The sequence below is a fragment of the Pleurodeles waltl genome, chromosome 6 (genome assembly GCF_031143425.1).
Source record: "Pleurodeles waltl isolate 20211129_DDA chromosome 6, aPleWal1.hap1.20221129, whole genome shotgun sequence".
NCBI classification, from domain to species: domain Eukaryota; kingdom Metazoa; phylum Chordata; class Amphibia; order Caudata; family Salamandridae; genus Pleurodeles; species Pleurodeles waltl.
The window spans coordinates 160777198-160921376 of record NC_090445.1 but is presented as its reverse complement, the minus strand read 5'-3'; the positions used below and the strand labels follow the sequence as shown (position 1 = coordinate 160921376).

Below are 144179 nucleotides of genomic sequence, written 5' to 3'. Positions count from 1 at the left end.
TCACTTGCATAGGTAGGCCTAATGCTTGCGACAGGAAACGCAACATGGACAAATCACATTTTTACATTGAAATCTGACGTGTTTTTTGCAAAGTACCTAGATGGAGATTTTGGCCTCTAGCTCAGCTGGCACCTAGGAAAACCTACCAACCTGCACATTTTTTAAAACTATATACATAGGGGAATCCAAGATGGGGTGACTTGTGGGGCTCTCACCAGGTCCTGTTACCCAGAATCCTTAGCAAACCTCAAAATTTTGCCAAAATTACACTTTTTCCTCACATTTCGTTGACAGAAAGTTCTGGAATCTGAGAGGAGCCACAAATGTTCTTCCACCCCGTGTTCCCCTAAGTCTCCCGAAAAAAACTGTACCTCCCTTGTGTGGGTAGGCCTAGCGCCCACAACAGGAAATACCCCAAAATACAACGTGAACACATCACATTTTCCCAGAGAAAACAGAGCTGTTTTTAGGAAAGTGCCTAGCTGTGGATTTTGGTCTCTAGCTCAGCCGACACCTAAGGAAACCTACCACACCTGTGCATTTTTGAAAACTAGACACCTAGGGGAATCCAAGATGAGTTGACTTGTGGGGTTCTCATCAGGTTCTGTTACCCAGAATCCTTTGCAAACCTCAAAATGTGGCCAAAAATACACTTTTTCCTCACATTTCGGTGACAGAAAGTTTTGGAATCTGAGAGGAACTTTTCTTCCACCCAGCGTTCCCCCAAGTCTCCAGATAAAAATGGTACCTCACTTGTGTGGGTAGGCCTAGTGCCCGCGACAGGAAATGCCCCAAAACACAACTTGGACACTTCACATTTTCCCAAGGAAAACAGAGCTGTTTTTTGGAAAGTGCCTAGCTGTGGATTTTGGTCTCTAGCTCAGCCCGCACCTAGGGAAACCTACCAAACCTGGACATTTTTGAAAACTAGACACCTAGGGGAATCCTAGATGGGGTAACTTGTGGGGCTCTCACCAGGTTCTGTTACCCAGAATCCTTTGTAAACCACAAATGTTGGCAAACAAAACACTTTTTCCTCACATTTTGGTGACTGGAAGTTCTGGAATCTGAAAGGAGCCACACATTTCCTTCCACCCAGCATTCCCCCAAGTCTCCCGATAAAAATGGTACTCACTTGTGTGGGTAGGCCTAATGCCTATGAAAGGAAATGCCCCAAAACACCATGTGGACACATCAAAATTATCAAATACAAAACGAACTGTTATGTCGAGGGGGGTACCTGCGTTTTGGGTCCTGGGCTCAGCAGCCATATAGGGAAACCTACCAAACCTAAACATTTCTGACAACTAGATACCCGAGGGAATCCAGGGAGGTGTGACTTGCGTTGATCCCCCAGTTTTTTCTTACCCAGAATCCATTGCAAACGTCAAAATTTGGTTTAAAAAAACGTTTTCCTCACATTTCTGTGACAGAAAGTTCTGGCACCTGAGAGGAGCCACACATTTCCATCCACCCAGCGTTCCCCCAAGCCTCCTGATAAAAATTATACCTCACTTGTGTGGGTGGCACACGTGTCTGCAACAGAAAAAGGCCCAAAACCTGTAGAGATTGAGGGGATAGCACAGCGAGTTGATAAGCACATATTTTTCTTTTATACATCTTTAGGCTGACTTTGCTTTGGGGGCCCACACAAGTGAGGTATAATTTTACTTGGGAGACTGAGGGGAATGCTAGGTGGTAGAAAATGTGTGCCAGAGCAGTGATCCTACAAAGAAAAGTGAGGAAAATATGCTTTTTAATCAAATTTTGAAGTTTGCAGAGGATTCTGGGTAAGAAAATGTTGGAGGATTCAAGCAAGCCACACCTCCCTGGACTCCTAGGGGTGTCTAATTTTAAAAAATGTCTGGGTTTGGTAGGTTTCCCTAGATGAAGGCCGCACCCGGGACCAAAAACATAGGTCGCCCCCCCCAACACAGGTAGTTTTGCAATAGATCATTTTGATGTGTCCACGTGCTTCTGTGATGTTCCAAACCCTAAAATTGTGAAAAGAAACACACTTAGGTTATATTAATAAGACCCCTTACCTACCAAACAACTTGGTGGCATGCTTCATCATCAGGGTCCCATCCGAGACACCTAGGGGGTCATTCTGACTCCCGCCGGCCGCAGTAACCGCAGGGCCGGCGGGAGCCGCCAGAATACCGCTGCGCGGTCAGAAGACCGCCGCGGTTATTCTGGGTTTCCCGCTGGGCTGGCGGGCGACCGCCAGAAGGCCGCCCGCCAGCCCAGCGGGAAACACCCTTCCATGAGGATGCCGGCTCCGAATGGAGCCGGCGGAGTGGAAGGGGTGCGACGGGTGCAGTTGCACCCGTCGCGATTGTCAGTGTCTGCATGGCAGACACTGAAAATCTTTGTGGGGCCCTGTTAGGGGGCCCCTGCAGTGCCCATGCCAATGGCATGTGCACTGCAGGGGCCCCCAGGGGCCCCACGACACCCATACCGCCATCCTGTTCCTGGCGGCCGAAACCGCCAGGAACAGGATGGCGGTATGGGGGTCGGAATCCCCATGGCGGCGCAGCAAGCTGCGCCGCCATGGAGGATTCCCCAGGGCAGCGGAAAACCGGCGGTACACTGCCGGTTTTCCGTTTCTGACCGCGGCTGTACCGCCGCGGTCAGAATGCCCATGGGAGCACCGCCAGCCTGTTGGCGGTGCTCCCGCGGTCCCCAACCCTGGCGGTCTCGGACCGCCAGGGTTGGAATGACCGCCCTAGTGTGTCATGGGTGTGCTGCGACACCTGATTACAGCGGAGCAGGTTTTATCATTTTTAGCACACATACTGGTTGGATTTGGCACAAGGGTGAGTGATGGTTCAGTAGATCAAATTTTATTAACAAGAGATTTCACAAAAGTGAAATGCACTGTTAATAACTGAAAGGCCAAAAAACTGAACCAATGACTCACAGCTCGTGAGCTGTAAAGCCGCGTCAAGGCACCAACCGCTTTACAGTCCATTCATACACCTTTCATACATGACATGCACAAGACAATTCACACCACCAGCCACGGGCCCAGCACATTACAATACTCGCATCAAAAGACAGCGCCATTCAAGGGCCCATCACTTTCATATGTCCACATGCCTGATACAGAAATCACACTAGCTGATGGGAGTGTGTGGACTGGTGTTTGGCTGGCACCGCCAGCCAAGCGCCACTCCTCGCACACCGCCAGCCAAGTGCCACTCCACGCACATCACCAGCCAAGCGCCACTCCACGCACACCGCCAGGCAAGCACCACTCCATGCACACCGCCATCACTTTTTTTTGTTTTTTAAACAACAAAGAAACCACTAATTAATTATAAGTACAAATCTACAAACACAAATCTCTAACTGAATACATGACAGTAATGCCAACAGTGAAACTGAATATATGAAAATATAAAACAGGCAGTTTACGCTCACGGTATTTCCCCAAAAACGTTTTGAGTGTGGTAACTCCTGAAACAGCCTGCCACACACAGCCCAGACTTTGGAGGACAGTCCGGGCAGTACATCCGGCTTTCCCTCAGGATACCTCTTCGGGCACAAACTCTACATTTCTTAGCGGGAAAGTCTTTTTTGGGAGTGGGAGGAACCTGATCAGGAAAGTGGTGATCTTTCAATCTAGCCACATCCTCCACCACTGCTACTCCGAGAACTATTGCATTATCTACCATACCAAGGCTCTCTATGCCCTCTTGCTGGGAGTGTACTACCTAAAAACCAAACGACCCTTGAACAGGATCAAAGACTCGTCCACACTTATTTCTTTGCCTGGCACATAGACTTCTGAAAACCGATCTACAAAATGACCAAGGACAGGCCTAATCTTAAAAAGACAGTCACAATCAGCGTGATCTTGTGGCAAGGCTAAAGCATTGTCGACAAAATGCAGCATCCAAAGAAGAAGCAAATACTGATTACGAGTCATTGTTGCAGGAAATATAGCCGTTGCCATCAAGGGACTAGTAGACCAATAAGAAGTCAGTGATGGCTTCCTTATCAACCTCATCAAAAAAGTCAAACCCAATAACTTTTTCATCTCTTCCAAATTTGTGGGAATCCAATGGGTAGCTCTAGACTGAGGCCTAAGTCTGGCAGCGTTGTCCCTCAAATACTGCTCCGCATACAAATTAGTCTGTCAACAATCTCTTCCAAAAATACATCATCCATAAACAACTCAAAGAAACTGACAGGCAAAAAGTTTTCTGTATTTACTCTATACCCTGGGAGACTAGTAAAGGCAGGCAACTGTGGCTACTCCTTGTTTGGGGCAACCCAGGTGTCAGGTCTTCCAATGGGAAGCCTTTCAGCTGCTGGCTGCTGCACCATTAGCACATCAGTGTCCTCCTCGAAAACAAGCCCTTCATCTGCACTGAGAGTGGCTTCCTCATCAGAAGATTCCTCTCGGACAGAAAACTCACTCCCAGATTTTCTCTCTTCCTCCTCTGCCTCAGATGCAGAGTCCGTCTCATAATCATGGTCAGAAGACAACCCAAAAAGCATGCCAACAACCTGCTGAGCAGTCACTCTGCGGCTAGCCATGATCCTTTCTAAGAAGTGTAAAGTGACAAATGCGCCACCAACAACTAGCACTGTCTAAAATAAGTAATAAACAAAGTGTGGCTTTATTACAAAGAGTTATGTACTCAAAAACTATACCACTCACTTGCCTGAAAAAGCTAGACTCACCAGCAACTATTCTGCACAGACCCAGCAATCACCAGTGATATCACACTAAAAAGAAAAAAGAAAACCATATTAGACATAATACAACACAAATATTGTGCACAAATCTAAGGACAATTTCACAAACAATCCTGCATTTAGTACACCACCTACAAACATGTCATTCATGCATGGCAACAATACTCCTTTTGAGAAACTTACTTGCCTAAAACATGCAACTACGCAAACCGCAGGTCAACCACTGCCATAACGAGCCACAACAAAAGAATCAAAAACTTTGAACTAGAACAAAAAAGAGAAATAAACTGTTATAATCACAAATGCAAACACTTCGCCAGTTGAGAAAAACCCCGCCACCAAACAGCAAAAAATTTCCCCAGTGTCTAGTGATCTCCGGGGAAAGTGGGCCTACAAAAATACTAGGCCAAAACGGCGTAAAATATTATGCCCCATTGGGGGATCGGCCCTTGCCCAAGGGCCTGCCCCCCCTGCACAAAAAACACACACACAAAAAGAAAATCCCTGGTGCCATTGTGGATTCTGTCCCCCTTGGGGGCAGATGGGCCAAAAAAACAAGGCCGATCTGGGGGGCAGAACTACCTAAAAGTGTTTCTCCCCTTTGGGGGGCGACCCTTGGCAAAGGGGCTGCCTCCCCACACAAAAAAAAAACCACATCCCTGGTGCTATTGTGGCTTCTACCCTGCTGGGGGCAGATCGGCTGAAAAATAATTCGCCGATCTGCCCCCAGGAGGGGCAGAAACGGCATATAAGATTATGCCCCCTTGGGAGAGAGGCCCTTGCCCAAGGGGCTGCCCCCGCACAAAACACACACACGCACAGACAACAAATTCCCTGGTGCCTAGTGGGCATTCCTGCTGCCCCGATCGCGATCTGGCAGCAGGAATGCTAAAAGAGGCATTGAGGGAAAGGAAAACCCTTTCCTTTCCCCCAATGCCTCTTTTGAAGCAATCCACCCCCGGCCGGAGGAGAAACTTACCTCCTTCTTGGTGGACGCACTGGAAGCAAATGGCTTCCTACACGTCCGGCGGCCTTTAATGATGTTAGTGCGCGATCGCGCGTTGACATCATTAGAAGGGGGTAGGGAGAAAGGAGTGGAAGGGGAAGCGATTCCCCTACCAGCCCTGCCCGCCTCAGGCCAGCCAAACAGACATGCGCACAAGGGCTCATTCCAACTCTGCACTGTGTTGCAGGCCTTGTTCATTATATATCAGAGAAATAGGGAGGGTCACTGGAGTTATGCGGTGTTTACTAAATTATGTGGCAAGAAGAGGCAAATTGTGTGGCGTAATGCTGCACATTTTGCTACAGCATTACTTCCTTATTTCGAAATTTATGCACAGAACAACACTATTTAGGCAAAGGTTTCACACCATTAGTACCAGTTTACCAACTAAATACACAATAACCAACATAAAGAGGACCAGTCAACTATTGCAAAGACCTTTCACTGTGCAGCAACAAGTGCAGCTGCATTTTAGTAACTATTGATCCAGTTGAGCTAGAAACATTTTTTTTTTGTTAAAATCCGAAAATTATGCAGCAGGTGATGGATTATGCGGTGAATTCTGAAAATCTATAACTATGCTAAAAACATAGTAGGCAAAAAATCGCATAATTAAAATGGCCCTATATGTAAGGCATAGATGTTGCACAGAGTCTTATTATGTATTCTGCAGCATTAGGCTTTAAACAAGTACATTCTTTTAGAGTTGTTCTTGATTTATTTGAGGAAAACAATATGCCTGCATCTCAGGCCCATAGCTCAGGCGGAGAGCTTTAAACAACCAGTATAGTCTCAATATCGAGTTATAATGTTGTATTGATTTTTTCTTTTGAATCTGGCCATATAGAGACAGAGTAGAAATGTTAATGACACATTTCCAATATTTGTCTGCTCATAGCTGGAAGCATGTGTATATCAGAGCGCCTTCTTTGTGCCAACAACAGAGGGCCTGATTTAGAACTTGGCGGAGGGGAATACTCAGTGCTTAATTTGTGCTTGTTGTTTCTGGTGCTGAGCACCGGCACTTATTTTTTAGCGCGGGGGCTAATTCTTCTACCTCAAGCATTTGCTGTGAGCAAAAGACACATATGGGAAAGACGGGTGAAGAGGAAAACGAGAAAGCGTCACAAAGGGAGAAACTAGAAAGCTGCAAGAGTGAGCTGAAGGGGCAGGAAGTGGCTTTATATGGATTGAAGAGGCCCGATATGGTTTCAGGATTACCTGTCTCAGTATTCCGTGTTCACACATTTAATTGCAGCAGCCGCATGTTTAAGAGGAGGGCTTTGGGCACCGGCACATTTTTATTTACAAATTAAGCACTGGGAATACTCCGTTCCGTCACAAACATCATGGATATCCCGTCCGCCCCAGAGATTTTGGCAGATGAAACCTTTGCTTTCTCCATTACTAGAAAAAATTTGGTAGACCATGAAGAAAGCCTGAAAGAAACAGAGCTTCTATGTTAGCTCACGAGAGACACACGAAGGGTCCCCTTTCTGTGTAAATATATAGCTTAAAAATATAGTTTCTCTCATAAACTTATAACAACTTTTTGCGAGCTCTGGAGTGGAGCCAGGCCTGCATGCACACCCATGGCGTCCGCAGGAACTATGCTGATGAACAATGGAGTCAGTGTTAACAACCTGAGTCACAAAGTATCTTATTCACTGCATGACAGGTGCTGTGAGTGAGTGAGTTCCAGAGATTTCCCACAGCCACCACATGGCCCGCTGGCAAGAGTGGACAACAGAGATCTGGATGCAGTTACGTAGCCCTTTATGTAGTCAGGGCCCAGACATTTGACGTGTGCAGCCTAGTTTGCCATCACACTGACGAGCCAAGTCTGCTGTTACATAGACATAGAAAAAGTACTAGGACCTTTATGTTACATTAAAAGCGTTGCATCCACAGGACTGCTTGCTTATTTCTAGGTAGCCGCCAAACTCTTAAATTGGTGACAGGACATAATAAATACAAAAAGGTTAGGTTAAATAATGTTTATTAAACCACACTGAGCCATACTGTAACAGTAGTACTTCATCAAATTTGGGATTAATTAATTTCATGGATTATTTGTCATACCCTATTTTGGAAAACTATACTATGCCAGACTTAAGCTAACAGTAACAATAGAAGCTGAGTGAAAAAACACGTCACTGTATTAATAACTATCAAAGGCCACATATCACTGTATCTTGGCAGTGCCCAGCAGAGCAAGTGTTTGAACCATGAGACTAACCTGGCCGAACTGTGATACTTCAACCACACTTTTGCTACCGATAACAATTGCAAAGTACTGTCAGGGAGCAAACTCTGCACCAGTAATTACCAGTGCCATGTGGTAACACCCCACTAACACCATGGGATTATAAATAGAACCACATGGATTGGTAATAATTTTACAGGCAAAGTTTTCCCAGCCAGAAACCCATAGACAACTCACAGTCCAGCTGGGTTTAACGGTCCCATATACAACTTGCTTTACGCATGCAGTAAATAGGAGGCGGGGATGTGTGTTGTAGGCCAATGGGTGCTGAGGCGTCTGTGAGCAGGTCAGGCTTGTGGCTGGAGTGCTTAATTTGTAAATAAAAGTGTGCTGGTGCCCAAAGCCCTCCTCTTAAACATGCGGCTGCTTCAATTAAATGTGCAAACACAGAATACTGAGGCAGCGTAATCCTGAAGCCACCTCGGGCCTCTTCAATCCATTTACAGCCACTCCCTGCCCCTTCAGCTCACTCTTGCAGCTTTCTGCTTTCTTCCGTTAAGACGCTTTTTCGTTTTTCTCTTCCTATGTCTTTCCCATATGTGTCTTTTGCTCGCAAAAAAATACTTGAGACAGAAAAATGAGTGCCCCTTGGCTGACAGTGGGGAGAATACCATGTTTCCTCGAGCCATGCGAGGGGGCTGGCAGTAGGCTAGGCTACACTTGTGCCAGCAGTCCCTGCCCGATACTTAAATGATCTTACAAGCTGGATTTTCTGGCTGGCAAGCTCAAGCCTCATGTTCTCGCACCTGGTGAATCTGGATATGAGAACACGGAGCCAGATGTGATCCGTGGGAGTAGTAGAGTGGTTTATTTGAGCTGGTGGTTTCTGCTGCAGGACACCAGCACTTATTTTCGAGGGCCGGCACTTATGTTTCTGCCTCAAGCAGAGTAAAAGACACATATGGGAAATACGGAGAAAGAGAAAAACGAAAAACCATCACAAAGGGAGAAAGGAGAAAGCTGCAAGAGTGACCTGAAGGGGAAGGGAGTGGGGGTAAATTGATTAAAGAGGCCCGAAATGGCTTTAGGATTACGCTGCCCCAGTCAGTATTCGGTGCTCTCACATTGAATTGCAGCTGCTGCTTGTTTCAAAGGAGAGCGTTTTGGGCACTGGCACATTTTTATTTACAAATTAAGCTGGAGTAGTATCTGGAAAGGCATACTGCTCCGGAAATCTTGTAATCAGGGCTTAAGCTTGAGGGAAATAACTTGTCTGATGAATGACCGCATAAGAAATGTGTGATGTAATACGCAATTCCTCTAAGTGTGCTCTGGACCTCTGCAAATTGGGCATGCCATCTTCGGACTCTTTTGCTGCAGCATCTCTCATGCCCTTAGCCAGCCATACTGGCAACAGTAGTGCCACACACTGTCTAGTAACAAGCATACATACCCCACATATGGACTTCTCAGTTTCACCAGCCCTGTGAACCAGGTGTATCCTTTCATCTCTTTTTATAATCTGACTCAATGCTGAAAATGTAAAAACAAACAATATAAACAAACAAAAAAGTGCAGGGCCCAAAGGTGCCCTTAGGAGCTTACTGCTGGCACTGCTTCATTCCAGTTTGCTTAATACCAAGGCTGCCCTTGCTTGAATCCACCTCCATTTATTTCTTCTACTACCCTCTGGGGCTCCTTTCCTCAGGGTCGATTGTTTTAGGGTAGAGTCTGCGAGTGCATGCGCTTGCGCGTGCGTCTTGTATGCGAGACGCTGTTGTGTTCAGTAAAGTTCGAGTGGCACTCTTCTTTACAGTCTCGTAATTCGTCAAGGCATGCCTGGCATAATTTCCGTTCCTCTGTGTGGAGCAGGGATCAAGCACTAATTGATTTCAACTTAATTAGTGCCAGTCGTAATCCCAACGTAATCGAGGTACTATTTTGTTCTAACTTACAGTGCCCCGCAAACAGAAGGCTTGTGACTGACAAAAAGATGCCCAGCAGGGCAAACAAAGTTACAAAGTTTTATTTTTTAAAGCTAACTTTATTTTATTTTGTTACATCGTCTTTTCTCAGTTTCCACTCATGTTTAGGGTCGAGCCTGCGCTTGCATCCGCTTGCGAGACGCTTTAGTAGTTAGAAAAGGGCTCGGAGCCCCGTCCATGTCATGTCAGTGTCTTTCATTGGTTCGTGGGCTTGCCTTTTAAAATCTGCTTGCTTTCATTAGTGGAAGGCATGAATACGTCATGCCTTTTCCGGTGGTTAGCCCTCCTCCTTGTTTTCTGTCTGGTTTGTGGACTACTTTTTCTCTTTTTTCGCAGAGCGATCTCGCTTGGCAGAAGTCAAGCGCTTTGCATGACATCGACCCTGTTACATAGTTCTTTGCACTTATGCCGGTTACGTAGATAATTGCCCTTTTGCCGATAGATTTCACTACGAGTGAACTGTAGCAGCGCGATCAAGCTCTTTTTTTTCCATTTAATGTAGGAAGAAAAGTCCGGTTGGGAGTTTACAACTGCTAATAGCTCTAACTTGGAGAAATGTGAGACCCGTTGCATTGCAAATGCTTGTTTTGTTTGTGTTTGTTCATGGGGACAGTTGTCAAAAGATTACAATTAACTTGTTTGAAATATGCCAGACCCTTTGAATTGCAAATGCTTGTTCTATCGTGGTTTCCCCCCTTGTCACTATTTGCCTGCCTCTCTCTTCCTTTCTGCCCTTTCTACCTTCCTATTTCTTGCTCTGAGCCATAGTCTGATGATGAAAAATAAGTCATGTTACTAAAAATGAGTGCTGGGGCCCAACACCCTTTACCGCTGGCTCAGTGTTCCCTCCAACAATAATCCAGTACTGGCATCTGGTACCACCCAAAGTGTGCCACAGCTTGGTGCCCAGCCCCAACCACGTGGCAGCCATCAGTAGTCATCTTCATCCAGCCAAGGTGTCGGGGGCCTGGCCACATCCTACTTCTCCACCTAGTGGCGTAACATTAAACCCTGCATTCCCCACTGTGTGGGCGGGTGAGCTCCAGGTTCCCCTCAGCAAAGTACACTGTGCACAGGGTGAGGGGGCCCTCTCCATGAACTTTGCAGGGCCCCCCCTCAAGTTTCGTTATGCCACTATCTCTACTCCAGACTGTCGCACAAGCTTGCCCTCCCGAGCCACCAGCAGCCAGCTACTCACACAACCACTCACCAGTCCTCCACAGCTTCTCTAGCTGCTTCCCACCAAAGAGGGAGAGAGTAAAAAAGAATGGCTTAGCCCTTTCTGACTTTCATTCACCAAATAAAAACAAACATTGGAAAAGCCAATAGGACTAGCCACGTAAGATGTGTTGGCTTTGTCAATGTTCTAAGACAGGTTGCACAACAGCATGAGCTGCTGTGCAACATAGTCTAAAGGCAAGGCAAAAAAACACCTTGACGTGGCCAGCGTTGAGCACATTATAGCGCTTTTTTTAAGCCATGTTGCACAGCAGCCAGCACTGCTGTGCAATATGTTTTTAAAAAGCCGGAGAGTGGAAGCAGAGCAATGGGGAGGGGAAGTGAGCAGCCATTATGGAGAACCGGTAGAGGGGGCTACGGAGAAAACAAAACAGGAGGTGTAAGGAAGGAGGAAAGGAGTACCAGATGGGTAGAAGGGGGTTAGGGGGAGGACCAATAGTACCTCAATCACAGTGCGAGCAGCAAATGGGGACTAATTAAGTTAAATCAATCTGTGATTGGTCTGTGATCCACAGACACTAACAAAAGTGACATTTGGCCTGCGCTGGCCAGTAAGGAGGATGCAAAGAAGAGTGACACTGAAGCCAACAAATGGTAAATCATGGGCAGGCTCCAAGCCCTTTATTGTAAAGTACAGTGTCTTGCAAGCAAGAGCACATGCAGCACATGAGCTGTTGAAGGCTCGACCTAACCATGCACCAACAATACTCGCTTGAACATGTTCAACCATGCAGCCCAATGCTGAGGAGCCCTTTGTGCCACCATCGCGCGGGTTTCCCAAATGTGCACCAAGCATGCACACTACCACAGGGACTCCAGGACTACATCACCTGATCTGTCGCTAGTTTACACTATTATCCATTGGATCTGGGATTAGGATCCCACTGTTATTTAGAAATGCTATGCTGTACATCCATGTAACTAAGCATGCAAATAAAAACTAGATAGCAGCATGGATGCTGTGCAGCATGAATACAAATAATTTTAAAAAAGCATTGTGAGCTTTTTATAATTATTATTATTTTTAGCCGTGTGCCCCAACATTCCCTGGCCTCATGGGTTGGGTGATGAGGCAAAAGGCGGGAAGGACCACAGAAGAGAAGGATGTGGGTAGATGAAGAAGACATTGAGAAGGAATGGGGAGCAAGGGACAGCAGAGGCTGAGGCAAGCACATGGACAATGGAGAAAGGATGGGAGGGGCTGGGGAAAGCACAGGCACAACAGAGGATGGGCCGTAGGGTAGAGAGAGCCATACAGACAATGTAGGATGGGCAGGATGGGCTAGGGCGAGCGCACAGACAATAGAGGGTAGGCGGGAGGACTAGGGAAGCAAAAGGAGAAGTACATGAACAGAGGGTGGTCAGGAGGGGCTGGAGGAAGCACACCCGACAACAGAGCATCAACGTGGGGCTGGGGCAGCACACAGACAACAGAGGGTAGGTGATAGGAGACTGGCTGAGGAATACGGAGGGAGAAGTAATCAAGGGAGACAACTGGAAAACACATGCACACTTCTAGAGTGCTTAAACAAAAATAAATAAGTAGGGCCTGAAAAAGCAAGCAATGGAAGGACACTGAAATGCATCCATGCTCCAGGGGAGGGACAAACACAAGAAGAGGAAGGAAAGCCTACAGAATTTGACGAACTAGAAGCAAACAAATCAGAGCGCAATAAAGCCAAGCAATGGTAAGTAATGGGCAGGTTCTAAGGCCACTGTAAGGTAACAAATTGTGTTGCAACAGACAGCAAATGTGCATTCTGAGACTAGTGCTAAACAGTTGGTCTTTTTTAAATGTACCGAGAACGCTCCACAAGCAAATGTTCTGAAAATCCTTTCTGTCCAGAACCTCACCCCCTTCTTCCTATGCCCTTGCCAGTCTCATGAAGAACATACCTTTTCTGGTGATTTGTTATCTAGGTTTGCGGTAGTTATAAAAGGTCTAAGTACAGGTTTTACATTGCTTGTTTTTGTCAATAACTATCCATTTTGGGTGTTCTTATCTCAAGACGTTAGGATGGTTCAGTGAGTTAACACTTGTAGCTGCCATCTTCAGAGCTCTCTGAAAGTCACTATGTTGTATCACTTTAAGGCAGACTCAGACTCCCATTCTTCCAATGTACCTACAGTGAGTACCAATAAATTGTTTAATAATAGCATCTGTAATTTACAACACGTAGAGACAGCAGCATTGTAGAGTTGAGAAGCTATTAGCATGGATATATGTAGATTCTCCAGCCATTGTCTATTTGTAATAAAAAGCTTAAGTTCATACCACCCTGTGGCTATCTGCTTTCAGTACATACACTTTTACACTGGTCAGATAACCTAGTAGGTTAAGGAATATTCTGCAGAAATCGGTGGGTGATATGCAGATCGCGGTTTTGAATCCTGGCAGGACTAACTCAGCCTTTCATTTGTCAAGGGTAGATAGATAGAACTGCACCGCACAACAATACACGTATTCTGCTGCTCTGAAATTAGGCTACGTTCATGGCAAGTCCTATATAATCAAAGCACGTTTTAATGTTTCTTGTTAGCCCTCCTGTCTCAAAAGCAGGCGTTGCAGTACCTTTTTACAGAGTCTGTTCCTCCCCCTTCTTTCCCAAACTCTACCACACATTTTTTCTTGGAGTTTGTCTGAGCACCAATGTGTAATTGTGCACTCACTCGCAAACGTGTGCACTCCATAATCTTGCCACTTTTAATATTGGGACCTGTGTGATCCCTGTCTTGATTGACATGGTGCCAGAGTTTAAACTTTGACCTTTAGAGTTCACGAGGTCACACCATTATCAGACTGGCTTGCTTTGATTAACAAGCTCTGGGACCCTTGGAGGCCACTTTAAAACTATTAGCTGAGTTAGAATTCCTTTTTTTTTGACGTGAAAGTCAGATAGAAGTAAAAAACACATTAAAAGATTTATTTTGTTTTGCCCATTTTTTAGATGTTTTGCACATTTTCGAAAAAAATGATGCCTTTTGTATCGCTATTTTATTTATTGACCTAAAACATGAATTTTGAGTTCTTTAACTTTCGGTATTTTTCTGCGTTTTGGAAGGGAATTAGGTTGCTCTACTTTAGAGAATTCTAGAAAGGAAAACGGTGTGACCTCTGTTTCTTGGGATCGAACCATTTGGATGTTCGTGGGATTTTCTCGAGCGCCAAGAATGATGCAGAAACCAACACATAAATAGTCCTTTGGATAATTTGCTGAAAATACAAAGTTCTCTGTTCATTGTATTTGAAGGACGTTCTTCTAAATCTGTGTTGATGACCCAAGGCTTGTAATCCCAGTCTGGCTGCCGAAGATGTCACTGACGCACTTTGCACTGTGCTGCTAGACAGTCCTCGTGGGCTTGGAAGGTTTGTGGAGCTTATATGCCGAACAATCATTAAACAAGGGCTTTATTGTACATTCTCAGAATTCACGTCCATCATCATAAGGCGCCTACTTCACTCTAGTGCCTGGCGAATTTAGACGTCCAACTATGCAGTTTATATTCAGATGCAGAATTCTATTCATAACTAAATAATGTTGCTGCTATTAGGCTGACTATGCAAGGATGTTATTGTGAAAATTGTGCATTAGCTACGTTCCTGATTGCTACTGGGATGTCTTGAAATTAGCTAAATTGCGTAATTATGTGAAATTTCGGCAAAATTATGCGAAACTACACACGAAATGCAAATTTCATGCTATATTTTAGCACAACATACGTCTTTGCATCCATTCTTGGCTCAAGGATGCTTTTACGCAAAGCACCGCGAACAATAGCCACTTGTGTTCTGTTGTCGCCAGGCATTCATGGTGAATTTTTACCTTGAATTATGCATAATTTCGTGGAGTGGTGTTATAGGGTAATTTTATGAATTTCACGTAACAAGCGTAACATGAAATTCCCGGAATTACGCTAGCGTTATTTAAAATTCACCTAGTCCTAGTCTTGAATTGTATTTCATCCAGAATTCGAAATCATGAACAAACCAGTAGAATTACATTTTGTAAATTAAAATTGTGTTTGCCAATTTACTGACATTACCATGTGAGCCGACAAATATTTATAAAAGAGTATAGCTCAGTCAGAATTTTGATAAGTATGTTGGTTAATAACTGACATTTTCTAAATGTAAATTGTCGAAAGTAACTTTTAATGACTTGGTGATGGCGTTCCCAGCGATTCTATTTCAGGTACCCTGGAAAGCTAGATGGCTTCTCCTTGGGGTGCCTGGAGTCTGATCTCTTTTTGTAGGATGATTATCCAGATTTCCAATTTCTATTATCCTTCCTCAAATCCTAGCAATCTACCTAACTCTTAGTTTCCCTTGACTTTCCTGTTTCGGTCCACTTAACCTACAAGCCTCCTAGATCTAAGGCCCCGATTTGAGAAAAGTGGCGCTGCACTCTGTATCTAAGATATGGCGCACCATTGCAGTAGTTAAGGAACTAGTGTCATCATTTTTTATGCTAGTTCAGAGCTTTGCAGGATTAGCGTAAAAAATGTTGACGCTAATCCTGCAAAGCCCATCGAGACCCATTGAAAACAATGGCATGCCTCTTTTTAACGCCTGCTCTGAGCTCTGCTTCATCGATTTCCAGGTTACTTGAATTCACCCTGGGCACCAACCTCACTCTTAAGGAACAAATTGCCAAAAACACACAAAAACAATTGCCTAGCACCAGTTCTCTCTACTAAAAAAACTTTCCTCCTGTAAGCAACTACAGAATTGCTGTTCAAGTTCACATACTCTAGCATCTGTATGGTGGTTACACCCTGTTCCATGGCCATCCACACACTATATAGGAGCCACTTAAGGGCATCCTGCATGCTGCAGCACGTCCTTTCCAGGGCCTGAAGAAATGTGTTCACATCATCACCATCCTGATGGAACTCCATTGGCTCCCCTGACCAGCCCGCACCATCTCCAAAACCGGATGCATCATTTACAAAGGCATCATGACCAACAACTCCACTTATCTTGCAGAAAGGCTCACTATCTCTGCTAGTTCTCAGCACATCCACGGCCATGGTACCATTAGACTGCAGACTAGGAAGTTGAAATTAGAAAAACGATTCTGCAGGCCTTTTCTATCTTTGCACTGAGGATCTGGAACAACATTTATGTATTGATCAGGATCACTCCAGCTCTGCTCCAATTTAGGAAAGAGTTGAAGGCTCACCTCTTTAAAGAACACTACCTCATAGTGCATTTATTGGACACAAACCAGCTACCTCTCCTATCACTCATTGACCTTTGCTTGTCTTTGACCCTGTGCAGTGCTCCTCTGCATTTTGGCTACATTGATGCTATAGAAATACCACATACCTACCCACATACATATATAGATATCTGTGTCATTGAATATGGAGGGAGGACAGAACTGTCAAAGAGTTTGTTGGTGACACCTGCTGGCACACAGTAGCTATTGCAGAATGTTTTCCTGATCCAGTCTGATGCCTGAGAGAATTCAAAAGATAAATATTCTAGTGTTAGTTAGAGTATACATCATAATGAGTCTTACTGAAGGTAAGTAGCTTATTTGTTGTTTACAAGATAATTAATTTGTCCATAATCCTATTGAGGTCAGAAAACTAGGTCCCAACTGAAGCCCACAGTAGTAGCCCACAGTACTACTGCTCTTAGTAGGTCTCTGTTGGAGTCGGGAACAACATAGGCTACAGGGACTGACAGCAGGTGCAGGTTGGTCAATAAAAGTTGGGAAGTTTGACTGCCCTCAGGGTACCACGTTAGCTGTCAATTAGTGTTACGGTGACTCACGCTAAAAAAGTGACTGTATCTTTTGAACTGCCATGTATGATTGAAGAATTCCAATAGTTTTAGATTACTTGAAGGCCTGGCTCCCCTTTAGTGATGCATGCAGTGGTCCCTAAAACCTCAGTCCACTTTAGCTTTGAGGCAGAAACAGATGGCTCTTGTAGTCCTGATCCCAGCCAGGAAGGTGGGCAGTTCAAGGGTCCAGGAACAACCACAAAGACCCACGAAAGACAAGATGGTCTAGCACTTCCAGTAGCATAACACAAACGTATGAGGCCCCCACACAGATTGTGATAGTGGCCTATATCTTAGTGCTATTAATTGGGGTTTGGAGGAATAGGAATCCCTCTTGAAGAGTTGGGGGGTCCCCTGCAGCAGAGGGCCCTGCATTACTCCTCTGAGTACTTCTCAGGGTTAGCTCCCGGGGAACAATGTATATTCAGATCTAGAGGGAACTCAGTAGGAATCCGCCTTCAGCCAGCATTGGAACCAATTACTGAGTTTAATAACTAATTTGTGTGCTTCGTCCCACACCGAGTCCCGGGAGCTGGCTTCAACTGAGGCACAATGTTGGTTCGGGCTTCAGGCCAGGCATTAACAAAGGAACTCCTTTTATGGAGTTTCTTCTCTGGGTCAGTTTTGCAACATCCTCGCTTATTCAAGGTGTAGCCGGGCATCAATCAATCATAATACTTGTAAAGCGTGACTAGCCACCCGCTATGGTCTCAAGGCACTGGGGGGGGGGGGGCAGTAAGAGGTGAGGGTAGTAAGTGAGAGGTCGTCCTTGAACCGAGGGGATTAGGCATGAAACTCGGGTAGTACCTGACCCAGGTAGATCAGGGATTCGGGACGGTCATGCCTATAGTGCTGATTTTCAGGCACATATCCAATTTTACATGCACATGGTTCTTTTTAAATGGCACACTCGCGCAATATTTTCACTGCACGCTCACAGTAAGGGAAAAGACAATACACAGCGCCCGTCCTCAATGGATTTTAAATGGTGGTCTGGTTGACCTGGTCGTTCAGGAAAGTCAAAAAGGCCTGCACTCCCAAACAGATGAAAATCACTGCTACCAGTCATGAAGCTCCTCTATAAGTATTCTACGAAAGATATCATATAAAGTTATATATGGGGTCACTTTAAGAGTCCCCCTTTTTTAGCATCAGCTTATGGGAGAACACTGGCGCATGTGTCCAAGTGTTTCTTGAATTGAGAGGCAAAGACATGGGGATTTGGCACAAAGGGAATGAGATGAAAAACAATGCATGGTCTGAGAAATGAGATATACGGCTGCTGGCCTTCATCCGTGCACCACGTCACCCTCGCGGGCGTTCTGAGAAGCAATGGCTTCAGGGAGCTTTTACAACGAAAGAATGTTTAATTTGGAAAAATAATCGAATGAGAATATCTTGGAAAACCGGCTTCAGGGGATTATTTACTGCCTGTGACAAACGAGTGAGTTTTATAATCCCACGAGGAGTCCTTGGAAGGCGTCTCTCCAAGGAGGGGAGGGGGCTGTGTCTCCCTCTTTTTCAGTGAACCTTTGCCCCCTAACTTGCTGAGATGTTTACTTCTTCCTCTGGGACATGTCGACCATTGTTCTCCCTAAACACAGTTAAGTCCCCACATTTCCAGGGAGGCTTCCATCTTCCTTCTGCCACTTTCTGAACCACTAACTATGCCCCATCATCGAGCAAGCAATTAGAGTGTCGGTAAGCACAAATGCCACAAATGCGAGGAACACAAGACACATTGAACAATATCATTGGCATATATGTGTATTCAACTCCCACACAAGCGCCGTTATCATTTGCTCCTGCTGAGAAATTACCATACAAATATTTGAACTAGTAACAGCCGCTAGCTAATAACATTTTTGCTTTATTTGATTATTTTTTGCTTTATTTGAATACATTTTACCAATCTTTTAAATAATTGCTGAAATGGTTTTAGATCAATCATCTCCTTTTACTCCGCTGGCGCTGTGCAGTGCACTACATTTCCAGGGTGGAGCAAAGCCACTTTTTGTGGCTTAACTCCGCCTTGTAAACGTGGGCCCCTCCGATGCAGTTTTCTGTGTCAGAGGGGTGTGGAATGGGTGTTGCTGTGGGAGTTCCATCGCAACACCCATTGCTTTTGACACTGCCACAGATTTAGTAAAGAGTGTACCTGTGTGGCAGCGCCAAAAACTAACACCACCCCAGTGGTGGCGTTAGTATGGCACAACGAGGAGAAATACTGTTATTCCTCCTCGTTGTTTGCTTTTTGCTGCACACGTAGAAAGAGCAAAAGGCGTGCCTTCCTGCACATAAACAATCATTCATAAATGGCAATTTGGTACTTCTATGTGTGCTGCATTCTGCAGCACACATAGAAGTGCCAAATTGCCATTGTAGATTGTTTATGTACAGGCAGGGACACTTTCCTGCACATAAACAATCACTACCCTCAACGCAGACACCCTTGCACTATGGTGCAAGGATACCTGCATTGGCGCAAGCTGCTTAATTTTGTGCCAGCGCAGAAGGAAACGCAGGGGTGTGCCGTATTCTTGTAAATACTGCGCATCCCTGCATTTCAAAACTGGCGCAGTGCTGCAATTTTTTGGAACAGCACCGCGCGGCACCAGTTTTTTGTAGATCTGGCCCCAGAATGTCTGCAATTGGCAAACACAAGCTTACAACACGTACTTGCAACACTGGGCGTGATATGTTAATTAAACCAGTGACGTCATTCGTAAGATTCTATTTTGGGCCTGGCCTTTTCAGGTTTTATGTTGTAGAGGGCCTGGGTGCTGGCATCTGCAGCTAAAAGTTACCTGCTCGTCACCCTATGAAAGAGGCCCTTGTGGTTGCTAAGGACTCTGGGGTTCTCCCTGGGCTATATATTTAGAGTTTGGAAGCAGGGCTTTGGGGCTGCAAGCTGTTGCTCCTCTTGTAAAAGAGGAGATAGCACAACTCTTTCTGTGGGCCTGAGCTGTAAAAGTTTAACTGGAGGAGCCGGTGCCACTCGTACAGGAAGTTCCTCCGGGGCACGGTGGGAAGTTATGGTTGGAATAATGCTGTTTTCTGTTTGCACACCCTGTGTGCATGTCTTCCTTTCAATGGTCCTGGGAATTTAGCACAAACCCACAAAAGAGCCCATGCATTCTGCCCTGCACTATAAATGCACTCTTTCAGAACTGCTCACGTGGTTCACCAAGGAGAGGGCAAATATTCCTAGAGTCCTGCTGCTCAGATGATGCTTCTTTATTTGTTAGTAATCTTTTATTTACAATGCATTTTAACCAATTCTTTGCACAGATTTCATATATATTCACAAAAAAAACAAAGGTTACAGTGATGTTATAGTTAGGGTCAAAGTTTACACACACAAAACCATATATTTTTAGCTGTTTTAGAGTTATTTCAAGTAAGTTTAAATCGTGCCCTTAGGTAACTATAACTCCTGACCTTGCCATGCACAGTTTTCTCATCAAAGATATTATCACTGGGGTAATTAGCAGTGCATGGAGAAGGCGCATATTATAGGTACCTTAGGGCCTCAGTTATACTTACATGAAATAACTCAAACAGCTTTCTATGGTTTTGCGGGTGTAAAATTTGAACCTAACTATAATGTCCCTGTAACCTTTGTTTTTTTAAGTGAACTTCTAAGTTTTTTTATTCTATTTCCTAACTATGATGTCCCTGTAACCTTTGTTTTTTTCAGTGAATTTCTAGGTTTTTTTTTTAACGTTAAGTAAGATGCCCATCTCAATGCACGATGGGGGGCTGAGGGGTTGAAAGCAGGGCCTGGCCTGGCATTGTTCTGCTCCCACCCAAGCTTGCTGCTCCTGCTGATATCCTCCTTGCCATCCATTGTCCAAGTCCAGGCTCCTGCTCTCTCCTTACAGCCCTGTGTGTCCGTTGTTCTGCCACTACCCTTCCTGTCTACCCTGATCAGTTACCTCGCTGCCACATCCATCTCCTCCCTACCCTCTGTTGTCCACCAGCCCCCTCCCTCCTGCCCTACATGGTTTGATGTGCTGCCACTGCCCCCTCCTTCCTGCCCTTTACGGTCCTTTATGCTGCAGCTGTCCCTCCTGCCTGGCTGGTATAGCGAGCTTGCTGCCCTAGCCTCTGTCCCCTCTGCTCTCTGTTGTCCATGTGCATTGCCCTGTCCATTCTGCTGCACTGCTGTCCCGCTTGCCCTATGTGTGTATTGTGCTGCTGCAACCCCTGACGCCTGACCTGTAAGGTCAGTTTGGTGTCCCTTCCTATCTCCTTCCTGTCCGCTGTTATCCAAATCCACAACCCTACCCCATTAGTCCTGCCCTACCTGATCCAATGTACTATACTTGTCAACATTTTGAACTTGATAAGAGGGAGATTTTGAAAAAAACTGGGTAATTGATTTTCCCCATTGACTTACATTAAACAATAGGATAGTTCTCAGTGTATGTCTTTATTCTATTTACGAGGGAAAAGTGTCAGTAGAAACATGAAACAGAATAGTGATTAGTGTCAGAGGTGCAGTGTTTAAACAAAAGCATGTAAAAAATTATAAACCCATTTTTAAAAAACAAAAGACAACATTTTGAGTAAATTAGTATAACTACACTTTCCTAACAATCTGTAACTAAGTCAAAGAGATTGGCGATGGCACAGTAGTCAACCACAGTTCATGGGACGCGCCCCTTGACTGCTCTACACTGCTTGTCTTACTGGACTTTTTCTCCCAGCGTCCTTGTGACCCCTTTATGAGTGAGTTTGTTCATCTAACCCTGACGCTCCAGATGCTGAGTTTTTTTTAATCAGGATACACTGTCTCTTCCTAATGTACATGAGATTGGTGGCTCCAGAGCTTTCATTTAAAGGTGTCCTGAAGAAGGCCCCACGTAGTTCGCAACTGAGGTTGAAGGGTAAAACGTTGGCAAGTTTAGTTACAGATTATTAGGAGAATCAGCCACTCAAGATGTCCATGCTCAGCTCTTCCATTAACACGCAACAAAAACCTTCCCCTACATCCCTCAGTAACATGTCCCATAACATTTTACAGTTGTAAATGGCATGCTCCTCCATTCCACTCTTCCACCATCACAGGCAGCTCAGACTTCGGCCTGCACCTGAAACAATTCATGACTCTTCCGTGTCTATATGTTTGTGTTTTACCTCTCTACCCGCTGCTGTATTGCCTTTTTTTTTCCTCCTCTCCTGCCTCCTCTTCCATTACTACCTTTCGCTCTGCATCTTTCCAGTCCCTCTGTCGCCTCCCCTTTCCAGCTCTTTTTTATCCCTCTGACCCTGCAGACTACCTTTTGTCCAACAGGCATCCTGAAGCATCCATTTGCTCACCTCATGTGTCTCCATCTCTTATCCCCCCACCTCTCCTTTCCTACTCCCATATCTCCCCTTTCTTCTTCCCACTTCTCATGGTACAGCTCTTGCTGCTTCATCTCACTTTGTCCTACTCCTCCGGAGTCTCAACCTTCAAACCTTTCTTTTTCTTTCACATTTCCTCTTCAGCTATTGGTAGGGCCACTGGGATTGTGCGGCAGACGAGGACCAAATTGAGTGGCAGGGTTGCCTAAATGACTCGTCAAGAAAAGGCAAGTTATGTTGCACATTTTGTGTTAGTATTACCTCTGCCTTTTGGCATGTATTTACATTATCACTTTTCAGGCAAGGGTTTTACCTCATTAGTACGACTTTGGCACCCAAATACAGAAATAAACAACAGAAAGATGACCAAGTATCTTTTGTGAACCACCTTCAACTGTGCAACAACATGTGTTGCCATGTTTTTAGTAACTTTTAACCCATTTCGGATACAAACATTTTTTCTTCAGAAATGAGCATAATATGCTGCAGATCATGGATTATGTGGCAAGTGTTGCAATAAGGAAAATGCATCCTTCCAGTGGCTCTGGTTATAAGTTCCTCCTCTGTCCTCTCCTGAATTTCTCATCCACATCCACATCCTTCGCTCTGCCTCTCACCTGTCCAGCAGCAGCTCCTTTTCCTATATTACTGCTACTTTTGCGTCTTCCTCCCCCACCTCTCAATTTTCCCCTGGCATCTTCTCTCCAACCCTTATCCTACCTCTCAGTTTTCCTTCTATATATTCCCTTCTCCCTTTACACTTCCCCTGCAGTTTTTTCTCTCTTAGCCAGCTGCACCTAAATTTCTCCTCTTGTGCAGTTTCCATTAGTCCTTTCACACTTTCTCTGCAGCTGTATCTCCCCTTTAACCCTGCAGTCTCAATTCTCCATATAGGTCTATGACAAACCAGCCACGAACGGTCCTTTCGTCGCCTACTTAAGACCTGGTTATTTTGATCCTCGCCTGTAGCCTGTGTTTTGAAGATTTCCATTTAGCGCTGGGAGGCCTTTGGGTAGCCATGTGCTATAAAAGTCCTCATAACATAACATAACATATTTCAGCTCTAATTCAAAATATTTATATGCTCTTCTCAAGTTTTCACATTTGGTCCCTTTTCCACTGTTCCTAATCCCCTGCAGTTTATATTCCCTCCATTATCTCCTATAGCACTTCAATATTTCCTATGCTACATGTGTCACATCAGACTACATACAGCTGAGTAATAGGGCTCCTGGAGGGGTGTTAGGGGTGTCTCGGACACAATGAAAAAGTCTGCAGCTGCCTCGCTCACCAGTACCCGTATTACAAATAGAGTGCACTGCCCTAGTTTGCATTACTACACACCTCTAACTGGGTGTGCTGGCCATAGAATGGGACAGTGCAGTCTATTACAGTAAATGCACTGCCACCAGCACAGCCACAAACTCGCACCTACTCTGGGCAGCACATTTGTGGAAGGGAGACCAACTGGTTGAAGCTGACAGTCTGCTTTTCACTGTTTATGCAGCAATATGGCCTGCATCTAAAAGGAGACAGAGATCTCTCTCCCTGCAGGATAGTACAGTGAGTGACTGCACCACCAATAGGGTATACTTCGGACCCATTCACCCCTACTGAAGGGTGCCCTCAGGGGTGCACTTACTATGTGCGGTCTCTAGATGGCACACATCCAGTGTGCCTCCTGACAGCTCCTTTGCTCTGTGAGGGAATGTCACTTTGTGATTGTGCCAGTGCAAATTGTGAGCTAGAGCTAGGGGCCGCGGGAATCAGCCACAAATGCCCGTTGCAGCATTGGGGTTCCTACTGTCATAGGGCCAGAGGAGATGGGTCTCTAGGTGTAATTGAGTCTCGTTTGTAGACAGTAAGCAGACTAGAGGCCTGAATTAGAGTTTGGAGGAGGGATTACTCCGGTCATAACGGTGAGGGATATCCCATCTGCCAAAATAAAATTCCCTAGGTTATAATGGGATTTATATTTTGGTGGATGGGCTATCAGTCACCGTTATGACAGAGTAACTACTCCACCTAACAATAAATCAGGCCCAAAGTAATTCTTTGATGAAGCTGCTCTAATAAACAAAAAAATAATAATAAATAAACCCACCTTTTTCATGTGCCACGCCCGTCCATCCGCTCTGCTCTCCTCCCGTCGCTAACGGCAGGCAGAGGCTCCCAGCCTGCCCTGCAGCTAATCCTGATGCTGCTCAGAGCAACGTTAGAATTGACTGAGAGCCTGTGCCAGTTCTCTCCAGCCCGGGCTGGAGAGAGCCTACTGCGCATGTCTGTTTGACCAGCCCGAGACAGCCAGCCAAACATATATGCACACTGAGGGGACTGCTCTGTGCACTCTCCTCAAGTGTTGGTCACCCCAAAGCCTGACCCTTTTCGAGAAAACAATAATAAACACAGTTTATCACTTTTCTTGAAAAGGTTTTGCAGCTGCTGCTGCTGCTGGCGGGGGGGGCAACTCTCCTCCGCCATAGAGGAGGAGCCACCCCTGTCACTTACCCTCTTTGAATGGCAGATCAGCCATCAGTAGTTATGCAGCGTGTTGTTGGGAAGGAGTTGGGGTAAAATACTCCTAGTATCGGGCTCTTTTGTCGCTCCCAAGGGGGCACATAGAACATGGCAAAATTTCATGTGGAAAGGCAGATTCTTGGAGGCAAATGAAGTTGTAATAAAGGGTTGTGAGGCCTGATGTTTACTGTAAAGGTGTGCTGAGCGGCTGCGTGGTAATTACAAGAGGTGGATGTCAAACCAGCAAGGAGGATTGTACTGGGTTCAAGGTGGTATCTTGGTCATGCTGACAACCAGCTGAGGTCTTTGGGTTGAGACTGCTGATATGTTTCTAGGGGCTACTGGGAGTCAGAACAAAGGGGGTGCAGTTAGCTGGTGTGCAGTACCACCCCACTGATAGCACAGTTCAACCGATAGGACCACAGGACCAGCGGCGACTCCTCTAAGGCGTAGGAGTTTCGCCTCACTGCTTTGTGCAGTGAAGAAAAAGAAAAAAGAAAATAATAATAACGCAACACTATTATCATTTTATTTTTCCTCTGGAGTCAGGTTAGGGTGAGGCAGTGCTGGACTGGAGGAGAGCTGGAGGATGAGAGGAATGCATCAAAATTGCACATCACTGTTTGACCGGACATGTTGGGCCGGCCAAACAGTCATGCACACTCAGCAATTTTCCACCCGACTGTATTGCACAGCCAGGTGAGAAAAAGTGACCAGGCTACCACTCCCTGTCTGAGCGCCGAACCAGGCCACTCAGACCAATCATAACGCTGCTGTCATGCTGATGACAGCAGCGTTGTAATTGGCTTAGGGGAGTCTGGAAGCCTGTGTGCTTCCAGGAGTGGGGTAAGAGAAAAAGACGAAGGAGAGATGGAACTGCCTCCCCCGATCGAAAAGGTATGTGTTTTTTTTTTTCATACCCCCCTCCCCGCCACCCCTGTTGAGTAGTAGCCGCCACTGAATAGGACATGTCTAGTGGTTGCGCTCACAGCTTCACTCCAGGTATGTTCCTATAAAAAGAAATCAATCGGATTCCAGTATTGATTAAGTGGGGGTCCACAGAACTCAAAAGGTTAAGAAACACTGGTCTATACCTTTCCCACAGGCAATGTAACAGCATAGCTCCCAGGAATAAACAAGACTACAAGACCCAGAATTCAAAGGAAAAAAACCTGGACCAGAGCAGCTCATAGCACTGGGAAACCCGGTAGGTCTGTAATAGGCGAACTTGTGAAAGTAGGGAATGGTAGAGGCGCTCCAGAAATAAGGGGCAATGATTAACTAACAATTGCGCTAATGCTGATTTCAACCCTCAACTTTAAATAAGCAATTCCAATCCAGATATTCCCTTTTTAAAAACATTGTTTTCGGGTGTTTTAGTCAGATTTTATTCCACTGGAACAAGGACCACCACTCCCAGAAACTACTGGTTTGTGATTCAAAACCCTAGAACCAGAAAAGAGCCCCTGATACATGTGGAACCGATCTTTATTTATTGGCGTAGATGAAAGCAAAAATATTGCAAAGTAAGGAGTGCCTGACTAAATTATGCATATTATGTAATCTGCTCCATGCCGCAGTCTGCGAAAATGTTTCCAATCTGAGCTGTCTGAGGAAGGCTGCGCTTCCCGCGGTGTCCTGGGGAGGCGCTGTGCCCCCAGTCGCCCGGATCCAGAGTCTCCGTCGGCAGCTGATGTCACACGCTCTGCAGGGCAGGCAGACGGCTCAGCCCCCTTATTTGCCAGATCCTGTAGAGAGAGGCACGGAGAGTGTTGGCCAACAAACGAAGAGGCACTTTCTTGGAGCTAGACGAGAGGAAGGACCCTACGTCGTCACCCCAGCAGAGCCCAGTCCTAGCCCTCACTCCCGTCTGGAGCAAACAAAACATTCCGTTTCCGAGCACTTTTTGCGCACCACGAGTGGAGCGAACTCCCCCGGCTGCAGAAGCAAGCCCCGACCTCTGTCGGAGCAGAGTTTTGCAAACTGTGGCCAGTTCACGTTTGCCCTAGAAAGAGCGTGCTCTGTGGTGCTGGCAGTTTTTCCATGAAGTGCCTGGGGGTGTCTTGTTGGGTCTGGCGTAAAGAGACCTGACACGGACCTCGCTTTTTCTCCTTCTGGAAGAGTTTTTGGACTTTTGTATTTTTGCACTTACCGACCGCAGGAGCCACCGCTTCGGTTTTAACCCGCTGTTGCCTGCCATGATGAACAGGAGCACCATGGTGTCCAGTGCTCAGACCAGGATACGGACAGACCCCTTCTCCAACGACTACACCCTAGTGGGCCGGGAGCTGGGCAGGTAAGGAGGGGGTCGAGCTTCACAATGGCATTGATAAAGGTCCTGCGTTTACCTTAAGGGGGACAGAAAAACTACAAGTACCATAATGCAAAGTTCTGTGTGAACTAGACAGACTACCAGATCGCTCCCAGTCCACGTCTGTCGTTAACGAATCATTGTTCTCAGGTGCGATAATGCAATTGATTTAATTGGAGAGACCATAGAATACACTGATTTAAGTGCAAACCTAGGACTGGAACCCGGTACCCTGCGGTGGGGGAGCGGGGTAACTGGCTAGCTTGTGTGCCCTTGAGGCCTGTCGAGGCGCTTGTTGAGAAAGCCATGTTACCAGAAAAAGATAAAGGCGGCAGGCAGGCAGCCCCCCACCCCACAATATCTCTCCATTTATACTCTCTGGCCATGTACTCGCGTGAAGGTGTAATCTTTCTTAATATTCTACAGCTGATAACAGCTCAAAAACCTAATGCATCGCCTGCAGAAAAGTTACTTCAGCTTTACGTCTGGCGTCGATTTGACGCTTCTCCTTGAGTTGTTGGGTAGTAACTGTACTTTGTAGCGCCGTGAAGCTCTGAGGCTGGGGCGCCACGTGCTATGGGCAAAGAGGATTTAAAGGGGCAGTCCGGTGAATAATGTGTCAATACATCTCTGAGCCCCCAAAGATGTATTTAAAACATTCTAGTGATAAAGATGCATGAACGATATCCGATGGCCTCTTTAAACCAGTCTGGGAGTGAAACGGGGGGGGGGGGGTCTTCTGGTGCCGGAGAGATTAGTTAGCTGCAGATCGCTTCTGCATAGTTACAGCAGCCAGAGAAGTGTACACACCTGTCGCTGCAGTACACACGGGCATTATATCGGAGAGTTCTCAAACACCGAGTCTCACTGGGACTGCATCTATGGGACACTGGAGTGGGCGACTGTGTGAAAAGAAAACTGGCGTGCCCCCACTTTGAAGTCGAACTCTACCAAAGTAATGGAGGTGATGGGGCAGCATTCTTTATGGAAAAGAACGAGGCATTGTTCTGCGGTCGGCGACTCACGCTTCTCGAGTGACACTTGAGACTCCTGATATTGGTTTGAGTTCAGTACATCCATAGGGTAAAGTGACATGGCTGCAGAGTGACTGTGGAAGAATGGATAAAGCTGGAGACCGAGCAGTGTGCATTGTGACCACAAGGGTCTGCCTAGTGGGAGGGAGTCTTCCAGATTCCCTGGCAGTCTCCCCGAGCCCGATGCTTGGCTGTAGATGGCACGTACAATTTTAAATCGAAACTAAAGATCGCAACTCCTGTTGGTGCTATTGATTGATGGCACTATTCATGGCACGAGGCCCCTTAGGTACTGGACCTGATGTCGTGACGCGTTCCCCAGAAATAGATCGAAATGATGTAATGGTAAAAATGTTGCTGACTTCCTCCCTGTCCTGTGCCTTTCATCTCCCAGAAAGCGCTTGGAGGAGATTCGCTCTGAAGAGTGCGCTGTAGAAGGGAGTGTGTTATTTTCCTTTTCTCCCCCGTGGAGTTGCCACCTGCTGTGGCACATTCTTGGGCTATCTGCACCGCCCTCCTCGGAATAAATGCCATTAAGGTTGGCGGCTCTTATCTCCTATCCAAAGATGTGTTGTCTGGACAGCCCTGCTTGCCCCCGGCGGTGTTTCCCTGGAAACCACCCAAGTGGAGGGGTGTGGGGATCGGGGGCTGAGGACTGCACGTAACATTTCACCTGAGGCACCACTGTAATATATTGGGTTGAGGACATGTGACCCCACAAGAGACGTTGATCCCCGAACCCTGTGCTACCTTGGCACCCATCAGTTTGTACTAGAATGTACATTTTGTGGTGGTGGGTGAGTTACTGGATGACTCCCAATACACCAGCGGCACCTCTTTACAGTCCTGGACTTCTGTTGCCAACCTGTTGCATTCCGGGAGTTGTAGTCGCTTCATTGTTAGTGAACCAGTTAGACTAAAACAGCTGATGGCGATGACCAGTATAAGGAAAGCCCAAAACTGTTTCCTGACCAGGGACATAGCTTTTCGCAGGGCAAATGCATCTATATTTGGAAGGTTTGCCTCGGGGGACAAGAGAGATGGAATTCGTGTTGCCCCTCCTTTATCCACTCAACCCACTGAGTACCCATCCGTGGCCTCTGCTTCCCTGGTGCTGCACCACTCCCCACTGCCCTCCTCTCTGGAGAAGGGTTTAAACATTGGCTCCTCCGGTATCTGGCGATGAGATGCACAGGTTGGCACTGGCCTGGGAAGCCGCTTCGCGTCATGAAAGCGTCGGTTCTCGCCTTGGGCATTGGAAGCTAAGGTCACTGATGCATGCCATAAGTGCATGAGGTAGGGCTGTCCCTTGGAAGTCGTGGTCAACAGTGCGAGTGCACTCCAAGCCACTAAGGTGCATGGCAGCTATGCTGGACTGGCCTTTGGAAACAATAGTCGTTGAGTTTATGTGTAGGAGGGTAGACTGGATGCCATATTCACCCATTGGATGCAGCCCGAGCCACCACAGTCTGTGTGCGCGAGGTTGGACTGGCCATTGTTAGCCACTGTCACGGGTGCAGTCCGAGCCACCTGAGTCTGTGTGCGCGAGGTTGGACTGGCCATTGTTAGCCACTGTCACGGGTGCAGTCCGAGCCACCTGAGTCTGTGTGCGCGAGGTTGGACTGGCCATTGTTAGCCACTGTCACGGGTGCAGTCCGAGCCACCTGAGTCTGTGTGCGCGAGGTTGGACTGGCCATTGTTAGCCACTGTCACGGGTGCAGTCCGAGCCACCTGAGTCTGTGTGCGCGAGGTTGGACTGGCCATTGTTAGCCACTGTCACGGGTGCAGTCCGAGCCACCTGAGTCTGTGTGCGCGAGGTTGGACTGGCCATTGTTAGACTGTCACGGGTGCAGTCCGAGCCACCTGAGTCTGTGTGCGCGAGGTTGGACTGGCCATTGTTAGCCACTGTCACGGGTGCAGTCCGAGCCACCTGAGTCTGTGTGCGCGAGGTTGGACTGGCCATTGTTAGCCTCTGTCACGGGTGCAGTCCGAGCCACCTGAGTCTGCGTGCGCGAGGTTGGACTGGCCATTGTTAGCCACTGTCACGGGTGCAGTCCGAGCCACCTGAGTCTGCGTGCGCGAGGGTGGACTGGCCACAGCCTGAGCCACCTGAGTCTGTGTGCGCGAGGTTGGACTGGCCATTGTTAGCCACTGTCACGGGTGCAGTCCGAGCCACCTGAGTCTGCGTGCGCGAGGTTGGACTGGCCATTGTTCGCCACTGTCACGGGTGCAGTCCGAGCCACCTGAGTCTGCGTGCGCGAGGGTGGACTGGCCACAGCCTGAGCCACCTGAGTCTGTGTGCGCGAGGTTGGACTGGCCATTGTTAGCCACTGTCACGGGTGCAGTCCGAGCCACCTGAGTCTGTGTGCGCGAGGTTGGACTGGCCATTGTTAGCCACTGTCACGGGTGCAGTCCGAGCCACCTGAGTCTGTGTGCGCGAGGGTGGACTGGCCATTGTTAGCCACTGTCACGGGTGCAAGTCCGAGCCACCTGAGTCTGTGTGCGCGAGGGTGGACTGGCCATTGTTAGCCTCTGTCACGGGTGCAAGTCCGAGCCACCTGAGTCTGTGTGCGCGAGGGTGGACTGGCCAACAGTAGAAGCCCTGTGCAGTTAAACCAATTTTACCCCGTAACATTTAGAAATATTGACTTCAAGCAGACAAAGACGAGCCATGTGGACGCATGTCCAGAACGCATGCGCAGAAGAACAGGCATGGACAAGTGAATGCATGCACATCAAGGTAGATGAATCATACTGAGCTATGTGCATCACAGCTATCTTGCCGTGTCATCCAGGCTGTATGAGGCCACACAGTCGATGTGATTTGGTGTTTTTTTACTATTTTTTTTGTTTGTTTGTTTTTGTACCAAGCGGAAAAAATAAGCAGAACTTTATATATGTGCAATTACTTCCTCGCGCTACCCCAACAACCTTGCACCGGTCACGTGGCTCCGTCACTCACGCCTGACTTTTAGCACAGTCTCCGAGACTCTCGCAGTTTTGCATTTACATGCAAAGTGCTGCGAACTTCAGAACAAGGGGGTCAGAGCTGCAGGAGGTCACACGAGACATTGAGGCCGCGCAGTAGCTGTGCAAAACCCTGCAGATGTTTTACGTTGAACTAATTAGGCCGTCGGCAGGTTACTGGTCTGGCATTGGTTGGGGTACTGGCTTGTTCGAGGGGGTCCGGGTTACTCGCCACTTCTCCCCATTGTCTGGTGATTGACTTGAACTACAGGAGCCGAAAAAGTGTGTTTAGTGGGGAAGGTAATGGTTTAGTCCATCGTTACCTACGCCATCTTCCCCGTTCACACCCTATAAACATATCAGTGGGTGCGTATTTGTAGCCAATTTGAAAACGGACTACCCGCTCAGTTGATATATAGAAATCATGCTTCCTGCTTCCCGTAAAACAACAAACGTTTCTATATATGTATAGCTTAATACAGCATCTAGGCACTAGTGTCTGACTCCTACTATTGCTCTGAACATATTCTTTCAATAATTGTGCCATTTTTGAGGGACATCTGTGCACCTATAATGCCTTGCCTCAAGCAAACTATAAATTGGTGCACATCTATCTATCCAGTTCGGATCGTATATATTTACACTGTTCCTGGGAGTAAATAAAACAGTCGTTCTTGTCATGAACACTCTGAAGTCGGTTCAGCGATACACCTCGAACGGGTGAACAGCTGTTTTCACTCAACTTGTGTACTCACTCATGCGTGATAGGCCGCCCGACTCCTGGGTTGTTCAGGTTAACAAAGGCATTGAATCCAATACAAGGTTTGTTACGGTGCCGTCTATTTTCAAGCGGCTTTCCTAACGATTCCTGTCGGTCATCTTAATGCTTGAGCATTTATACACTTAGTCTCGTTGGAACATGAGAAACTACAAGTCTCAGAATCGAAAGTGTGCCATCTGTTGCTTTAACGAAGTCGTGTAGCTGTTAGCACCCACGCACTGGAATTATTTGAAGGGAATGGCATTGTGTAGGGAACTGCCACTTGTACTCAACCTGGAACCGCCCCACCTGTAGTACTGTGACGGGCTCTGTCACTCGGTGCAGCGTTCAGTGCAGGCACTGAGTATCTCCACTGCTGTAATATGAAAGGGAAGGTACTAGCCCTTTTTAGCAGTTAAATATTCATCTTAATCCTTTAGCAGGAGAGCACTGGCTCGGGTGCTCCGGGATAACGTGCACCTGGACTCGCATGTTTCCATTAAAAGCATCTCAGAAGGGAAGTGATTTCAGCAAGGGCAAGAAAACACAACTTAACAGAAATCAAAAAGTACACACTGATCTGGGGCTAGTGCCTACCAGCTGATACACGAGCGACAGTAACAAAACAAAAACCATGTAAAACAGCTTTACAGGGCTGATGAGTAGCTCTGGGTCCAATGTCCTCTTCAACCATTCCTGGCTTTTTAAGCAACAACCTTTCTTTCGTCTTTGAGATTGTAGTTTTCTGGTGCCCCTATTGTGTATACGTGCCTACCGTCCCCAGCATGCAAAGTGCTGCGCTCTGTAATGACATAACTTGCTGAATGTGTCGCACTTCATGCGAGATAGCTTACCAGTCCTTAGTAACCATGCTTCATGGCATCACTAATGGAAGTCAGTCCTTTAGGGAAACTTGTTTTTAAACAAATATCCATGCAGACTGCAAAAACTCGCTGCCTTTCGGCCTAGCGTTCCACTTGCTAGTGGCGGAGCCTGGAAACGATTTATGAACCGACCCAGAATAGCAGTGTGTGTTATTTTCTCGTTTGGAGCGGCTCACCACACAATGCGGCTGCATTCCTGGAACAATGGGCCAGATTTGACTCACAAGCCGTGGAGAACCTGCCAGCTCCCGTCCAGCGAAGCCTCTACTTGGCAGATCTTTTCCAGAGTCTGGGCCCAGCCTGAGGCTTATAACCCAAATCCCAGGGTCTGCTCAAAGGCCGGATGTGCCTTCTGGGAACTGTGGATGTTTGAAGTTTGGCTGGACTCATTCCTAAGCATTCACGACTGAGAGTTGTCATCATGGGGCATATAAGGGAACATATTATTGATGTTAGTTTAACGTTGAGGGCCTTCCATCTAAGGGGCAGGTGCCCAGCTTTAGTAATCTAATAGCAGAGCTTGCCACATGTACATGACATAATTTTTCATACATCAGTCCAATTGGTACCCCATCACATAGTGGTTAATCTAATAACTTTGCTGGAGAGAGAACCACTGATGTAGCGTGTCTTCTATTATGAGCCCTGCTATTGGCTGGCCTTGGAAGTCTCCTTGTATAAACTCCGCAGTTTACATATCAGCCGATCATTTACCTATGTGGTCCTTCTCCCCCCCCCCCCCCTTTTTTTTCTTTTTTCTTTTTTGCATTCAGGTACTTTGTTTTTCCGCGCCACAATATACCTACACTTACAGGAGCCATCATGCAAATAAAGATGCAAAACTGGATGAGCTCTTCCAACTTAACACAAGAAAGTTTGAGTATTCTGGAAAAGTCGTGTTCTGCTCTTTGCACCAGACCCTTGTTTGCCCTGTTACGCGCCGCCTTAAGTGATCCAGAAATTAAATGCATTTCCCATCTTTCTTTTCTGTTTTCTGCCGAGCTCTTTTGATATTGTCCAGGACCCCTCTTCCATTTGGGAATGAAAGGGGTGTGTGTGTTTTTTCGCTTGCGCCTTGCTTATGGATCCCCCCCCTCGGGCAGTTGAACAGGTGTCCGTGATGGCTTCCTCTTTGATGCCTGGACAGGTTTTCAAGCCCCCGCCAGTACCTAGATACGGTAACCGTGGGAGAAGCTGAGATGAAACAGCTTTCATGGTCATGAAGTGCCTTTTGACCTCCCGAGTGTAAATAGAATTGGAGCTAAACCAGGTGGGCCCGTGCATTCTTCCATCCCGGGGAGGACCTGTGCTTCAGTCAGTTGACTGCCTTAAAGAGAAGGGTTGGGGTTGGAACCAGTTCTGAGAGTTTAGTGCATGGGCCAGCGCTCTCACACAGGAGTGGGCCCGCTTCCACTTATTGTGAGTGGGATTGCTCGTGAGAAACAGACCAGACCCGCTGGAAAATTGGAAAACTCCCTGAAAGGCCTGTGCCCTGAAACATCCTGTCAGGTGTCTGGCCAGTGCTGCTCTGTCTCTGTGTCGTGCGGATTTGTGCCTTTCTCCGTCTGCTCTGAAGTTAGTTGGGCTGGTATGGCCTAGTAGATGGATTCAGGTGAGGTTGTAAGATGTGGAATGAGTGTTGTGTTGCTTGGTTCTGGAGCTTGGCTGATGTCCTCATGGTATTCCATCCATTACCTGATGGAGCTCCAGGCGGCAGGAGCTGGGTACCAGAGCTGAGGACTAAAGATGCTGTGCTATCGATCCTTCATTATTACAATAAATACTTAAGAAGAAGGATGGGGACTGTTTTGAGACATTGGGCATTACTCACAAGACCACTTTGTTATATAATCCCAACAGTGGCAGCTGGAGTTGGGGCGAAGTGGTGGGGCAAGGGGGTACAAAACAAGACACAAAAATACCTTGCCTGCCTCATCGCCTCCAGTTTGCAGCTCTTCTGGGTCCCTCGCTGAAGGCACACACTTACAGCCTGCCCTGTGGCCAATCCTAACGCTGCTCTCATGCTGCTGGCAGCATGAGAGCAGTGTTGTTGATTAACCTGAGCTCTCTTGATTTGCGCTCCCAGGCAGACTGGTAGCCTATGCCTGCTCTCTCCTCGGCAACACAGTGGCGGGTTGGAGACAGCTCAGTGCGCATGTGTGTTTGGCCATCCTGAGATGGCCGGCAAATACACCTGCACTGAGGGGAATGCCCCTACCCACTCCCCTTGGTGCCTGTCATCCCCGTGGCTCACCCCCGAAAAATAGAACGATCATAAACTATGTTTATTATTTTTTTATTTTTCAAGTTTGCTCCTGCTGGTGGTGGGGTGAAGCTCCTCCACCATAACAAAGGAGCTGCAGCTGAATCCCAATTCGAAGTGTATGGTCGAACGCTTTAACGGTGTCATCAACAATACCATCCAATACGCTATGTGTGGCAGTCACAGTTGGGAAGTCCAATTGTAGATGACTCTCTGGGGCTATTGTGCATCTAAGAAAAATAAAAGGAAACCGACTTTCTCCCTTTGTGCTAATGAGAAATCCAAGAATGAGGTGTCATTTTGGTTGGTTATTTGATAGCGACGTGCAGCACTGGTCGGTAGATGAAGTGTATGAGAAGATTGGGCCTACTCAGTTTGAGAAGAAGTTACAGTATGACCAGAAGCATGGTGCTAATTGTATTACTATCACTGTTGGCCAGGTGGTGTGTGTTAAAAGACCAGGCAAAGTCCCTAAGAGGGAGAGGTAATGAGCCCACTGAAGCCACTGAAGTTTTGAAGAATGTTATATGCTTGATGGGAGTGTGTGGAATTTGAGAAGAATTGCTGTGTGTTCGACACCAAGTGCGTCATTCTCTGGAGCACCACCGCCCCCTCGTTGCAGGCATGAGGCTTTTGATCATTTTGATTAGTGCGGCCCTTGTGATATTAAGCGTACTGTGACTTCTAATGATGCCAACTGTGTCAGTAATGCCTTTATCTCCCATGAAGTCTGTGATGAGAATAGAGATACTCTTATATACCAACCTCTGATTCTCACAGGGAAGGGGTGAGTGTACGAGTGGCGCGGGCGATGCAGCTTTGGCCAGTACAGTAACTTAAGGAGCAGATCCCATATCTTTACAACTTACAGTACTTGTGTGAAGTTTGTCATCAGAGGGATCCAAAGTACCAAAGAGTAATAGAAGACCATCTGGATGGTTAAAGGATTACCCTTATGAGGATGAACAGCTATAGCTGTCTGAACAGCGCTCTTCTAACATTTATCTTGATTTTGAATGTTTATATCTTTTAGTGATAACATGTATTTTTAGTTTTACATTTTGGTTGTACTTTTATTGATTTATTTTTCTTGAGTTTAGAGAAGAGGTAAATGTTGCGTTGCTTAGTTCTGGAGCTCGGCTGTTGTCTGCATGGTGTGCAGTTCTTTACGTAGTTGTCAGCGGCAGGATCTGGGTGCCAGGAGGAGGACTAGGTGTGTTGGGGTGCTACTCCTTCATTATTACAATCAATACTTGAAAACTTGCTTGGGACTTGAGCTTTGAGGCCTAGGGGGCTTGGATGATTTATAGGGTGGTCATGCTCAACTCCATTCCCCCAAGTAATAATTGAACAGTAGTTCCGTTGCCTCAAAATCAATTCTTGAAATGTGACAAGGGATTGGGAGAAGAGGAATATCATTAGGTTCAGGGAAGATTGGAAGCGCCGATATCTAGTGAAGCCTTTAGAATAAGAATTTGGAGCTTCTATCCTGTACTTTAAATCTTCAGATCCGCGCTTCTGGAGTGAATTCCCAATTATGATTCCAAATACCTCCTAAGATTTTAGTGCACGCGGGTGAGCATTCCAGCTATAAAACTTGCCCGGTGGCCAGCAGGAAATGTAACTCCAGATGTTGATGAACGTGAAAGTAACCCAATGACCATCGCTCCCCCAAAAAACCCAACTCGACGACTGACTGTCTATGAAGTACCCGGTATCTACAAACTGCTAATCTTCGTATTTGAGTCTGTAACAACATAGGTATCTCCAACATTAACCAGACGCACTCTGCCAGCTTGAGCATCCCCTAAAGATTGCGAGATGCAAACTCTTTCCTGTCATCCAGGACCACCCTGAAAACGCACAGGCTCTCCTCTTAATGTCTAAGCCTGTGAAGACCCCTCTCCTTCCCTCTACTTGCTCTTTAACGCTTCCCCTCCGCACCTGTATAGATGCACCTGATCACGTGCCCGCGAAGGCTTGCCCTCCCAGAATTTGACCATCTTGTCGTGCACATGTTCTTATTGTCCGGAATTCTACCTGTCTTTCAATTCCTCAGGGGATATTGCAATTGGCTTCCTGCTCCCAGGCATGTCTTTCAAGGTCCTATAACCTGCATTTTTATTTTTTGTAATTTACTTGTCCTTGTCAACAGCTTCCTAATCTCTTCTCCAGCCTCACAAATTGACATTGTTGCTTTTTATTTACAGTGTGGCCCTTGTTCGAAAGTGTGGTTCTTGTTAGAAAGACCCCTAAATCAAACAAACGTTGAACTAACTTGTCCTTGCTTTCCCTGTATTAGAACTGATTGAAAACGTTTTCCATGAGTAGTTGTGTTTTACTGCCGACGGGGTGCATTCTGTAGAACTTTGAGAGAGGAAAAAATGTCTGGTAATTACATTACAGACGTTTTTCACCACTCAGCACCACAAACAATTCTGTAAATCCGACAGTAATACATCACCTTTCTTGTTGATTTAAACACTGCCCGGTCCCTCTGATTCCCTTTAGCTGCCTTTTGAGGCAATTGATAATGGTCTGCGAAAGCAATGTTATCTCCTGCTATTCCCCAGAATGTACAGACTTCTTTAGAACAGAAGTGTCTGCTGGTACAATTAATAACGAACCTGATGCATTTGAGTGTGAAATAATCCTGAACCTCTCAGATTAAGGCACCGCTGTGTGCGGGGTGTAAATAGTCACTTTTAAATGTTCACCAATCCCTTTTTCATAACCCTTCTGACCCTCCTATAATGTATCTCAGATTTTCTGGATAGTGACATAATTTGTATTTGGCTACTGTGAATGTAAACGAGGTATTATCAATGATTGCATTGAAAACCGGGCTCCGATCCGACCCTCCTGGACCTTGGCTGGAGACCCCTGCACTATGTGGACGTAAACCGCATATTTTGTTTCTTTTCAATAGTCCGGATTCAACGTGTCCTTGGACGAACCGTGTCCATGTAGACCTACTGTAGACCCCAATCCACACCCAGCCCACATGCAGGCCTGTGTGTTGGACCAGGATGGCGGTGAGGAATAATAAGAGGCCTATTTCAGCTTCTTGTTTGGTTGAAAAGTTACATTTTTGCAGCCAGAAGTCGGGGAAAGTGGCCCAAACAAATGAAGCCTGTTAGCCTCTGTTTGTCGTCTGGTCTTTCTGGGCCTCTTTGTTTTCAAGTTGCCTTGTCCTTGCTCGACCTTTTGGTTTTTGCATTTTCCCTCTAAGGGGTGGACAGATAGGCCACTGTCACATTTCATTTGAAAATGAGTTATCTTCAATGGTTACCTGATTAAATGTTCGATAGAATGATGTTTTATTTTGTCTTTAACTTAAAGCAGTTGTTCATGCCTGCAACGTCGCTTGACCACTCTGCATTGTTGAGGTCACATATTGTATATTTGTGTAGGGGCAAAAGACCTCTAGATGTGCAGTCCCATAACCGCTGCCATAATCACAAAAACCGTGTGATCCTGGGCGAATCACTCAATTCCCTTTGCCCAAAACATTGTGAAAATGTGAATTACATTGTACGGTATAGTATTGTGACGTTGAAATAGCTCTTTTGGGGTCGTTGAAGCGCTACCCGCACGTGGTTGGAAGAGCGTTGTCTGTGGTTTGATCCTGTGTGGGAAGTGTTTCCACGTTGTGCGTGATGACCGTCGAGGCGCGTGTAAAGCCATAAACGATCGTGGATCATCCCCAAATCTCCTATAAAGTGCACCATGTTGTTGCTTAGCTACATTTTAAATTGGAAACGCGTGCATATTGTGACAATGCAACGGGCACCTTGGGAGGGCACTGAGTGCCTCCGCCATACAACAGTACTGAAACAAGGCATTAAAAGGGGAGGTACCAGCCAAGAAAAGAAGTGCCCACGATACAAATCCCCAGAATAACCTATTCATTTATTTTTTACATTATCTCTTCTGCCACTTTTTAAATCTTTAACAGCTGAAAGCTAAATCTTGACAGCCGCCATCTTGCTGCTTGCTGTTCTCTTATATCTGAGGCGAAGAGAGAGGCACGTGCTACTTCACCTGGAGCACAGGTGCTAATTAATCCGCAAAAGGAATCTAATTAGCATAGCCTCCTGTCATGTCTTTCGAGTGTGCAGAGCTCCATCTCTCATCTAGATTGGCAGAATTAGTTCGATAAATTGGCAGTTTTACGCCTTAAAGTTAAGGGCCCAGCTTCCATTTGTGTGCCAGGTGCCGTAGTGCCTGGAAGCAGAAGGGTCCACTGTTTTTTTTATTTTTTTTATTTGCGGTATTTCGTAATTCAAACAGGGGCCAATGGGCCTTTTATTTCCTTGCACTAGGTCCCAAGACACTGGCCACGTTAGTGCATAGTGTGTTGGTCTTTGCACAGTTGCCCCCCGCTCACCTGAGAATTCTGAGATTTGAGGGGTTCTGCGTTTGTGGAGACACTGAAGCTCTTCTCCCTCCCAGCATTCATGGGGACTACGGCCTCCTGTATACTGGGAGTGCAGCCCAACTGGGAAACGAATCACCCCGGGGAACTATGGAATTAACTTGGAAGGCCTTATAGGGCACAGGAAGCGCAGGTCATGCACTAAGGGTTTCGAAGGCTGCGTGGAAGGGTTTGCAATTGTCGGGTGAGTTTGTGATAGGGTTGTTGAAGTCTGTAGCTGTGTTAGATCAGTTTCAAAGTGCAAATGTTCCACACATCAATATTTACTTTTGGGCTGATAAAATGCTGAGGCAGGGAGAGTGCTGTCGGTGCTGAGCCTATCGGGCTCTCCGTTTTTGCCCTCACCCGGGGGTGAAAAAAAAAATTCTTAACTCGGTAGCAGCACCACCCTGCGCGGCCTTTGATGCATCTTCAAAGAAACTCCTTCTTTCACAGTCTTCATTTCAGAACTGAAGCATTTTCAATATTTTATACAAGGAAGCCATTGTCGTTGCTTATTTTATGCAGCTAACAACCATTGAGAAAGCCAATAGCCCTGGCTTGTTTTAGGTGTAATGTCAGTTGCATTATATCTGGATGCAATGACAGAAAGAAGCCGCAAAATACCCGTCGGTGGCACACTATGCTAAGCACAAATTTTTAGTTTGTGTTTTAAGCCACACCCTTAATTACACTGGCCAAGCCTCTTTCAGTGTTATCACCCCACTTAAAGCTCTGCCTGCCAGGTTTCAGGGAATACATATTGTACACACGACGAGTCTTCACTTTCTAGGCCCATTGTTAATATAGGAAAAGCAAAGCTGCAAGTCCCGGAAATCCAGAGGGGTGATGGACTAAAAGTCGGGCCCGGCTGATAGTGATCACCGGAAGTTGTATGTGGAAGGTTGGCCCCGGCTGGCAGATTCTAGCAGGCCTTTAGGGACATGGAGGGGATTCTGGGAAGCCAGGTGCACTCGGAAAGCTAATCACGGGGGGAGCAAATCAGTCGCAGGTCCACACAATTGGCACATTTTATAAACCGGTTGTTCGAATCGCTTTGATTCAGTTGTCGTCTTTTAGGCTGTTGGTTGTGCACAAGAGATATGTTGGTACCGCTTCTTTTTCTTCTTTTTCTCGTCCCCCCACCCCCCGGGAAGGAAGAATCAAGAATTTTCAAATCTATTAAGGACACAGACTTTGCTCTATAAGATCATCAATAAAGAATCAAGAGCTTTTCAACTTTACGGAACAACACAACAGGTGCGGAACGTTCACCTTCAAAACCCAGTCCTTGTAGATTTCTCAGGCAGTCTTATCTGAGAACAGAAATATAGTGCCATAATCTTCTGATTGATGAAACAGTATAATCATACATAAGTCTGGGTGGGATAATCAACAATAATACAGTGTCTTACAATAATTTCTAATAATTGTAAAATACGGGTGGGATAATCCTTGCCTCTGTGTCCTTACAAGTATTGAATATTCTTGTCACATAAGCTAGAAAAATTTGGATTTTTGTCAGGACTGGAGGCTTCTGATTATGCTTGTTTAAAGCTGATCTACGATTACAGAAGCCACATCCACAATAGGTTTATGATTTAAAAAAACAAAAAAAAAGTTTAAATGGGAAGACCAATCTGCGGCTTTCATGATATCCTCCAACCTAGATCCCACATAAAATGATTTGGAAGCCATAGCCCCTCTAACAGAACGGGCTCCAAAGACTGAAGTGTCAATGTCCGCTTGTTGAAGCAACCATCTGATCCACCTGGCCAGTGCTGCAGCGGAAACCGTCCCAAAGGGGGTTTTGAAGAGAAATCAACAATTGTCCATTCAAATCACTTCGAAACTCATGAGTGACATCTTTATATACTTTTAAACATTTAACTACACAGAGCTTAGCATTAGCTCTAAAACTAGGATAAGAAATGCACGTAGAATGAGATTTGGTATGTTTAGAGATTCTAAAAGCGACCCCGAAGGGGTAAATACTCTACTTGCAATGTCCAGGGCTTTAACATCTGACACTCTCCTGCAGGAAATAAGACAGAGCAACATAGCTAGTTTCGCCGAGAATTGTTTTCTGGTTAAACCCTCATTGGCTGGCCAAGCCACTAGAAATCTCAAAACAACATTAACATCCCATAAAACCGAATACTTAGGCTGAGGGAGCCGAACCAATCTGATGCCACGCAAAAGTTTACAAATAAGAGGATGGTCCCCAATTGGTTTACCATCTAAATGGCTGATCCAAAATTGTTAATTGTTGTATAAGCCAGGCCTTGTGAAGCTAGATGAGCGAAAAAATCTGCTATCATATGGACAGTGGCCCCCATGGGATCCACGTTCCCTTGACCGCACCAATCCAACCATCGCTTCCAGGCCAAAGCGTATCATTTGTGTGTGCTAGGTGCCAAGGATTGGGAGAGAAAGAATTTAGTGTTCTCAGATATTTGAGAGACTTGTTCTGATTCTACAAAATCCTCCAAGCCATGAGGGATAATTGTCACTCCAGAATGAGAGGATGTGGAAGGCCCATCGGATCTGACAAAAGATCCTCCAGTTTCTAGATTGGCACAGGAGATGCACAACAAAGATCTAGAACCACTGGGAACCAAAATTGAGCTTTCCAACAAGGTGTCACCAGAACCATCTCCACCTTCTAACGAAGGACCTGGGAAAGGACTTGGTGAATCATCGAGAATGGAAGCGCAAGTCAGCTCCTCCGCCCATATCTGTAGAAAAGCGTGTGAGCTGAGAGCTTGAGGGTCTGGTCTGCAGCTGTAAAAACGTGGAAAATGTGCATTCAGGCATGACGCAAACAGATCTATTGAAAAGGGACCCCACAACTGATTGAGGAAGTGAAATACCGGGAGTTCCAATCTGCCACTACATTCTCCGAGCCCGGAATATATTCCGCTGTGACAGATATCTGATGGGCTAGACAAAAGGGCCAGAAATCCTTCGCAATCTCTAACATTCTGGATCTTGTCGCCGCCCCCCCCCAGTTTGTTTATATACCTGAAAGCAGAGATGTTGTCCATCTTCAGGAGAATACAACATTGATTCTTGACAGGGGACAACGTCTTCACTGCAAAAGAGCCCGCCAGAAGCACTAGACAATTGATGTGCATTTGTAGTTCTTCCGGGTACCAGCGTCCTCCTGTCTCAGTTTGTCCACATCTGGCTCCCTAGCCCCATCTGCTGGCATCTGACTCTGACAATCTCTGGAATCGAAGCAAAGATTGCTCTGCCATTCCAGGCATCCATATGAGTCAACCACCATTGGATTTACATTCGGGCTTCCTGGGACAGCATCACTTGCTCAGAGTAAGAAAGACCCTTTCGAAGATGTAACATCTCCATTCTCTGCAGGGCTCGATAATGTAGAGGACCTGGAAAAATAGCTTGAATAGACAACACTAGGAGGCCCACCAATCTGGCAAGAACCCTCAAGGAAAACAAAGGAGCAGATAATGCTCTCCTCAACTCCTTCTTGATTGCCAGTCTCTTCGTCAAAGGAAGTTTCAATTGGGCTGAAATTGAATCTATCTGTTGGGCTGGAATTAGTTTGGATTTCTCTGTGTTTATAATAAACCCCAGGTCTTGGAGCAACTGAATGGTCCAGGAGAGATGGAGAAGTACCTGGCTTTTTTGGTGAGCCATGATGAGAATATCGTCCAGATAAATGATAAGTCGAACGCCTTTTTCTCAAAGCCATTGAACAACTGGGCGCATTACTTTAGTGAAACACCAGGGAGCTGAAGACAGCCCGAAGGGAAGGGCGGCAAACTCGTAACATTTTGTTTGCCAAAAGAACTGAAGGAAGTGTCGACGAGGGGCAAATATGGGGATGGTTAGATAAGCATTCTTGAGGTCCAGCCAGACCATCCGCTCCCCTTCTAACAAGAGATCTCGAAGGAGATGAATGCCCTCCATCTTGAAATGTCGATAGAGAATCCAAGAATTGAAATGTCGGAGTTTGAGAACTAATCGAGAACCCCCCCGTTTCTTTTGGACCAAAAAGATTGTGCTGATGAAGCCTCTGGGGTGGGGAAGAGAGTGAACAACCGCCCCTTTCTGAAGTAAGGTTTTGACCTCCATATCTGTTAAAGAACTCTCTTGTTGGGAGGAAAAAAGGAGAGGAGAGGGAATGGAAATTTGTTCTGGCTTTGAGTAGAACTCTAGGTGATAACCTTAAATGGTTACCAATACCCAAGCATCTTGAGTGATGCAAGACCAATTGTGTACAAATAGACTCACTCTGCCCTCCAGACCCACTTCCCGTGAAGGAAGAAAAATTACCTGCTTGGGAGGAGGTCTGACCATATTGTCCTCCTCCTATGTGGTCACGTCCTCTGTAACTACAACCTCTTGCTGGGTAGAAGTTGGTGTTGGTCTGATAACTTGAGGAACCTCTGCCCCTGTAGTAGGGTCTGGAAGCCTGCGTATTGAACTGGCCTGACGTTTGGCCCTGCGAAAAAGACCACTATTGAAGACTTTCTTGATGGCGGTCTGAGCTTTATCTAGTGCTGAGAAGGTAGTCAAATTTTTGGCTAAATCTTTGACAAACCTGTCGCCAAATAGGAGTCCATTAGCTGAAGGACCTGCATCAGCCGGAGCCAATTTGGTCAGTTTTGGATCAATGCGCAAAAGGAGGGATTTCCTGCGTTCCATAGAAATGTCGCAGTTGGCATTCCCTAATAGGCACATGGTTCGTTGGGCCCATTCTAGTAGAACTTCAGGATCAATAGTCTCCTGTGACTCTTTGGCGTGGACCGCCAAACCCAAAATTTTAGTAAGAGTGCCAGAGATATCTAACAGTTTGTCTTGGCAACCTCGCCAGGCCCTGTCAATACCCTTCTTGGGGTTTTTCGTGTACTTTTTTAAGAAAGTCACCATGTGTGGATCTAGTTCTGGCGTCTCTGCGACCTTGCCTGATAGTGCTAGACGGGGACATTCAGAGCAGAGGGTATTCCTGACATCCTTCTCAAAACTCTTTCGCAATCTAGATTGCACATACTCGCCACCTCCTGACAATGGAACCCATTCAGTGGAACGAGGATGAATGATGGAATCAGGATCAAATTGTACGTTCTTTCCCATAACTGGTGTCTCTGGATCGTCGGCATGATGTGCTTTGCGCTTGCGTTTACCTTGAATTTTATCCTGAACAGGGGTTCTGTCTGGAGTAGAAGAATCTGAGTCAGAATGTTGGCTAGTTTGGCCAGAGGGTGTTGAGAGAGACTGAAATGCCCCATATTCATGATCATTTAAGACCGAATTAACGGTCTGGTCAAGGAGGTCATCAGATGACCGGCCAGGCTCAGTAATATTGACCTCTACAGGGGGTGGGGTTCCCGAGCCCGCGCCTGAATCCAAAGTTAAAAATAGGTTGCGCAGAAGGATGTAAGGCTTTGACCAACGCCTTGTTAAGAGTCCTGCACATGGAAGTCAAGGGCTTCAACAAGGCGCTCCTCCATGTGCTGAACATATTGACCAGCATCATATTCCCAATATGGCCATCATTAAATTGGGCCATATTTCTGTGCTATATTATATCTGTGAGGTCCCACTGCACAGAAGTAGAGTTGGGGGTGGGGGGGGGCAAGTGCCTTGTAGTGTAGCAGGAGTGTGCTAGTTAATTGAGGAGGAAGGCACTGTGTTTAGGCAAAGTTTTCTCTGAAGCCAGGCTCTATAGTATTATTTCAGGCCCTCCGGGTGTAGCTGAAGCGATGCAGGCAATAAATTCCTATGTAATGACTTAAGTTTATGCTTTAGCAGCAAAGAAAGAGGACGGACTTTGGTGGAATATGTTATACATAGGGAGGGGTAGACCCTGATTGGGGGTGATGTTGAGGCTGTGACCTTATGGGTAATGTAGTTTTAATTTTAATTGGCTGTTATAATTTTTGACAGTAAAGAAAGAGAAGCATAATCCGAAGCCTCAGGTCCTGACATAAAATTCAGAATGTCCGAAATTGTTTTATTGAAAAAAATCCACAACCAGCCCCTCCATTTTCGTTTAAAAAAAAAAAAAAAAAGGTACTCGGTATTTGGGGACCTGCTGCTGCATTTCTCAAAGCTGAAACTGGCTGATGCCATAAGCCGCACTCTAAAAGGTCAGTAGGGCTGGGGGCAGAGTCTTTCATTTTTAAGTTAGCGCTTGGTGTGTAATTCTCGAGTTGTGGGATTCCCAGCCCTTCTTGGCAGCAGACTGCAATTTGTTAAATATATGTGTGTAAATATATAATTTGTCGAAATAAGGTCATGTAAGAAAACTTGTGTTCCTGGAGTCCAGTCAGACATTTGCATTAAATGATCTGTAAGACCTTCATCCTGTAAAGTATATTTGCATGATTTTACCATAACTTCACAAACCAGTGGAGTGAAGGCCCCTTGGGAGCCAGTGGCCTGTCTGTGAAACATGCCATTATAAATCTGCGTTTCAAGGGTTAACGAATGGTATTTGGTTTCCATATTATACTTGTCAATGACTCTCTCTTCCTCGACTATTAGCCGTCCAAATTTTTTTTTTCTTCATGACCTGGGCATGCTTCCAACTTAGCCCTTGCTTCCTGTCTGGGGAATGCATAAAAAGGGGGGGGGGAGGGCTGTAGGGGGTGTTTGAATTGAGTCCATGGCTTCTGAGCATAAATCCCTCCTCCGCCCCAAAAAGGAATCTGGGAGCTGTGAAAGGGCTCATGTGAGAGAATGCACAGATGGGCTCGGGGAAGGGGTTGTGTGCTGTCAGGGTGTTAAGTTAACCCTTCGAGTGGGTGCCAACAGGGCCTCCTTTGTCCCTAGTAGTGGCCTGTGTGATGCTGTCAGCGGCACAAAGGGGGATGTTTTCACACCCTAGGCCTGAACTCCCTTCCCCCTGCAACCTTCTGGCCTGGGGGATTTTCTGTCCGCTTTGGGTGCAAGATTTCTGTGCCCGTGTCCTCAGAAGTAAGGTGGAAGAAAAATTACTACTTATTTGGATAATTAGGATTCCGAGATTAAAATCCGTTTTGTTTACCAGGTCCGAGGCTTCCTTAAGTCAGCAGGGGCATTAATACCTGACAGCAGTGAGACGCCTCTCCACAGTGCGAGACTTAAGGCGCTTTCTTTGCGTTTCCAGAAGCTTCTCAAATAATGTGGTTCTTTTATTTTCACGAACTGACCCTTATTTTGACAGAGCCTCTACAATTGTCTAGAAAATGCACTGACGATTGACTAGCTGGTGTGCAGGCGAGCAGAGAGGAAGTTATTTCTCCTTCCGTTTACACTAACCCGTTTGATTTCAGAGTACTTACAAATAACTTTTCTTATCTATCTGTCAGAATAGGCAACATAGACACTCAATCATTGCCGCACAAAAAATAGAGGTTCGAGAGATTTCCAGATATCTCCTCAAAGTCCCCCAAAATGGTGTAAAGAGGATCTAAATAATCATTTGTATGTGTACATACGGCTGATTTGTACGTCCTTGAAGTAGCATCGCATTAGGAGCTGGTATTCTAGCAGCGACGTAACGCACGTGCCTGGTCCCACTCATTGGGCACCACTCCAGGAGGTGCCCTTACTGCACTTGTTTCATACAGAGCAGCCCCAGCTGCTGTGACGTCACGGTGGGCGCCGCCCTCGCTGTCAGTGTCGGTTTACCTGAATTAGCCCTCGTTAACGTAATCGCACTATGGGAAATGGCCTCAGTGTAATGACATCACAATGGCTGTTCGTCTTACTGTGTCACATCACACTGGGTATTAGTCTTACTGCGGTGACATCCCAATGGGTGTGGTTTTACCACAGTGACATCACACTGACTACTGTCTTGAGTGCAGTGACATCATAAAGGTCACTTACTTTGGTGACGTGTCACCTTGCCTAATTTTGCATACCCTGCAGGTTTCCATATCCCTGGCTTAATTCAGGGTGCCTCGTCTTCTGGCACCCTGGAGGGGGCCTGTGGCTTTGCTCTTGTGTTAAATCAGCTATTGTGATATGGGACGGTTTTTCTGGACCGGGCCTGCTGAGCTGTTTTGTCTGTTTATCTATTCATAGGAAAGACAGCAGTTCCTTTGAACAATACAACAGTCACACACCTGCGTCTGTGTCATCCATCAGTATTGTGCTAAGGGCCACTGCTGATGTTTTATATACTATTTCCGCTGGACAGGTTAAAGCCGATCCCGTAAATAAACCTTCCAGAACGACTTCGCGCCTATTGGGATACATTTGCAAAGGCATTTCAGAGAGGTCGGTTCACAGTTCTGATTGGTTAGTGTGGTGTTTTCGCGGATTTGATTGGCGAGTCTGGGGTCACAATATTTAAATACTCTTCATGGTAACCATATGCTCCACGTCAACAAAACACCAATTTTCCAGTTCTGCATGTTCACAAATCATTCGTCTGGTCTGAGTTATAACACTTACACTTTTCAGTCCAGCTAACCAGATGTTGCAAATCCAGAATGCGCCCTTGCGACTTAACGCTATAAAGCTTGTTCAGACAGCAGCAGAGCCCCCCTGCTGGGTGCAGCAGGCAGGGAAGCGGTGCAAGGGGGCTGTGAGATGGAGCTGTGCGACCCCAGTGGCCTCCGATCTTAGGCCGACTCACAAACGTCTACCAGGCCGATCTCTGAGGGAAACTTTCCTCTTTAGTGAGTATTGAGTCTAGAAGTGGGGTTGCCCTCTCCTTTACCCCACCCCTGTCCCAAATAAAATATAATTACCCCCAGGCCCACTAATTCATACCCCCCCCTAGTTGCAAGATGTGAAATTTCACAGCGTGTCATTTTTAGCAGAAGCAGAGGGAGTTGGCGGCTCCTGTACCCTGCCATTTCCTTATAGAGTCACTGTGTCGTATTTTGCAGGGTGGAATTGTGATTGGCCACAATGCAGGTAGACATTTTGTCATGGTATTGGCAATGTTTGAATATTATATGCCATATTTGTCTTCTATGTCCTATGTTTAACAAGTAAGGCCTAAAAATAGTTTTCTCAAGCCCAGTAAGGTTGACTTTTCTAACTCTTGGGGGAAGGGAGGTTTCCCTGTGTTGAGCCTTGCTCTAGGCCAGTGATACTCAAAGTAGGGCCGGGGGCCGCATGTGCCCCTCCTGACATTTACATGTGCCCCTGTTTATTCGCCTTGGCACCAGCACTAAAAAATTGTTAAACGGGCAATTATTTAATTGGAGGCTAATTGAAAAGGGAGTAACTAGGGTGTCCTGGAACTCAACTTTAGAAACACCTTTATTATTAAAGACATTGTGCAGTAAAAATTATGATCTGTTTGAAATTCAAGAAGTGCATTTCATTGACCTGCAGAACCCTTTCACCTTAGTACACACAATTATATCACTGCATCGAGAAGTAATTTTAGAGTGATGGGTTTCAACATAAATTTAGTAACTTTCATCCTCTTGCCCCCACACCCTGACAACAATGTGAACTGTGATCTAAGAGGCAAGCCAGTTGTTATGTGAACTCTTTGGGAGGGCTGGGTTTCTATTATACATGAACAACATTATATTTGATTAAATCAGACACAGAAGGTATTATGCAGCATCCACCCTGAAGACGCATTTCAAGGTTCTTCTATGTGATGATGAAAAAAAAGGAAAAAAGGAGGTAAAATGAAGTCCAACATTTGCCTAGGATCACACAATTTGGTTAAGTGGAGAAGCCGGGATTTATACCCAGGATTCTGGTTTCACATTGCGCAATTCAGACACTAGATGTATACGCTTCACTTACCCTGCAACCACTTTACCACTATCCCTCCCCACCCCCAGCCCTCCGACCGCTACCCTGCTGGCATCAATGCAGCACTCAGTCACATCACAGACCAAAAAGTGCAGCCCCTGGGAAAATGTTTGTTAGTACCCATACTCTAGGCCCTTCCCCACCCTCCCTGATGGGTTTCTCATCTGTTAGGCTCCATATTTCCCCATACAATCAGGGTCACGCTTTTGATGTCTGGACTGCCCCCCATTTATTATAATGGCCACCAGTTTGCTGCGCTGAGATAGATGTGAATGTACGGTCTAAAGCATCAACATGGTGCCTTCTATCACAAGACTATCCTGATGTCATGCTTACTTGTCCAGACTTTCACACTCCAGGCTCACCATAACTTCATAATAACGGTCCTAGGTAAGTATGTTAATATTTTGAACCTTATTAAACACGCTTGTCACATGCATACTATGCAGCTCATTTATGCCACATAGACAAGGTGACTGAAATTAGATGGCAGTGGAGGGCCAAGCAATGCAACCGGGTTAACTAAATTATGTGGCAAGAAAAGGCAAATTATGCAGCATAACTTGGCACATTTCTTTATAGTATTACTTCACTATTTTGTCATTTGTACACTTCTTAACACTGTCTGAACGTAGCTTTCACCTCATTGGTAACAGCTTTACACCCATCATGGCACTAAGCAACATAAAAGTGACCAATTAGCTTTTGTGAAGGGGCAGTCCACGAAGTCGCAAAGTTTGTTGCTGCATTTTTTTGGTAACTTTTCATCAGTTTGAGCAAGAAGGAAGTTTTTTTTTTTTTTGTTCAAAACCTGCAGCTGAATGATGATGTGGCAAATTTAATTATGCAGCAAACGCAGTGGCCTCAAAACTGCATAATTCCAGTGTCCCCGCTTATAACGGACTGTCACATGTCTCCCAACAGCACTTAACACTAAGAATCAACACATATAAAGTGTGGGTAGTCTATCTGTTCCACAAGACTTGTTGTCTTTTATATTTAGAAATGGGTAGGGCCTAATAGCACACCTGTAGTCCTTGTGTCAGGATGCCCTCAGGAAAACGTCACAAACTTCAAATATTAACCTCGCAATCTTCCAACAGAACCTTTTAGGCAGAACTCTCTTCATACAACCAGTGCTGTCAACGTATGCTGTATAGTGGATATCACACAGCTGAAAGCACGCATGCTTCGAACACATCAGATGTATGCTATGTAGTGGATATCACACAGCTGCAACACACAAGCTTCGAACACATCAGATGTATGCTATGTAGTGGATATCGCACAGCTGAAAACACGCAAACTTATGCTTACTAAGGGTTTTAAGCAACACTCACAAAAATGGGTAAAGGGAGGGAATAAAAAAATACAGGCAGTGGGGGAGTGGATGTTAAAGAAAAAGCAACTCAACCATAAGGAGGAAGGTAAAGAAAAATAGTACCTCAAACACCACACAAGCAGCACAAGAACAATAATACAAATTACCTCCCGTCCCTCCCTCGCCTTCCTTTAAACCAATGAGGCTTCCTGCCTCCCACTAGACCCTCCCCTCCCCTTTTAAACCCCCCCTCCCACCCCTACCCCCTCCTGTTCTTTTTGTCTAGCCCACGCTAGACTTTCCCTTTTCACTTACCTTCACGGCGGGGCCTGGAGGTCATCGTTGGATGCACTCCTTGGGAAGCGGAGCTCCGCGAGGTGTGCTTCGGCCGGGCGCGTCTTTTTTGAGCAGGCGGGGCTGCTCGTAAGACGTGTCCTGGGAGGCGGCTGATGGGGTCAGCCGGCTCTTGGTGGCTGGGGCGTTAAGTTCCGGTTTTTCTTCGCCGCGGAGGGATGCCGAAGAGTGTTTTTTGGTTTCTCTGCGGGTAAGACAGGCGTTCTGCCCGCATTTTGACTGAAATTCTTGTTTTTACCTTTATATGGATTGGTTCTGGGATATTGTTCCTGGGCCCTGTATATTTGAAGGTGTTTTTTAGGTTTGTGGCCTTGTGTTCTGTGGTTAAGGTCGTGCCTACAGATGCAGTTAATGGACGGAATCCAGGAGCTATAGCTCTATGGCGAGGTCAAGTACCTTTGGTGCAGCAGGATACCTGTGTGCAGTGGTTCGAATCCCGCCTACGCCCTTAAAATATCTTATAAGGATTATTTCTTCTTCCTCCTCAAGGGAGGGAGGTGCTGATGGCATTTCCACTCCTGGGAGCCCCCAGATTCAGGGTGGTGGTGCTGCGCCCATCATGTCCAGGGAGGAGGTGCAGGAGATGTTCGAGGGGGCTGTTTCCAGAGCTCTTCATGCGGGGATGGCCTGGCCTAGTGGGGCTAGGGCTACCCATTCTCCTGCAATTGCAGGGAAGTCCTCCTCTGAGAGTGAGGAAGGGGATGCTCCATCTACGTCCTCTGGGGGTGATTATGGCTCCAGGAAGGTGTTGTGATGGCACATGTACGGGACTATTTGGGGTTTCCTGTGTTCAGTCCTGCCAACTCTGGCTCTCACTTATTTCCACAATATCAGACGCTGTCTGAATTTTCCATGCCTTTTCGGGGACCTGTGAAGGATATGGTGTTTTGGGAGTGGAGGTTGTGGATATGGCTCAGGTTCCACGGTTCATTCAGATACGTTCTTTACTTGAGGGTGAGGAGGTATGGCCTCCCTCGGTCCTCCTGGATTCACATTTAGCTACCCTGATTGGCGAAACAGCTGTCAATCCGGAGGATTGTGTGCCTGTTGATGCCACGGCCCGTAGGGTGGACTCAGGGCTTAAGAGGGCTTTTGCGGCTGTGAATCTGGCTCTGAGGGCAGGTATTTCTTCTGCTTATGTGGCCCAGTCGTTGGTGCAGGACTTGGATGAACTGGCTGTGGCTGTTCAGGATGGGGCAGAGTGTTCGGAGCTCCTGGCTGGTATGGAGCAGCAGGCCAGGTTGTTGGCTGATGTCTTCAGATGTGGTCCGTGCTTTGGCTCTGGCGTCTGGTGCTTTGATTGGGGCCCGGAGGTCCCTCTGGTTCCGAGCCTGGAATGCCGTCCCGGGGGGATTGTCTGCCGGGCTGCGTCTACCTTTTGAGGGTCATAGCTGGTTTGGGGTTCATTTACCTTCCATGCTTTACAAAGCTTTTATGGAACGGAAGCTTGCTTTGCCTTATAGGCAAGGAGCAATAGCTCAGCGGCTGTGTCATCTGCCTCTGGTTCCGGATGCTCCCCAGGACAAGGGTTCGTATCCCGCCACGGCTGGTCAAAACACATGTTTGGAAGATGCATTCCCGTTCTTCTCCTAGGATGGAGGCCAAATCTTTTTCTTTTAGGAAACAGCGTTTTCTGCCGTGTTTTTCCCCTGAGCTGTCGGCGCCTTCGAACCGGGGTGGGTTCGAGGTGGGATCCTGACGATCACTGTGGGCCTGGCGTAGGGCTGGTTGGGGGAAGGCTGAGCCCCTTTCTTTCGTCTTGGAAGGAGTGTGTCAGCGAGCATTGGGTGCTGGCCATTGTGACCAATGGTTACGTCTTCGATTTTGTGGTGATACCTCCAGATTCGGGGTACGTCCCACTCCTCTGCCGGCTGGAGGGTAGTGGTGAAAGGCGTGGTTGGACGGTGCCCGGGACTTGATGGTCATGGGGCTGTTGCCCGCGCCCCGCTGGAAGTATGGGGTCTAGGCACTTATTCGGTCTTATCTCTAGTTCAGGAAGTATCTGGGGGGTTTCGACCTGTGCTAGATAGGAGGGTGGTGAATGCTTGGATCAGGATGGTGCATTTCCGCATGCTGTCTAATTTGACTGTTTTTCCCTTGGTCAGTCACGGGGACTTTCTTGTGTCGCTGGTTCTGCAGGATGCCTACCTGCACATGCCTGTGGCAAGGTCTTCGCGGTGGTTCTTGAGATTTGCTGTGGATTGGGTGCACTATCAGTTTTGTGTACTGCCGTTCGGCCTCAAGTCTTCTCCTCAGATTTTTACGACGATACTGGCCCCCCTGATGGCTTTGCTACATTCAGAAGGGGTGTTTACTCATCCGTATCTGGACGACGTTTGATCCATTCTACCTCGCAGGCCCTATTTCAGAGGCAGGTAGCCCAAGTTCTGGTGTCCAGCAGAACCAGGGGTTTTTTAATCTACGGGGGGGGCTATTGGTTCAGTCCCATCCCAGGATCTGGTTTTTCGAGGGTCTCAGTTTCGGACTCTTCTTGGCTTGGTGGCAGTGTCTGTGATGAAGTTTGTGGTGCTCCGGTCCGTGGTGTGGATGGTTGTGGTACAGACTGCCCTCCGTGCTTTTCTATGGTTGCGGCTGCAGGGTCATTTGGTGGTTCTGCTGTGCTTGTTCAGACAACTTAGTGGCCGGGGCTTATGTCATCCTTCAAGGGGGGACCTGGTCAAGGGCTTTGTTCAGTCTGGCCAGGAGGATTTTTGTGTGGGCTCAGGAGTGGGTTTCTGCTCTCAGGGCTGCATACATTCGGGCATTGTGCGGGCGGTTCTGCGGAGCGGGGTGTTACTTCCTCTCAACTTTTCTCCCTCCTGAGTTCACTGTTTCTTCATCTGGTTCGGCTCTGGGGTCTTCCAGTGCTAGATGTGTTCGCGTCCGAGAACAACGCGTAGCTCGGTCACTTCGGCTCCCGGTTTTCGGTGTCCCCGAGCCTGGGAGGTGGACGGGATGTCGTGTCCTTGGCCGCAGGACCTTTTGTATGCGTTCCCGCCGTTTTCAGCTACTCAGGCCTTTGCTGTTGAGGGTGCGGCTTCTGGGGGACAGGGTTATCCTGATTGCTCCCCATTGGCCTAGGGCGTATTGGTTCCCATTGCTGCGGCTGAGGGCGTCCGGTCGGATGTGGCCTCTTCCTCTGTGTCCGTCACCCCTGGAGTTTCCCTGCCTCTCGTTGAGGTCTTGGGGGAGGTTACACTTGACGGCCTGGGAATGGCCCGCCGAGGTTTGACGGGTCTGGGGGTGCCAGTGGCTTTGAGTTCTGCTTTACTGGGTTCCAGGCGGCGTTCCACTTTACTTTCTTTGGGTAGGCTGTGGAAGGTTTTTTTCTTCTTAATGCTTGAGGCATGTATTGGATCCTACCGGCACGTCTCTCTTTGATGTGATGCAGGTCTTGCAGGACGGTGCACAGTTGAGGTTGTCAGGGGCGTCTCTGCTGGTACAGTGGGCGGCTATTCAGGCATTTAGAGGTCCGTGGCGCAGCCTTCCGGATAAGGGTCGTTTGTTGCCGGGATTTTTTCAGGGGCTTCTTCATTTGTTTCCTCGCCCTGTACGTTCTTTTCCTTCAGGGGTTCTTTCTTTGGTATTGGAGGTTTTCACGGTTTAACCTTTTGAACCTCTGGGGGACTGTGTTTATGTCTTCTTTCCTTAGAGACGTTCTTTTTGGTGGCCATTGCTTCGGCTCGCCGTTTGGGAGAATTGGGGGCCTTGACCTGTTCCTTTCCTTTTTGGGAAGTTTTTCCGGATCAGGTGGTTCTGGTTCCGGTACCTTCTTTTATCCCGAAAGTCGATTCTTCTTTTCATGCTCACCAGGAGGTCATCCTTCCTTCCTTCCTTTTGTCCGAATCCCGCTTTGGTGGAGGTGGTTCGTTTGCATTCGTTGGATGTACGCACCGGCCCGTAGCTGCGATGCCTTCCATGACTTCCTTGAGTCGGTGGGTGAGATCATTGATTCTGTTTGTTTTTTTTCCTTGATAGGGGTTGTTCCTCATCAAGGGGTTCAGGATCGTTCTACCAGGGGTATGGCGGCTTGGGTGGCAGGGTCTCAGGGGACTTCAGTGGTGGAAATTTGCAGGGCCGCCACTTGGGCCTCGCCTTTGGCGTTTGTTCGGCATTCTGGCCGGTCGGACTTGGGTAGTTTGGAGTCGGTATTGGTTCACCGGGTCTTATCCTCTATGAAGTCTTAGGGGTGGGGTTTTGGTGGCCTTTGGGCATGATGTTGACCTTCTTGCAACTCAGTGTCCGTCTCCTGTGTGTTTCTTGCTATGTCTCATTGGTTTAAAGGAAGGCGAGGGAGGGACGGGAGGTAATGCGTCCATTTTCTTGCGATAATGGCATTACTCCTAGTCCTACTCCCTCGCCTTCCTTTCCGTTCCCTCCCGGTACGGACTGTCTGAGTTGCTGCTTGGGCTTGGTTTTTGTACAGGAGGGGGTAGGGGTGGGGGGGGGTTTAAAAGGGGAGGGGAGGGTCTAGTGGGAGGCAGGAAGCCTCATTGGTTTAAAGGAATGCGAGGGAGTAGGACTAGGAGTAATGCCATTATCGCAAGAAAATGGACGCATGAAGCACTTGGTCCGTATCCCACACAGGAGAAGAAGAAGTGAAACTGCCACAATCTGCCCAATTAGGAGGCAGCAAATAAGAGTGGCAACTAATCCAACGAATGGTAAATATTGGCCCTTTGTAGTAAGCAATATCTCTTGCAAGCGACATAAAACCACACATAAAATAAAATCAGTTATTGCTAAAACCAACTGGTCTGGCCTTGTCAAGCATGTAATTTTTTTATTTACTCCTAAATGATGTGATAACACGAGAGCACATTCTCTGATGGACATTCGACCAAGCACAACAGGTTTTTTGGGGCGGCATTTTTTTCATCCAATATTATTATTATTTTTTCCTATGTTATAGGGACATTTTAGGTATTTGAAAGGTTTTATCTTCTTTATTAGAGTTTGACAGATATGTTATTTTGCCTTTTGGAAAATGAGTTTATTAAACGTGCTGGTCTGTGCCCCTGCAAGGTTAGTTTTCTACTCAATAGAGTTAACGTGTTTTTTCTTATTTTTGTTCGCCGTATTGCGGTCCCACAGTGGTTTAACGTTTCTGCTCAAAGGCTTTTTGTGACCTCTCAATGACTCCTTAGCCCACCCATCATGCGTATGCACATTATTAAGGAATCTGCACTGCTAATATCAGGTGGCATTGTGCATGGTGCATTGGGTTTTGTCCAGCCAGCTGGGTATAGTATGCAGCCAGGTGGGTATCCCTTGAGGAATCGAAGAACACTGCTCAGGCTGTTCTGCGGTAGGTCAGGGAGTGGACCCATCTACCTGTGCCGGTTGCCAGCCAAGGTTTGACTACTCTCAGTAACAATGGGCCCATTCTGCCATTGTATGTGACCCATGAAGCCTGGCTGGCAGAAAACCATTGCAGAGCTGCCAGCCTGCCCACACCATTACAAGCACCTTTCTTGAGTTCAGGCTTTGTTTTGAATACCGCTTTGCAAGCTAAGACTTGTAGTGTAACTTTTTCTTGTATTTAAAAATGCCTTAACTTTCTTACCTGAAATGTGTTGTTGGCGTAAAAGCCGAGACTGGGTGATGGCAGTCCTGATGGCAACTTTGCAAATGCCTCGCCTTACTAGCAATACCAGTACTTGTAAAGATTTGAAAAACTTAGAAAGATCTGTTGGTTGAGCACCCACTGCAGAGACCGGTATAGTCAGTCTGCAGGTCTGACCTGACTTACTCCACCTTACATCCTCCTCAGGAGGGTACAGAGAGTATACGGAGTATGACACTTGCTGTGTAAACTCCAAGACACTTCAGTTTGTGCTTTTATGTGTTATTAGGAGCCCATAAGTCTAATCTCAAATCCCCTTTTGACGACATTGTGTGTGATTCAGACCAAACCACTTTGAAACCTGCCTGCAAAAATTGTTGGCAAACATAAATTTACTTCAGCCGCGGAATTATTTGCAAGGGCGACATCCCATTTCTGACTGGCAGAATCAGGAATGGTAGGCACAGCTCCTTGAAAATAGGACAAGTCGGAACGGTGGCACCACTTAATGACCAAATCTACCCTCGTAGGCTGTTTTTTAGGCATTGCTGCATTCGCCCAGCAGCAAAAAAAATGGTGAACACCCACACATGTAAAGGCTTGTGGACTTTCAGCAGCAATTTGTGGGTAGTTTTCGTACTGATTATTATTATTTTTTTCTCTCTTATCAAAGGAAGGAGGAAATCGGCAACCATGTGTGCCACCAAGACATAAAACCCACTGACATCCAGTTCAAGGAGACACTTTTGAATAGGCCAGTGAGGGGTGAAGTAAGGTGCTGGCTTACGGGAAGCGGTATTTAAGTTTTGTTTTTCTTCTAAGGACAGTGACCGTATTACACAGGCCAGCTAGTCTTGTTTCACAGTGGATGTGACAGCTGTGGGTCAGAAGTCCAGTGGATCGAACTAGTGTAAAGTGAAGACAGGAGGGAGTACAAGCGCTGGTCCTCGGGTGAGTAGGGATGTGAGCTTCCGGGGACTAGGGGACTTCTTGCCACCAAAGACGCCATGCTCCAGTTCAGGGCTCATATTTTCCAAACCATTTTGATCTGCTAGTTTAGGCAAATTGGTTCAATTGATGTGGATCAAAACTACAGCTACCAGAATGCATTAGACTGTTAACTGAAAGACCAGGACTGGAGCACTGCCGTATTGGTTACATGGAGTCCACTGCTACCCTTACTCAAAGGCTGAATGGAGAGATGGGAAGAAGGGAGGACAAGGTGTGTGGCTTCGAGCCAGCAATGACGGGCGGGGTTAGCCGAACTGATGTTTTAAATATTCATCAGCCTGTGTGGAGACCAACTTGGGATGGTCACATTTTCTGACACATCGAATTAAAGCATCTGTGCTTTGCCCAACCATCTAGGCTAGATAGGACTAACCAGCGACGCACTCAGATGGATGCAGTTCTTCATCACAGGATGCACCCAGAAAGTTTAGCCCTGCCCCCTCACATCGTACATTAAGCATAACATCTACAGCATCCCTCAGGGCTTGTCCCTTAGCCCCACACTCTTCAGCACCTACATGACGCCTCTCGCTGACATTGTCAGATCGCACGACATCAACATCATCTCCTACGCCGACGACACTCGTCTCGTCCTATCGCTCTCCACCGACCCAACTGCAACCAACAGAATTGCCACAGCTTCATGAAAAGCGTTGCAGCATAAACAACTGCCTAAAGTTGAACTCTGACAAGACGGAAGTTCTCATCTTCGTCAAACACACTGCCCTCTGGAAAATCCCGGCCCTACCCCCACGCCAAAAGACCCTACCCACAACCTCTGCATCATCCTAGACAGCGAGCTCTCCATGAGACGTCAGGTGAACTTGGTCACCTCAGTCTGCTTTCACATGCTCCGCATGCACAGAAAGATTTTCAAGTGGGTCCCCATCAACACAAGAAAGACAGTTGCTCATGTTCTCATCCCCAGCTGACTCGACTATGACAATGCACTCACTCTATGCTGGCACCTCCCCCAAAATCATTCAGAGGCTCCAAACAATACAGAATGCTGGTGGCAGACTGATTCTCGGCCTGCCCAAGAGAGCCCACATCTCGCAGCACCTGAAGGACCTCCACTGGCTCGTGGTCCAGAGCAATGTCACCTCAAGATCCTCACCCACGCCTTCGAAGCCCTCCGTGTCCAAGGACCTGCCAACCAGAACCAGCGTCTGCGCTTCTGCCTCCCCAGCAGGAACATCTGATCCGCACACCAGGCCCTCACACAAATCCCTCGCACCCGTCGCTGCCGCGCCGGAGGACCCTCCCTCTCCTTCCTTACCGCCAAGGCCTGGAACACCCTCCACATCGCCCCTTCACTCAGACTTCAAGAAAGGGCTCAAAACTTGGCTTTTCAAATGAGACCGTCCTTAGCGCCTGGATACCCTTGCGGGTGACAAGTCACGCTCTACAAATACTTCATTGATTGATTTTGATTCTGACCCACACCAGTTTCTAACTTTTTCATAATCTGTTAGCTGGGATATGTCGAGAAATGTATTTATTTGGGTGTGTAGGCTTCTGAATTAAACTTGTGCTTCTGGAATACCACAACTAAAGTGACAAGATATTTTTCAAAAAAATATTTGGTTTCACTTTTTTATAATAATTTAAATGGAGGTCTCTGTACCGACGTTATTTAATATATCTGTTTGTTCTTTTGTAGATACAGCTAATTTTGAAATTCTGGACATCCAAAGATATGTACTGATACTGCCTCTGCACTTAAAGACCAAACAGTGGCATACCTCATGATGTCACAGTGTGATGTCCCTCTGTCCTGATTGGCCAGACTGTGGCATACCTCATTGTGTCACTGTGATGTCAGTCTACACAGATTGGCCAGACTGTGGCGTACCTCGTGAGGCCGTTGTGCAATGTCTTTCTGCTATGAGTAGCTACACTATGAAGGTCCGTCGTGGGGTCCTCTACTCTGATTGGCCAGATTGTGAAATACCTCGTGATGTTACAGTGTGAGGTGTCTGCACTCCGTTGACAGAATCTGACACACCTCAGGTACCCTCTTCATTTTACTTTCGGTTAGTCAAACAAAATGCACTATATTCTGCAGAGTTTAACTTTCCCTATATTAATAAAACAATGACAAATGCGTCATTAAAGGAAAATAGAAAAATAGGCAAAGATATAAGGATAAGGAATTTTGTACACGGATCACGTGTGCTACCCACCGAGTGCACGAATACAAGTTCAAGAAATGTGTGTGTTCCTCGCCCAGTGCCTTATCTATGAGAGCAGAACCCGCTCCCTCCCACCCATGGTGCCCTGTCCCCTGACAAGAGGAGTGTTTTTGAAACCATCACCTTTCAGTGAGGGCACAGGGAGGGCATCTGATAATTGTTCCAACAGATGGTTTGTGTCTTGAAATCAAGCCTTTTTTAGCAGCTCATGTCATGCCATCTTCATACCCCCCAAGGGGCACTGACCTGAACCCAGCGCATGACCTGACCACAGGAACGCACCGAAGTATGGATTCTGATTGATAGACCGCCCACTGACTCCGGTGCCTGTTGGAAGACCTATGGCTTGAGACACACAAACTTATAAGGATTTCTCAGTATTTTGTGTTTGTTTCTTTAAGCTGATTCCCAGCTTCGTTTTCTTTATACCCATGGTGAAATGTCTATTATTTTCCCCAAAACATGATCTCTATATTATAATAAATACAGCATATAAGGTACCACAGTCCTAGTAAATCAACACTTTTCCCTGCCTACCGCAACAGTGCAGACTCCAAGTAAGTCTCCAGCTATGTCATTTCTCTTAAAATAGATTCTGTTTGTCTCTCTCTGTTTCTGATTGTTCCTCCACTCATGCTGGAAGGTAGTTTATGCGGCTATCACCTATTATGTTAATAATTTTCTTTTGTTGTGCCAATATGGCTTATCTAGGGCTCCTTGCTCTATATCACAGTATTTGCTGTAAAATATTCAACTCCTCAACTGTATTTAATCATTGTGGTATTTTTGTGCCTCCATAAACAGTGTTTGAAATAGAACAATAAAACTGTAGGTATTCATTATTTCTGTGTATCAGTTTGATACTAATAAGGGACTGATACTTCCCATTAAAAAATCATGCACCCCTGTTGAGAAGTACTGATACTCTCCCTTACAAATTAAAGGTGTGCAGGTACTCAGTCTGTACGAGTTCCTGTCAATTTAAAGCACTGTTCATTCCACTTTATTCTCCTCCTCCAGGTGACTCGGGTGTGCTTTGCAGTCCCTTTCCCATCTTGGTAGCCCCCGCCCACTCCCCCCATCTGCTCCTTAGTGATGAGTGCTGGACTTTTCCAGACATCCAACATAAGGGTTGCCATTTAGGTACATTCTTCCTCTGTGTTGCTACTTAGCAGCTCTGTTGGATTGTTTTGCAACTCTTGTTATTTAATCATTCTGACTGGAAGTTGTGTTTTTGAAGCAAGGCCTCCTTTAGTGTATTCTCTTTGTAGTAGATGGTAGTTTGTGGTAATTACAAATTACTGTTTATTAAGATTCTCCCCCATACACCCTGCACACACCACCGACCAGCTTTATGCAGTATGATGGTGCCCGAGTTCACTTTCCTGTGCAGGACACAGATTCATAAAGACCGCCGCGTTGTTGCTGATGTTATTCAGAATAACTTCTTGCTAGTTAATTCTTGGCGGTAGAGGCAGTGAAAGTTGCCTTTATTTCCGCTAGGGTATAAGTGAGTGCCGGTGGTAAATTCGTCCGGACAACAGGGGGTTATGAGAATAAAATGCGTGCACGCCTGAGCCACGTTCTGCAAAACAAATGCGAAAAACGGGGCACAGGTTTGACAGGGTACGTGACTTTGCGTTGATCACGTTCTCACCTTTAACCTCTCAGTCTACGGATGCTTGTGCTGCTAGGAGTAGAGAAGTATTCGCGTCCAGTCTGGGAGGCCATGGCCTTGCCCCTGCAGCTTTGTTACCACTTCTCTTCACACACCCCTTCTTCCCCCCTTCTCCCCCCCCCTTCTCCCCCCCCCCCCCACCCGCCCCACCGGCTGGTCTTGGTTCATCTCACAGTTGCACTGAAACACAAGCAGAGCGCTATCTGATTGCGGATTATGGCTAAGTATGTTGGGGTGGGGAGGGGAGCCAGGGTCGAGAGGGGGCATTCCATTGAAGCGGGGATTTTGGCATCGGCAAGGGCCTGGAATTTTGCAATTATTTGCGGGTAATTCTGCTGCATAATTCCCGAAGCCACATTTCTGAAACCAAGACAAATCAAGCAGATGCCTAATACAAAAAGAAGCGCCCTCTCCCACTGCTTTGATAATACGTGTAAATGCCCAAGTAGTATTAAGAACGCAGTCCTCACATAGATGTATCCTGCCACAGGAGAGGAAGGGGCACTTGGATGTGGCATCTGCTCCGGGGACCGCCATCTTGTCTCTAGCAGTCCCCGTACGCATAGCTTTGTGCGCTCTGAAATGGCAACCCGTTTATACAAGCTCCTCACCAGTGCGAAATGTATTGAACCGTACCCGTATTCATTGGAAGCGACAGACAGGCCTACTTAGAAATTACTTTTGGGTTGGGGCAGAGTCAGTAGCCTTGCATAGACTGTTATGCTATTTTAGCTTGGGGGTCTTATAAAACACTTGATTTGTGATTGGCTCTGCCATCACATCTCTGTTTTCACATAGGCCTGCCCGCTTCTGTGAGCATGCGCAGCACCAACTTGTGCCTTTTTATGTCGCATCCACTTTCAAAGTGTCTCCCCATCCTGAGCCCCGTGTATGGCATTCTTACGTCTCTGGATGGAGCCGGTCAACTGGACAAGTGGCCACAAAGTGGCAAAATAGCCCACGAATCTCTATATGTCTTCATCTGCCGTGTTTACTTTTTGCATCACAGAACTATACATCGCAGACCTTTTTTGTTTTTTCCACGCTGGATGGCTCGCTCGTGGCTGGATTACGTCATACACTAAAGAGTTCCAGTGAAGTGGAAATGCGTGCCCGTGGTCTTGCGTGTTCCACGTTGGCAGTAAAGTTGCGTTCCATTTACCCAAAGGCTTTATTCCGTAGCTGGCGTAACGGACGCATGCTTTTTTCCTTGGCTTGTGTTAATGAGATTTTATTGATCCGGTGTTTGAAGGGCCTTTCTAGTACAGTCTTCAACCATCCTGCATCCCTAACCATTGCCATTCTAGAATGTTGCAGTGTTTGACGTCAGCTTGAGTTTCGAATTGCATTGTATTGTCACGCATGTGATGGGTCCTTTACATACTTGGCCACGGTGCATGTCTCTGAGCTGCTCAAGTGAGGTATCTGTAGGCATATTATTTCCTTTCACTTGAGATGGGAGCTGCCAGCGCGCCTCTTTCAAGTAACCACGTGTAGGCACGCTGACCAGTCCACACGGCCCATGGGGTTGGGTATTTGCGAATCAGAAATGACTGCGACCTGTGGGGTTGGGTAACTTGAGAGTGGGAAGCGCTGCAACCCAATATCTGTGAAAATCCACACATTTAGGCCATATCTGATTTAGGAGCTGGACCGTGACCCCTCGTGGCTTCCTCATACCACTTCTTCCAAATCCATTGTCCCGGCACCGCTGCTGTTTCCTTCAAAGGTTATTGAGGGTCTGTGGGTACGAAAGGCCGGCCTTGATCCCATCCTGAAGGTAAACAAGCGCAGTTTCAGGAAGAGAGCCGGATCCTGACCTTAGGAACTGCCATAGCAGGCAGGGGGCACTGGCGTGTAGGGGAAATGGGAGATTGATGCTCCCCTGCTACAGACCGGCCCTCCCCTGGCAGCAGCGGTTTGAGGACGTGTCTGGGGGCCAGGCACAGCTGTCACACCGGAGTCCCTTGAGGAAATAACATTGCAGTATGGATGTCCATCATAGGCCCAGGAGGGACAGCTTCATCCAGATTTTTTAGGATAAGCATTGAATATGTAAATGAAGGGTGGTTTCTAGCAGCTATGCCCCTTTTAGTTGCAGAAATGTACCAAGCCCAGATTTTTACTGGTTGGCTGGGGTATGCACCTAAGCCAGGCAGGACCTACCACTCTAGTCAGGGCAAGCAAGATACAAGATAATGTATATAAAGAGAAAACCTTTGTACTTAGAAAAGCTCAACCCATCAACTTCGCAAAATGTAGCAACTGTTGAGGGGAAGAGAACGTACACCACATGCAAATGAAAAAAATACATTTTCAGGTAAAGACCATTATTTTAAGTTAAAAGACCTGGTTTTGGGCCTCCAACTAGTTGTTGTTTCATTGGAATGCACACGATGAAAACCACAGTGATAAAAGGCAGATTAGAGCTGCGGTTACTGGCCTATAGACATCTTTTGCAGTCCACCAGCCCATCTTTAGTTCCTGCCCATCGCAGTGTACGGCATTGAGCAATGAGTCGGATCACTTCAACTCTTTTACACTGTGAGTGATGGCAGCTGGCCTTATTAAAGGTGCACTCAAAAGGAGTGTACTTCAATTCCAGGGCTGGAATGCCTGAGCTGCTGAGCAGTTCCGCTTTATTTTTGACATACTGCATACAATTGCTAAAAAAATAAAATAAAAAAAACACAGAAAGCTTAGTAAGGCCCGACTATTGGCTTTGCTAATAGTTAAGTCTGGGAGCCACTATCTCTCCGTTTGGTGATAGGACCCACCCTGAATGTTTTCAGCTAAGTTACTGGCCATTTACATTTTCAGCTTCTGAAAGATGTGATTGCAATTAATTTTGCAAATCTCTTAAAATGCTGACCTGAAGAAAACGTTTGGCAGTTGAATTAATTCATGTTAAAGTATTCCGTTTACTGACGGCCCCAGCAAGGCCAGGTTCTGAAAACATTGGCACTGCAGATTTTTACTGGCGCAATCAGCAAAAAAAGAAAACGATAATCCAGAGTTTGGCCTAGACATGCATCACAAACTGGCCTGAGGTTCTGCGAGAGAGAGCACGCGCAAGCTGGTTGAACCAGTTCAAAAAACTGTATGACTACACAGGGTCAAGACCCTATTTTATGTCTGGCTTGATAGCGTCAACTATCTGCAATACCTACTGTTGACAATTCTTCAAGTTATATATACAGTGGACCTCTATCCCTGTAATAAACTTTTCTCACCTCATGCTATTGGCTGTTTGGTGAGCCATTCTGCCTCCTCTGAAGTGCTTGACTTGGAAAGCAGTGCAGACTACTTTACACCCCTGAAATACTCTGAATCATCAAATATTGATTTCATTAGCTCAGAGATGTGCTGTATTCAGAAATCAATCGTGTGTTTTTTTTTTTTGTTTTTATATTCCAACAGGCTTTGTATGCTTTACTGTTATCTTAAAGTGTAGCCTCTTGGTTTTTGCAAAATCTTTTTTATTTTAAATAGTCATATTTGAACGAAAAAAGATCTGCTTACTGATCTTTGAACCAGTTAACTGTATATTGAGGCCTGTAATCTCTTTAAACGTATCAAAATAGTACTTTCTAGGCAGCAGAAAAATATCAGTCCATATCCATTTCCTTTCAATGAATTATTTAGTACAAGGGTTGTTGTTTTGTGATTTGTTTTTTGTTTTTCTTTGTGCGCTTAACACAGAAATTTGAACTTTTATTGTATGTTTTTCATCGCCTGTGTATTTCTTTAGAGCAGGTGGTGTTGGCAGGGTATATAGAAGCTGCCAACCTCCGGCGCTACCTGTTCATGTTAAAACACACACAAGCACCTCCAGTTTATGTCAGAAAGGTGGCTGTGCCAAAACATCAACTGCTTCATGTTGCAACTTGCCTGTCGGTTGGCAGTTCTTTTTGCAAAATGCAATACATTTTTTAATTCCGAGTCTTTTTCATTTACAGGGTAACCCATTCAGTGGGATAGCTTAACCAAAAAGTTTTTAACGCAGTCATTTTTTCAGGGCCCAAGGTGACAAGGGTAACTTGGTTCTCTGGAAAGTCTTGGGCCATTGCACTCTGTAACATTCACGAACAGTGCAGCGGTGCGTGTCACCGGTTAAACACAGATCTCAGGAATAGCTGCATTAAACAAAAGCTCACCTCTGTGCAGAAAGTAAGATCGAGTTGGTAAATAACATGGCCCATGTTTTTACAGTCATAGGAAATAACCCTTTTCCAGTAAGCATTATTCAGAGCGCTATCCCGCAACATGAATGATGAACAGGTCCGAAGGGATTTGGTGAAAAAGCAGAGAATTCTCCACCTAGTGGGCTCAGGGCTCTCAACAAAAGGTCGATTGATTTTTGTTTCAAAAAGTCATTCTAGTCAATCTGTTCGTGTTTAGAAGCAGGTTTAGCTGAACACTTGATAATGTTAATTTGTTTACTTTAAAGAGGCAAATGGAAAGACTGGTACACCTTTCCCGTCTCATCAGTCTTACAGTCCAAACATCTCAAGTTATCTCACTTGAGCTTACCATATAATAAAAATACTCTTTCCATCCGCTACCAACAGCCTTTATAGGTAGAAATGAGGAAATGTTTTCACATATCTCAAAATTCACCCCCATGTGTCACCCCCTGTGTCACCCACTGTTTACTTGTCCTCACCTGCCTGACAGAGTGCCTCCATAGACCTTAATGAAGTCTCCCACTTTTCAAAAGTCTATCTCCCTCCCAAAAAATGTTCATCCTCATTGTCGTCAATGGGATCACCCACTTAAACGCCTGACTTAAACCTCGATTTTGAGTCATGACATGAATATTTTCGATGAAAACTGATTATAACAGAATTGGTGTTGGGCTGCTTAGGGACATTCTGGATGGTTGCTATTTAAAAATGATGCCGGTGTGGCCCACCTGCCCCTTCACTTTAAATAAAGTGAAGGGATCTGCAGGCCAGCAATCTCTGTGGTTCATAGTCCATTGTGCTATACCTCTTGTAGACCTTTCCCAGATGGAGACCAATCATATCAGGCATACAACATGGCAGCCACCTTCTGACCTTCCTTTCAGAACCGTCCTGGGTACACTGCAAGAGTAAGAACGTCCTGTATTTGAAACATCCACAGTGGAATGCCTTCCACTTTAATCTTATTGAATTGTGAGCTACTTTCCAAACACATTTATTTGTGGGGTGGCTCCTAACCGCCTCAGTGCCTTTCTTCCATTTCTATGCAAAGGAGGCGGTGCTTCCTGTCTCGGGTATCTAAGGATGCTTGCAACACAGAGCTGATGCTGGAAGGGCTAATTTACTATTCTAACACAGGCCGTAGGATAGTTGAGGAAAGTGCAAGTTGTTTCAAATAGGCTAGGAGGTCATTTTACCATTATTGGCCAATCCTACAGTATTATATTGTAAGGAAAAAGCGAGCAGTCACATTTAAATGAGTGTTCCTGGCAGTGGCTGCTCAGGAGGCTTGTCACAACATGTCAGGGAAGGAACGCCCTTCAAGGCTGCTAATTAGCTTGGCAAGAGGTACTGATTCTGGACCTATTGTGAGGTCCCGATAGTCAATAGCTAGTGCGCTATTTCATATCACTGTGCTGATCTAACCCCTTCTAGTCTTGTTTTTCAGTTTATTCAGCTACACTGTACTTAAGACTAGTAAAATGAGAATTGCACCTTCCGGTGTTTATTGTGTGTAGGTGGTAGTAACCGCACTGCTGTTGGAATAGGATTTACTGTACACCGTCAGACTTTGACCCAGAGCAGTAGAGAGTGGCACAAAAGGGAGAACAAAGGAGTTAGATAAACATATGAAACGGTGGCAGGGACGAAAAAGTGCCTGTAACAGTAAGCAAGCGGAAGTGTATGGTGGTGAAAGAAAGAAGCATGAGGTGGAAGAAAGACTACGTAGCCTTCCTTCACTTTTAAAAATAAAATTAAAAAAAATTAAGCTCTGTAGCCTTTTACACGTCAGATTTACTATCGGAAAGAGGAAAGATGATTAAAGCAAGGAATTACTTTTGGTTCTAATCCCTGTGTGGAGATCTCCTTGAAAACAAAAGTTGATATTTAAGGAGAAACGCGCCCTAAATCTGCGCCTAATCGTGTTGGGCGCATTAAGTGAAACTATGTTGAGCTGCACAAACAACCGTGCAATAGCTCCACATATTTCTCATATTTGTCATTCTTGAAAGTTCTTCTGAAGTATAAAAGTCTCGCTTAAAAGCTGAATGTGTTCTTTTTGTCTGGTGCTTTTGTCAAGGTCGTGTTTACCAGTGAGAGTCACAGCCGCTGTGGGCGCGAGGGTGGCACGCGGCAGTATCGCGCGCAGGAGCAGGGAGTCCGGGCAGAGCACGTCCTTCGGTTTGATACTGAAGGACCACACGTCACTGCGATTCCGTTACCCTGGTAACGAGCGTCAGGTCGTACAATGACACCTCTGGTGATGTCTAATATTGATCATGGTGGTGAGCGGAGAGATCACTTACTTTTCACGTCACGCATGTCCTATAATAAAAGGACAGAACAATTTGTTTTTGATGCTTATTCGCCGTTTTTCTGATCCCCAAAAAATCTTGGGTGGTTGCCACCTGGGGGTCGAGCTGGCCTATAGACAGGGCCACTGTAATAATGCTGCAGGAGAGGGCCAAATTATGCGGCTGCACGTTGAGTAAATTATACGGCAAGAAAAGCCACACTATGCGGCATATTCTGTGATAGTTTTACTTCATTATTTTGTCATTTTCAAACTTGTTATAATTGTCTGTGCATTGTTGGACCTCCTTAGTACAGGTTTAACACCCAAATATAGGAATATAACCACAAAAATGTTACTTTCCAAAAGGGCCTTCCACTGAGAGGTAACACAAGTGCTGCATTTTTAGTAACTTTTGAACCGGTTTAGCTAGAAACATTTTTTTGGGGTAAAATCTGCAGATTATGTGGCAAATGGAGTGAATCTGTACTAACGTGAAAATCGCAGCGGCTGCACAATCACATAATTCCAGTGGCCCTGCTTATAGGGCAATCGGGCAGTGCCCAATGCACTGGTCTGAAAGGTCAGTGGATAGGCCTGTTTTTATGGTCTACTGAGCCGGATTTTTAGGTTGATCATAGCAGCGCACAAGCGCTGCTTTTCCGACGTCTTGGTTTGTATCTGGGCTTTAAACCACACCCATCACAACGCCCATCACTATCACTTGTTCACTGGCTCGTCTTTCAGAAATCCTTTGTTTTTGTTGGTAACTGCTTTACGTTTGTCCCTCCTTAGGGCAGTGTTGTTACTGCCTTGGCCATCGACCCGGTTACAGGGATAATTGCATGTTTGCTTATAACTTTGACTCAGAGCAAACTTCTTTTTCCTTTTCTCTATGCTTCGCACTCACGGCGGCACTTTGAATCAGCTCGCTTATGTCAACTGTTTTACTTTTTATTTTCAGTTTGTGTGGCAAGAAAGTTCCAGTTAGAAATTTACAACACTAATAGCTCTAATCCAAGCAAATGCGACACCTATTGCATTGCAAATGCTTGTTGCTATTGATTTCCCTGATACATTGTCTGCAGCAAGTTCAAATCCATGCAGTCTTCCTTACCTTGCAAAACACACGCACACAGTAAGTGCTTCCAAGTTCAAAACTGCCCCAATTTGTAAACCTGGGCCACTTTTTTCTCTTTCTATATCATTAGTGGGGTTACTTTTATCTTGATGCGTGCAATGCTTATTTTCTGTCCCAGTCTGACCCTGTTTCCTGCTTTGAAAATGTGAATAGGATCACATGGGCTACCGTTTGCTTAGATCTGCTCTCTTTTTTTTTTTTTTTTTTTTTTCCTTCTCACAAATCTGCCTAAAATGTCTCAAGGTTTCATTTTCATATCCGCCTCTCTCCACCTCTAAAATAAAAATGCACAATTGTAACTATAGGACCCAATGGTGGGAAATATTGTGGTCTATTCGGCACAGTGCCTCCCCCCCACCCTGCCTTTACCCTGACCGCGGCATCACTTCTCTTTCCAGCTAGTGATCCCTGGATGGATACACAGACTTGAGAAACTGGCGTGAGCGTGGAGTGTGCATCCCCGTAATGCCTTGCGGGCTCGCGCCGCACACCTAGCATTTGCTCGGTGGTGGGGAAATAATAACCTAAACATAAACAAATGCCTTAATCCCTGCTCTGATATGTGGACTTCATGGCCGAAACGCAGCTTGATATGGGGGTTGTCTGACAGGGCCACACATCTTGATAATAATTTGACAACAGGAGATTACCCCTTTGCTTCCCCAGTCTCTAAAGTCCACAGGGAAAAAAAAAAAAATACAAAATTGCATCTGATGGCCTTAATTAAGAAATTAAAGGGCCATTAGGTAGGATTAGGACTATTAGGGGGGACCTTAAAAATGGACCATAGAAGTGGACAGAAATGTAGATTTAATGTAAGGCAATTTAAAAATGGAAGACTGACGGTGCTTCAAACGAATCCCATGTACCTTCTGGCTCCTATGGCAAGTATAGGATGACAGTCAGTGGTCCCAGCCCTAGCAGCACCTGTGCTGAGTACTACATAGTTCAATAGAATTATACTTTTAGCTCCAGTTATTCAACCTCATGGGATTTCCACAGAACTTGAAACTTTAGCAAAATTTAGCCCAGCCTCAAATGATACAATCAGTAATATGTGACACTTTTCAACAATTTGCAGCTACACTTTTATGGACCGTCAGTCAGTCACAATGTCAGTGCCTGATGGGGAAGGAGGATTGCATGTTTGGTGCTGTCCTAGAGGTAGACCAAAATGGCCCATTTATAGGAGGGGAAGTGGTTAGCCATCCTGTGTCATTTTTGGTTGATGCAGGTGCTACTTGTTCCACACATCCAAGTTATACTCCTTGTGCAAGATGCTTGTTTTTAACTCCCTTGCAACAAAGTGGGGGTTCACTTCACTGTTACAATTTATGTTCCAAAGGTAGGACTAGACAAAGACTGTAAACATGGCTGTCCAAGTAACCGCCTAAGGATGAACGCCAAATGATTCTGCCTGGACTCTTACCACATGGGTTTGCTTGGTTGAACAGCACCAGTTCGCCCAGGTGCATTATGGGTGATGCCATCACCTTCATCTAAACAATGGGTGCATTGAAGCCCAATTGTTATGTTAAAAAGTCCCCTGTGATTCCCTAGTTTTACATATTGCCTATGGTACATACCAATCCATTTCAAGTCAACCAAACTGTGGCGTCATTTTGACGATGTCCTCCTGATCTGGGAAGGGGATATACAATCCGTTGACCAGTTTCTAGGATGGTGAAATAGTAGAAAACCTTGTCTATTCTTTACTTCTGCTATTACAAAGAGTCCCTCCCATTCCTTGTTTTGGAAATTAAATTAAAAGATTGTGGTTTATCACTGAAGTGTACCCCAAGGCCATGGATGGAAATATTCTTCTGTCCTTTGAGACATTTTCATCCAAAGGCCCTGAGGGAAAACTTCCATATGGGCAATTCCTGTGTCTCCGAAAGAATTGCTCAGCTGTAGAGGGTTTTGAGAGAGAAGCAGAGGCACTTGGTGACCAATTGAAAGAACGGCAGTTTCTGAGTAGGGTGATAAGAAGATCATACGTGGGCACGGAACACTCACCAGGCCCTCCTTGAAACAAACATAAGATCAAGCACAGATAGAAGTATTTGTGTGACTACCTTCAGTACAGCCTCTATTTATGTGAAGAGAATCATAAATAGGAATTGCCACATTCTAAATTTCAGCGGTTTGGGTTTGCTAAACCCAATGTTCACCTTCAAAAGGAGTGCACAGTGGACCAAGCCCTAACAGAATGGCAGCAGAATCCATTTGGTAAATGCAAAGCATGTCCCCTCACCCAGGCTGCGAAATCAGTCGATTTAGGAATGAAATACCCTTGGAATTTGACCATCCACACTACATGCAATTCAGAGAACATGATTTACGTGAGAGGTGGCTGTGCAATTTACTTTTTATAGGCATGACTACAAGGAAGGTGAAGACCAGAATATTTTTACATATGAGCAATGTGAAATGTGTAAAAAAAAAAAAAAAGGATGACCAAACTAACAACACATTTTTCAGAGAAGAAACACTCAGCGAGGGACTTGAAGTGGCTTCTGATTGACAAACCACACATACCTATCACCATACAGGATACTAAACAATTCCTGTTTAGACGGGAACAGCGTTGGATATATAGGTTGAGAAGTAATGAGACTGGATTGAATGACGATATCCCCTGGAACCAGATGAATAGAACTTAAACTACTAAGGATCGTACATAAACATAAGAGCATTTCTCTCGAGGTATTTCACATCAGAGTAACTGGAGTGGAAGCGGATCGACAGATGACTGGGGTCTAGCTCTTTTTCTTTGATATATCTCATTTTTAGATTGTGTATAGATCTGAAACACACATGAACCAGAAGAGAGCAGTGGGCTCCTTCTACTTTCGACTCTGAGCTAGCCATGCAGTTCAGAGCACAAATGAAATAATTGGGCCTTTTGGATCCAGTATTATTACCATATGCATCGATACTTGCCCACCCTCATGGGCCCATTAATATACAACTCCTGCAAGACAAGGGCAGTGATAAGGTTGATATTAGGGCCCCCCTAGGAGGCATTAGTAGATAACAGCCAGCGGAAACGTTGGCCTAATAATATAAATATTTATGCATCTCACAATGATATACTTTCAGAGTTCGTTTTTTTTTTTTTTTTTGGACAATATGGACATAAGGGTAGATTTCACAATGTATAACACTTTTTTGAGGATTTGTTGTAGTCCAAAATTGACATAGATCTGACTAGGAGGACAGAGAAGACCTGTTTTGGTAACTACAGCTGCACTCCAAGATTGAGGATAAGCGTCGGCACCAACCGATAACGTTAGAATCGACATTAGGTGATAGGAGTACAAGGTGATGTATGGGACGTAACCTCCTTAAGAATGGAGAAGCCGAAGACCGCCGGCAAACATCAGAGGAAAGCAAGTGACTGAGAAGGGGTGGCGTTGACTCCCTTGATAAAGTAAGTGGGATGCCATGAAGAGGTTGTCTGACAGCGAAAAATGGGCACTCCATACAGGTTATCCCCCCCGAGAGGTGGCCGGCTATAACTTGGGGGTTGCGGCCAACTCAGGAGACGCATCACAGAGATTAAAATTGTCAGCTTGACTCACAGTTGCAAAGGGCCATGCACGATCACAATTCAATGAACCACTGTAGATGATTGTTTGGCCCTGGATGCCTTGGGGGGGGAGGTGTCTGCTAGCTCAAACTGAGCACTGCATAAAGCCTATCCCCATGAGGAGACCAGCTATAACATAGGGGTCGCGGTCATCTCAGGAGACACATCATGGAGACTAAGAATTGTCAGCCTAATAGTTGCAACGGGCTATGCAAGATAACAATGAAATTAAGCACCCTAATTGATTGTGTGGATCTGGAGGGCGTTTTTCCGAGGAGATACATGGCCAATTATAATTAGTGATATTCAGAGGCTGAGAGTGGCAAGTGGACTGTTGATATGGAATGGCAAGTGGACTGTTGATATGGAATGGCAAGTGGACCGTTGATATGGAATGGCAAGTGGACCGTTGATATGGAATGGCAAGTGGACCGTTGATATGGAATGGCAAGTGGACCGTTGATATGGAATGGCAAGTGGACCGTTGATATGGAATGGCAAGTGGACCGTTGATATGGAATCGCAATTGGGTCATTGATATGGAATGGCAATTGGGTCATTGATATGGAATGGACTGGTCTGAGTGGGTGGCTTTGAGGGGGAGTACAGCCCCGAACAATTGAAAGGAGGCATGGCGGAGACCAACATTAATGGTATAAAGATGAGAATGTATGTACAGCCATCAGGTATAGATGAGCTCCGTCACCCTGGCTCCCTGAGATGATGGACACTGTCGAGTAGACGGTCTTTAAGGGCGCTGAGGCGTTAATGCATAAATTAAGGGGAGCCATACATGACCGCTTTACCAGGCTTGTAGGTTAGAATTGGGAAGTATTTACCTGACATGATCATTTATTTACACTTTATACTTCTTGTTGTTTATATGTAAATAGAGTGTGAATATAGGGGATTCTTCCACTTTGTCCCGGTTTTGGAAAAGGAGTGGTGAGACTCAGTAAAAAATTATGGGGGTCGTTACAACCCTGGCGGTCAAAGACCACCAGGGTTGTTTTGGCGATTTCACCGCCAACAGGCTGGCGGTGCAATTCAGGATATTTTGACTGCGGCGGAAGCGCCGCGGTCGCACCGCCGGGGCCGGTGGTTTCCCGACACATTTGCCCCGGCGGTGATAATCCGCCTGGGCAGCGCTGCCCAGGGGATTACGAGTCCCTGACCGCCAGCCTTTTCCTGGCAGTTTGAACCGCCAGGAAAAAGCTGGCGGTAAGGGGAGTCGCGGGGCCACTGGCATGGGCAATGTAGGGGCCCCCTGACAGGGCCCCATGTAGCTTTTCACTGTCTGCATAGCAGACAGTGAAAAGCGCGACGGGTGCAACTGCACCCGTCGCACGGCCGCAACACCGCCGGCTCCATTTGGAGCCGGCTCCTGTGTTGCGGCCCAGCGGGGATCTCATAATGACCGCGGCGGGAGTGCGGCTGCATTGACCGCCGCACGGCGGTCAGATCTTGGCGGGCAGCAGGAGCCGCCCGCCAAGATCATAATGAGGGCCAATATGATGGATTGAGTACTGGCCTGAGGGATGTATCTCACCCATGCCACTGTTTGAGCACTGTGATTGGAATGGAAAATATCACTCACTGTTTCAGAGGGATATGTGGGACTCACAGGACGATAGATTCTAAGATGGAACATGTAATAAATTTAGATGCATGTTTATTTTGTTTCCTCCAGAACTGCCGATGTGTTATGTTTGTATTTTCCAGCATAGCCAGAAGCACCCATACTGATAAATAATACTAGGTTATGGGGGATGCTTATAATTTAGAAGCAGTCTGATACCCTGGAGAAGGAAGCAAGCTGATACCCTGGAGAAGGCCTGCAGACCTGGATGGGCTGAAACATGTTGGTATAAGCAAAGCGGGGCACAGGACATTTAATATCCTAATTACTGCCCCTCGATATATTGAATTTTTAACCCTGCCAGGGGGACCTTAAAATAAAGACTGTAGTGGGAACCCACCAAGGCAGTTTTAATATTCAAACTGTTGTAGCACAATTCTGGGTTAGAGGAGATAGTACCCAAGAACAACAAAAAAAAACTGCTCTGCCCAGGCCTGAATCTGATCATACTAGCGTGCTCCATGATGCATGCCACTAACTAGTGGGTGAGGGAAATAATTTAGAACCCATAGGATCCCACATTATAATTGACAAGGGGATTTGCAGACAACTATATTACCTCTGTACCCTCTTTTTGTGTCTGTGTGTTGTATAGGAAGGGAAGTAGAGGGCAGAGAGATGCCTCTCATGCCCCTGGGTTTATTGTGTGAACACCTTCGTCTTTGGCAGACCTGGACATCAACACCCTAGTTTCAAGGAAGACTCAAAAGCACAATATTTTGGACCTTTCTGTTGCACCGGCTGCTTCACTAGTACTCTATCTACCTTCAAAGCGCTTGAGGAACCTACCAAGCGCGTATAGTTCTATCCAAATAACTATGTAAAAAAAAAGGTGCACATGGCATCAAAATTGTACATATTTGCCTCCTGTAGTGAAATGTAATGTTCTTATCCTGTCTGTCTTTACCTACAACAGTCAACCCTCCCCCAGTGATGTACATCATGCAGCGACTGAGCGCATGCGCTCTCCGCAGTCACTGGCAGCCATATTGGGATGGTATTTTCCTGATCTGGCTGATTAACGTGCCTCATTGCAGCCCAAGGTCAGTCTTGATATCCCAGGGCAATCCTGAAGCGCGTGACTTAGCAGCAGGTAACCCATGTGCCGCGTGGTAAGGCATAATTAGTTCATTATCCCACATAGTCCTTTTGCAAGGAATCTCTACATAGAGTAGCAGTACACACCTTCTGCTCCCAGGTAAGGATTCCCTCCTACTTGGTTCTGATGCCTACTGTTCTGCATACAGCCCAACCGGTCTCTCTGGGTAGTGCCTGTTACTTGTTAGCTGTGTTGCGAATACACTTTTAAACAACCGCAAAGTCCTACCCAGAAATGGAAAAACATGAATTGAAGAAAGTCCAAGGATATAAAAAACATATACAGTGGAAGAATGAGTCTCTCTAGGGGAAGCGTTCATCTATTCCATCTGGGTAGAGTAGTTTTAACAAAAACAATTGGAATGGAACCGAAGTGAGTCTCCCCCATTACGCAATCGAAGATGAGGTTGATGAAATTACTATTTTTGGATTGAGTAATAACTCCAGCTGTTACTGAAGCACTAGTGTGCGCTATAAGAAGGCCTGGCGAAAAATGGAGGTAAAACGGTGTCACAGAGCGGCGAGAAAGCCATTGTACAAATAGTGCTTGAGCGTGCATTTTAAATCTGATATCCTGGTATGTAGCTGGGCGCAGGTTTCTGGCACAGTTCTGAAGAGAAGTTTATGGAAAAACTTAACTTTAAGGGCTCCCATTGTCCTAAAGTGCATTATTCCTCTGCAACAGGACGTACATATGCCGGTCACTCAGAAAATTGTGTATTCATTACAAACGCAGCATGCCCAACAGAAATAGGTTTCTGCCACAAGAGAAACTTGGGCCTGCCAGTTCCTTGGTTATAACTGCAAGCCCATAGAGGCGCCAATAGGCGGTGAAAACTGAGGCAACCTGTGCTGTGTGTGGACAGAGGTAGTAGGGATCCACGAACGTTCACAATGTCGTAGAAAATTCCTCCTACTTTTATCTTTGGTGCTGGACCAAACATGGTCTTAATCCATGTAGAGATGATTTGAGTCACTCTGGAAGGCACCAGATACAATGGTACATCTTAGATATGCCTTTACCACTCCTTCACACAACCACAACAGCGCCAAAGGCCATACAGGTAGCCACAAATCCCTATCCAGCAACACACAAACTGCACGTGGCCCAGAGGAGGGAATTCCTCCATGCAAAAGACTGGAAAATGGCTACTGTGATCTAAATTACAATGGACATATCGTCTAGTTACACGCAACACTCATCAACACACTAGCTTTGCAAAGCATTGCTGCCCTGGCTGCTCATTCTTTACTCTCACTGCTTCCCCCTGCATCCACAACAGAAACACTAGTTATACCACCGCAAACCCTCGAAACACGACACCAAAGCTATTTATTGAGCAAAGCATTGTGACTTCAACTGCACTCCCTCCTCTCACAGCCGCATCCCAACTGGCCCATCAGAAGGGGCTTGGTAAAAATATACCTAAGATGCTCTTTACCAGCAGTACACCTCAGGCCACCAACGAGCAGCTGCTAACCGGTAAAGTACTACTGCACGCATGCCCATGCACGTGGTTTACTATTACTGAAAATGCATTAAACATAATGGTCTTCTCTTCACTGACAAACACAGTGGCTCTAGGCCACCCTAATTCCAGTGTGGAACCCTCATTACATTGTGGAAAGGGGATCAACTGCCTGAGGTAGTGTGTACGCAAAACCCCCGAAATGGCAGTACATACGTACCATATACATACACCATAAGCCGAAAGCACACATGCGTGCCCCGCCACGCTATTGCCTCCATCTATGCACTAGGTGACACATCTAATTTATGCTACACCAAAGGGAGGGGTGGGGGGGTACTGTACAGTTATTCTTATTCAATATGGTAAGCGCTGTTTCTCACCATTGATAGTCTACACCTTGGATAAGAGAAACGGATACTTTGTTGTTCCTAACGCATTGCATAGTCATGGCAACTCGCATATTTTTCTATGTGCTTGCTGAAAAAGAATAAAGTTTGTGTTTAAAAACAACAACAAAAAATAAACTGCCTGAGGGTAGATGGTTCGACTCCCCAAGGCCACCAATGATGGTGTCATTATAGAAAAAGTTTCCAAAAGTGCTACAAAGCCGTATAAATATGAAGTGCGCTATACACCTGTTGCTAGCATAAACTTACATATATGATACATATACTGTAGGAGAAAAGGTTGCAAAATTCCGTAGCACTACAACAGGCAGAGAAACGTTCGACTAGCTTATCCCCGTATCCTACTACTTTTTGATGTATGTGTCTATAGCGAGGTGGCGGAGACGACTGACTCCAGTGTGTGTCGGTTCTCGGGCGGGCCCCTGCCTTTTGACTCGTCATCGACAAATAATCACTTGACTTAAACCTTTTTTTTTTTTTTTTTTTTTTTTTTCAAATCTTCACTAATCTGTAAATCTTTCCTTTAAATCCTTTAAACGGCTTGTGTAAACCGCGCAGGGCTGTTGAGGAGAGCGCGGATTTAAGGTGTAGGGATCTCCGGTCAGGCAGAGGGAACAGAGACCAGCGCCCCCGGCAGGTGTGTGCGGGGCTGGCTGTCCCTGATTGCCTCTGTCAGGGGAAGCTGCTTGCTTAATGGTGATGTAGGGTAACTTGCGAGTTGATAACACTGCGTTGATTGTTCTACTCGCGAGTATGTGGGGGAACAGGGGGCAGTTGGGAGTCGGGAGATAAACCGAATATGTGGCTGGTTTGGCAGATGGTTGACTGGTGAGAAAGAAGGCCTGAAAGCAGGAGGCGGCACCGATTGGATAGCATCAAAGTGTTTTTTTCAAAAAAGGAAGTTTTCTGGTAGAATGGCTGGGTCAGAGACGAAGCTTCTCGAAGGGTACTACAGTACAGCTCGGGGAGAGGTACTCACATTAGGTCTCTAATGGTTCGTTAGTTACAATATGCCAGTCTAGTGTATCCAAAGCCCACCGTGGCCATAGCAGTGTCAGTCTGAAAGGCTGGTAGGGCCTGAACACAGTCAGTCAAGTATGCCTCACTTTTGTATTTTTTGTATAGATCTCTTGAACACTAAGTTATGGGTATCTCGTTATTTAAAGTCTAATTGGGGGCGCTATATTTATGCAAGCATGGGTCTTTTTTTTGTTTGTTTTTTTTTGTTCTCTTTCGGTGTGTCACCTGCAATTCCGACAGCCGCAGACTCTCGAAAATGTAATTTCCCATCAGAGCAGCTGGGCAAGTCATACCGGAAGCGCCGCTTCCGCGCGCTGGCTCGGAGATGCTCTGCGGCGGCGCGTTACGTGCCGGTGTCTGTCACAGGAACAGAGACCGCTCGCGTCAAGAGTGAGACACGCTGCAAAGAGTCCTTCTCACACTCCCCTCACTGGCGTCCGAACCGCACACTTTCTGGACGCTCACGGTGCTTGCACGTGGCTGCATCTTTGCCGGACGCATGCGCATGACATGCAAGAAAGATGCCATCAAAATGTAGAGTGCAGGCGACGAACCGAGTGCATCCTGTTATGGCCCACGAGAAGGACTCGCAGTTGGCTTATGTGATATAACCGAGGCTGTCGTCTGTATATACGCTCATTGTGACCTGTGAAAGACCACACTCTTACTCTATAAAACTGACAACTAAGTACACATTTAATTTATGAAACCACAAGGCATAATAAAATGCTATTTTCAAAATTACTGAAGGTAAATGTGACGTGATGGTAGTTAGGACGAAACAGTTTAATTTTGTTAAGCTTATGCAGGGAGCGAATGAAGGTTTAAAGGTATTAGCAGTTTTTTGTTTTTTTTTTAAGTTGGAGAAAACTCCAGTTTTTTTTTTGTTTTTTTTTGTTATTTTAAAATTAAAACACTTTTTTTACATTCCCCTGTCTGAAAGGATCGTAGCTTTTTTAATTTTGTTGTAAGGAACTGCGAAGGTGGAAGAGGCAGTAAAACTGTCAAAAAAGAAAACTGAAATAAGGAATTGACTTTACAGCTGTTGAAACACAAACCAAAGGATAGGTTTTACCTGTATTCAGCAGCTTCGCTAACGCAAGGAGTTGTGCTAGAGGAAATCACGATGGGAATACTTTTCTGGCACAGTTTCACCGCTTTTTCGTGTTTTGCCTTTTTAATTAGAGGTTCGCAGCAATTAGTCATGGTGTTATATAACCCTATAAGAGTGAATATTCGGTGCAGTTTCTATAATGTGGCATATTGAGCCTGGCCACCTCAAATCCTTCAGGAGAGATTACAGACTTTAGTGAACCAATTTCACTGGCGGAGCTAGATGGTTATATAGGTCAGTCTTCACCGTTTTGATGCATTTGCCACAGGGATACAGATATCAGAATTCAGAACAAGCACTGGCATAGCCAATAGGTCCTGCTTTTGGGACCATGTAAATATTTAGCTATACAGCACCTTTAACCTTTATCAGAAATAAGCTGTGTTTGTGCATTCCTTCATACGCTTGGCATTAGACTGTAATGGTCAGAACATCCCCTAGAGGACCCCACAATAAAAATGGCATTTGGAAGAAACATGGTCATGTATCTATATAGTAGGCCCCTAGCAGGCATAACCACATGAAAAGAGAAGGACATAAAGCATTGCTGTGTAACCATATATTCAGCCCCTAGAGGACATAGTGCATTACACATTTTCTGGTCTAGTGTGCCTGCTAGAAAATTATTACAAACGAGGCCCTTAGAACACACACTACTCCCAGCTGTAAAGCAAAAGCTCCAGCCACGCGAGAGCTTAAAAAGACATTGACTGGTGGGAGAGATTGTGATTTTGCCCCTCCCCCCAACTTAGTGTAGCAACCCAGCTGGGCAGAAAGAGCACTTTGTGCTGAATGTTTTGGTGGTGGTCCCATTGTCTTAGGACCTCCACAGGTTTAGTTATGGGCAAAAATATATTTTAAAAGGAATGCCCCGCAAAGCATTATGGGGAGAGTTTCCTAAGTGCAGTGAATTTTGTAGTATCTGCTCTCCTGCTGTTCTGGGGAGAGCGGCATTAAGGGTTTCCTTTGATTTGTTTTTTTTCTATTTAAAAGGCGCTAGTTAGTATATTTTTCAACTGCTAAACTTGGGAATTATTTAGGAATGGGGCTGCATATTTAACCAGTGCTCATGATAAGCGCTCCAATTTTTAGATCAAGTTCACGCTATATAAATAAAAAAGAATCTCCCTCCAGCTTGCAGCCTTTGTCAGGTGTGCAGACACCGCAAAGAAACAGCATGGTGCCAGAAGAAGAAACAACATACCACCACAAGTTCAAAGTGGAGAGGCAAAAGAAAAATGTAGTGCGCTCGCACTAAGGTATATGGCAGATTGTGCAATGATTCATGTAACAGTGAGTCTCCAAGGCGGTAACAAAACAGCCTCAAAGCAGGACAAACCTAAGACATTTACCTAACAAACCAAAGGAATTCTGAAAGGCAGGCCAAGAAATGAATGAAAGTGATGGGCGTGGTGAAAGCTCACAGAAGTAGATTACAGAATGTCGAGAGACTGGGCATGCGCACTGCCTAGGCTCAACCTAAAAAGAAATAATTCTTTCATGCTTCCTTAGCTTGACAAAGCAGCCGGGGGCACCTTTGGTCACCTGATTATCCATAGTGGGGCAAGAACCTAGGTAAATTTCCCCAACCCCCTTCTAAATTTCGTACATTTGTGGGTTTAGGTACCCCATGTTATCTACACACTTATTATGAAGGGTTCTTACACCTTCATAATAAGGTGCTGGAACTCTTAAAACAGTTTTGTAACATGCACAAATATACAAGTATTTTCACTTTGGGGAACATATCTAGTGTACAAGCTATGCTATGTTTACAGTTGACAGATATTGCGTAGTCCTTCTTATAGTGTACATACAGTGTTCCGTAGCCTTGGTCCAGTGAGATCTTGAAATCTTTTAGGGACACATAATGGCATTTCTGGTTGGAACTTGTGTTTAGTGTTATCATGCTTCATAAAGAGGTTCAAAACCTGTGTTTAGTATTACCATCATGGTTCATAGAGAATCTTCTTCGCAGCTTGCACACATGTAATATTTTCCCGAGACATGTACAAGGTCCTAACTGGCTATTTGACCTAGTGCCGCAACAGTGTAGCCTGTTGGCATCTCTCGTCATATCTTCTGAAGCTGCAACATGAACCCTATCTCAGTTCCCTCCACTGCTGATGTTGCAGAATTCCAGCAACCACTCAACTATCCACTAGCAAGTCCAGCTCTAACATGGAGTCTGCCAGTAGAGTAGAAATAAGACTGCGCCCTCTTGAAGATTAGACATGCTTCTGATGCCCATTTTGTTTTGTTTTTTTCTCAGAGGGAAGTTTGCCGTGGTGAAGAAATGTATAGACAAATCTACTGGCAAAGAGTATGCAGCCAAGTTTCTGCGGAAGCGGCGCAAGGGCGAGGACTGTCGACTCGACATTATCAATGAGATAGCCATCCTGGAGATCGCCAAGTTCAGCCCCCACGTTGTGGACCTACACGAAGTGTACGAGACGGCTAGCGAGATCATCCTGGTGTTGGAATAGTAAGTACTTGGCAATAATATTGTGGCTTTTTCTGCCGCATAAATTGAGCTTTGGACTGTTTGGAACAATATATAGCAGTAATGTAAGGGAGTCCGGTCTCATGTTCTGTAAGCATTGGTTCATCCCATTATGCACTAAGATATAGAGGTGAACCCTTCGTTGTTGGGCATGAGCACTGTGATTCTGAACATTGTACAAGTGAGTGCAAGAAAGATCGAAGATGGTTGCGCTTGAGTACTAGAAGTGGGATGTTGGGTAATTTTGATATTTCTTGAAAAGTCTGAGTTCGCAATGGATGGGGGGCTGAGATAGACACACTGCCGACCAGGATATGCAGCACAAAAGAACTAAGCATAAGGGTTTCTTTCACCTAAGTTCAGTTATTGCACTCCAGGCAATATGTGCAACCTGGGAGAGATTCAAGGTAACATAATGGGCTCGAGCAACGTTGGATAAACTGGGAAGGCTTGCTTGAATTCAGGGAGATTGGCAATGGCTGGGCAAGTATAGTGTGCATGTGCAACTGTCTCTTAGTGCAGTAACTATGAAACTCCAAATCAAGACCAAAAATATATACCACCCATATGTTTACAAGATTCTTGGACAAACTGATATTGGCAAATGCCGTCACTTTGGCATTTTATAGCATTATACATCTTGTGTCTGTATCTCTCTCTGTCTGCCTGTGCTGTAAGAACCACTGACACAGTAAAAGCAGTCACTGTAGGAATACGGAGGGGCAGTTGTAGTCTTGTACATGTGAGGTTATGCTGCAGCAGAGTTTTGCAGTTGTTGGTAGAAAGTTGTAGTTCACTTAAGCAGCAGTGGGGTCCCATTGTTCATCAATTTTTGTTGTAGAAGCCCAGTTGTAGACTTATACAGTTAAAGCTGTGAAGCATTGGGAGCTGTGGGGCACTGGAATGTGGCATTGAATGTGTAGTGTTGTAGAGTGGTGCTGTGGTGCACAGTTGTTATCTTTTGGTGTAATTGGGTAGTTGGATTCTTCTCGTTTTGCTGGAGAATTCCAATGTCGGCACATTAGACCTAGACACAAGTGAAGGAACCATCAGGAGCAGGTGTAGTGTTATAGTTTGAGTAGTTCCTTATGCATTTCAAAGCAAGTACTTGAGTGGAGGTGGAAGGATACACTCAAACAACCAATAGCTCTATGTGAGAGATTAATACACGACTGGCCTGAGTCAAGACATGATTGACAATGTCTCAAGCCTATGGTTAAAAGAGGCTTGTCGAAACAAGCCAGTGGCTGAAAGGGGCAGACTGAAAGGCCACTTTGTTTATGTTGTTAGCATTAGGTCTGTATGACAGCTGTTGTGTCAAAAGGCAGACCTAAAACTGACAAATAGAAATTAAGGGGTACTCGTTGTTGCTTTGTTTCATGGTGTGTGCTCGTATTCCATTGATCTGTAATCTTATTTGAGAAGACAGGGTAAATGGCTGGTCGTTATTCTTCATGCACTAACACTGCTGTAGATAGAACTAAAATGCCCCAATGTAATTGTGAGAAGTTAACAGCACCCCTCCCCCAATAAGGATTAATATCTGGAGAACACTCTTACAGTGCTGGCATAGTTTGAACATGAACAGCGATACTATGTATGTGGAAATTTGGATTATATACAACATGTTTCCTTCCCTTGTTACTTATGGTCACACAACTATAGTTTTTTTCTTTTTTAAATGATTGGTTCATAGCCAGGAAAAGCAAGAAGTGTCCTGCCGTGGACTATGAAAGACACCAGGCCAGAGTAAAATGATGTGCATGGGTTCACTGTGCAACTATTTTACTTTGTTTCAGAGTGGGGTCAGATTGGCCCTCAGCGAGTCCTGGTGCACTTGCATCATTCACCGGCAAAGATGCATTTGTTGGATCGTCAAGTTGTTCTCTATCTAGTACGTAGACTGATATTTTGCATCATTCAGGTTATTCACCCGCACTTTAGAAGTCTATTTTTTTTTAGTTCCTCTCAGATTGTGACCTGCCCAATTACTTTTGCAAACCTTCTTATAATTCAGGCCTCGCTCAGTCGTGCCAGGCTGTCACCTTAGAAACCTGTCTCGTCCTTGTTCACGTCAGTGGATAGTTTCATTTTGATGAAGGTGCACCAAGGGCTCTGCAGCTCTGAGGCTGTGTAGTATTCATTTCTAAAGCTCCAACACTGGCATGAGGGTGGGTCCAATAACTGACTATACTTTTTTTTTTTTTATTGCCGCATGCTCAACCAAAGGAGGCCTCAAAAGGCTATTTGCTGAAAGGATGGTGGTAAAATCCACAAATAAAGGCTAGTAATTTAATTCCTAGCAAAAGAGGGCGGTTTCCAAAGTCCACTTTATGAAATAGAGACCAAAAAGGGTGAAGTTTCATTTGTGGAGACCCACCCCACCTTACCACTTGCACCTTGGAGAGAACAGCGTGAGGGTATTGGGAATCTTAGACATCTGATCGAAGTGCAGTGTCCATAAATAAGACGTACATTTTGGGCCTGTATATTAATGGTCTTGCAGACCAGATCAAGACTTGTAATTGTTACCTTTTGTTTGATTGGTAGCCATCGGTGCATCTTGAACTCTTAGGTAATGAGGATGAGTCTGGAAGCAAAATATAGTATTTATGCAGTGTTTTAGCAGTGAGACAACCTGAACACCTTTAAAATTGCCATTGGAAAAAGGGCCTCTGCAAAGACCAGGGTGGTTGTCAGTCTGCAATAGGCTATGGAGCTGGAAGAAACCGTTATTCGCCACAGAATTTACCTGCGTTTCAAATTAATAATTATGAGTGATCACCCCAAGCTTACTAGAGGATGTGGGGCAAGTACCAGAGAGGAGGCCATAGATCAGAGGTCTCCAAACTTTTTAATGGCGCGCCCCCTAGCTGGAAAAAAAATCATTGGGCCCCCTCCTCAGAATTGTGCACAATTATTGTATTAAGATGACCATGTTTAAATATGTCTAGACCTATTTAAACATTGCAGTTAAGTACTGTTATCTTTTTAAAGATGCAATAACAGGCTTCTGCTTAAAACAAAGGCCTGTTATGTGTGTAATGCTTCTTTTGGCCAGAGTCTGGCGCCCCCCTGCGATCACTTGAGCCCCCCTCCCTATGGGGGCCCGCCCCCCAGTTTGAAGACCTCTGCCATAGATCAAGAAAATTATCCTATTTAAGCTCCTAGTACCTACCAATTTGAGGTGCATATTTTGCTAAAATAGTCCATCATTTGACTAATGTTGGTGTCCGTGCTTTTGCTTAGCTCAGATCTTCAGAATTTAAACCTGTCACATAACTCACCTCCGCGACTGCCTTTGTGCTATGAGCAAACTAGAAATAACTTAAGTTAACAAGACCCCCCCCATCCACCCCCCCCCCGCTGAAAGTTCGAAACATACCTGGTGGTTGTGCAATAAACTGCTCGTGAGAAACCAGGCCAGCTGTCTCATCAGGCACTTCCTGTGTTTCGTGAGCTCGTGACCACATCCTTCCAGGGCCTAGCCGCGTGGCACCCACAATGCACTGCGGGTAAGTCTCCGGTGATCTGAGGTCTGCGCTTGGCTGGCCTCAGCGTGCGACAGTGGCCTTGCATCTGTTGCCATAAATGGAGCTGCGAGAGATGCGGCGGCCAGGCACGCCGCAGGTAAGTCCTGAAAGCCAGAACGTATCTCGTCTTCCGAGAATAACTACTGCAGCATTGTTACACCACTTCCGCTTTTTGATATTTTATCTGGGGCGACAGCAGTAATGAAACTGATAATTATGTGCCTCACGGATAGTGCTTTTATCTAAATGTATTCAAATGAAGAATTTTTAATATTGAGTTTTTGTAACTTTTTGGAAAAGTACTAAAAACAAATATTTTCACCTATTGGGTTACCAGTTCCCCTTTAATTTCAGTGGGAGAGTACCCTTATTGGAATTAGCACAAGCACTGCTCTGTATTATTGCAGCTACCTGCACTTATCTGTCGCTGTGTCATGCGCTAAAAAGCATTTCTCGTTTTATTTACATTCTAAGAACGAACGACTTGGGTATGGACCTGTAATCGGAATATTACATTGTTTAACCCACTAAGGTATTTTACCAGGAATAATGTGGCTAACTCATGTAGTTATTCAAGATTAGTAGCTTGGTATCTGAAATGTTCAAAGGGTCTGGAAACACGTGATTATCCGAGAACGAGCAGCATGCTACGCAACAGAGAAATATTGTGAGGGCCCAAGAAGCCCTTGATGATTACCACAGTGCACCAGAAATGGCTGTCCCCTACTAGCACACACTGCATCTCCAGAGGACGCGAGCTGGTGCAGAAGGTGTGATTTGTGAAGCTGGGAACAGCCAGTCTCCCACCAGTGCATTGCAGGCCATGTTTCATTGCACAAGTATCCCAATTTTAATGAAAAGATTCAACAAGCTTTACAAAGCAAATAGGTCTGGCATTGTATTCTAGCCTTTTGACGTTGTTGATGCTTGTTGTGTTTTTGTCTTGGTTTTGCAAAACTTTGTTAGGTTAGCTGCTGGGCCTTTTCAGAAGTCTTAAACACACATTATTAGAGTAGTCCATGCCACTGAAGGGAACTGCTCTGTATGTGGATGTGTTTCTGGCGCGAGAGTAGAATCCCTGCACTCATATTGAAGTTAGCCAGTGGTTGAAGTGAGCTTTCCCGTTGCCTCATGCGGACTGCTGTAGTAGGCAGAAGAAAAATGTTAACAGCACAGTAACAGATACATGGAAGAAGAGGGCCGACTGGCTGAAAGCCTTTGGCTTTTTGAATGGAATCCTGGTATGGAATGTTTCATACAACACAAGGTTCCATGAGGATTGAGCTGCCCCCCCCCCCGGACAGATACATTTATGAAGATGAATAAATGACCTAAGATTTCCCATTTACTAAGCGTGCGGCAATATTACTCATTGAGGTGCTACAAAACCCCAATAGTGAGTATATTATAGGTAATATTAGTAAACCTGAAAGGTTTTGGCTAACGCCAGACCTATAAACCAGCAAAAACCCATTGAGGGCACACTGGCGCTGCTTTTATCTCTTCCATCCCATAATCCCCTTCATCAGAAAGAGAGATTACCCCTACGAATGTCCAGTACGACGCACATCACGCTGTGCACTGTTGAAGGCTGTTTCAGTTGGGTTCAGCAGTAGGCCTGGTCTTTGACATCAAGAATTCCATTGACATCTTTTTTTTTTTTTTTTTTTTTCTTCTTCTTTCAAGAGACTGTCACAGGTTCACCTGACCAAACCAACACACAGAGAAAGATGAGGAAACAAAACATGAAAACTTGTAACCTACCGGGGTGATTACTGGGCTTCCGCCTTTAGAGTGGTGGTGTTTACCAACAGCAGCCTGAGTGTGCTTTTAAGGCCCTTGAATCTGGAGTGTGCTCCATCTCACAGTTCTCTTTCCATGTGCTTTATTTGTATCAGATGGCTCTCATTTTTGCAACATGTGGAAGGGCATGTTCTAGTGTATGTGTGTGTATCTCTCTCTCTCTCTCTCTATATATATATATATATATATATATATATATATATATATATATATATATATATATAACTGATGTGGGATGGGGAGATATCATTGAGCCACTTGTATGTGGGTAACCCCAATGACACACTTTGTAGTTCCACAAACTATTCAAAGAATCTGATGGGAATATACACTTAGTTTTCCCACATTCATGAGATGTTCACTGGTGAACGAAGAGACTTTGGTGAAACGGAGAACAGAAAGTATGCTGACCGCATCCCACCTGCCTTTGCTTCCTCCATTCCACCCCATTGTAAGCAAACCATTGTCCATGTTCCCCACCTTTCCAGTCAGCACCTTTCACCAATGAGGCATTTGTCGGGAACAGTGCAGTAATGAAACTGAATCGCGCAGAAGTAATGAGGAACCGTGATTGACAGTGAAAGATTATGAAGATGGGTGAAAGATCCAGATCAAATGAAGTAATGTAGGCCTACAGCAGAGTCTGACTTATCAACCTCATTCTGATAAATGACTAACTCTAACGCAGACTCACTTGCCTTTCAGAAGTGCTTTCCTGTGCAACTGGCTAGAACCTGCTGCAAATAAAAACATATCATATATGCAGCCAACAAACCAAGGTCAAATAAGAAGCAATGGAAAATGCATAAAAAGCAAGGTTTTTACTAGAAACTAACCTCTGCCTGGTCTGCCCAGGAAGCAAAAAGGTCGGGTTATGGCAACACTGGTCTAAGCAGTTGAGAACCCATATTTAAAAGCCACATGATGACGCGTGTCCTCTCTAACCTAAAACCGTTGTGGCTTTGCTGATCAGACCTTGGACGTCTTTGTGTGGGAGGAGCCCCGCTGAAACTGGATATTTTTCTGCTGGGTGTGGTGCTTTGTGGGTACTCGAAGGCATCGCGTGGCTGCCAGTTCTGTCCTTTTCCAAGTAGCTATGTCCAGGCAGCCTCACGCCAGATCTGTGGTGGGCAAAATGTGCTCTCTAGCCCTGATCTGAAATACTAAACAGATGCAAAGATGCCACGTTCGCACAAGCATGCTCGTGGTTTTCTCTAGCTTGGCTAGGCATCTGACTTGGCAACGTGGTTAGTTTGTGTATACTTGAGAAAGGTCAGGGTGGCTAAATCCTGATGAAAGAGAAAAAAAAGTGCTGACCACTTCAAACTAAGACTGATGGCCCTGGATCCGCTCTCAGAAAGGATGCTATCCGCATCACCAGTGTCACTAGATGCAAAATGTTCTTCTGATAACAGACCAAGGAGAAGCATCTGGCTCCAGATTTATCCTTTGAATAAGCGTTTTGTACAGGATCCTTTTCAAATGTCCAATTAGGGAATTGAACTGTGGCCATCTTAAGTAGGGTACAGGAAACATAGCAGTCACTTTTGTTACGGATACAAAAAAATAAATTGTCTGTATCTAGAAAGTGTCACCCCATTTTTAGGTCGAGCACGCAAACACTTTGACCCTGTTGTAAGTATTGTGAGTTTTAACCACGCCCACCACACGCCCATCACTTTCACTTGTTCATGGGCTTGCCTTTCAAAATCCTTTATCATTGGTAAACGCTTTGCGTTTGTCCCTCCTTGGGGAGGTTTTGTTACTGCCTTGCAGACTGCCCCCGTTACATGGATAATTGCACGATTGCAGTTATGTTTACTGTGAGCAAACTTATTTTTCTTTTTGTCTCTCCTTCACGCACATGGCGGCCATGGTGCTTTGAATGGGCTCGCTTATATCAACTGTTTTACTTTTCATTTTCAATTTATGTGGCAAGAAAAGTTCAGTTCGGAGTTTACAAGGCTAATAGCTCTAACTCGAAGAAATGTGAGACCCATTGCATTGCAAGTGCTTGTTGTTTGTGTAAAAGTAGGCCCATTTTTGCTAACTGTATGCATTCACGCTGTAATTCATTTGTGAGCCTGTAAGTTGCCTGCTTTAATCAAATGACTACACGACTACTGTTCAAGAAAGCATAGTTCTAACAGCTTTGTCAACTCTTGACTAATTCAGAACAAAGAGCTAGCTGCTAACGGTGTCTGGGGGACAGAAAACTCTCTGAAATATGCAAATTGCACAGATCGCACGTGGGAAGTGTTATGGTTTCTTTAAGAGTCCCGCTCCCTAAAGAAGCCACAGATATTTCTGAAATTTCATAACATAAATTTGAGACATTTGCTTGATGTTCTGGAAGTATGTTTAATGTTTTCACCTTTGGATCAGAAATTTCTATATTGTAGCCAAAACTTTCTTTTTATTTGAAGCGTCTGGATTCTGTTAGCAGTTCTGGGCAATGGCCTTTATTTCACTTCATGTTCAAAGTCCTCGTTTCTTTAGAACTAGGGTAATTGGAAATTTGCAGTGTCCATGCAGCCAGTAAGATTTCCTACTCCTAGACTGTCCCTCACATTAAAGCAGAGGTCTTCAAACTTTTTAATGCTGCGCCCCCCCAGTTGAAAAATAAAAATCATTGGGCCCCCCCTCAGAATTTTTCACAATTATTTTATAAACATGGCAATGTTTAAATATGTCTAAACCTATTTAAACATTGCAGTTAAGTACTGTTACCTTTTTAAAACTGCAAAAACATACTTCTGCTTAAAATAAAGGCCTGTTATCTGTATAATATTTATTTTGGCCAGAGTCTGGGGCCCCCCTGGGATCACTTGAGGGCCCCCCTAGGGGGGCCCGCCCCCCAGTTTGAAGACCTCAGCATTAAAGGATGTCAGACAAACCCTTCTAGAAATTATCAGCTCTTTCCAGCAGTTTTGCTGTGGCTACCAAAAGTGTTGTGGAAAATAACTCCATATCTACACATGTAATATTTATCCCCATAAGGCAACCAGGTGTCAGCTTAATGGCAGCGTGGACTGTATTTCACACCTTAATGATGCAGTCTGTCACACATGGTTGTATTAAAGTCTTAGTATAAATACAGCTGTGAAAGGTAATTATACGCAGCGGTGCACTGCGCTGTGTTATGCCAGGTGTACATGCCCGGACAGAGCTGGTCTGAGGCATACTGTGGAGCGCACGCTACCTGGGCCTTAACAAACTGAGCCTTCATTTGATGATCGACTCATGTGGAAGGCCTGTTCATCTGGTGGTGTTCATGCCAACCTTGCAATCCCTCACCAGTTTCCATCTGTAAAAGCCTAACTCCTTCCACTGAGTCAGTCATGGTCCTCCACCGACACAAAGAAGGCTTGGTAGGTCTGTAATTTCAGCCCTGCCCTTAAGATATAAATTCACAGGTGGGCTCCAGAGCTTCCAGAGAAGCCGAACCGTGGATGATAGACTTTGTGGAGGGAACCTTGGCAGCTGCTAATTCTGAAGCGCTCTTTGCTGTGTGAGCGCATTGGTGGTGGTGGTGGTCAGGCAGCAGTTTTCAGAGTCCAGGCCGGGTCAACACTATACGTTTGTTGTTTGGGGTCAGTGAGGCCGGTTCCAAGATCTCTTCAGAAGTACAACCCAGTACTATACTTTGAGCCCTAGTTTGGTTTGTTCAAGGCCTTGCTTCACTGTCGCACCACATGTCTCCTTCAGTGTTATTTCCCTGCTGACAGACTTGTACCTCCTTGTTCCCGTCTCACGTGGTTCATTCACGTAATAGGCATTCCCTCATCACTAAAGTGTCCTCTGCAATGAAGCCTCACTCCTTCCATCATCACTACTGTCCTCTGCAGCAGTGCCTTGTTCATTCTCTAATCAGCAACGCCATAAAGTGCAGTGTTGCCTCGCTCATTCCCTCGTCACTAATCTCATGGACTGCAGTGGTGCCTCACTCATTTTATTATCGGTAGCCTCAATAACCGCAAAGATACCATACTCATTCCCTCTCATCTGCAATGGAGCCTCAGTCGCCACCGTCTTCATATGATTCCGTGTGGTTGCACTAGTACCCTAGCTTCCCTCTTTCGGTGATGTCTCGCCTGCTCACTATCCTGGTGAACATACATTCCAGCAGGGAGCCTCCCGTGCACTCGGTCCAGTCTGCAGTCAAGTCTGATCCAGGTCTGGTCCATAAACTCTACCCACCCACGTGTGAAAGCTGTGCAAATGATGTCTTTCCTGCGAGCAGATGGGATCGTTTATACAGCGCACACCACATAATAAAGAATGGCACTGATCTCCTTCCTACAAGCATGACCTAAGGTAGCACTGACAAGTTTCCCAGGGAAGGGTGTCTGGTTCCCAAGGGCCAGGATGGACAGACGCTCCTGGCCAAGCAGGTGGGCATGTTCCTCCATGAGCGCGTATGCAAGGGGAAGAAAACCTTAAATGTTACCAAGGAATTGACCAGTGATCTGACCTGGGCAACCAACCCCTCTCCAGCTGTAGCCCTCGTTCTGCTGATGCTAGCCCCTGACCACCTAGAACGATGGATGCAACGAGCGCAGAAACACGTGGCGAGTATTCAATGTGTCCCCGCATCAGGAGGACAGTCGTGTGCATCAGAGGTGCCCTGCACCATGATCCACATGGTAAGGATGGGGCCCGGGTCAGACACCATGGAAGGAATATTGGGGGCGAGTTTGAAGAATTCTTATTTAAATCTTTTCTAGAGTACTGACAAGGTCCTGGATAAGCAGGCCCTTTCCTGTACCCTCAGCGTCGGTTTTGGTAAGGGCAGCAGGAGAGAGTCCAGGGTGAAACCTGAACTAACCCTCTGCAGTCTATTTACGAGGTTGCTGAGAAGTGGGGACGAACCAGGGGTCTTTTAAAATGCCAATATTTAGACAGGGCCGTGTTCGCTCGGCTAATGCTTTGTGTATTTAACTATGTCAGATGGGAAAACAGAGGAGTTATTATTTCACGCCGAAGTCGCTCTCGCACATGCAGAAATGATTGACGAAGCATGGTCTCGGCAAGCGCCCGCAAGGGCGGCCAAAAAGTACAGCCTCTCACCTGAGCTGGGCGGACCGTTCTCGGGTTTTACATTTGACATGCCCAAGTGTGGAGCAGGATGGGTAGAAGCAGGCACAGAAGGAAAGTGTTGGGCCTGCTTTCAGCCTGTCCCGGTTTTCCAGTTAACATCAACATGCATATGTGCCGTCTTAGAACACTTCCAAGAGGGCTCCCAAAAATGGACGTCCATTCGTAAAGCTCGCGTCAAGGGTTCTTCTTAAGGTAGTATGCGAGTAATAAATGCTTGCAATCCATGCATATGCTTGCTTAGGACTTGGACCTGAAGCTGGTCCTTCAAGCACCCACCATGCTTTGTGCTAACTAGATTTTCAGTGCTCTGAACTGTCCTGACATATACTAGCAGCATTCCAGCTCTGATTCAGTTCTTTATCATTTACTTCAAGCACAAACCTGGTCTCAAATAGATCAGAACACTGCAAAGATGAAAAGTTACGTCAAAGAGGACAGGTACGCCAGTAATTATCCAACACTAATACCACACAATAATAAGATGAAACACCTAAAAAGACAACTTGAGTCAGACGTGTTGATTTTCTTCAGTCCTCACCTCCTCCAGGTGACATCCCCAGTGTCTTTTATTTATGTAATATTTACCTTAGAAAAAGCAACAAACCCTCCTCTTTCTGGGGTCATTCCTTTCTTACGAGTGCACCTTTAATCTAGAAGACTTCTCTGTGGTTTCACCTTGCAGATATGTCTTTCATGTCCTGAAGACATCTGCTGCTTTGAAAAAAGCAGAGCCTGCAGAACAAAACTTAAGCTGTGTTTCTTGTCAGTTTACTTTCATCAAGTTGGTGGATTATTACAGGCTTTGCTTCACACATGGCTGCATCAGCTGAGGTATGTCTGCCTTACCCAAAGTCTCCAGGTTGCTTATCGGTAATCTTCATTACTCCGAGCCAAGGTCTCCCTCGTGCACTGTTAATGCGAGTCCTCATCCTGGTGGTGGTCACTGGTTCTTGCCCCAATACATCGAAATATTTCCATTTTACGTTGTGTGAATGTGATGCCTGGAAGGAGGCAGGGCAGATGGAAGTCAAACCTTCACCCAGTGGTGGCAAGCGGTGAGAATGAACCAGGAGCCTGGTCTACTGATTCCGCATTCGAGTAATCATTTAGTCTCCTTTCCCCCCAACCCAAATGTGTTTTTGAGGAAGGAAAGAAAAGTGGTGCGATATCTATGCATCTCCCTCCGTCCAGTCTTTATTCGCTCCTCTGGAAGTGGTTTACACTATGCTATAACAAAGAAAGGGCGTGTAACTCTAGCTACAATGTCTTCTCAAAATGGGTAGCCAAATGAAGAATTTTATGTTACTTGCAAGAAGTACTTGCATCATGGCTTGTAATCCTCCCTCATTTTGCATAGCACTTTACTTACTGGCTGTGTTCTCGCTTTATACATCCCCCTATGTAGATACATGCCTCCATAATGTAACATTTATAAATTGTTTACCGAGGTATAGTTTTGAAGAGCCACTAAAATACTGCCATTTATATATTTTTCAACTTAACAGCACTAGCTGTAGTGATAAAGATGTTGGATGCACCAAGGAAAAAGCTCCGACAATAGGCATTTATTTAACCAATACCATGACGATGAGCTGCACATAAGAGTCTGAGAGGAGGCCTAGAATCGCCAATATCCTGGAATTGACTCCGACTTAATCACGCTCACTGGATTCTGTTGCCTTGATTTAGCAACATAGCAAAGCCATCAGGCATTTTCATTTATGCTTGTCGGCAAGCAAGTACCACTGATGCTTTGGCAACTCCTGTTATGATGTTTGCAATGTGTAACAAGGCCAACGTTTTTCACCCTATGGGCAACAGCATTCCTCCTGGTTTAGAGGAAGTGACCACGTGCGATGCAGCACACTGCAGATAAAATGAGCAACAAGTAAGCAACACATTAGCACTCCTTAATGAGCTGTAGTATTCTTTTAAGAAACTGTATCCTCTTAGGGGATTGTTAAGAGTAGAGAGAGGCAACAGCACATTCAGAGATACTGTATGTAGGAGGAGCCATGGCTGCTATCTACATGAAAATGCTTAGTATTACCTTTGGTGCATTCCTTTGGTGGTACTTGTGCACCCCTTAATATTTGTGGGTCAGTATGGAGTGATTATGGCATGAATGGGCCTAAGACTTTCGCTACTAAACGCTTTAACTCTAAAGATCTATGAAGACCTCAAGGGGACTTACGCTGACTTGCATCATACAGTGGGAATCCCCATTTCTGCATCCCACCAAGGCTGAGGGTGGCACCACGGGATTCTTAAGTGGCCTGATGTTAGCCAGAACCAACAAAATAAGAATGCAGGTTATCCATTCGCTGAAAGCTCACACCGTGTTTCCACCTTCGTTGTGCGTATCTTGGCCAAGGTCCATCTCATGCAGTACGTATTCTTGGAATGGCAGCCAAATCTGAGCTGGGAGTAAATATCCTGGCAGACAAATGGGCTCTGGGTAAATGAGCTCACTGTCGGCAAGCAGTGACCTGGCGCGGCACAGGTGGCAGGATCCCCTTTCGTGAATCGATGAAAGATTCCCCCAACGTACCCGCCATGCACTCACATGGAGCCACCACTTCTCGTTTTCAGTGGCTGGACACCTTCCTAACCGTTACCAGGTGAAAAGGAACTGTTAAACACAGTTGTGCTTCAGCAGGCGCTAGGTCGACCTGCCCTTAGAGTCCAACAAAAAACCCATTCTAAGCTCTGGGTCTGCGTCTTCTGGTCATAGCAGCAGGAGGTGATTCAAGGTAAGTGGTGATAAATCTCAGTGTACCGTAAGAGGCTGCCATTCTATAAATGTAAAGCAGTTTCTGTATTCATGTTTTTCGCCCACAATTCTAGCAAGGCTAGAAGTGGATTTGTGATAAGTAGGAGTAGGCAGTATCTTTTTTTCCTCATGTAGCAGCAGCCTAGTTTATTGAGATTAGGGTCATTGACAACAACAATTAAGTAAGGCGACTTACTGCATATCTTCCATCACAGAATACATTTGTGCAGTGGGCTAAATCAGTCTAGAAGAAATATGCAGATTCTACACTTTTTTCAAAATGTATATTGATTTTAGAAAAAACGTATATTTAATTTACGGAACTTGTCTAGGCGATCAGAGATGGCCACGTGGTCACATTATGAATGTATTTTTAAATGATGTGGAGCCCTTCCTAATGATATGTATTACTGCCTTCTACTAGTTGTTGCCTTTTTCCCGACCCAAGGTGAAGATGGCCCTTAACGGGCCCGGAAGCTGCCACTTTTAGGTTGTGCCTACAGGCCTCTTCAGCTATCTCTTTGGGTCAACCAATCCTCGAACCATTGGCTTTTTGTGTTCTTCCTCTTGTAGCCATTGATGTGAAACATTGTCCATCCCTTCTTAAATCAACCCAGTGTGCATGACATCAGGGCTTAGAAATTATCAATATATCTAAACCCAGTTGTCTCATGAGTTTTGATGAGTTGTGTGTGATCCTCAGTATGCCACTGGACTCACTTGTAAGGTCTCAATTGTCTTGTTTTTGTGCTTTAATTTGGATGGTACTGTTAAGAACTGAATATGTGCAAATATATAATTGCACAGGGAGAATAACAGAGGTGCAATAAATATTGTTAATTGGAGAATGCCAGCACTTCTTAGTAGCAGCAGGCCCTATTGATTAGTGTGTACCCGCGCTTCTATTACTTCCATTTATTGGCCTCGCTTTCTGGATTTGTTTTAAACATTTGCCTTTTCTTGAGGTGGATTTGCCAGAGGTGGTGCTGGGTTGGTTAAAAAACAAGGTTTAAAATTAATCTGATTACGATAATTGAAGCATTTCTCTGCATGTCTTGTGATCTTTCTCAGTGATCCCACCTCAGTGTAGGTCCCAGAGCTCACTAGGCCAAAATGGTTTGAAACTGCACTTCATGGATGAGGCCCGGCAAGTATGCACTTCATGGATGCTGGGACCAAGTTGAAATGGGAAGTGACCTGGCAGTTTGGCCGAGAGTGTTCATTTTTGGGACAGATAGAAGACTGAGTGCATACATGTGAACCCTCCCGATTCAGGCTGGAGACTACCAGTTTCAAGGCTAGTCTCCTGCCTCCTGGATGCTGCATCTAGAAACCTGATTCCCTGGCGGGCTTCTGGTGACAGGAACTGATCTTTTGTGACTGGGGGTGTGCACTGCCAGTAACCTGTTCCTTTGTCACACTCTTTGTTTATCATAGCACTTTACCTATGGTCCTGAGCGGTAAGGGGGGAAAAAAGTGTGTATTTCTATTTCTGATATCTGATCCTGCAGCAGCACACTTGCAAGTCCCATACATGACAACAGATCAGATTCCGGTCTCAATATAAGCCAATGGGAGAAATGCAGTCTCCCGATTACTTAATTTTTTGCATCTTCCACTTTCCTCTTCTAAAATGTATGCGATAGGCACAAGCGAACTCGGTGATTTCACTAGAAGTGATCTTTTTAGAGGTGGTACACAAAGGGCCAGAGAGAAAACTGGTGTGGCCACCTACAATGGGCAGTCAAGAAGATTGTGCTCATGTGTGCACTAAACAAATATATACATACAAGGAATTTACATTGTACGCTGATGGAGGAAGGAATAGTGATTTTCCGAGTGCCTCAGTCACTCCTGTTCTGTCCTTCACACTACTCTCTTCAGCAGTCTGTTGATCACACAACTTTTTTTTCTCCTCATATCTTTCTGAAACACTCAATCTGCACATCTCTCTCCTCTTCAGTGCCCTCTTTTATCGCTCTCTCCCACACGCACGCAGCTGTCTCCAAGCGTGCCTTTCACACTGAAAACCTAGAAGTGTAGCTCAGCATGACATTTACTCAAGATCCACTACTTGGCAGCAAGAATCCTGACTGTTCTCTCGTGCTGTAGTCCTTGGTGTTATTTTTAAATATACCACCTGGGCATTTCCTTTCAGGGGTTAGCTGTCTTGTATACCAAGAATCAGTATCTAACATTAGACCGACTATACCTAAGTTCCATCTTCTTTCAAAGTAATTGTTTGCCTAGGATTCTAAGCTCCCTGCTTCCATATAGGCTGGGCAAACTCTTTTGCTGTAAACTGATTGGTTGTTCATGGTTTTTATGCTGCATGGGAATAAGTAAGGCCTTGCCCCTCTGTTCATCTTCCATTAGCATCAAGCCTTCTGTTTGACATGCTCAGAGCAAACCAGAAACTGCAGGCCCGAGAGTTCTTCACCAGATGAAAGGACTCTGTGTGTAGGTGCACTACCTCCTGCGCGAGATGCCGCACGCACTATCATTTTCTGTCCAGAGCCTGCCTATAGCGTCTTGAGGCCTTCAGCACTGGCCATGGGTGCATTGAGATTCACACCACACTAGCTGAGTCTTTGCAATGTTTATCAAACACTTTTGTTTCTTCATCAAAGAAAGTGTCTTCCATTTAAAGTCATTGGGCCCACCCCCACATTCTGTCCATCGCTGCAAAGGCCGCCCACCTTGAAGACCGGAAAGAAAAAACACAACAAGTTCTTTGCCTTGCATTAAATAAGCCATACAGCAGAAAGATAAAACACCTTTCTTTACTCAGCCATGTATCTCTAGCAGTGACCAACAGTAGGCATTCCAGAAAGTTCCTTGCTTGGGTGATGTCTGCTTGGGTTTTGAGATCTATTTTGGCATGATGACCTGGATAGCCCACTTAAAGAAATGTGATGGATGGGTAAATTCATGTCTGGAGGACAGGTGGGTGAAATCGGACGGTTTGACGGCTGAATGTATGGGTGAATTAGTGATTGGAGGGATGGATGATTGAATGAATGTCTAGCTACATGTGCAGTGCAAAGCCCCATGAGTTTCCTGCATTGGTCCAAGAGCTCTGCCGCCATAACACATTTACATGGAAGTACTCAGAATGGGAATCGGAATTCAGAACCAACTGGCTCGGCCCCAGCATATCTGTGTACCAAAGAGGATAACTGGAAGCAGGACTGATGAGTGTTATTAATGCACATTTGCCCCTTTGCTAAGAACCCCATTTTAACCAGGCCTGTGCGAAATTTTAGTTACGCAATTTTGGCATTACTCTTTTGATGCAGAATTACAGAAAAGGACACGTGCTGGCCGCTGCTGTTCGTGTTCTGTTGCATTTTCCGCTAAGAAAATAGCTCTAAATGGTGAGTTATGCTCCTCGCGTAGTTCTACTAAATCGCCTATAACTTTGCTGCACTTTACTTAATTACAATATAGCAAATTGCGCAAGTTACGCGTACCCCTAATTTCAGCAAAGCCTTAACACTGTGGACCTCCACACTGGCTCTATTGCAGTTTATGCTGGCAAGCCTCTCTGTGGTGTGCAGCCATGCCCCTCTGCCCTTCAGACAAGGCAGCCTCTCAGCAAAGGCCATGTGGCCTCCCGGAGCAGCTGCCACGGCTGCTGCCTGCTACTTCTGTGGAACCAACAGAGCCGCCATTGTCTGGGGGTCTGTCTGTAGGAGCAAACCCTGACCACAAACTCCTGGCCCTGGCCCCGCCCTCTGGCCCCTTGTATTGCTGCTCAGGAGGCCTGGGCGATCCCAGCCTGGGCCAGGGCTAAACCCTAGGTCTGTGAGTTTGTAAACACGCGAGTTTTGCATGTTCCAAAAGCCCATTCTTCGCCTGTGTTTACTTTGTTAAGCAAATCAGACTTTCCTGTTAGGGCGTTGGGTGTGCTTCGGCGATTTACAGAAAAATGCAACTAGTGTTACTTTGTAATGCAAAAGCTGCAACTTGTAACACGGTTCAATTAAAACGTATGTACGGTATTATTCACTAAATGTATGGATCGGTGTAAGTGCAACTAAGTAACAATGGCACCTGGGCTTTTGAGCCAAGTTTGTATTGTTTGTACAATTGATTAGCTTTGAAACCTCAGTGGGTTGTGCTCCAGCTGGAGGCATGTGCACAACCTTCAGGTTACAAGCTTTAAAACCACTTGGGCAAAAATGTGTCTGTGGTTAGTAACAAGCATTGGCAAAGCCAGGAGATCTCGCTTTTGGGACCCATTGACTTTGCTAATACCTTTTTAGTGCTATGTATAGCATTGGCAAGATGCAATGCAGCAGAACCAAAAGTAAAAAAAAAAAAATGTTAGAAAAGGTGAAACAGTGCAAACGTGCACATCTTTGTGAAATTGTGTGTATGAAATGATGCAGACGCCAACCCGGCTTTAAGGCTACACAGGGAATCGAAAACACGTTGATCTTGTTTCTGGTGTGTAACCAATAAATATACATGTATGTGGGTGTAGATATAATATCTCAACAGCAATTTGCTGCCTCAACCTAAAAAAAAATGGAGGAAATAAAACTGGATTGGGTTGGTGCGGTGAAGTGGAGCGGGCAGGAGTGGAAAGCAACGTGCAGTGGGTTGGGGGGAAGGGACAGGTAAACACCACATAATAAGGTTGAAAGAGCGCAAGTGAGTTTGGCGAATGAAAGAAGCACTCAAGACCGAATGAGCAACACATGAGGGGGACCGCAGTGTGTGGGCAGTTGTGGGTATTTGGGTGCCAAAAGCACAAGAGAGAGACAGCTGGAAAAAAGATGCACTCTCATGCAGTGCTAAGCCAAAAAAAAGTAGTACTCTAAAAGTGAAGAGTGGAAGAATAGAAGCCAGGTTTGTGGCAAGTTCAGCATAGGTCTTTTTTGGCAAACCCACCATAAGTCTTGTAGGTTCTGGCTAAAAATAAGTTGTGCTGACTTGGGCAAGAGTACTATTTGTTCATTAAGCAGTAGACATTGTTTGCTTGTGGCTGTGCTTTCTAAGGCGAGTTTAAATTTTTATAGAAAATGATGTGAATCTTTATCGAGCTGAATGGGGCTGCTTGCTTCTCCAGCTTCCATAAGTGAGATAAGACATCGGACTTGGGGCACTAGATGGTGCCTGATAAAAAGGCAATCTCCAGAAACAGTCTTTTTCTTAGTGGTTTGGGAGCCATGTCAGACAGGATGCCATCTTGCCTGGACTGCCACGTATCCTTGCTCAGTTGTTCAGCTGAGATGCAGTTCTTTTTGACTACCTGTCAAAAGGTAGATCTTGGATCTCTGTGCATTCATCTGTCGAAATGTCTGCCATCAAGATGCTGTGTTTCATTGTGTAAATCATCCATGCAACATTCAGTGCAGTGTTGGACTGAGATGACTGCGAACATAGATTAACAATCATTGGCAAAACCAGTAGCTCTCGCCTATGGGATACTGTTGGCTCAGCATGGCTAAAAAATATTAGAAGAAAAGCCTATTGCATCATTTTGTAGACACATGCACCACGCATTCACGGATATATAAAAGGATAAGTCTGGGACATTTTTTGGTTTATTTAGCCGGTCCAGCACGTCTCGCAGCAGGCAGAGCATGCTCTCTCTCATAGGAAGATCTTTAAAAGGGCCTTGCACAGGGCATTTATCTGCGAGGGTCGTTCCCATGACAGAGTTTCAGGATATCCGCTAGGATGAATGTACACAAAACGCATCTAAATGGGAGCCGTTACCCAAGTCGGTGGCTATCCTGGCACCTGACTGAATTACTTAGACATCCGGTTCCAGCGCCACATAGAAAGGTTCGGCATTTTCAGTTAGGAAGCGCCAGGCTACACAATTTCGTATTATAAACAATATCGTGCCTTTTGCTGTCTCTCTATCTCCATGCTCACCTTCATGGATTCCCTTCACTTTAGAAAGCGGGAAACGCAGGGTGGAGGATGTCCATGCTTCCTTCCCTTGAGGCGAAGCATCTGTTCCCATGGTTTCTGCTACACGTCTAAAGCAGGTCTTTGAAGCTCGCGCAACTCATCCCACACCTCCTCGTGGGACGTAGTACCGCCATTAACCTTGCAACTGTACACACCTGGAGGGCGTGCTAAGAAGCTGATGCAAACAATAACGCCCTGTGTTCTCACTGCAGTTATGAAGGGCTATCTAAGTTGTGCAGTGCAAGACTTCCTGCCAGCAGGTTATGTTCGGTTGGACCTAGTAAAGTGCAGCATTTGCCAGCCATCTGGCTTCTTGGCACTGTTGAGTCTTAAGGTCGTGCCTCAATTCCATACGATTCCTGTGCAGCCTCGAAATGGACGAAGGTTTGCTCCACTTTATGGCTGCCCACACCGGGAAGGCTCCACCGTTAGAGCGCATCATTTCAGTCTTTGAGGACACCCAGGAGGCTCCAGATGGTGGTGTGTAGGCTAGAGATGGGTCATTGAGAAGTTTGTTGTCCATATTGACGTCAACACCCGGTGTCTTCAATTCAGATGTTACCAAATGGACGACATAGTAATCTTGCAAGCTGCGACACCCCGGATCTATCCATCTCAGTGCCCGCCACTATGTACTCTCTATAGCTTTCAAATACTGTGTGTGCTAAATGGAAATAGTGAAGGACAACTACTTACTATCCCGGAGTACATACTGTCTCCCATCGTACGTACACACTATTCCTATGTACCTGTTTGCGGCTGTGGACATGAGGTACTCTGCTAATAAAAGTATTGCTCCAATCCTCAGTTGTGCTGCTACTTTCATTTTCCAATTAAAAAGTTCAGGTACTCCGTACTTAACACACCTGCTCATTTAAGGCACTAAATTACAAATGGTGGAAGTTCCATGTATAAATTGTTGGTATGATGGAGTCGCAAGGCTATCAATACCATTGGCTCCGCAAATTGAGCAGGGTAGGAGTTATCAAGTATTATTTTGTGAAGATTGCTTAGATGAATGCAGTAGGTATGATTGTTTCACGTTTAGAGGTCAAATGTGAAATGAACACCAATTCAAAGTTTCCCAGAACAGATACTGGATTAGTCCTAGTGTTCATGGCCTCCGGATGCATCTTGTAAATCCACATAGAGCAGAGGGTGAGGCAGTAATACCTGTTTTTTGGGGAGTTACGTTCTAGTCCGTGAAGTGGTTAAAGATCGTGCATTAAAAGCAGGAGTGTGAGAGTTTAGGGCTCATCTGGAGTCTGGACCAGTGCACGGGGTGGGGTGTAAGAGGTAGTGCTGCAAAGGTATTAAAATGTACACCCCTGTGCCGAACCTGAATTAAATGCATGCAGCAACCAAGTAGTGTTAACTTCTGTTACTTAGACCAGGGCCCCCAGAAATAAGGCAACTAACAAATTTCAATAATAGAAATTCTAATCCATGTTCATTACCTTAACCACGGGAAGCCAACCTTACCCCTTAGATGAGCCCTCAACTGTGCAGCATCATATAGAAGATCACATAATGTGACATATGCATGCCTTCCTTCATACCCTTGTGCTTAGAACATGAAAAGCACCTTTGTCGAGACATTTCAAGCAACACTCTCAAAAGTCCTCCATCATCAGAAATTTTCTGAGATACCTTTTGGCTTTTTAAAAGAAGCCCACTTTGAAAGGTAGGTTAAGGTACATACAGTTCTCCTTTGGAACATCAATGATTTTGTTGTGCTTATTTAGTATGTATTTGTCAGGTCCAGGGTCCTGATTGGAGGCGGCAATGGTCTTCGGAGGCATTATTGTCAAATCTGGAATGTTGGATAGTGATGTTCTCTGCACATCGGTTCAAGGTGGTGTGGTGGCTTCATTTGTCTGCTTCTGCGAGCTGAAGCGTGCCTGAGGGCTGAGACAGCAGTAGTGGCATAGGATTGAAGTGAAATATTTGTCATTGACAGAACGTTTTCTATCCTGTTGTGCAGAGCCAAGGCCTTTGTCACGGAGCATGTATGTCAACAGATTCTAGGGTGAATGGCCATCATAATGGTGATGTTCGACACAAGAAGCAAGGCTCTATTCGCCAGCCTACGATCAAAGGACAAATTTGATGCACTAGATCTTTGAATGTCAGTATCTGGGTTGTGCCCGGGATACACAACCAAAGTGTTGTATTCCAATATCCCTTTGTCATCTGATATCCGTGCAAAAGATATTTTTGAGAAATAAATACCGTAGTGTGATCTGCACCAAAATGCTGATCTCTGTATTTTCATCTGAAAGAGCCTTTCTCTTTGTATATCTTCACCATCTTGCCTCAACTCCCGGAGAAACCTTACACTGTTATCCTTCCTGACTCCTCCTAGAAGGAAACTGTTCAGCTTAAGAGCCCATATCACGCCAAAGTCATCTTGCTCGACGCCAACACAAATACCTTTATTATAAGCCTATTTTATTCTCCATTCTTAGGACATTTTGAAGGTGGATATTTAGTTATATAGGATATCTACCATCCTCTCATTAGAAAATCGACTTCCAGTCACCCTTTCAGTCAATAGGATTTGTTTTTAAATCTTATTCTGCCTTCATTCAAATGCATTAGTCTCCCTTTTTTTCCTATTTTAATTTGGCAGGCACAGTAGTCGTTCACAAATGTGACGGAGCATCCTGTCCACCAAACTCTTGTCTGCCCATCTCATTTACAGATGGGCATACCTTAAGCTTTCTATCTATGAAACCCTTGTTGGCGCTGTTGAATGGGGGAGGGGGTGGAGAATGTCCTCCAGTGGCCCAGTGGAGTACGTGGCTGTTGGAGGAAGGATATTACACTGCCTTTCTTACTTATGGTGGATGGTGTGATGTCTTTATTTTTTTTATTTCCTATCCATTGTGATAAGGATAATCCTGATGGAGAGCTACTGGAAAAAGATAACACCCACACTGTGGAAGAAAACTCCCAGGGTGTGTGGGGGTCATTATTTATTTGTTTATTTTGTTTTTCGGAAACAAAATCTTGCTTGGGGAGTTTCATTCAGAAAAACAAAAATACATGGACACATTTGGTGGATAGTCATTCACCAAACGTTTTTTATATTGAAAGGAACTGCCCTGATGGTGGTTCCGGTCAGTGTAAAGAGTTGACCACTGGTCTGGTGGTCATCTCTAAATTTGACTCCGATCCCCTGCTGGTTTGACTGACTGACTACTCCATCTGACTAGCCTTAAATCAGTACCAATGTTTATTTATTTTGTTAATTAACACGCTTTTTCACATTGCAAGAAGCACAAGTACGAATATTGTATTCTGTAGTTCCATTTTATCATCAATACATTAAAAATTGGGCGACTGTTGTCTTCATTTGAGAGCTTTATTCTGGAAAAAAAAAAAAAAGACTTTTACGGACTCCTTTTTATGTTCTACATTTGGATGAACAGCCATCTTTGTTCCTTCGTTGTTATAACTTCTCCTTCTTAGCCGCTGGAATCACTTATTTTTGCGATGTTTTTAAATAACTGCAGTGGTGGTGCTGAATCGAACATTGTCACAACATTGTTGATCCGCCTCTCGTAAGAGTGTAAAAGACCCGACACCATGTATGCCCAGCCAACCCCTCCGCTAGCTAATTTATCAGGACCCTTTTTGTTGGGCCCAGTTGAGAGTGCACCCTTTTTAAAAAATATAATAATAATAAAAACAAAAAATAGAGGGTATGCTAAGGATAAAAACTATCATTGCTTTTTACTTTGAACTACTTTGGCGAAAGGCGCTACTACCAGTTTTAGGAGGTGGAACATCCCATTTTGACATGTAGCAACATATGACATGTTGATGCAAGTTCCACAGAATGGGTCTGACTCTCTTTTTGGCTGTTTTGTTGGAAGACTGAACCTACGCTTCCATATCCCAACAGGAAGTCTGCCTGCCTGAAAACCGGAAGTTCTGCTTTTTAAGTTGGTGTTCTCATTAAAAGATAGATTTTATTTCGTTATTATATATACGTTTGTCTTTCGTCGGCAATATTCCATTTAAAGTGCGTACAAACACACATTCTATATAACTGAAAGCACCTTAATGTTATGACATTGTTTTTTAAAACAATGGCGCTTGGAAATACTGTAGCGTGTGAAAGTTCTCCAAAGAGTGTTTGATATGAACTGTGTTTCTGTACCAGGTGTATAGAATGGCAGGTGGCAGCAGTTATTAGTGGTCATATCAGAGGGTAGGCTAGGCCCACCTTTTGGGGTAATACCTGAGAATGATATAGTGGTTAACACAATTCACTAGTTTGGTTTGTATACGTAGAACAAGGCAGAAGAAAAATGGTGTGCGTTCTTGCACCTGTGTTGATGGATTTCTACTAGACCTTCCCATCGGACTGTTTCAGTGCTCATAAACTGTTTCCCAAACTCTCCCTCATTCGAAGATGGTATATCCTAAAACATACCCCAAGTACCACTGGTTTTTAATATCTTCCCCCCCCCCCAAAAAAAAAACCCTAAATAGATGCCACCTTTCTTGAGATTATAGGCTCTTGCATCTGTCCTGTACTCTTTTTAGGTCTGGCTTGACCCATTATTTCCAACATAGAGAGAGAGGTAGGACTTTGGGTCAGCCCCATTCTGCTGTTCCTTTATTATTGTCTGCTGGGCATTCGGTGGGGAGTCACTGAAGCTTTGTTTTGGAGATGAATCTTAAGTTGGGTGACAGGATGCACTGGTGCAGCAGGTCACAACATTTTGACTTATGTGGACCCCTCCTGAATGACTACTGGCAACAGAGGACTCTCAAGCACGCGCTGCACTTTGAGCCTCAAAATAATTGCACGAAAACACAGACATAAGTATACCTTAAACCAGGAATTAAGTTTTGTATTTAATTTACAAGCAAAAAAAAATTTAAAAAAATATTTTCATTTCATTGTAAATGTTAGAACCTTTCATAATTTGGTTTTGTTTCCAAAAGGCAGTGATATGCCAGGCGTTTTTGCTCCCGATGCATGCTGTCTTGTCGACAGTGCATACCAGGCTTCTTTCGAGGTCACTAATCCCCACTCTAGATTCTGATTTCTATATTTGCACTGCTCCAGCGAATCTAGCTAAGGATACCTATTCCATTTTTAGCCACTATTTTTAAATCATTTCTCTATTACTGAGCATTTTAAAGTTGTACGTTTTTTTTGCATATATATATATATATATATATATATATATATATATATATATCTTTATTATTCTGCTAGCATTCATTTTTTAAACAGTAGCAGAACCCCTAAGTAGGCGTTGCATACCCCGGGTTAAGAGCTGCTGAACTAAAATGTTGGCTGTAGCCGACATTTTAGCCGATTGACGACTGAATGTCACCAGTCCAGGGCTGGTTTGCTTCATATCAGGAGAATGGCAGGTGAATATGAAAAAAAAAACAAGGAGCGATTGGTGAATGCTGAAACTGAACAATTGTATTATTAGCACTAATTAACATTATTGGAAACATGATAATGAATTGTTAGGATTTATTTCTGTTCCTAATGATTTCAACATTGATGGGTTCGGAGTGAAGTTAAGTTTATTTGGGCTGTGCTAAGATTGTGCCGAAGGTTGGGATTAGGAGTGATGAGGTTTTAACTATAGGTTTTGGGTTGCAACCGTATTAGGCTAATGTGTAAAGTTTTTGTTTAAGGCTGTGATTAGGTTGTATGTAGGGCTCTGTTGAAGGTTTGTGTTAGGATTAAAGAATTGGTTAGTGATGGGTAGAGGTAGTTTTTCTGATCGGTTTAATGTTAGAGTGGCAGTAGTTTGAGATGTTTCCATTGTAGTATATAATTCTTAAAAAGGGTACATCATTATCACTGCTTCATAAATACATTTCATTATTTTGGGATTCTTTGCTGATACATGGATCGCAGCAGAGCACCATATTTCCATTCTTGGGCTCTCACTTAACAGATTGGTGCATTCTGGGAATTGTAGCAGGTTTTGCTCAATTGAATCAATTCCCAAAAGGGCCCGGATAACAATGGGTTTTAAAAAGCAAGCCCAAGATTGGAAGCATGATGTCCTGCCAACACTTGGTCAGATCTGGAAATCTTAGTGCTTCGATTTAATCGCGCTGGCTCGGAGGCACTTGGGACCCCTCTTGGAGTGGCGGAACTACCGCTGTCCCATCGTGGCACTGAGACCTTATATTTAGCCGCCTCTCAAGTCTCAGGTTAGCCCCATGGTCTGCTAATGGCTGGACCATTGAATACAGAGCATTGTTATGTTTTGCACTCTCCCCTGCTCTTGTTCTGTTTTTTGAAAGACCTGATGCCATGCATTAGCTCTCCCAGGGAGTGTGGGCAAATAGTGCCTGTGCCAGTTGGAACTGTGACAGAAATACGCTATCGACAGACGCGGTTAATTTTTAAACCTTGGCAGACTCAAGGCTTTGATGAAAGAAAAATGAAAAGCACTTAAGAAGGGTGAACAATGGGACTGTGTAGCACCCGGTTCAGAAGAGCCCTCGCCCCACCTGGAACCAGACAACCTGCCCCGGCACAGCCCTGCGGGAGACGGCCTCAGGAGCAGGGCCAGCTTCGTGGCATAGAGGTTGCATCGACGATTGCCATGAAGGCCACCAGATTATTTACCCTCCGTCCATCGGGATTGGCGAGGCAATGAGTAATGTTTACCATGGGCTTTGGCTAGACGAACAGCTGGATGATGGACATAAGAGCTGAGTGGCAGGGGCATAACTTCAGGGGGTGCCTGGGGTGTCACATCCCCTTCCCCCCCCCCCACCCTTATAAATGTATATTCTGGATAATAGTTGGGTACAGGTACCCCCAATCTTACTGACCAAGCTACGCTCCTGTTGAGTGGTAATGGAAAACTCTTCGGGTTCTTTGTATGAAGTGCTAAATCCGTAGAACACACCTGTCGAATTTCACAAATCCATTTGCAGAGTGACCAAGCAGCAAATGATGACAATGATTAAACTGTAAAATTCTAAATTGGCAGGGACTATTCAGTGCTGATACAACAGTATCCATTTAGATTTAGTGAAATTAATAGATGAATCGAAAGAGTCCCGCAGCAATGAAAGGCGCCAGCTTTCTGAAGCTTTTGAGGTGTAATCGTCGTCGTTGCAGGAGACGGTGTAAACAGTAGAACATTGATATGAAGCCTTCACGTGAAATGGGGAGCCTTGGTCTCTACGAACATCTGGCTACTGGTTAGAGTTTTATAAATTGTGGGATTTTGCATGCATATTTCACTATTCTTTGAACAGTGTCCTCCCTACCCCTTCCTTTTTTCTACAATGAAAATAATTGTGAAGGATGGAAAAATCTGTAAAAATGGCTTCTGCGTGATAAAAATCCATGAACTGCATCATTGCTTTTTGGCTTTCTCCGAAAATAAGATGAACCTCTTCACAGATTTTTTCCACTTATTTTTCTGAGAAAGGAACAACATTTGGGGTGAGGTCGAAGGGCTGGTAGGTGATTAAGAATAGCAGACTTCTAGTGGGGATTTTTTACACGTTTGACAATTTTAGTCTCGGGAATAATAAGTGGTGTGCCCCAATAATGAAAGTTGACTAGTTGTACTGGTGCACCTAAAGTTTCATGCTTCCATGACTGGGATTGAGGAACTTGTCATCTCCCACTTATTGCACATTGTGCCATCAAATAAAAATAAATCCTTCATATGCTAATATTGTCAGGTTAGGTGATGTGCAAAACAAACTGGTTGATTTACTTGTGAACAATAACAGTTGTCATTGCACAGGCCTGTCAAATATTTTATTGATGGTTGAAATATTGAGTCAACCCTACTTGAACCTTGTGGTCTGAATTTTGTGTTCAGATTTCTAGAGCAGGGACATTGGGGCTCTGTTTTCCAAATGTTATTTGCCGAAACTTTTTTTTATTTTTTTTTTTATTTCAAATGGTCTTAGACATATCTCTGCAGCAGTGAAGGTAGTCGGATCCTACAGCATCTATGAAGCGTGGGAGGCTGGGCACATGTAGTACGCAATCAGTTACGTTAAAGGGTGTTGTGTTTGCATTACACTGCTTTCTTGGAGACGTTTTGGTCACTGTTATAACTTTGTAGATCCAGATTATATCATACCAATACATATGCTTTGAATTGTGCTAATTTTTACGAATGATTGAAAAGTGTTTGTGTGTGTATAATTTAGACACCAGCATAGCTGGCAAGGTTTAAATTGCATGTGTGACATTTTCATAGTTTAGTATACTCATGGGTGACATTCAACAACCAAATGTTTGACGCTTATAGTGGCATTTTCTCGCGAGAAAAATCTAGTAATTAAGTGTATTGAAAAACATAAATATTAGAAAATACACCCATTTGAGCAGTGAGACCCTAAGATCCTAAATCTGCTGCAAAGGAGCTGAAATGGCAGGGCGCTAAGGTCGTGCCCTTGTACCCTCATTGTACTGCAAAACAATCGTCTTTCCGTGATATTAAACAATAAACATGTCTTTTAGAGGCAGTCCATTATTAACGTTCCTTGCAGACCTGCACAGACACAGCGACCAGGCACAGGTGCTTCTTTGTGGCTGGAAAACACATGCCATTTCCTCTGTGCTCAAGAGCGTAGTGGTTGTAGATGGCGAGAAGTGGAACCCGCGCATTTCAGAGTCGTGGGGTCCCCGTCTGTTCAAGCTCCTCGCCCATACTGAAACGTATGCCTTCGTTTATACTCGCCCCATTTGCCACAAGTACTGCGCCGTTTGCAAACCCTTCCCAAGTATTTGACGACGGACGCTAGAATAGTAAACCCTCCTCTCTTCTATTACTTGGAGACTGAGAGTATGTGTGCGTTTCTCTTCTGCTTCAGGAGCAGCACAGATGTATGAAAGTGCCTCGTGCGGTGGGAGCAGCAGTCAGCCCGTGCATGAACAGGCGAAATGTATTCAACTGCATTTGTGCCCTCAGCAGGCTGTGGACGGCACCCGCACGTCATCTTCAAAGGACGCAGGGTCAGGGCGCGGGAAGCGCAGGAAGGAGGCCGCGGCCAAGAAACCTGTTTCCAGGAAACGCTCAAAGCCGATTAAATCCCCGCGCCCAACCGGAGGGCCGCGGTTTGGCGGCGGGAGCTGCCTAACGGGTCACCTTGTAAAATCATGGCCACCTGAGGACAGCCGGAGCGCAGGTCAGCGTCGCTGCTGAGCGTGTAATCCCAGGCAGGGGATTAGTGGAATATCATTGCCTCGGGGGTGGCTCCGATGCGCCGGGGCCCGCGGGGTCTGCGGAACGGCGCGTGCGCTGCCGGTGGCTCCTGGTGCATCCGCTCGTGGCCTCTGAATATTTCAGAATAAAAGGCGCGTTGGAAGTGGTCGTCGTCAGCTAACGGGTCCTTTTGCTCTCGTGGTTTCATTTAGGGGAGCCTCGGGACAGCTGCACGCAGACTGCTTCAGCTGTAGTCAAAGCAGCACTTTTTGTGACACAATTATTTCACCATTATGACATTTTAACACACATTAGCATAGCTTTGGCAGACGTTTCCCCTCATTAAAACTCGAATGCAGTAATGGGCAGCTACAAGGTGACCAGTTAACCTTTAAAAATAAACTGCCACTGGACTGTGTTGTTTGATAGGAACATTTTACGTTTGAATTAGAGAACAGTATTTGTTAAAACCTGAACACTATGCAGGGTGTTGGAATGCGTGAGAAATGCAATATATTCTTAATAATGCGCAAACTGCGATGGCTGCAGAATCGCGCAATTCCAGCGACCCCGACTACGCCAACTCTCCATTGTGCCGCACAATTTTCCGTTTCTTACCGCTTCATGCAGTAATGTATACTGCTTCATTTCGTCCTCTGTGCCGCAGGATTTCAGTGCCCCTCGGCATAGATCTAGGAAGCCGGACTAATGTCAGATTCTCAGGATGCCTATAAAAGATACATTAATAAAGGCCACCTCTCAAGTTAAGAATTCTTAGGTGTAAGTATTAATTACATTCTCGGTGACGTTATAAGACGATGTCCACAGCAACTTTGACATCCGTAATAACACGAGAAGTGAACACTTAAATAATAAATTATGCAGCTAGTTATCTGTAAAATGATTTTTTTTTATTTTTTTTTAAACACTAGAACTTCGCCAAAGTGGACTCGTGGCATTCAGTAGTAGTGGGGCAGCCCTGGGATGTGCCAAAGACGCTTCTACATTGCCCAAGGTGCTCTATAACCAGAGCATCTATCTGAAATAGCTGCAGAGTATTTTCAGCTCGCAGGAGCTGTTTTGCAAACAGAAGAGCTTTGAAAACAGTTTGCTAAACTTTCTTACCAGATGTGGTATGTACCCTGCTTTGAGTGTATCCTCGACCCAACCTCCAAGTGTGAGTTTTACTCGTAGTGAGTGACACTTTAAGTGTCTAGCATACAGTGATTTGAAATAAAGCTCATTTTTGGTCAATCTTGACAATCTGGATTGATTCAGCCACTCTTGGACCAGAATCAGACACCCCTGCTCAAGAGGTCTTCAGCCACAAACATTACTCCTGGTAGGGCATCTTCTAGGCACAAACTGATTCCTAAGGGTACATATAAAGCTGTGTCCACCCAGAATCCACCACTTAAAGCCTGGTCAATGTAAATGAGAAAAATTGTGTACTTGGCAGATAGATCATCGATGTTCCTGGAAAAATGGCTCTACTTCTTTCTAATCTTTGTGGGTTAAAGTGGTTGAAAAACCAATGATTCCGCACAGCATCTCTGCAAGAGGAGAACTGAGGACGCATGCTTTCACTCCAGCGCAGTGGAAAATAATCCGCCACCAGTCACTTGATGGAATCTCATTGCACGTTTTGAGTTACCCATGGTTTACCACATGTGCCAGGAACTGTTGCTCGAAAGTTCCCATAATGCCTCTGGCGAGGCCCCCAAGACAACTTGTTAGTTTAATCTCTGAAAGAAACTTTTGTTTCTAGGTGCATGTCCTGACAAAACAGGATCAGAGAGAGCAGCAATCCAGTACTCTGCTACTGTACACTACAAGCACGCGGCAAAACCTGAAACAGCAGACAAAAAAATATTCTGTTATGGCACGCAGCGTATGCTCAGGTTGTTCAAACAAAACTGAAATGAAGGGATAGGTTGCAGGTCCTGGGGTTTCAAGGTGTAGATCTTCACTCATGGCAGATGCTGTTAGACAGAACTATAGTGGTTCCCAACCTTTTGCTTCCTGAGGACCCCCTCTAAATCACTGCTGGAAACCGGGGACTCCCAAGCAATTTGTACCACTTAAATTTGAAACATTAAACATTAATTCGCCAAAAAAATACACAAACAAGTACATACCAAGCAAATACTCAAATTACTAAAGATATAATTATTTCATTTTGAAGAAATATGCAAAATCAAACATTTTAATGGGAAGGTTAAGCTGTATCTCGACTACTAACTTTTCAATGTTTGGTTTTATTTAGGAAAGCTGAATTCTAGGGTCAGATTCTACATTTCCCAAGCAATTTCTGTTTTTATTTTTTTACGAACATAGGATCTTGGAAAGCTTTTTCACATAAATATGTGGTAGGAAAAGAAAGTAAAGCCATAAGGGCCTCATCTCTCCAAAACCTCTGTCACATGTAATTTATTTGTTTTATAGCACCTCTCGTACCAGTGTAGGTTGTCGGAGCACTTTACAGGGGACCACAAGGTGTAGGATTCACATGTCATCCACACTGGCAGGCATTTTCTAAGAGTGCTTGGTCTGAAGAAGCACAATCTCAGGATTGAGAACTTAACACAGTGGTTAGCGTTGACTTTAATAATAAGAATGTATTTCTATACAAGCAAACCTTTTTTAGCAGCAAAAGGATAATGAAAGACTGGGGGGAAAACATAACTTTATAATTTGTGTCATGCAGTTTGCAGGTAGCTCTTTGATGGCAGTTCATAGCTCACTGTGCTAGATTACGACTTTAGCTTATGAACTGCACCGTAAGAAAATAATCTCTGTGACAAAAGCAGTAACCCACTGTGCTATGACCATGAAGTACTGTTTTTTTGCATGATACACGTTCTTTGCAGCGGCATATTAACCATCCTTGCTACCTTAGATTAGTCAAAACTTCCACTAGACAAAACTCCCACCTCGCTCCAGCAGGTACGTTAATCACCAGAGTTATCTTGATGCTTTTATTTTTCCCCGAAAACTGCAGGTCGTACAAGGCACTTTGCAGTTCTTTTAAATCTGCTGCACAAAGGAAGTAATAATCGGAAGTAATATTGAGAGGCCCCAGATGGAGAAATGCCTTCCTGCTGGCCCACACCTGCGGAATGTGTCCTGGACCCCTGGGAGGGGCGCAGACCACAGGTTGAGGACTGCTGCTATAGACAAATCTCTAGAAGGCTGTGGTATAATAGTGGTGTCCAATGTAGGTCCTGGTAAGCTAGATCCATGCAAATGAGATAAATTTAGATACAGTGAACCTAAATTGTGATTGTTGAGCATAATAATTTCTAGGACCTACATTGGCTAATTGTGGTTTCGACTGTCTTAAGTACTCAACTGGAAGTAGGTAGCCTGTATGGCTCACAGTTTCTATAGGGTGCGAATCGCATTGCATACATTCAAAAATCTCAGTCTACAACTCTAATTTTACATTGCGGCAGTAGGAAATCCTCACCCCATCTTTGCTTTCTAAAGAAGATGTGCTGTATAACTGTGACCTTTGCTTATATACAACCAGCTTCTATTGAAAGGAAATTAACTTGATTTCTGGTTAGTCGACAATGTTTTTCTCTTTTCTGAGGACGACAACAATAGAGTTGTGAGATGTTAGATGAACTAGTTAATGTTGATTAAACGGTCCGCTTTAAGGTACCCAAGCTTTTCACACTGCATCTCCATGAGACCTAAGCTCCCCACACTGCCTCTCCATAGGAGCCAAGCTCCCTGCACTGCCTCTCCATGAGACCTGAGCTCCCTGCACTGCCTCTCCATGCGACCCAAGCCCCCCACACTGCCTCTCTGTGAGACCCAAGCCCCCCACACTGCCTCTCTGTGAGACCCAAGCCCCCCACACTGCCTCTCCAGGGGTCCCACCCAGGCTCCCCACGCTGCCCCTCCAGGGGTCCCAGGCTCCCCACACTGCCCCTCCAGGGGTCCCAGGCTCCCCACACTGCCCCTCCAGGGGTCCCAGGTTCCCCACACTGATTCTCCATGGGACCCAATCTCCCCACATTGCCTCCGCATAGGATTTAAGTGCCTCACTCTACAGCTTTATGGGACCCACGGGTCTTCACACTACCTCTCCATGGGACCTATGCTCCCCACGCTGCCTCTCTACATGTTCCAAGCTGTACCTCTAAATTGTGCCTCTCCAGGTGTCTAATTCTACTACCTCTTGTGCTCCAAGCTCCTCTCACTGTTTTTACCTGGGCTCCAAGTTTCTCCCTCTATCTTTCCACATGCCACAAACTGCTTGCATTGCATCTCCTTGCGATTCAGGGTCTTACACTTGGTTATGTGTGGAACAAACTGATGTGCGACTGTGTATACCCAGTTGCCATACTGAGACCCAAACGACCTCATTTTCTGCTGTAAAGCTAACACTGCCTCTCCCAGAGCAGCAAGCACCTCAGTGTCTGTTCCTGCACCTCGCAGCCTGTTTATGCATCAGCTGTCTTCACGCTGCTTCTGCTTGAGCCTCAAGCACATCTTATTGTCTGTTATTTGTCCAAGCTGCTCATACTTCCATTGCAGAAGCCCCAAGCTCTTCAGATGTCCCCTAGGCTAGTACATTCTATCCCAGTGTCCCATTATCATTCACTCTGCCTGTGTACTCCACTTCTTCATACCTTTGGTCCAGGTGCCTCAAGCTCCCAACAGTGTCGGTCCGTCTGCCTCAAACGTGTGTGCCAGGGCCAGACTGGCCATTTACCACTCTGGCATTCCCATGTAGGCAGACTGTGCTTTTAGAGCTGTACGGACTGATATGAGCTAGCCATGCCCCCCAAAGACCCATTCTTATCGCTTTCCTGCAGTATGGAGCTGGTTCGAAGATTTTTACCAGAGTCGATTTTGGTTTCCAGTCTGGCACTGCTGTGTGCATGTATAAAAGGCCTGCTTCGTTGGGAGAAGGATTGTTGTAATGAGGCTGTGGCTCAGGGAAGAGTAAAGGACACCACCATGCCTTTTATTTAGTCCCCGAGTTCTAATGTTATTTGGGCACCATAGCTGGGCAGAACCCAGGACCTTCATCTTAAAAGCTCAGAGCCTTAGTCTGACACTTTCCTGTCCTAATTTCTGAATCTACTACTTCATATCGTCCCAAGCTTATAAGACGTTCTAAAATGTTATGCATAATAATGCGGACATGCTTTTAGAATATTGTGGTGGCTTGCCACACTTGTGTGCTGTGTAAGTGTTCTTGCTCATTAATTTTTTCTAATTCTTTTTGTCCTGTCATGGCTTTTATTAGGGTTGAGTGCAAAAAGCGTTCTGTCCCTGTTCTCTCTACGGGCTTGTAACCGCACCCATCACTTTGGTTGATTCGTGGGCTTGCCTTTTAAAATTCGCTTGATTTGATCAGTGAAAGGCATGCATACGTCATACCTTTTCCGGTGTTTAGTTCTCCTCGAGCGCACCGGCCAACTACTGAAAACATACGACGCTCTGTTTTCCGTATGGTTTCTGGACTACTTTTTCTCTTTGTTTCGTAGGTAGCGCAATCTCACTGGGCAGTAGTCGCGCGCTTTGCATGACATCGATCCTGTTAAATAGATAATTGCACTTTTGCCGGTAGCTTGGATAATTGCACTTTTGCCAATATGTTTCACTCCAAGCTAACTTCTGTTTCCTTTTGTGTGTGTGCTTCGCGGGCGTCAGCTCGCTTATATGAAACTATTTATCTTTTCATTTTCAGTTTTTGGCAAGAAAAGTCCGGTTAGGAGTTTACAATGCTAATGCCTCTAACTCGAGCAAATGCAAGGCCCATTGCATTGCAAATGCTTGTTTTTATTTTCTTAGCATTCTCGTACGTAGGTTTTTTTTTTTTTTCTTTTTCATTATAAGCTCAGGACTGTAAGTAAAAGAATAGAAAGCATGGCATGGGAATCAAGTTGAGGTCTCTAACTGTGGACTTGAAACAATATCCAGAAGTCCTTTCCAGACCCTGGGAGCCAACAGCCCCTTTGAAAGTATGGGAGACCAGGCCCTGCTATCACACAGCAGTGACCAAAAATACCATCTTACCTGTGTTTTAGCAATATTATTAGCAATTTTTTTGAGAATTTTTTTGAGAGATAACAAATTTAATCACTACAGTTTTGAAAGGTGTTTTTTTTTTTTGACCGGCCACTGGGATTTTTCAAAGTCTCAGTTTAAGTGCAGAGAGTAGATGCGGGAACTGACCCTCATCAGCTGGTGTACCTGAAAGTATGATCTTCAACACAGGGATTTTTTTCCCTTTTGTCAGGAATTCAAGTTTGGTTCCGATACGAACAACTACCTCTCATGAAAACCTCATTTCTGATAAGTAGTAGGTAACAAACTTGACAACATGTGCACAAGCGGTCCCTTTGACCTTTTCCCTGCACATGTTCAATACATTACATTAATTTACATTTACGTAATTCAACATAAAGTTCCACTGGGAGACAGTCACTTCTTGGTGTATTGCCTTTCTTGAAGGTTGTAGAGGCCTAGTGCAGCTCTTCCAGCGTGGTGTGAAGTGCACGTTCAGGCTCTATTTCTCTCTTCCTGGGTCCAGTGTCTTTGAGATGCCCTCCAGAAAACTGTCTGCTTGGGATCTCTCCGATGACTTCGGTGAGTAAAGCTTGCCACAAAAGACTCTTGTGACTTGCTCTTTCCCACTTTAAAAGTTTCCTTCCTGGTCCCAAAGCTCTACCAGCGTGATGTGGGTTGAGTAAAGTTTCATAAAATAGAACAAGTTGCAGTTCTCGTCCTTCTTGGTTCTGGTTCAGAAAATGATTTTCCCAGATTCCTCCCTGAAGTGCTCTGGGAGCCATTTTCGGCTTTCCTCCAGTTCATCGTCCACGTCTCATCCCCTGAGCTAGAGTTCGAAAAGTTGTTGCAGTCTACTTTACAGCCTCTTGAACTCACTCTTCTTTTCCTGTGCAGCAGCTCTTTTTGCATCCTGGAAGACGCTCTGGGACCTGACCTTCACCCATTCCCACCACTCGCCAGTCAAGTGAAAGAGGTCTCTCTCCCTCCACTCTACATACGTGACTCCCAGCAGTTCAGCTGGCACAATCGGAGGCCAGCTGGGAACTTCCCTGTAAATTCCTTCTTGAAACTGACTATTTTAAACACAACATAATATGTCAAAGTAATTGTTTTTTTATTCCTATTTTTTGGTGCAGTTTCTAAATTGTAATATTGCATGTTGCGCTGCTCACTGTTAAACATAGTGTAGGTAGTGTGATCTCTATTTTTTTGCAGCATTAATCTCTTCCCAATTCAGTCCAGTTGCAAAACTACTGATACGGGTAAGTAACTTGTTTCTTTCTTCCTTGCCACAATTTTGTCTTTGAAAGAGCAAAAGCTGAGCGTTTAGATGAGTTTCCCAGAGGCCTGTTCTGGCTAGAGTCGTTCCCCTTGCCCCACCCTGTTTTTCTGTGCTGCAGTAAGCGAACCCCTCCCCTGTATTCACCGTCAGGTGCTGGCCCTGTACAGTAGGGGGGTTCGGTGTGCGCCTCTCCATTACCTTTCTTGCCACTGCATGCTCCGGGCTAGTATTAAATCATTTTCTGCAGCCGAACTACGTTACTGAAGGCGCCTCGGGTACCTTGACAACTGCAGTAATGATGGGTTCAACTAGGATTTAATTTGAAAGCATGGGGTGGGCAAAAGGTGCAGATGATGAGAGTTGTATTGGAGCAGCTTCCCGATGGGAGTGATGGGATAGCCATTTAGCCCAGTGGTACTCGGAGAAGGGCCCCTGGGTCTCGTGCGGCCCTCCTGACCTTTACATAGGGCCGTGGGATGCTTTTTACTGGGCTCGGTACTAACATTAACACTGTGTTATATAAACAAGTTAGCATTTATTTACAACTGAATGGAAGTTAAAGGGTGTAACTAGGTTGTCTTGCACCACTTAACTTTAGGAACACTTTCATTTTCAAAGAGTCCTTGCAGCAAAAATGTAAAAATATGATACTCTTCTGAATTCTAACCTCCACCACCAGCCCGCCCACCACCTATATCTCTGCATGCAACGTATGCATTCAGTTCCGACTGGGACACATGTATTACGTGCAACATTTGTGCATACGGGAAGTTGGACTTAAAGCGGACGAGTCGGTCAGGGTCAGATAAGTTTCCAGACAAATGTAATAAAAATGTGGGCACCTCGTACAAAGTGATTTTTTTTTTGGCTTTAACAAACATTACGAAATGCACTTTGCATGCTTGTCTATTTACAAAAATGATCTTCTATACGTAATGTAGAAAGTGTGACAAAGTTCTCCAGTCTTCGTAGGTTGTGTTGAAAAGGGTGACGTATGTGGGGAAAAAAAGTGCACAATAGAGCACTTGTGCTACCTGAAAAATGCAGCTAAGAGTCTGACTACCTTTGCGTGTACATGTGATTCCCATGTACCCATTCACATATATAAATGCTGGTTTGGTGGTTCATTGACCTCATGCACACTCTGCGAAGTCCTGTGTGAAACTGCGCAGTCACGTGTTCAAATCCTGACAGTCCCACGAGGCCTTCACCTTTCCAAGGTCGAGAAGATGAGCAGTAATGAGCTGGAAAACAATAAACCAGTGTAATGTTCGCCAAGAAACACTTTGGATATGAGCAGTGCTTTACAAAATAGACGTGTAAACACCTGAAGAAAGTTTCGTGTGTGTACACCCACGCGGTTGTGTGTGTGCAAATGGGGTGCATTCCAAGTAGCACAGTTTAAACTTCTATGTCTGCCCTTGTAAATCTGTCTCTTTGAGTCGCAATGCGACAGCCTCTGTGACGCAGTAGTTGTGTTATGTACATATGCACCTAGGTGGAGAATGTCCATTGTCCATGTTGCATGCTTTGAATCTGTCATTCCCGGTGACCAGTGACTAACCTTTCAACCCTTTTCCCTCACAGTGCCGCAGGAGGAGAGATCTTTCACCAGTGCGTGGCCGACCATGACGAGGCCTTCACGGAGAAGGACGTCATCCGCCTCCTCAGGCAGATCCTGAATGGTGTGTCCTACCTCCATAAGAACAATGTAGTCCACCTGGATCTTAAGGTATGGATGGGCCCAGTTGCAGGTGTTCTTGTGCATGTTTTGCGACTGCCTTCCTCTGCAGATTGTTTTGTGATGGTCTTTCTTATATTGTTGACATATCTGCTTATGGCTACTTCAGGACGCCAGGTCACAATAGGCATCCTAACAAAATGGAGAATAACATGGCCTTGTGGCTACGACGGTTAGCCATGGGTTAGTATCTTGACCCATGGTCCCAACCTGATTCTCGACTGGGTGTCCTGACTCTTATCAGGGCACTAGCTGCACTGATAAGCCATCTTGTTGTGGAACATGCAGTGGTAGGTCATATCCTCTGCTTATCATTGGAGGCTGTTCCATGCTGCACCTGAGGTTAACCAACTGCGCCTTTGAACGTGAATGGAGCTGATAAAGCTGGTCATTCTAAGAAAGCCATATGTTGTCTATTGGCTGTGTGGTGACTGTGGAACCAGGACATTTGAGCTCTAATCCAGTAGGGAAGCCAGGATTTTTTATTTCTATGTGCATTTATAAAGGGCTATTGTCCCTCCCAAGGGAGCATCCTGGCACTAAAGTGAATCAAAAAAATCTTTAAAAGAGAAACATGCTGTTGAATACCAGCTATTCACAGAATGAGCGAATAACATAGTGTATCAGGGATCTCATAAATCCAAGTTTTAAGCTGTTTTCGGAATATAGCTTCCTCAGTTATAATCCATAAATGTCTAGTCAAGGAATACAAAGCTTTGGTGCCAGGAACCGAATAGGATTTACCACATCTAGTTTTCTAAAAACCAGAGGTTTAAGCAAGTTTGCTTGTGATTATCTCAATTCTCCTAGGAAAATAATGAATTAACCTAGCTTTAAGATGTCTCAGACCAGTAGCAATAAGGACTCAGAAAGTGATGAGAGGAACTTTAAAAATGATTCTCTTGTGAACTGGCAACCAAGATACAGTTTTTAAGGCAGCAGAGGCAGATGATCTGGTGGGTAATTGAAGAACTGTTCTAGCAGCTGCATGTTGGACCATCTGTAGGTTGTGTATAGTGTGCTTGGAAGAACCCACATACAAACTATTACAGTAGTCCAACCTAGAGCTAAGCACACAAACAACTTTTTTTTTCTTGCTGCTAGGGACAAGAGGTCAAACCATTTTTGAGAGATTTAATTAAATTGAAACAAGTCCCTGCTACTGACAAAGCCTGTGGTCGTAAGGACAAAGAAACATCAAATTTTACCCCTAGGTTTCTAAAAACTTCCACAGTAGCTGGGGTGGGTGGGGGGGGGGGGCATTCATTGAGAGGGCATACAATTCAGATGATTCTTATGCATCCACTGGATGGTAGCAGTTAGACATTTTTTTTAATTCTGCTCAGAACCCAGTGAGGATTTATCCAATAATATTATCAACTGGGTATCATTGGCATAGGATACAATATCTATAGCAAAAGAAGAAATTAGTGAAATTAAAGGAGCCATATAAATATTAAATAAAATAGGGCTCAAAGAGGAGCCTTGCGAGACGCCAAACGTGATGGTGGATTCTTCTGAAAAAATATGGGCCTAGCTTAACGATCTGTCTTCGGCTGCTGAGGAATGACTTTAGTCAGGAGAAGGCTGGTCCTATAATTCCACAATCTGATACGTTGAGAGATGGGATCTAATGTTGCAGATAGATCTAATAAGATCAGTAGAGCATTTTTACCAGCACCCAGTGTCCATTTTAATGTATCGGCTACTTCCACTAAGGCGGATTCCGTAGAGTGATTGGGACGGAATCCAGATTGTTGAGGGTGCAATACCTTAGCTCTTTCTATAGAGGTAATTAGTTGGGTGTTCACCAGTTTTTTGATTATCTTACCCAAAGCTGGTGACAGTGAGACAGGACGTAAACTGAATAACATAGTGGGATCTAAATGAGCCGCCTTCTTCAGGGGTTTGACCACAGCCAGTTTCCATTCCACTGGGATCTTTGCTGTTCTCAAAGAGTATAGTTATACAGCTGTTTTGCAAAATTGGGATCCTTTGAAAGTTTACCCCATCTAAAGGTAATAGAGGCATCAGATTGAGGGGACCCAAACCAAATAATAGACCTGTTCCTGCTTACTATTAAATGGAATGAGCGAGTAATCCAACCAACTAAGGGACTCTGCACATAGCTCAATATTTTTGGAGCAGATACATTCAAGGGTGTGACCTCCTGATGTGTGGCTCCTGATGTCATTTTGCAAAATCCAAGATGGCTTAAGGTATCAAAAAACTCATAACCTAGGGTTAATTTCATGCTCCAGATGTAGGTTAAAATGCCCCACAATGGTGAAGGTAGAATAACGAAGCACTGGGGGTGCTAGTGCTTTTCCCAGGGAAGATTAAAAAAAAAAAAAAAAAAAAAAAAAGCAGACCCTTGACCAGGAGAGGGTATATCAGCACCCCAGCAAAAGACTGAGAAGGGGTGACCCTAAAACAAAATCCTAGACTGTCTGCCCCTATCAAAGACTGAGGTTCAAAGTTTCAACCTGGAGAGAGCCTCTAAAGATAATTGCATGTATCCAACTGTGTGACCCTGTGCAAATCACTTTTAATGCCTCTTGTCTGAGTTCCTTTATCTACAACAACCCGTAGCACTAAGAAGAGGAGTAAAAGCTGATGTTAAGCTCTGTTTTAAAAATTGCACTGTATTGTATGGCAGCATTTATATAGCTCTTACTACCTCAATGTGGGAAGCTGAAGCGCTTGCCTACATGGGTAGCATGGTACACCATGTAGGGTGTGTGGTTGGAAGGATATCTTTGTTTTGATCCTATGTGGTAAGCGTTTCCATATTGTGTGTGATGACAACAGAGGTGCGGTTATCGTGCTATGGGACCCAGTACATAGTAGTGTGTTGGATGATAAAGTGTGAGAGACAGACGCACAGCTTTATGGTTTTCAGCATCCTGTTAACCTTGAACAGCTCTGCAGGTTCCTTTGTTATTTCATATCATACAGTATGCTTATTTGGTTGCTGCTCTGTGTTGTCCAGTCTGAGATTTTGTGTATAGTTGTCCTAAGCTAGCATGGTTGGAGGGGAACGAAGTAGAGAGATGAGTTGGGATGGGCCAGATTGGATATATAGTTGGGGCGGGCAATGGTGGACTAAATTAAAGTCCTCCACATTGTCCAGAAATGTGTGACAGACCTCTTCAGTTATTCCATGCCTGAACATTTGGTGATGTCTGTTCTTTTGGCTGTTCAGTTCTGGTGATGGACAACCCTCATAGCACATATGTCTTATGTTAATTTAAGAGGTATAATTTGCTGCTGACCACTGTGTATTATTGTTTTAGTATTATTGTGGTCCAACTCTGTTACATATGCAAGTACATAACTCCATAATGCCACAGCAAACCATAGGTCCGCCCTTCTTGGTGTACCTGCACATAAAGAGCAATTTTCAGGTTGAGATGTTTGCAACTCGTGGTTTGTAAGCAGAGGATTGTGTTGGTGTGTTTTATGGGCTCTGTTGCCGGGATGTGAGTGGTGCAGTTGTCTAGGAAATAGTCATGTTTTCAACTCTCTTCAGAAGTGTCTATACTCTTTAGTGTGTCTAATGTTGGTTAGTAGTGAGTTTCAGAGTTTGTCGACTTGTACTAAAAAAAAACAGTACCTCCTAAGGATTTCTTATGATGATGTGTCTAATATGTGGTGCAAGCCTGGAGTGTAGTGTTCGGTTTCATTTATATTGCATGAATTTAACTTGTAGTTATAGCGGTCCTTTTGCTTGGGAGGCTCTGTGGACAATGCAGAATGCCTTGAACATCGCTCTTCTAGCCATAGGTAGCCAGTGGGGCGTTTGCAGGACTGGAGTCATGCATTCCCTTGGGTGAAGGCAGAGAAGAATCCTTGCAGCAGCATTTTGATTGAGTTTTATTTTGCATATAATTAATGCAGGTACACCAAGGTATAGACTGTTGGCACAGTCCAGTTTGGAGATAGGAGAATGAGGATGTCTTGCAGTTTGTTGGTGTGCAAGATATAGGAAGATGCACCTTAGTGTTTGCATTGTGTAGAAGGCACTCTTTGTGACATTGTTAGCAAGGATTCGTCTGAATCCTTGGTTACTCCTAAATGTCTACCTTCTCTTGTTGTTTTTGGAGAGATTTGAAGTTCCTTAAGCCATGTGGCAGTAGGCTTGTACTTTTGACATGGTCCGCAGGTCATAACCTCTGTCTTTGTGGTATTCAGCTTTTGATGGTTATTCATCATCCATGTGTTTATGGCAAGAAGACAGTCATTGAGTTGTGAATTGTAGAGGTCTTCAGGCTATAATTGTAATAGATGAGTTTGTATGATTTTCTCAGATTTGGTAAAGGGGTTAGGTAGATGTTGAATAGTAGAGGGGATGTGATGAAACCCTGAGAAACACCACTATGTTGTGTGTGAGGAGGTGATGTGAAAGGTGGACTACACTTTGTACAATCCTCAAGTTTACTTCTTTCTTATCTTACAAACGGGGCATTTTGTGTATGGACTGCTACAAGGCCCCCCCCTCTCTGCTCACTTTCCCTGCCTTCCCAAAAGTAGGATTTTTTTGATATGTTGGTGATGCTGCTTTCCTCATTCTGCATTGTGAGCAGAATCAAGCCTACAAATCATGAATTTAAAATATTGTATCATACTCGGTGGGCCAAAGAATATATTTGAGACAACAAACACTTTGTTGCTTGAAGGAATTTTATAAAATTACCAGTGAACATGCCAATTAGTGTTTACTGATCTGTGACGGTGCTCTTGTCCTGCACGCTTCACAAGCGTAAGTGTGGCTGGTTGTATGCAGTCATATCCATTAATTATTTTTCATAATTCATGGGAATTAAATAATTGCCTTAAATTAGATCAACCAATCAGAAGCCTCAAGCACGTGTTCCTAAGGCTGACTAACTTCTCGCACAATTAGTCGGTCTTCCCTCCCCATGAAAGAACCTTTGAATAGTCCAAACAAACTCTGCAGCTCATTGGACTTATTAAAATAAACTAAAATTAAATATTCCGTGTAATTATTTGCTTCTTGTTGGATGAACTTTGCAGAGAGTAGCTGCCAAAATGATCTCTCCTGCAGAGAAAACGGGCAAAAAAAAAAACGTATTAAAAGCTCACATATTGTCTGCCAAACTCTCTTAAAATATGTTGCTGCTGGATAGCGTAGCATGCTGCTAGGAGATGAATGCAATGTCTCTCTATAAGATACTGGGACTGGTTATTTCACAAGTATTTAAATGCCCCCTAGTGCAGCGCAGCACCAAGCAAATGATGCAGGTTGCTTGTCGGACTTGAATGCTAATGTTGATCAGATAAATCCGACCGAGAAAATGTTAACCAAATTTGTACTTTTACATCACTTCCAAAGCACCCACAAAGACATGAAGTAAAGTTGTTTTGAGAAAAAACCTGTTAAAAAAGAGAACGTGTTTAACTAAGAACATCCGAAATCTCCCTAGCAGGAGCGGGGGTCCTGACTCTAGGGGTGGGCGCAGCCCAAATCTCCACAACGGAAGTGGCAGGCCTAATTCTAGGGATGGGTGAAAAATTCCACTCCGCCGGCAGAGCTTGCGCAGTACTTGCGGCCGAATTGCGCACTCTGCTGCACGGCGGAGTCGTTTCTCTCGCGTGGCTCGCCAACGGTGTTGGAAAGAAGCAATAAGAGGAGCAGAGGCCGCACACCCTACCTGACCACAAGGTCTGCGCACAGGGCCCAAGATCAGAATAACGTTGAGCCTGCATATCGGCCTAAATCTTGACAAATACGGAAGTCGTGGTGCAAGCTTGTGGAGGATCCTCCATTTGCCTTGGTTCTGCTGAGATGTAATGGTGGCCTTCTAGGGCCTTAAACCTCTGTTTGTACATGACAAGCCTCGGGTCTTTTTGCCATTTTGTCTGCACTCTTTTGTGAGGTTTTTTCACAGCTTTAACGTAGCTGCCAACTTTCCCAGGTCCATGCGTGATCTACTGCTTCAGTCCAGATTTGTTTCCTTTGAATTCAGTGACTTATACTCCCGTTTTATAATGGAATAAACAAGACTGCAAGTCCCAGAATTCAAAGAAAAAAGCGTGGACCAGAGCAGCATATCACGCATGGACCTGGGAAACTTAGCGGGGCTGCTTTACATGGTGACAGAATAAATGTTTTAAAGCGCTGCTAATCAAGCAGCTTTCAAGTGTCCAAGACAGCACAAATGTGGTTTAGGTTTACTTACAGGGCGCATTCTCTTGAAAAAACAGGTTGCGTCATCGGAAGTGGCATAATAGGGAGGGACCACGCAAATGTTGCTTTGCAAAATATCGGAGATGTACAAAAATGGGCCTCAGTTGATGGTGTTTGTGATGGGTAGTGGACAGAGCTTCATTCATGGCCACAGCTTCTGTGTAAATCAGTGTGGATGCGGGTGTTGAAGAATGCAGCCCTCTGGTTCCTGTATTTGGTTTGATTGGTGGGTACAATTAGCATCCGTCACTATTCAACAAGCTCATTTTGTCTTACTACAGCCATCCAAGTGCCTAATTTGTGCTGGTGGTTGCAGGTGATCGGCACTAGTGCTCATTTTTGTAGACCTGGACTTATTTTGCATCAGACTTTGACCCAGAGCTAAAGCGAGAAAGCAGAAAAGGGAGAAACAAGGAGGCAAAGTAAGATCAGACTATAGTAACGGAGGGCCGTGGCAGAAAATAACCTGCAAGAATGAGCTAAAGAGACAGGTAGTGTAGAACGGTGGATGGAAAAAGGGATATTGCGGAATTAAGACTACGCAACACCAGCGGAGGAGTCTGAAGAAAAACTCAAAGCTCTTGTACTTAATTTTAAGGGGAGAAAAAAAATAAGTTCTCTCCAGTGCTTATCTTTCAGTGCCTTCTCAGTGTCGATGATCAAACCGTGTTCTTCGGTCCTTCCTGAGCCAATGCTGATTTTGGCCATAGTTGGCCAGGTTGAGGCTGTTCCACATCATCTGCTTCAATGCATTGAGGGTAACACCTCCTTGTATTTCTTTTTTCTATTCAGTCTGGCCTTAGACAAGACCTTTTTTTATTTTACTAAACTTCAATGTAATATATACTTACAGGGGCTTTCAGAAAGCCCTCTTCTTCCATTGGTCTGTTATTATGTCAATTACATTTTTCTTCAGCCAGCTACATCAGTTAGCATGAGGCAGTGGGGCAGTCCCCTTCAACTATTGGCTAACTTCTCCATGAGTGACAACAGCCTGCTCTTTCATGAGGAGCACATCCTTATGTGAAGTAGTTCCCTTAAGTGTCAGTGACTTCTGTGGCAAAACGTGAGACCAAAAAAAAATGGCTTCAGCCAACTTTTTTGCTTTGTTTTTTTTTCTGCTTATAGCTTGATGAGAGCCTGCCACCTTCCCCAATAATGAAGTTTTGCAGAAACCATGACAAAACAAGCATTGACAAAGTCTAAAGGCTGGCAGTCGTAGATTTGTTGGCTTTTCCAGTGCTTGTTTAAGATTTTTGTGCCAGTAAAGAAGGATTTGCAGGAGGGCAATTGTCAAGAGGAGCAGAAGCTCAAATGAGCTTTGTGAGTTTGCATTTTTTGCCAAGTTAATAATTTTCATAATTTGGACTAGACAAGTCTTCCTAGCGTGTGCACAGTTCTAAAGAAGTTGGCGGAGTGAGGCATACACCAGGGAGATATTTATATATGTATATACTTAAAATGTATGTGTGTGTGTATATATATATATATATATATATATATATATATATATATATATATATATATACTAGGTCAATGAAGCTACCAGCCATTAAACGCTAATTATAATCGGTTCCTAGGTGTAACTGGATCTTTGCTAATTTGTTAGCAGGCCAGGACCAAACATAACTGCAAGCATTTGTATATGGTTGTTAATCGGGACAGGGAGGCTTGACCCAGAAGTGCAGTCAACCAAAATATAAGAACCGTTACCCAGTGAATAAAGTGTTTTAAAGCGAGTCCAGGAGACGGAAGGGGACGGGTGGGGGAGGTCTGCCTCTCTGAAGCCACGAGATGGTTAACAGATTAGGTGCTGTTTTGCTTGATGAATAATTGACGCGGCCTTGAGAACGGGTCACAGACAATGACCTGCCCTTAGAACAGCGGCCCCGGGAGCCTTGGAAAGAGCCGGCCTGTGCGTTCTGGTCACATGCCAGCGCGCGGATGGCTGGAGGCCGCGAGCGCGGGACGGTCACACCGTTAACTTTTAGGGTGGAAAGTGTATGCATGCGAGAGGAGGGAGGAAGGGAGCCGGCTGCAAGGGCGCCTGGCAGACTTGGCGTCTTTGTGGGTTTGGGGTGAGATGGGTGGGGGTCGGGGTTGCAAACAGGAGTGTAATTATCACTGGTGCAGCAGGCGTAGTCGCAGCTAGGCCCCGAATCCTGAACCCCGTTTTTTTTTTTTTTAATTATCCAACTAGTGGCGTGTGAGGCCCATTTCCTTGCTTGCACTATGGTCCGTAGCACTTACTACGTCACTGATGGCCTGCAAGAAAACTCACTAGCCCATACCCTTTCACTTTTCCAGATTTTTAGGGTGGCACCTACTAAAAGGTTGCCGCTGGGTTGTCTAGGCCAGACTAGAAGTACCAAGGTAGTCAAGTGGGGAAATCCTAATGCTTGTGAAATGTTGGTGGGAATGCCAGACTGACTCTGCCCCAGCACTGCCAAGCTTCTGAATCCCTGTTTTTTCAGGAAATCTAACAGAACCAAGTCGGCCTCCTAGAACAGTCACCTCAGACCTCGGACTCCAAAAAAGGCCTCGTGAAAGAGCAGCCTTTGACTGGAGTGGGAGACGTGGGACTCGATTTTTGGGGTGTATGTGGAACACTTACACAGAAGTGTAGTTCTTGACAGAAGACTTGGACCCGCCAAGGCAGTCCAGTGATTGGGCTCTGCAGCATGATGACCTGCACTGACAGGCATCTGCACAGCTTACAGTGCCAGTCTGTAATTTTCAGACCCACTTCAAAAGTTACCAAGCACCCTCTTGCCAGGACGCTTTAATTTCAGATTTAGAACATGAACTTTGTATTGAGGTACACGATTAGCTCAAAAGCCGCTGTCTCACATTGGGCTCTTTTCAGGTATTGCTCTTACCTACCCCCAGTAGCTTTGAAATCACCTGTTGGCCTGCATGCCACTCAAGAACCTATGCAATGCCAAGCCAACTCTTTGTAATGAGCATGCTGATGAATTGGGTGGTTGGCCGTTCCAGAAGTCCTCAATGATCCACCAACCTGAATCCAGTTCGTACAAAACTTAAACTACCTGAGGATACCCCTCAAAGCCCATCTTTTCCTTTATGTCCCTCAAAGAGCCTTTGTACGCCAAGCTTCACTAGCTCTGTGTTTACTGCCTGCCAGCTTCTAGAAATGACTGGATGGGCAATGTGTTTGTGTTACAAATACCCAACTTTGTATACTGTTCTTAGTATATATAGTCTGCGTACTCCTGGAAAACAAAGTTGTACTTACCTGGCCTCGTTTTCAGCCGCAGAACATTCTCCTGACGAGCAGCAGTCCACTGGGTGACATCCGAATCGTGGACTTTGGGCTCTCCCGGCAGGTCGATAGTGTGAAAGAAGTCCGCGAGATCCTGGGAACGCCAGAGTATGTTGGTAAGTTAATTTTACTTAACAGTTTTATCAAATGAGAGTACATTTCTGGAAGGCATCAGAAAGTCTTACAAACAACTAAAAAGTGTAGGCTGTTTGAGTGCAACACGCCCTTGCACCAGAACTTTTACATTAAGTCAAGTTCAGTGGTAGAAATTAAGATCCGGTGTGAGGGGTTCTTTTATTTTGTTCCCCTTTCTGGGAAAAAAAATTTATTTGGGGTGAGGGAAACGGATTAAATTAAACCACGTGCTTCTGTTATTCCTCAAGGTAACTTATCCTTTCAAAGCCTACTCCTGTGGTGTCCATTTTGTAAGAACTGCCTAGGTCCTATTGTCAGGCTTTGGAAAAATGTCAATATCTGAAGATCGGTTCATGCCGCTGAGCACATCTTACAACTCTTTCAAGATTGTGGCTCCATAGTTTTCCTACCCTTGTCCTGCTGTTCTCCCGGGGGGAGATGCTGCTGTGGAGTTCTTAGATTTGTTAGTGCTTGCACAAGGCCAAACTTCCTGTATAGTGAAGTGGGGTATCTCTGCCCCATAGAGTATACATTACATCTAGGGCCAGATGTAGCAAACAGTTTTGCCCATTCTGTGTCTATGGGAAAATGTGTTTGTACATATGGCCCCTATTGTTTTTTGTGTGCAGCTCTTGGCAGACTGGTCAATACAAGTGATTGTTACAGAGGAAGTGCCACTTTAAGCAAGATGTCCCTGTTAACCACCACAACCAGAGATTTTTAACTACCTTTCTCCTCCAAGGGGCCAAAAAAGAGAGCACCATGAAGGGGGGGGGGACCTTGTCCCGCAAGGAAACCGAAATAGCTGGAGTTTCAATCTGGCAGGGTAGAATAAAATTTGATTTACCAAAACGTTAAAGTAAATCTTGGGTCATGGCCTAATTAGAAGTTGAAAGCCTTGAGTAAGACCCTTCTGTCATAACAAGGAATGAGGCTTTGACGGATCTTAAGATGGTTCTGAGAAGGATGCGTTCATGCTGAAAAGATTCAAGAGGCAGCAGAACCAGACATGCCCAGTAGGTCCGATGTGACAGGCTTGACATGCCTCCGTAAAATGTGGTAAAATGCAGGTCACCAGCGTAAACCCTCAGATGTCAGATTAAATTTGATGGTGTTAGGTTCAACGAGTTTGGTTGTCGACCTGAAAGCCATTCCGTGGTCGTCACTCTACCTTGGTTATAAAACTGAATCCGAGGCTCTAACGGCTTAAGCAGCATGTTGACGACTAAAATATGAACCAGAGCGAGATCAGTGACCGGCCTAATGAGGCTGAAATGTCAAATGTGCCGACGAAGCAGGATAGTGGGTTAACGCTCGCCGCTGATCTCTGTCGAGACTGCCAGCTAAACATTCCATTCTTGCAAGCTCTTTAAATTGTGCACCAATAAAGTGGGAAATAGTAGCGCCTGCTTATAGTGCTTAGAAACTGCACAATTGCGATGGGTAGCGCTATATAAATCGCAGAAAAAGGCGACCTGGAGTGGGAGCTCCAATGTTAAATGCGGTGTCTGAGGCAGACTGTTGGTATATGTGTGTGCTGAAATGTGACCTGACAGTCCTAAAGGAGACGCGTGCATGCATGTTATTACAGTCACGAAGGAAGTTTGGTAGCCCCGGAGTATGTTTAGCAGTCAGAACAAGACTTGACAAGTCTGCATGAAATGAGTATCTTCAGTAGTGAGATGCCTGACTAAAACGAGAGCTAACTACCTCGATATTTAATCTGACCAGTTGTTGTTTCCTGTCTTTTTACTAGAAAAATACTTATATTTTTATATTGTTTCATTTTCAGCACCCGAAATTTTGAATTACGAACCCATCAGTACAGCAACAGATATGTGGTACGTTATTTTTCTTTGGTTGTTTTGTATTGCACAATATTACACGCATTTCCTACTGCTTGTAATTTACACAATTAAACCCCTTTTAGGGACCTGGTATTTGTTTTTCTTCGTTTGCCCACTGCTGTGGACTTCGGGTGGGAGTGATAGCAACACTCCAGTTAAGTTTTAGCATTAAGTTCCTAATCCATTACCCATGAACGGGTTAACTCTCCCTCGGGTTCTTTATTTTAAGACGTTTTCCTTATCAGTTGAAAAATGTCCAGTTATCGAGTCTCACTCCTCGCTGAACACAGTAATTGCAGAGAAACTCCACTGGTTTTGCGGAACGTGTCTCTGGGCAGCTCACTCCCCACTCCCTCGGACTCATTGAGGTGACACAATAGCTCAGTGGTCTGGTGGCAAGCCCCTGCTGCCGCGCACTCTCTCATAGGTTAGATTCCAGAAAGGGCTGGCTCTGCTTTCCATCAAACAAAGATAAAACGCTAGTGGGGGTAAAAACGACGATTTGAGGCAACGACGGCATAGTGATACCCGCCAGTATCTTGAAAGTATTACTTTCCAGGCATTTGGGGGCCGCCTTCCTTACATCAGAAGTTTAGTGCCAAGGGTGATGTCATCACTGTGTCGTGTGTTCTGCACTGTTTGAGATGTATGGCTTGGCTCTTTGGCGAGTTGTTCAAGGCCCTCGTTTTCTTGTGTAATCAAACGATTAACAGTTTTCCTCGGTCAGAGAGCATATGTGTAAATTTTTTATTGTTATTATTTTGTACAAAGGTATTTGAGAGGGAATCTTGATCACATGCGTCCTTTCAATATAATTATCATACAAAGTGAAAACGGAACTGAGAATTGATAATGTTCAAAAATGTAAAACACAAAGAATGCATTCGCCAGTGTGTTGCTTTGTACGGGGTTAGGGACGGATTTCCCCTTCCCCACCCAACACACACTTTTTTTTGTTGTTGTTGCTTTTGATGTTGTTCCTGGTCTTAAAATGAAAGCTTCGGACTCTGCTTTGCAAGCAGGGGTGGCTCGGCGTCCCGGGGCAATCGAATAATTTGTCCTGCTGAAGCCGCACATGCTCCGGATTCCTGCCGGAGGGGGAAGGCCGGCTGCCCCTATCCCAGAGGAATCTTGGTACATTCCAGGCATTCCAGTTACAGAGAAGAGGAGGAGCATTTGAACAAAGCTTTCCAGTACAGGAAGTGGCCAGTGGCACAGGACTCTGGCTCGCCACAGCCGGGCATCAGAGTGCGCGCCACGAGGCCCGGAAGGATCACCTGGGGGCAAATAGCTGGAGATACTTGCTTTTCGTGAATATTCGTTTGTCGTCACGACAGCAACGCATTGTCCTGCCCCATTGTCCTGTATGTACTGGGTCCGATGACTCAGTTTACTAATACATCCGCCCCAGTGATAGGGGTCATTCCTTAGGGTCATAGGGTCAAATCCCATCGGGCGGACTATGCTCCTCAGTGTTGCGAGGTTCGTTAAACTAGTACCAATACTTCAGTATCTGTCTCTATACCCAAAAGACGCCCCCCCTCCAAAAAAAATTGGCAGTCGTGTGCTCTACAGATGTGCCGTCTAGGGTGTGCATGCAGCACATATACCACCCAGAGGCTGATTCGAAGCACTATCAGTCTACTTTTCTCTCAGCTGCCCCGACGTCACGAGGTTGACGATTTTCAGCGAGTAGAAATGTGCGTTTTGAAACTTGTAGTTTAACTTTCCATTAGTACGGCCTACAAGTCCCAGCATGCTTAGCGTTGTTTCAAACTTAAGTTTGAATGAAAGCCATTCTTAGTACATGGAATTGGATGATAACAATGAATACCCCCCTCTCCCTCGCTTTTTGTTTACTCATTTGCTCACCCTCTTTACTACCCTCTCGCTTATTTAATACCATTGCGCCCCATTTTCTTTTCAGTATTTCAATGTATTTTCCTCTCTCGCTGACTAGGTTCAGTAACGTGTGCTGCCCTAGCTCTGTAGGTTCATAAGTACGTCAGCACTTTCCCACCTGTGTTTAACATTTGCTTGTTATATATTTTTTCTCTTTCACACCATTAAGTGCTATATCCTAAAAATAACCAAAAGCACTTTCTGGTGTAACCTGCCGGTCACTGCTACAGTTTAAGGTGACTGCATCGACGCATCAAACAGCTGTCATTATTTGTACTGTTGATTATTTTCCATATTGCTGTAGTTTAGCATTTCTTCCGCACTGGTCTGTTAGACAGACCGCCTCTGCTGGTCTTAGCTGAAGTTCTCATGCTTGTGTCCGTCTCTCTTCGTCCAGGAGTATCGGTGTCCTGACCTACGTCATGCTGACCGGCGAGTCTCCCTTCCTCGGCGGTGACAAGCAGGAGACCTTCTTGAACATTTCCCAGTTGAACGTCCACTATGGTCCGGACGTCTTCGAAGGCATCACTGACCTTGCAGTGGACTTCATCAAATCTCTGCTCATCAAGAACCCCAGGTGACCACTTGTCCTGCATCTTCCCTGTAGAAGTGGTGGTCTCGGGCTGGGCGGGAGAGAGTTTCAGCTGTTGAGGGACATCTGCTTGAGATCAGTGGTTGGTGGTTACATGCTATGGGTTAGAATCCTATAACCCAAATCTAAAATCCATATCGCGCAACACCCAATCCAGAAAACAGCTGAAAACCGAACTTCTCAAACTAGTCTGAAAACGAGATTCATGCAATAGAGGTGTCTCAGATGAACAACATCGGTCAAAGTTTTATCTGACTAACCAGACTCGAATGACCTACAAGAATGACTTTTAGTTTCAATTTTCTCATTACAGGTTGGCCTACTGGCCCTAGTGAACTTCGTATTGTTTACAAAATAATACCTACGTTTGAATGAAATCCACTCATGATTACATCTGTGACTGTCCGGTGGCTGATGAAGACTATTTAAGATTTTTGACATACAAGGAACTAACAATTGTAAATGCTCACAGCCATTGAGTCTTGCAGCGATTAACAGGGCAATTATTGAAAGTAATTTGTTTCCATTGATAGCTCTTATGAAATTGCATTGCTCTGAATATAAGGTTCCAGAAAAATTAACTTTGAGGAAGAATTTTAGAATAGCCGTGCTGTTACCCTTATGGAAATACAGCCATGTTCTTTGACATGCGGACTGTACTAATTGAGTGTGCAATAATATAATTCTCTGTTTCTGTCAAGTAATTAAAGGCATAACTGTCGTTTATTTGGCACTTTGGGGAAAGTTTGCGTAGGTATTTCTATGATATAAAGTTACTTTGCAAGGACTTGCAACTCTTTATTAACCTAATCACAACGATATACTTGCTTTTTTATTATTCAACATTCTTTCGTGAACACATAGAAAATAACATGATAGCGGATAGAATTTGGTTGGAGAGCTAAACTGTCAACACGTGAAAACACTGGTTATTATAAGAATTAAACATGCAAAAATACTATGAAATATGAGCGTCACTTGCTTGCCTTATGGAAAACGATGAGGATCCGTAGGCATGACACTCCCTTTCTAAGGTGCCTGCCCACCTAGAATTGCAGCTTGTAGCCAACCCAGTCGACTAAAGAGACTGTATGGACTCGAGGGGGCCAGCTCAGGTTTTCAGCCTGCCTAGTGTTAATTTGTCCGTAGGTGCTGTGCTAATATTCTCTACAGTTTTCTTCAGCAATGCTACATTATAACTGCAAAAATAATTTTATGTATTTTGTGTTCATGGGCGAATTAAACAAACACTACTGGTCAAAATCGAGCAAAATCGAACAATATGCAGTACAGTGCCAAAAAAGCACCACCCAGAAGTTTTATATGAAACTGGACCAGGATGTTTAAGTGGTTTCATATCTGCTATTGCAAAGGATATTAATAGTGATGTTTGGTGGCTTTGGGATTAGCGTGGTCTCTACAGTAGGTATCAATGACAAAGTTCCTCCACTTAAGATATTATTTCTTCCTCCACAGGAAAAGGGCGAAAGCAGAACAGTGCCTCCGGCATCCTTGGCTCTGCCCTTCCACGGATTTGGCCAAGCCACTGAAGGAAGCTGACCTGGAGGAGTCGGAGAGTGAACCGACTGACGCAGTGGCTTCTGACGAACTAGTCCTCATGGCGTCCTACACCGTGCACTGCCCTTGCAGACAGCTAGAGAGCCTGGACAACCGAGAGACTGACCTGAAAGTGGTGAGAAGTCTCCAGTTCCCAGCCTTGCAGGAGATCCAGCAAGAGCTCGTCTGCTGAGCACCTCGTCCTTTATGGTTTCTGTACCTCAGACTGAACCAAAGGTGGACCACACATCTGGCTGTGCTAGCACAGAGCACTGCGGGTGGAAGCCATGAGGGACAGACCACAAGTGCCTTCGCTGGCTTAGATGCTCTTGCTCGTGAGGATGCGGCCTAGTCTGCTTTTGTGGCATCTTGGAATACCCTAGTTTCAGGGTGGTCTGAATAGGTGGGTGGGAGGGTGCGCCAGGGCGGCCATTTTGCCACTGGATGAGGGATCACTCCAGCACGTTCATCTGACCTTGAGAAGGCTACAAAGGGAACAGCAGCGATTCAGTGTCGAACTGCATATGCCTGGACCACAAGGCCAGTGTTGTACCTGAATGATCAAAAGTGGTTAGTGGCTTGTTGCAAAGGCAGTTACGTCTTCAGGAATTAACATGGTTTTATTGACGGTGTTTTCAATCCACAAAGACGTTTGTTTGTGAAATTCAGTTAATAAGTGCAAATGTTGGTCCCATGAGGGGGTGAGGCCGACCAGCAGTTGCCCAAGGCATTCTCTGAGCAGTAATACTCTGTAAATTGCCAGTGATGACTGGTTTGGCTACATTAGCCCATTGTACCTCTTCAGAAGGCATGGCACCGAAGGCGCTTAGCTACAAGTACCGCAGTCTGTATTGTGCCAAAAGGGACAGGTCATCGTTCCATGGTCCCAAATGGCAACTGGATTTCTGTTACCAACTGTTTTTCATATTAACTCATTTTCAAAGTTCCAAACTGTAGGCCCCAAACACACGCTCTTTCGCCTTGTCCTGGGCGCCATCGATGTTATCACTCAAGTGTCCAGTTGTTTGCACAGAACATTCACCAATATTGTAACTAAAGCACTGTTGCACGCTTGCTGCGGTTGTATGCCTTTCACTGTGTGCCCACAACAGCTGTATGCCCACCATTGTGATATGTGCCCAATTAGCCTATGCTTACCAATGGCGTACATACATCATTGTGGTTGCGCAACATCACTGTACACTCCTTGTAGTTGAGGCCCACCATCGCTGTTGAAGGAACACACATAACTACTTTGTCAAAACAGTTACCTTCCTTACCAAGGAGGCTCTTCTAGTGTGAACACCCTGAGAATATTTTCTTGCTATGAAATGTCCCAGCGGCAAAAACGTAAAGAAGCGAGTTAAGCCTGGGGGTAGGAGTCCTTCCTTTGAATGCACATCCAGGCAGACAATCAATGTTTGTAATATCTCCAATATTGTTACAGCAGGGCTTCTTCCACAACCAGGTCAGAGTCCCAACAGTACGACAATGAGGGCTAAAAACAGGTCGCTTTCTCTGCTGCCATAAGTGGCTGCGAACAACATGCCCACATCCGTTGGTTTCCAGTGTTAAATCTTAGGAGACCAAAGAAGTAAGGTACCTTGGTGGGGTAGAGACGTCCTATCCAATTAAAATTCATGTAATTCACATTGGCTTGGGCGATTTTGGCTCTTCTCTAACTGGAAGAAGGAGCATTTTCTATATGTCACCCTGTGTTTAGTGCTCTTTTTCATATATGCGAGATGGACACATGTTGCATTCCTGCACATGGCGGGGCTCCGCGACATGGTGAGATTCAGTTCCAGCAATCTGGCATGAGATGTAGAGTGTAGGAGCCCTAAGGCAACCGCCCTCGTAGACTTAAGAGAACTGGGCATAGGAGCCTCGTAGAGGCATCAGGTGGCAACAGCCTGTGGTAGCTGCTTCTGTGTCTCGTGGGTCATCTGCCCTCTTGAGGACTATTTCATCCAACTACAGAAAATATTTTTTTTATTTAAGGAAATAACATTTGTAGAGTTCTTGGCTTTGCCTCTCGGCTCCTGCACAGGTGCCCACCTTAATTGTTAACATGCTGCAGTCACTTGCATTGTGCAGTAGTTGTCCTGAGCCGTCCCTCGTGCTTTTATCACTATGGTTTGTATGCTAAAGTAGTTTCTCAAACTTTGATGTGCTCCAGAGTCTTAACATGTATAGTCCTTTTCTTTAGAGAATTAAAACCAGAGTCCTGGATTAAAGCCTTGACCCTCGTTAGAAAATTGGGACCTTTTCTACGTTCGCGCTAAATTACAGGCCATTCAGTATTTTTAAGATTTGGAAACTTGAGATCTTGGAAGCTGGGCTGATTAGGCCATCCCTTACTTGTTTCTACCTTCTCTCAAGCGTACAACTTTGCAGACCTCTGCAGAAATCAAGAAAATACGAACACAAGCAAAAGTCACCAGGTTGTTTCAATTTTTTTGTTTTTGAAGATAATCATCCTTGTGTGCTCATAGCCTCACTACTCCCTTACAGGTCTGAACATCTGAAAGGGATCCAATCTTGAGCATTCCTGATAAGTAGGACCTAAAGAAGCCACTTACCTGTGAGGTCAGTGCTTTTATCTGCACTGCTGTGTCCTCAAGTCGCTGATACTAGTCATTGTGTGTTCAAGCAAGCGGTTGTGTGTGGTGCCTTACAGAACACCTTAAAATTGACGAACATCGATTGCTCTAGAATATGTGCGTGTACCTAAAATCATACCTTTTCTGTGTAACTATGTGAACCACTAGCTATTATGTTAATGTATAAAACAATGGCCAGCTTGAAATGTCTGTAGAGATGAACTCATTTTGCGAAAGGCAAGAGGCTATGGGTGCTGGACCAAATGCCACATTTTGGGCATGAACTCATTTCGTGGTGTAGGGACATTTAATACAAACAAGTAGACAATTTGCGAAAAAAGGAAAGATAGCTGTAATTGGATTCGCTTCCATCTTAGTGATGGTATTTCCATAAGGATTAAGTTATTTATTTTCACATGTATAAAAAAAAAAGTTGCTTTTGTTAATATTTTTTTATGTATTTTTCTCCTCCCCATGATGCTTGTTGGTCACCTAAGGAAGAATGAGAAACAGCTATATCAGCCCGTTTTCTCTGCCCACAGCTACTTTGTAATTCCTAATGTGTTTTTTCCTGTCTCGGGGCTCTTTCCTCAAAGCGAGCCTGTTTCCACAAAATAATCTTGTCACACTTCCCAGCTCCGATTTTGAATGGGTTCCTGTTTGTTTCCATTCTGCGAGCTGCTTGTGATGTCATCAAACACACCCATTTTGGTATTTTCTTTCTGCTGCTGGCCACTGATTACATCAATCCCACAGATAGTCGATAACATAACTGGCTGGTAGCAAAACATAAGTATAATATCAGTCTTGAGCAGTTTTATCTAAACCTTCAGATTTATCCAACAATTCAGCACTTTTAGATTGGCCTGCAGGCTGTTATGGGGATGTGCTGTGAAAGAAAGTCTCAGCACTATCTTGTGCTGCCTAAATGTGTGATTTCCAAAAGTGAGCACATTCGGCGTCCTAGTGCAAACCTGTGTTTATGTCCTAGTTATTAGCATGGAGGTTTGCCAGTTACTGTACCACGTTCTTTTCACAAACTTATACCAGTTTCACTGGGAATAGACATGGGGCTGTTATGTTTCACAGCTCCATGATATTGCATCAAATTACAGTTCTTAATAAATTATTTAAAAAGTCAGAGTGCATAGTCTTATTTACGAGAGTACAAGCTTTGGGACGGCATCTCTCTTCATCAGGGCAAAACATCAGGTTCCTGATAGCTTATCTTCTGGGCAGATCAGTAGACATTTAGTGTTAGTTCTTCCCTGTAAATAGTGCAATAATACATAATGTTTTGAGGCAAAACAATGGAATGTGGTTATCCCATCTGTCGGGCATCAATAATGTGCTAGGTTGGCTGAATAGATTGTGGGTTTGAATTCTTTCAGTTGTACTCCTATATTGCATGTGTCACTTATAGGGCAAAAACTTTATATGTCCTTTACAACGCTCACTTATCAACTCAGTGGAAGTGTCTAAAATTCGGCATGTGTATAGTAGTGGATCTAATGTGGCAAACAGAAAAATCAAAGCCACAAAGCACAGCAATTCGGTCACTAAAAATGCACAACAATAATCAGCTCATCACTGATTTCCGGCCTCATGGAAAAACTCTTTTAAAGTGCTATAGTTTAATCAAAGCTCTGATAAGTGTCAAGTTTTACTGTCTGAGAAATTGCAGAGGCTCGAGTAAGGAAAACTCTCCCCAGTACCAGGTTTGAATCCCACTTCTGACACCAGGTGTCATTGTTGCTGTGATCCCACCTATTAAATATCCCACTGAATACTCTGAAATGCTTTGAAGTGTTTCCGATCAAGTTAGTATCAGCTATGGGGCTTTAATCCCTTCAGAACATTCATTGTCTATTTTGGGACCACAAATCACAAAAAATGGTTGGTTAAAATTAATGCCCTAAAACCATTAAAACTAGGCAGTACTTACTATATCGCATGGGGAAGGGGTGAGGACGGAAAGGGGTCCCATTATCATTATGTACCGGCATAAGCTTTCCTGATATATTCCGGTAAGGGTATACTTTCTAAAATAGGGGAAATAAACACTGCTTTATAAATATTGGGTCAGACCACAACACATTACGGGAAAAAAAATGTTGTGAACAAAAAAAAAAGCCACGCCAATATGTGTAACTTTACTCCAGGCAAGGCCTGAATCGTAAAGAAAAACATATTTAAAATACAATAAATAGTGTTAAGATGTTATAATGTCATTTTTGGTGGCGCAGTTTGTATAAATAGGTAAATGAATTGTTTTATCCCTGTGCAATTTTATTGTCAAATGTGTTTTTTTTTTTCTCTGAAAAAGTAGCTCCTGATTGTTAATCTGCTACTTCGAGTTTTGTTTTTTAATAATAAAATGTTATATATTTGCAAATGGTCCTCCTTCACTAAATCTAATGTTTTATGTCTTAAAAGTTGTGTTACAACATAAGTAATGAGTTATGTCCAGCCTGGTAAATGCTTTCTTTTTGCACAGAAAATAACGCTCATTACAACTTTAAAAGTGCACTGCCTGCTATACTCGGTGATGAGTTTTTTCATGTTTTTTTTCAGAGTGGAAATTATTTCAGATTTATTTCCCCCCCCCCAGAGAAACAAGTCCAGAGTAAGGCATTGAACTGCAAATGTTTTGCTACTATAAAATATTCTGTAGAATTGCAGTACCTCAAGAGGAAAGGAAGCATGACGAAGTCAAGGAGTGCCCCAATTTTTACTGAGTTCCTGGACTCCCTTTTTGTGTATGATTGATATTGTTGGTAAATAGTTTAGCCTATGTGGGAAAAGTTAGGTACGTTGTGTGAAATTTGAAGACCAAATAGAAAGGTGCGTGGGACTCCACAGAGCATAAACATGGGTGTTACATAAAGTAAGAATGGTTCAGCACCACTAATAACATACCCATGTACATTCAATACAATTACTAGTTCACAAAAGTTTAAGCCCTTAAGTGCCCAGGGCGAGTGTCAATCAGTGACACTTCGTCACAGAGTGGGGTGGGGTCAGCAGTCTCACTGACCCCATCCCACTCTGACGAGGCTGGGACTGCTGCCTTCCCTCACTGGCAGGGAAGGCAGCAGTCCCAACCCTCCTGGGACTTGGAGGCCGAAGGTAAGTGTGTGTGTGTGTGTTTGTGTGTGATGTTTCAAATTGAATGTTTGGTGCATGCGTGCATGTTTGAATGGTATGAATGTTGTTAATGGATGTGCATGCGTGCGTGTCTGTGTGTGAAAGAATGAGTGTGTGTGTGTGTGTGTGTGTGTGTGCCCCGCCTGCCTCCCTCCCTCCTAAAGCTGCCGGCCGCCACTGGGTGAGACTCAGCAGCACACCTCAGGCTCTTCTGGGTTGATAGTGCCACATCAGGGCTTCCAGAACTTTCTGCTCCCGGAAATCCGGAGTTTAAATCCAAACAAATTGTAGACAGTTATGGGCTTTGTTTGAGTACAATAGCACACTGTTATTAGTTGCTTTTCCACTTACTAGGAGAACTAATGACTTGGCTAGCCCTCTGCTCCAGGGGCCAGTGTGGTGGAGGTTCCACACTGGGAGCCTGGTTCTTTTGAGTCTCAGTGAGAGCTTTCGTTTCTATGTTGGTATCTGGATTAAGCAGGCGGGTGCTTTCACTTTGCCATCAGGTGGTCACCTTATGGGGGGGCGGGAGAGAAGATGTATGATCTTCTTGGTGAAAGGATTCATTGGAAAAGACCTACTATGAGGCTCTACCTGACTATTAAGAGGTAGATCAATGGCTTATTAGATGGGATGTTGAGAAAACACCACTGCAAATGAAGGCGCGAAAGACCAAAACATACAGTAATGGGGGTTTGAGGTGCAAGCTGGGAACAGGGTTTCTGTTGAGTGATGGACAAGTCAGGGGAATGGCCGGCATTGCCAGAGTTGTGGCTGGAATTTCTACATGATGCTCGTCTAATGTTCTGAGCGTGTGTAGTTTGGGTGTCTGGGAACAAATGCTGCAAACAGCTTATTTGTAAACCCAACTACAGCCCATTGTCAAGCATTCCCAATCTGCCTTAGGTGGTCAGCATCTCCTCCAAAACTATACGGCTCATCTAGTCTTTGACAGCCCCATGCAGTCATTGGGTTCATCGACTGGTCCTCAGACAACGTTCGGACATTCGAAGCTGGTCATTAGACACTACCAGATGCCCTTCGATCTTCCTTTAGGCGGCTTCAGCAGGCTCTCAGTGAGCATGCACTAGCCCTTCTGGGCCATCAGCCCTCAAGTACCCGGAGTCCACTCTCAAACACTTCGGCCAGCCCACAAAGACCCTCAGCAGACATTTCATACTTCTCCAGCCAACCATTGGAGTTTACCTCGAGATGCAACCAGCTGGCCTTATAAGAGCATTAACCAGCCTCCTTCAGACATCCCAGCTGGCCCCTAATGACCCTCCATCACTCTCTAAGTCCAGTGTATAGCTGGTATTTTGACATCTAAGTTGATCATCAAACACTCCCAAAGCCCTTGTAAGTTCAAGCGCTGATGCTATAGCTTTATTCCACTCTCCTTCTGTTAACTAGATTTGACAACTTACTCATTCTATGTTCTTTAGGTCCATTTCTTCACGTGTTCGCTGTTTGTGCACTGTACACAACTTGTGATACTCTTTAAAAAAAAAAAAAGCGAACAAGCATCAAAAAATGATGAACCAGAGCTTCACTCTTGATGAGTTGGAGCATGTAAAGCTATAATCCACATGCTTTACTGCTATGTTCATACACCTTTTCTCTACACAAGTGAATGGAAGCAAGAACGTGATAAAAGTGTAACTTGCAGATAGTTTCTAATGAGCGGGTGTCCAGATCACCTTCACGGGAAGCAATGTGAGAAGACCTTGCTAAGTTGCTAAAGCGATGCAGTTAACACTAACTTGCTGATTTTACTATTTGCTAAAATTTCTGCATCATTGTGGCAACTACAAATAAAGGCCACGTTTTACTAGCATAATTCAGTAGAAAGGTGAAGTGCACAACATAGAAGAACAAAACTATAGTTAATTTGAAATGCATTCAAGTGTGTAATGATAAAAAGGCTTTAGTGGTTTCAAACAGATCCTAAAAGCAAAATTGTAATTGTTAAATGGAAAACAGCGTGCAGTATTCATGGAGATTTGCATCGGCATATAGAAAACGTGAATATTTAAGGCAATATGCTTGTGGATTCACTTTCTGAGTGTCTACATTCTATCTGTTTTTCTCCCATCTACTGTCACTCACGTTGTGTCATTGACCTCGATGAGAGTGGGGTAGGAATGGAGGGGGTCCCGTCTCTGCAGTGCACTCTGGAATTCCCTCTGTCCTGGTGCACCACAGCAGTCATGGCTTTCTCCTCGCTTTCTATGTCAAACTGGTCCTGATCTAGCTTCCAGGACACGGGCCTCGCACAAACAGCCATACGAGCTGGCCTTGCTGTAGCCGAGTGTGTGCACACTGGTGCAGGCAAAGAGAGAAGAATGCATGTGCAGGTGTGATTAACCCAGGTTACGAACCCACCTTGAATCCTACAACCCCTTTCCACCTAACATTGGCTTGACTTTGACCAGCTTCACCACCATATCAGATGCAGATAAACTGAAGGTCACAAAAACATCTTCACGTAGAAATATAGAGTAGAACGACAGTGAGATATATACTGAGATATACAGAAGTATGGATAGATAAATAGTTTATATAAAGTGTATTTTACAGGTACATTTGCTCCTATGTCCTGGTTAGTTGCAGGTCGTAATTTTAGGTTTCATGAACATGAATTTTAAAGTTCTTGATGATACTTTCCATAAAGTATTTCTAATAGTTACTGGCACTTCAGAAGATGTCACAGGGTCAATATAGAGGAGGGCAGCAACAGGGACATCTGCTCACAAAATGCAGCTGTACCATGCCCTGAAGCCAATGGAAAAGATGTCAGATGGACCGCGTAATTCGGAGTAGTCGTTTCTCTGTTCTGTCGCTATTGAAACCCTTGCTGTTCTATACAGAAGTATTTTAAAATGTTCCCCATCTGTTGTGAGGAACCTCCTAGCTAAAGTTGTCCTCTGGTGCACCTTTCCCCTGAAGACTCATCCACCTAAGAGGTGGAAGCCACCTCGATAGCAAATTGTCTTCTGAAGTGGCAGCATCTCCCTGGGGAGCCGAAGGACCTCTAAGGGCTTCTCTGGGGATGTCAGAGCAGTCTTATAGTAGTTGAACTACGTGTCTCGGAAGGGCATCTTGTGTTGTCTAATGGCATGCTGGAAATCTCTGAAGGTAGGCCAAGGACTAGCTGAATTATTTAATGCTAGGCGTGTCATGGGATAATTAAGTCTTTAGGTCTTTGAGGGTTGTCTGGTGGACTCTGGATTCCTGAAGGCAGACCGGGTATCTCGGAGGGCTTGTGGGACATCTGGTGGCATGCCAAGAGTCTCTGAAAACCACCTGTGATTGTTAAATGACCCATTTGGTGTTTCATAGATAGTTGTGGGTCTCTCAGTGTGAAATTTTGGTCCATGGTGTTGAGCGGAGATAGCTGAATGCCTCTTGGGTGTCTCTGAACCTCTGACAAAATTGAGTGCTTGCTGACCAACGCCTATTCCGCACTTGCTAAAATGGGTGGGTCTCACCCCATACATGTACCCTAGAGACTGAAAGAATGATATGGAATTTTGTCTAGCAGTTGCATGCAAATGAATTGGGCTACTTCTTGGAGAGCGTGGCAGGCCGTTCATAGGTGTCTTCGACTCCGCTGAATTCAGTGCAAGCCTGGCCAGCTGTAAATTGCATTTTGTTGCCAAATATTTTGACTGTAGGACAATCTGCCGAGCCCTGTTAGTGGTGCCCTGCGAGGCTGCTTAGTTTTGCCTTGACTTA

At 45.0% G+C, this 144179-nt stretch overlaps 1 protein-coding gene across 1 annotated transcript; it reads left to right on the top strand.

Moving 5' to 3' along the window:
* Nucleotides 1–26468: 26468 nt before the first annotated feature.
* Nucleotides 26469–139686, top strand: LOC138299452 (serine/threonine-protein kinase 17A-like). Its single transcript, XM_069237708.1, has 7 exons — nucleotides 26469–27105; nucleotides 81559–81771; nucleotides 119011–119155; nucleotides 128648–128774; nucleotides 130586–130634; nucleotides 132940–133119; nucleotides 134611–139686. The coding sequence occupies exons 1-7, from the start codon at nucleotides 27008–27010 to the stop codon at nucleotides 134882–134884; spliced, it is 1086 nt and encodes a 361-aa protein (XP_069093809.1). The 5' UTR covers nucleotides 26469–27007; the 3' UTR covers nucleotides 134885–139686.
* Nucleotides 139687–144179: the final 4493 nt, after the last annotated feature.

Coding starts and splice junctions, on each gene's coding strand:
- LOC138299452 (XM_069237708.1), top strand. CDS start 27,008: ATGATGAACAGGAGCACCATGGTGTCCAGTGCTCAGACCAGGATACGG. Junction 128,775..130,585: donor GGGAACGCCAGAGTATGTTG/GTAAGTTAATTT, acceptor TTTCATTTTCAG/CACCCGAAATTTTGAATTAC. Junction 133,120..134,610: donor CTGCTCATCAAGAACCCCAG/GTGACCACTTGT, acceptor CTTCCTCCACAG/GAAAAGGGCGAAAGCAGAAC.